The sequence below is a fragment of the Notechis scutatus genome, chromosome 2, assembly GCF_049901735.1.
Source record: "Notechis scutatus isolate UNSWTSFEM ecotype Mainland chromosome 2, rNotScu1.2, whole genome shotgun sequence".
Classification (NCBI taxonomy): domain Eukaryota; kingdom Metazoa; phylum Chordata; class Lepidosauria; order Squamata; family Elapidae; genus Notechis; species Notechis scutatus.
The window spans coordinates 126,281,042-126,389,674 of NC_142010.1; the positions used below are offsets into that span (position 1 = coordinate 126,281,042).

At 39.2% G+C, this 108,633-nt stretch overlaps 3 protein-coding genes and 1 long non-coding RNA gene across 5 annotated transcripts; 1 reads left to right on the forward strand and 3 right to left on the reverse strand.

The window, feature by feature from the left end:
* The first annotated feature begins 417 nt into the window (after nt 1-417).
* ERN1 (endoplasmic reticulum to nucleus signaling 1) lies at nt 418-72,636 on the forward strand. Its single transcript, XM_026678743.2, has 22 exons — nt 418-1,007; nt 25,125-25,245; nt 39,651-39,684; nt 43,994-44,072; nt 50,286-50,358; nt 51,288-51,410; nt 52,425-52,526; nt 52,626-52,887; nt 54,913-54,991; nt 55,448-55,604; nt 56,994-57,112; nt 58,518-58,709; nt 59,423-59,681; nt 60,370-60,460; nt 62,146-62,335; nt 63,784-63,883; nt 64,555-64,754; nt 66,019-66,166; nt 67,444-67,571; nt 68,849-68,972; nt 69,091-69,158; nt 70,614-72,636. The coding sequence occupies exons 1-22, from the start codon at nt 924-926 to the stop codon at nt 70,818-70,820; spliced, it is 2,940 nt and encodes a 979-aa protein (XP_026534528.1). The 5' UTR covers nt 418-923; the 3' UTR covers nt 70,821-72,636.
* LOC148132233 (uncharacterized) lies at nt 4,207-7,798 on the reverse strand. Its single transcript, XR_015747751.1, has 2 exons — nt 7,637-7,798; nt 4,207-4,383 (listed from the first exon to the last, which is right to left on the reverse strand). It is a non-coding gene; the product is annotated as an uncharacterized LOC148132233 (long non-coding RNA).
* Nucleotides 72,637-85,176, reverse strand: ZC3H10 (zinc finger CCCH-type containing 10). 2 transcript variants are annotated; one of them, XM_087956113.1, is made up of 5 exons: nt 85,018-85,176; nt 84,262-84,284; nt 80,956-83,099; nt 79,772-79,825; nt 72,637-76,056 (listed from the first exon to the last, which is right to left on the reverse strand). In XM_087956113.1, the coding sequence occupies exon 5, from the start codon at nt 76,020-76,022 to the stop codon at nt 74,835-74,837; it is 1,188 nt and encodes a 395-aa protein (XP_087812239.1). In that variant the 5' UTR covers nt 76,023-76,056; nt 79,772-79,825; nt 80,956-83,099; nt 84,262-84,284; nt 85,018-85,176; the 3' UTR covers nt 72,637-74,834. The 2 variants fall into 2 exon arrangements, with proteins under 2 accessions (XP_087812239.1, XP_026534530.1); XM_026678745.2 differs by lacking the exons at nt 84,262-84,284; nt 85,018-85,176 and having other exon boundaries at nt 80,404-80,974.
* Nucleotides 85,177-88,650: 3,474 nt separating this feature from the next.
* Nucleotides 88,651-107,552, reverse strand: PA2G4 (proliferation-associated 2G4). Its single transcript, XM_026678742.2, has 13 exons — nt 107,301-107,552; nt 103,728-103,856; nt 101,057-101,162; nt 100,630-100,699; nt 98,743-98,835; nt 97,389-97,452; nt 95,550-95,628; nt 95,288-95,366; nt 93,580-93,713; nt 92,784-92,878; nt 91,962-92,089; nt 91,326-91,379; nt 88,651-90,477 (listed from the first exon to the last, which is right to left on the reverse strand). The coding sequence occupies exons 1-13, from the start codon at nt 107,386-107,388 to the stop codon at nt 90,412-90,414; spliced, it is 1,185 nt and encodes a 394-aa protein (XP_026534527.1). The 5' UTR covers nt 107,389-107,552; the 3' UTR covers nt 88,651-90,411.
* Nucleotides 107,553-108,633: the final 1,081 nt, after the last annotated feature.

Here is a 108,633-nt window from a genome sequence, read left to right on the forward strand (position 1 = left end):
TGGTATCCCTAGCCACAATATTGAGCTATTTCTCATAGCAAAAAATGTATATTGGAGATGTATCATTTTGGAGTAACTGTTCCCTTCATATGATAAAGCATGGGGAGTTAGAAATTGTTACGATATGTGATATGATACTATGACCCTTGTTACTATGATATTTATCTCTTTTAATTGTGCTGTTTGAGGAGTTGTTTAAACCCTCACCTGCAGCTTGGGCACAGCTTGCATGCAGACGCACCATCTCATCAGTGCAAAGATTCATGCAGTCACAAACAAGGTTAAGAATCAGTAGCTAAGTATTAAATCATGTGGGAACCAAAGAACACATACCAAACTCCAGAAGCTGACAGCTTTCCTAGTCTAGATCTCTGCCAGTATCTTGGACTATATAACCCAAGATCCTCAGCCAAGCATGACCTCAGGAGAGTTGATTCAGATTTATGGGAGTTCAGGTGTCACATACACCTGGGACGGGCGCGGGTGGAGGCTAATAGTTTGATCCATTTCCAGAGCTGATTAAAAACAAATCTTTGCCTTGCCAGAGGTGGAGTCTTGCTAGGGACGGATGCCTTTTCTATTTATACAGCCGGGGGTGTACAGCTTTCCTAGGGCAGCCGCGTCCACACGTTGCTACCCGCAGACGGAAAAGGGCAGCGCAGGGCCGGAGCCGGGGCCGGCGAGGCAAAAGCCCCTCTGCCCCAACCGCAGCACCTCCCTCTCGCGGCCTTCCCCTCCCCCCCGCCCACCGCCCGGCTCTCCTCCCGGTGCGTGGCTGCCGGGAAAGCTCCCTGCGGCTCAGCTCCGCCTCCGAAAGAGGAAGGGCCGGACACGCTGCGGGCAGGGGCGCCGGCGATCGCCGAGCGGGCCGGGCTTTCTGCTTTGCGCCGCGGCGGGCCCGGTGCTGGCTGCCAGGGCGAGCCATGGAGCGCGGGGCGGCTGGCGGTCGCGATCTCCTCCGGCTGGGCGCGCTGCTGCTTCTGTTGCTCCTCTGGCCGGGGCCCGCGGTAAGGACGCGCAGGAGAGGGCTGGAGGGGCGCCGCGATCCCAGGAGGAGAGAGGGGCGTCCGGCTCTCCGGGGCTTCCCGGGAGGGGGGGGCAGGGAGGAAAGAAGTGACAACTGATTGCGACATCGCAAACACAACTGAGGACGGGCCAAGAAAGGGCGAAGTTAAGTTCCGGGGTGCAGAGACTTTCTTGCTGTAAGCGGGCGGCGGAGGGAACACGCGCGCCTCGAGCAGCTGTTGTTGCAGCTGAGCGACTCGCGCAAATAGCAGCGGTGGCCCTCGGGTGGGGATGGATGGAGGCAGAAGAGACCATCCCGGGGTTGGTTCCGGATCTCATCCGGTCCAGCATGCTGCTGCTTCCCGGCCGGGGAGGGGGGAGGATTAGTAAAGTGGACGTCCAGCTCACTTGAAAGGCGCCAGGTTGTGGGGAAATTAGTCTAATCTTTCCTGGGTTTTCTCCCATCTCTTTCCAATACCAAGAATATAAAGCAATTTCCTGACTTTTAGGAGATACTGCTGTCTGGACTGATTTAAACTAGAGTTTTGTTTGAAGGAAGCCCTGTATTCTCGGTTGCTCTTGTTACCTGAAATAAAATGACATTCTTGCTCTTCTTCTGTTGATGGCAAGGCTGCAAACTGTGTTCTGCCTCCTCCTTGAAGTTTTGGGAGTGAATGCAAAACACATTCTGTTTTATCTTGCATCTTCTTTTACTATCTACTGCACTGAGGCTGTGATCCTTTCCAAGCAAGTTGCTAACGATGTCTTTGGGGGAAGGGGGTCAACTATCCAGCCATTGTTAAGTGTGAAAATAATAGCAATTGAGGACAGAGTTGATATAGCTTCAACAGTGGCAGGGGGATGCTAGTAATGCACTTTTGAAGGGTAGAGTTTGGAAGCTTTGCTGTAGGCATGAAAGACAACAGCCTAGAAGTTAGATCTGGCTCACAGAGTTGGAAGACTACAAGGCTTGGGACCATAGGGAAGTCATGATAGAGCTCTGTATAAATTCAACACAGCTTGGAAAACCCTGACATAAAGGGTTTTCTCCCACTTTTTATAGTGTTAAACTTCTGTTAAAGCAAAATATAGGGGAATTCGGAGCCAATAAAACAATACAGTAATTTCTCACACAATGCTTAACTAAGTTGTGGAATCTGCTGTGGTTGGATGGGATGATGTTCTTGTGTTAGATTGTTTGAGCAGATTGACTGGACAGATTTATGGAAGATCAGGATATCATTTTTCTGCTAGGTGTGTTGTCTTTATGCTGTAGGATCTACTCAGAAAGACATCAGTGGAAGTTCACACTTCCTCATCCATGTCATGTTATGGGCACTTCTTGGTCCAGAGAACACTGGAGAGTATGAACCATTAACTTGATGGATCGGGGCTTTCCTAACGCTCTTTTACTTTCTTTGGTGTGTGTGTTGGTGGGGGAGCAATCATTCTTGGATGGAAGCATCTTGACTGTTTTGCTCGTTATCTTAGCCCAAGGCTCCACTCCCCAAACTTGGCAAATGTAAGACTTGTGGACTTGAACTCCCAGAATTCTCCAGCATAGCATAGCTGGCTGGAGAATTCTGGGAGTTGAAGTCCACAAGTCTTAAAGTTACCAAGTTTGGAGACCTCTGTCTTAGCCAGTAATTTATTTGTTTTTTATAGCTGGCACAATTTTTGTGAGTCAGTTTTATCAAAGCTTGGGTTCTGAGAAATTTTGCTCCCGCTTAATAAATCAGATCATTCTACCACTTTTTATAAATTGACAGCTTGACAACTGAGCTAACAATGATTTTCTTTTTTTTTTTTGTAATTTTTTTTTGAGTTTTCACAAAGAGAAAAAAAATACAAATAAAACATCTTTTTTGAAAGTAGCGTAATCCCGGGTTACATTTCTTCGTACAGACACAAATTCAGGTTCATACTCATTTTTATATTCTATTCCATATCTTATTACTATTTTACATTTTCTGCATAGCTTCTCCCCTCTTTTAATTTTCTCAATTTTATTTTAATTATCTCATCTCAATTCAGATCATTGTATTTATATTTTTTGTCTGTCCTGTTTCAATTATCTATTATCTTTTCTCATTAAAGAAAATTTCTCCTGTAGTTACTGATTGGAGTATGACGCCTTTATATCTTTTCCCTAAAGTTGTAACATTCAGTATAATACATAACTTCCATTCGGATTCTGCTTGGTACATTCTTAAAATACACACTGTATTCTTTAAAAAAAATTATAAATGTATATAATTAAAACAACATTCCATTCCAATTCAATTCTATCATTAATATTAATATTCATTAAAGTCTTAACATCTTTAACATTACTTTTCAATTAAATATCATACTTCTATGGGAACAATCATAAGCTTTCCATAGTTAATCCCCCCCCTTCACTTATATTTTATAAAACATTAACTAATTAAAATGTTCCCATTCCTTCCTAATTCAATTTTCTCATTTATTTTATTTCACTTATTTTATTCACAAACATTTCACTAAATTACACTAACTATTTTATCCCTCATTTTAATCATACGTTGTTTCCAATTTTCTAAAGTTATTTCTATTACTAATATAACAATACAATCTTACGTACCTTTACAGAATCCCTTTTTCAGTTAGATTTTCACCCATTATCTCTAAATAGGTCCTGTTTCTCTATATCATGCTCCGGTCCTTTGTAACTTCTTTTCCTTTCCTTCTTCCCTCTCTTCTTCTCTCTCCCCTTTTTACCCCCTTGTCTCTCTACCTCTATTTCTCTCTTCTGTATTCCCCTCTTCTGTTGCTTTCCAGTAGTATACTTATTTTTCGAATTATTTTTCTTTTCTTTGGTTGTTTTTTTAAAAGTCTTAAATTCTCCATTCTCTTTCCCCCCTTTCCTTTTTCTTCCCCATATAAAATTGCTTGTTCATTAAAGATGGCTTCTTCTTTGTCCAAGTCTTCTTGTTTTGCAGTCTTTTCTTCTTGTTTCTCATAGTTCCAAATCTCCATTTCTAAGAATTGAAAAACGAAGCCAAAAGAACCCTTCCCTTCTTGTGCATCTTCTTTGTACTTTTTAAGTTCCATTTTCAATTCATCCAGAAGTGGTGCCATTGTATAAATTTTTAAACAACCACCCGATTGATTTTAGTCATTCAAATATAATAACCAAGAATCCAAAGATCACCAAATAATCCAAATACACGCAAGCTGTTTCTTTTTTGCTCTTTTTTTTTCACTTTCTCTTCCTGGGGTTACTATTTAGTTGCAAAGTTTCAGTTAAAATGTATCTTTTAGAACTCTTGTTGAAGTTTTATTGTAGATTCTTTTTAATTCCAGGCAGTCTCCTCCCTCTTCCAGATCCTGCCCTTATTCTTTTTCTCTCCCTTCCTGCTTATGAAAAAGAAAAATTTTAATGTCCAGAAATCTTTATTATCCCTTTGGCATTTTGTTTTATTTTCAGCTTAATTGCCTATTGATGTCAAAGCGGATTTTTCCGATTTCTTATTTAAGTCTCTTAGTTGTCAGTATAGGGAAGGAGAGAGAAGAAGAAAAAAAAGCCAAACCTTTCCCTTTTCACTTTCCTTCGCTGCTTCCGACTCTTCTTTGGGAGCGATGTTATTTTTTGTAAGTTTAAATTCCAGGGTACCTTAGTTGTTGCTTTTACAATTTTACGTGGTCAGCCAAAACTTTCACTTCTTATCTTCCTCCTGCACATTCTTTTCCGGTCGAGTTCTCCTTTGTGGTGGCCATTTCTGACCACCGCTGCAACCGCCTTCGGGAAAGGGAGTAATGGCCAGCTGAGGAGGAGAGATGTGGCTCTCCTCAACCCTGCTGGCGGTCTCCCCCCTCTTCACCTCTACGGGGTGGCTTAGCCCCGAAACCAGCCGACTCAGGGCGCTCCAGTGGCGAGCCCAGACAGAAACCACGCACAATCGTGGATTTCTGTCTGTCGCCGAAGGAACTCAAACCGGAAGTTCCAGACCAGAGCTAACAATGATTTTATGAAGCCCTGTGGATCCCTCCTCCCATCCCTTATCCCCACGGCCTAACTCCTCAGCTTAATTTAGAAAGTAGAAAAGGGTTGTAAATTAATTGTGATTCTTTGCTGTCCCTGATGGACAATTCTAGAAATGTGGGAATGTTAACCAGTTGATATATAACTGTAATCCTGCTTATCTTCCTAAAAATAAAATACACAGTACTAGTATAGTTATTGATGCTAACACCTATCCCCAAATTGAGGTGTAACATCATTAGAAATTTTATTTCAGGGTCTATGGCCACCTATCTCAACCATATGATTCTAGGTAGGGAACAGCAATTAAAAAGATAAAATAACAATATCACAATAAATATCAATTAGCATCTGAGGTAAAAAAAACATTCCAGCCACCAATACAACCATCCCATGGGCTCTGCCACATATTCTGGTAACAGAGTATGCCTGTGCTTGATGACATAACCAGTATAAAGATAGAACTCAAGTCCTATGGCTTCAAATTGGTATTTGTGCAACAGTGTTTGTATCATAACACACAAATTTAATAAAGCAAATGTGGAAAAATAATTTAAGAAAGCTCTTTGTCATTTTGGTGAAGTTGAGAAGGGGGGGTTACACATACTTTAGAATTAATATTATGATGTAACATGCAATATTTGTTTAATTTCATTAAAATATTTTGCCATTTTATAACTATCAGGCTAGATGTTCACCTTTTTAAAAATAAAAAAACAATGCTTATATTTAGTCATGAACCAGAAGGGTCTGTAAGTACTGTACTAATTTGCTTGCATTATATTATTGTTTCTGTCCCTGCAGTACAAATATTCATGCATTTTCTAAGAAACATTTAGAAAATTATACGGTTTTGATAGTATGACTATTTTTATTATTGTTTTGCCCTTTATGTTTGGAGGTTTATTTGAAAGGCTGTCAAGATTTTAGTTGTGAGGAGAATCAGAATAATTTTGATGAGTAAAGTTGACAAATATTTAGGCTGTCTTGAAAATTATGCAATAGGGTGCAATGGAAGATTACTTTTGATTTCACTATACTTTCTTGCTATATACAGTTAAGCACACTAATTATGAGTGATCTCTTGGCACTCGTGTCTATGAATCCAATTCCAGAGTGCTTCTTCCACATTATACAATATGTATGCTCAGCAGTGTTGCTCCATAATTTGTGTGAGAGAATTGATAAATTAAGATAGCCAATTTGGTTTATCGCTGGGAGACTGTGAATTTTAATCCTGCCTTGGACACAATGCCAGATTTAGGCCAGTCACTTTTTTCAGCCCTAGAAAAGGGGGCATGGCAAATCACTTCTTACAAGAAAACTGTAGGTACTTGCCCGGTCTTCAAGAATCAGATATGATTGAAAGGAAGAAAATATATCATGTACATCTTAGCATATACTAACAAAGGATAATTATTAACATTCAGAGATGGTATAATTTTCTTTCTGTCTTCTACCTATTCACATTTCTCAGTGTGTTGGGACTTGCAGATCACCATTTACTATCTCTTTTTCAGTTAGTGCCCTTCTCAAATGCAAGAGCTGATCCCATTCCTGATCATTGCTTTAGGGCTTTAAACATAATCATCACCAGTGCTTTGAATTGTGCTTAGGAACAAATTGGCCACCAATGCACTCCCAGCCAAACAGGCCGAATATAATCCAATGTAGATTGTTTTCCAGAGCAACTGCATTATCCAAAGACCCTTAAAGTTAGCCTCTTCAATCCAGTAATCTAATCTGCAGGCAAGATTATTGTAATCAGGCCTGATTTTTCTGAGGGTAAATGGAAGACATTCCTTATGGAAGAGCAGGATAAATACAGCGTTTTAAAATCACACTGAACAGGAGTAGAAAGTCAGAGAAAGCATCGAAAGCCTTACAATTATTTTATACTTAATATATTAAAAATGTTTTTTAGCTCTCATTTGACATAGGTCATATTTTCTTCCGCTCCCTTTTTAACATTAATTATTTTATAAAAATAACCATTCCTTCTTCTCCATTAAACATATTTGAGTGAGTTGTTTTTTAAATGCACGCACACAATCATCTTGTAACCTAGCAATGTAATTAGAGCACTGGCTGACAAAATAGGCTCAGTGAATCATAGGGCATCCAGGATGATCATCTTGGTTGCTTGCGTTGTGGTGCGAAAGCTGTCCTAAATATTTGCCTTGCCCAGATGTCCAAGGCAGGTTCTCAGAAATACAAATGAAGTCTTGGCTAATTCACAGAGTGATGGTTGTAGGGGAAATAGGAGGAGGAAGGAACATAAGGTATATTTGCTACCTTGAGTTATTCATTAAAAAAATATAAAAGCAGGAGATAGATATGGTAGGTAGGTAGGTAGGTAGGTAGATAGATATGGCAGGTAAGTAGTAGTAGATATGATAGATAGATAGATAGATAGATAGATAGATAGATAGATAGATAGATAGATAAACTGAAATTGTGTTCCCATCAAAAATAGAGGCAGGATCAGAGACTAAGTTCAGTAAAATATTTGCAAAGGTAACTTACATTCGGACCCTACCTTCTGTCCAGTATACCTGGGAACCAAGCAAAACACAATCAAGCTTATACTAGGAGCCAATGCATTTGGCATATTTCTTTACTTACACTATTCATTTAATAGAAGGACCCCATCAATATTTCTTCATCATGATTGCATTAAGGCAGCATTGGGAGTGGCCTGTGGGGTTATTGTGTCTCCTATATCAGTTATGTACATTGCTTCTCTGTTCTTTCTTCCATTTGCTTTCTGAACATAAGTAAATAATCAGGCTGGGAGGGCCTTGTTTCACTTAAACAAGGGATCGTGATGATTCAACCAGAGTAAACTTACCAAAAAAAATACATTTCATTTTTTATGATCAAGAAGCGTCTACATCTAAGTCGATTTTAGCTCCAGGGTCTGGGTTCTGGTCATTAATGGCCTTTCAAGGAGTCACCTAACAGGCAAAGCAAGGAGATTTGGATCCCATGGCCTCTTCTCTCTTATCAAAGATCAGACCCAAAAGGCTAGGCATTTCTAGGCATTAGGAAATAATTCCAAAAGCTCATGCTTTTCCCAAGTAACCAAACTGAGAATACCTAAAAAGTTCAGGAATGCTCTTGGAACAGACACTTCTCACCTTGGAGCTTTATTCTCTCATCACCCACCAGCCTAGCAATTGTCCAATTGAAGTTAGGATAAGCAAAGACAGATAGCTTCTAAGTTCTCAGCAGAACATCTGTTTCTACCAGAGATATGATCAGCATCCTCTATAGGAAATTATTTCATAGAAATATGTTATTGGCTCCTAATATGTATCTGTTGCATCTGGTATAGGCTTATTGAATTTGTATGACACTTTGAACATTGCTATTTTAATGTTCATAATAATCAGCATTATAGCTTACCATTATCAACATCCAGCAGGAAAGTCTTCCTGGCACATAAGCATCCAGATGATTTATCTGTCTGGTTTATTAACTCTTGATATATTCTATTATTTTAATCAAGAGTTAATAAACCGAACAGGTAAATCACCAGATGTTTGTGTATCAGGAAGAGTTTCCTGTTGGATATTGGTAATGGTAGACTGTAATACTAATTATTAACAACAGAAAGGCTCTCAGTGCACCAAAAGCATGCAAAATTCTGCTTTACATATGTCTATAATCATAATTTACTAAGATCCAAACAAGTTTTTGCATCTCAAGAAATAAGACTAGGAGTTTTTTGTGTGCCATTGCTATTGTTGTGGTAGCGTGGTAGAAACTACCTGGTTAGTATTGCACAAACACTGGTTTACCCATCCATCCCATTATATCTATGTAACACACAATCAAAATCAATGAGATTTATAACATTTTTGTCTCTACATTATAGCAGTCAGAATTACCAATTTTCTCTAGCCAGAACTGTTTTCCTTGCCAGAATTGCATAACTTTTTAAACTAAAATCTGGGGGGAGTGGACAGGTTTTGAAGGTTCATTTTAAATAAGGTGGGGGCCACAGGAATATCAGGGAATGCCATTCTAAAGGATGGGCTCCATGACAGAGAAAGCCCACTTCCTGAGTCCCATCAGTTGATACCACTCAATCAACGGGACCATATCAACTCTACCAAACAGGATGGGCAGAAAAACTACTGAAAGTAAGTGCTCCCTCAAATAATAGCTCCTAGGCCACGTAACCCAGGGCCAAGAGGTATAACTGGGTTACACCTTCAGCATACTGTTGAAATCAGACCCAAGTAACAGCGGACCTCCCCTAGCAGCCTTATATAGATGTTAAACAGGAAGTGTGACAGTGCCGGTGATATCCATCTTGATAACTCAAGAACTGGCCTTCAGGATGCTGTTTTATAGTCCTAGTGTTTTCTGTTAGGTTGTGTGGAAAAGGCAGTGATGGGGCACTGTTGTTCAACAGAACACAACAACAAGATCTGTTATGTCCCACAGGTATACTATCAACCTGTCCTTATCTCTTATACATACATACATACATACATACATACATGAAGCCACTGAGGAGGGAGGTCTTCTGGAGTTTAAAAGTAGAGTGCTATCAATGTATTGTGAACATTCAGTTCTATTTTTCCTTACCATCCAATTCCCTGAGCCTTTTCCAAATTTGATAATGGACGAACAAGAACAATCTCAAAACAATCACCCTTGTTCTTGAAACAAGATGGGTGGCATATAAATTTTATAAATACATAAATTAACCTTAAATCTAGACAAGATGGAGATTCTGTTGGTAAATAAGATTAAGGACCCGAGGGTTATCCCGTTTGGGACAGGATTATATGTTCCTTTAAATAAGCAGGCATCCTTTTACACAGTTATATCTAGTGTGCCTACTACAACCCTTCCTAAACCAGTCAGATGTGGCAGAGGTTGTCCACTTCTTAGTTATTTCCCATCTTCACTATACAAAGTGCTCTGGGACAATTGTATGCAAGCTGGCAGTAGTAAAAAAACATGTCAGCCATGGTGCTAATCATTGCAACAGGCATGGATCATATGCCTACGCTTTGTTTGCTGCCAGTTATTTATTGGGCACAATTTAAGGTGATGATATTGACCTTTAAACTCTAAACTGCTTAAGACTGATTAGCTTATTACAAATCTGTCGGGTTGTTAAGATCAGCAGAAAAGGCCCTGCTGAAGATAAACCATCTATCAAAGCCTCACATCCTGGCATACACAAAAGCTCCTCCTATCTTATTCCCGGGCTAAATAGAATAGAATATGAAATGTATTTGAATATGAGTAGCTCGGGTTGGTAGTTGGGCTGAGCTCTGAGTTTGGCATTTTAGTTGCTAACATTTTGTCACCATTTGAGGAGCCATCATCAATGTGCTTTGAATTGTTTGAAGAATTGAAAAATGAGCAATTCAAAGTGCACTGATGATGTCTCCTCGAATGGTGACGAGACATTTGCAACCAGTTGCCAAGCTCGGAGCTCAGACCAGAATAGAATATTCTTTACTGGTCAAGTGTGATTGGGGACACAAAGAATTTGTCTCCGAGACATAAGCTTTCAGTGTACATGAAATGACACTCAGTGATAGTCACAGGATACTAAATAAGCAATCAACATAAATCATGATACAAACAAAAAGTTATAGTCACAAGAAGCTAAGGAAATAGGAAAGATGAGAAGGATAATAGTAATACAGTATCTATACACTATAAAATTTTAATAATTATATAAATTATTTTATACCTGATAAAATAGTAATTTATTATCCTGTATTATATTAATATTATGCAGGACAATAAAGAGCAACTCCTTTAAGAGTCTCAGGGTTTAGCAGGTCTGTAAAGAACCATCTCTTTCTCTTTAATCTCGTTAATCTCGTTTTAGAATTTATTTTATCCCTAATTGTTTACTTTTTCTTATACTCTGTTTTATTATTTCTAGCGAAGTTGTAGATACTAAAATCTACATTATTTGAGTGGCAGATGGAAGGGTTTAGAGGAACAGTTGCCACAACCTGGTTAAATTATGGTATCCTTTCAAGCATTTTATAATACTATAGAAAAGAAATGTAACAAACTCATTTAAAGCAAAAATTAGCCCATTAGTATATCCTTTTTTAACTGCTGAAGTCTGACAGGCAGAACTGATGATTGTGTTTAATTTAATTGTTTAAATTTAACTGAATTTCATCCCTGATGCTCAACTGGGAACCATGCAACTGAAAACATATGGAAGGGTTTACGATATTCATGTTCCTACACAGAGATTCTAACGACACAATAGTGGGCATATTTACATGGGCAAAAGTCCCTCTGGGTATCAGATCATAGAATGGTAGAATTAATTCTATGCTATTTTAGAGAGTAATTCCCACTCAGGTATACAATATTTCTATGAAAATTACACCTCAGGGTATTTTTTTTAAAGATATTTGTGATCAATATTGGTTTATACACAACACAGTCCTGTGCCATTTAACACAAAGCAAGTCTCTCTGCATTCAGTGATATGATCCCCAAATAAGCATGCATAGGATTTTAGTCTCATAGGATTATGCGCTGCCTCTGATGAGCTGTGGAAAACAACTTGTTCTGAACATACAGCTCTGTTAAACCATAAACAGGAACTACAGGAGGGCTATATATAATCAGAAGCAATTGATTAAAGGTAATATTTTCTTGTGTTCCATAATAATTAGATAAAAGGCATAAAATGTTAAAATCACCATTCCAACCAGTGCTCACCTTTGTTATCATGCCAGGCCATCAGAAGTTTTGGCTTGCTTCTGATAGTGACTTGGATTTTAGCACATCTCATTCTAAAATGCTAAAATTCTGACATGCTGGCGCTGTGACAGAATTCTAGTCTATATGTATTACTTATGGATTTCATGGCCCAGCAGATCTATAATTTCTTCTCATGCCTTTTGATTTTGATAGGGCTATTTTAAAAAAGCTATCTGTGTTAAGAGACTTTAAGCTTTCAAACTTAAATGCAAGTCTTTTATAGTACATTTAGCCTTTTATGATAGAGAATCATATATAATAATTGATGTTGCACACATCAAAATGCAGAAATAACAAAATGTTGATATCATTGATATGTTGATATAGGAAGAAGAAAAAAGAAACGGCACTATGAGAGTGTTGGCTATAAGAATTGTGGCTCAATTGGACAACCTTAGCTCCCACTTAAAAGTGGTCTGAAGGGTTACAGCCTAGATTTGATTCCTCTAATGTAAATCACAATCTAAATATTTTGGGCACAATCTAAACTATTTTGGATAGTTACGATGCTAAAGCATTTTAACAGGAAAGCAAAATAGAAAAATATATTATTTTCTGTTAGAAATAAATGAAAATAAAGAGATCAGTAGTGGGTTTACCTAAGCTCATTTTCTTTCCAAACTCTTTTGTTTTAATTTGAGGGGGATAAGAGGGGTCTCTAAGTTTTGGATAATGCGTATTTGGCTAAGTAATAAGCAAGACATTATTTCAAAATTCTCATGCAGTAATAAATGATAATGCAGGGAAACAAGTCAGTTATATTGTGAATAGCAGTTATTTATGGCTAAGAATTCCAGTCAATGTTGTGATTAAAGGAGTACATGCTACTGAACACAAGAACATTTGGAAGAAAAGGCATAATGGAATAAATAATTGAGAGATAATTTGGTCCTTCTTTGGTCCTTTCTAGAAAACTGTCAAATTTAGAATCCTATTTCTCTTTCAAATTTAATAAATAACTGGAACTAAAACTGAAAATAAGTTGGAAATACACAGAAATAAAAGTCAAAGGGGATATTATTGTGACTCATAGATATTTATTTTCCCATTCAGAGACTTATTGAAATAATTGGTATTACTTGCACACCCTGTGTCTCTCATTTCGTTTTATAGACTTGTAAACTTTCCTTGCAAGATTGTTGCACATTTTAAATAGCTGGATGAAAAGTGGAAAAATGATGAAAATTAAATGCCTGTTTAATACATGGACATGAGATCTTTTTTTTTTTTTGCAGTATAGGCAAAGACCTAGCTTGCCTCAGTATTTATTTGTCAGGCTGGTAAAGCTGCCCAGCTCACAACAACTCAGGATGGCATACAAATTAAAAACAGAATCCAGGTGGACAGATACCTGACTTAACCCTATGCCTGGGTAAGAGCCAGGTCTTCAAGCCCTGGTTAAAGGACAGCAGGTCAGGGATATTCAAACAGAGGATGGGTGAATGTTACAATTGCAGAGGGCAAACACGGCAAAAACACACACCATTTGAGTCCATCAGATGGCATTGCTTTGGGATCTGGGGTACGCCCATTCCATTGGACATACACCTTAATATCAACATACTAGACAACAATCAAGGGATAATGCCAACCGAATGCTTTTCAGATGCATACATTTAAAAATACCACAGCCTGGGCATTAGCCAGCTGACATGGATAACGTCCAAAACACCTGGAAGGCACCATGTTGCCTAATCAATTTACACTTTGGAAGCGATCTGGCAAACCTGCTGCTTTTTCCTCTCTCACCCTTACCCCCATTTATCTGTTTTAATCTCTTGTTTTCAAAGGTAGTCAGTAACCTTGGCATGACCCAGCTTCGTCTGGCCTGGGACTCAATTTTGGGATGGCTGGGTGATTTTGGCCCAGACGAAGTCTCTCAACACAACCTACCTCACAGGGCTGATATTATGGGGGTGGGAATAGGGGGAAGAGGGAGCAATAAGTATGTTCACCATCCTGAGTTATTTATAAAAATAATAATAAAGGTGAGATAGAATGAAATAAAATAAAATAAATAAAAAATAAAATAAAATAAGAGAGATATCTTTAAAAGGCCAGTGTGGACGAAATAAGTAGAAATAACCCCACCCCCCCTTACGCTACAATCCTGTACATCAGCCTTTCACAGCATGGTAGCCTCCCAGTGTGTAACTGCAATTCCCAGTATAGAGTCCCATACTGGAGTCCAATACACATTTGTTTTAGAGGAGACCAATGATCAGATTGGCGATCCTTATTACTTTGTAAACATTGTGGAACCTCTGCTAAATTGCACATATCACTTCTTAATGTTGAAGTGAAAGGAGATGGTTTTGCTTTATGTAGGAACTCCCTGCACCTGTCAGTTGCAACTTGTGCCTTTTCTCTGAAGCAGGGGTATCCAACCTTGGTAACTTTAAGACTTGTGGACTCTGCCTCCCCAGAGAATTCCCCAGCCAACCATGAACAAAACAGCTGGAAACTACAGCTAGTTTTTGGTTCCTCTTCCATTCCTTGAAGTTATAACTATCAACCCGTTAATCCAATACAGGCTCTGCTGCACTAGGCAAGAAGGAAAACTTAGAGAACTACAGAAATTGTAATTCTCCATTGTACCACCCACCCCTTTTCCCAAATCACAGGTTAATCACCCAGAGAGGCAGGAGCAGGCTCATAGATCACATAAAGCAGCTTAGTGGACAAAGAATTCAATGTAAACCCCTCCCCACTTAAAGGGTAGATGTGTGTGTGTGGTGGGGGATATATAAAGAAGGGAGTAGGGTTAGTGTAAAAAAATCTAGCTAGAAAGGTAGGTTGAGATTTGGGGTCCAGGCTATCTTCCTTTCCCACCTGCCAGTGAGTAGAAAGATGATGGCCATTGGCAAAGCTTTGGTTACACTCTAAAGCACCCGTCTTGAGGGATGTCCTCCTTCTCCACCAGCTCCTTTTATCCATGAGATAAAAGGTTATTAACCAGCACATCTCCCATTCTGAAGCTATTTGCAGCACTTCTATGTTCTAAAAAGTCTAGAGAAAAAGTTCAACACAGGTTGCATCAGACAGCTGCAGGGAGCTCTTACATAGAGCCACAAAGCAGAACCATGTCCTTTCACTTCAACATTGAGAAGTTATGGTATTTCTCTGATATGATCCCTTTACTCAGGGCCCCTCTGGGGCAGTAACCTGAGGCAACAGCAAAAAAGCTGTCTTTTTTGTGGCTGCTGTGTTCCTTTCTGACCATATCCAACAAAGTGGTAGAATGGTTTCCTACCATTTTTAGGCAGCTGGGAGCAGAAATGTATCCTAAATTTGTCTCCCAGTTTACCCACTGAAAACACCGATGTGTGTGATGTAACCCCATATATTACAGCTCTTGCTCCTCCTAAAATTATAGAAGGCACCCTTGACTGGCCAAAACTTGAACATCCCTACATTAAGATGTAAGATACACGGATTGCCATCACTACTACTATATGTTCATGCCGGGTCTTCTCCAAGGACTAGGTTGCCTGCATCTGCGCATTTCTCCAAGTCTGAACTTTCACTATCAAAGAACTGATGCTGAACAATTTATTTTGTCTGTTAAACATTAAGCAATGTGTTTTATTAAAGATTACAGTAGGCTCCCTGATATCGATGGAACGATGTGATAGACATCCGGTTTCTCTTTCCTTTTGATCCTCTAAGGGACTGCCCTTCCCAAAACCACTTAGAAGAGGCAGCTGTTCATGTCTCATGCTGAAAGTTCATTCCTCAGCCTAGAGTGGGGAAATTGACCCCTTGAATAGTCACTGCAATGATTCTAGAAACAATCATGGGTTAGGGAGTGATGGACCAAGTTTGAATACAGATAGTCTACAACTTACAACCATTTGTTTAATTATCATTAGGCACTATAAAGACACTGACAAAAGTGATTTACAACCATTTTGTATTTAATGATCGTTTTTCATATTTAATGACCGTTAATGAAATTCTGGTCATGTGATCAGAATTTGGATGCTTGGCAACTGGTTCATATTTATGACGGCTTCTGGGTCTTGGGGTCATGTGATCACCTTTTGTGACTTTCTGACAAGCAAGTGGGGAAGCCAGATTCACTTAACAACCATGTTACTAGCTTAACAACTTGCAGTGATTCACTTAACAATTGTGGCAAGAAATATCGTAAAATGGGGCAAAGCTCACTTAATAAATGTCTCACTTAACAACATAAATTTTGGCTTCAATTGTCATAAGTCAAGGACTACCTGTGCATAGCAACTGTATCCTCACACACACACATGCACGCACACACACACACACACACACATTGACATACATATGGGTTAGTTCTGCTTAGCAACCTGTGTCTACATCTGTCATTATAGCAGAAATCTATTGTTCTGAACATAAATCTCTTCAGTGTAACTGTGCTTTCTCCCTTATAATTCTTCACCCTATTAAACCCAACTAATCCCCTTCTTACTACTTTTCCTTTTGAAAGCATGATGATGCCTGGCATACAGATACACCTGGCATACAGTGTGTATGTATCCTTTTGATAAGGTTGTCTGTTTTTCACATGTATGTCTATGTCTCCATATCCTCCAGGTAGTTTTCAAAACCAGGCATTAGAACCCAAGGTTTTGCTTTGGAAGCAAAATTACCTTGTACATAGCTGAATTAATCTTAAAACCTAGAAAACCATTCATTTTATTTGTTTCTATCTGTAGAATTGAGAATTGTTGGGGCAAGGTGGTCAAGGTGTTAGGCTAGGAGTGGTGAAACCCAAATCTTGTCCTACCAAGAAGCCATCTTGGTGACTTTGAATCCATCACTCTCTCTCTCTCAGCCCAACTGGGAGAAGAAGAAGGCACATCTTTTTGCGACTAATCTAGCAGTGAAGTCAAAACAAATAATGCAAAATTTTTTTTTTTTTTTCCAAGCAAATTTTATTAATTTCAAAGACAAACAAATCATCATCAACCATTACATATTTGAACCTTTTTCCATTATAAATTTTACAAGTCAGATAAAACCTTATTTTATACAATACAATTCTATTTTAAGCCATTTCCATATGAGCATAAAAATACCTCTTATCCAATTTCTCTTTACTTCTCTTTACTCTTATTCAATTTCACTATTATTATTTCATCTATTTCTTTCTGACTTGATTACCATTATTTTCATTCTGTATTTCTACAAGGTTTTATTAATACTCTCAAAAACATAAACACACAACAAACAAACATATAAAAATCTTTTAGGAAAGTAACTTGGCCCCAGGTACCTCTCTTTATATGGGCTTCAATTATATTCATGCTCATCTTACATATCATTACCTATTTTGTTTACCATTCTATATCTTCTATATAAACTTCTCCACACATTTCACTCTTCATAATTCTATCTTATTTAATCCATCTTAATTTAAATCATTATATTTGTATCTTTTGCCCATTCTTTATTATCCCTCTATCTCATTCCTTATAAAAGAGAAAAAAAAAAAATTTCTCCTGAAATCACTAATCAGAGTATGATGCCTTTCTATCCTCCCCCTAAATTAATTAGATTAACATTTAAAATAACACCTAATACCCACTCTGATTCTGCTAGATACATTCTATCTACTAATTTTTTTCTTTTAATAACAATAAAAACAGAGTAATAAATCCAAAATGATTAAATACATAGTTAAATAATAAATCTAAATATTAAATCTTATAACATTCCCATTGCCTTTCCCTTTAATATTTTATTACATTTTAAAATCAATCATTGTTAAACATTTCAACATTTTAATTTCTTATTAACTCTTAAGCCATTCTAATTTTCTATTTCTAATACAGATGTTACAATACCATCTTATGTACCTTGTAAAATCTTTTTTAAGGAAATTGTACTTTAGCCTTTGTCCCTAAAAAAAATTCCTCTTTTCCCATCTAATTTCAAAACTTTGTGGCTTTTCTCCGCTTTTCCCCTTTCTTTCTTCCCCACCAAATCTTCCTACCCCCCTTCTTTCTAGCCTCTGCCTTGCTGGCATCCCTTCTCTGTTGTGTTCCCTTTTTCTTTTGTTTACTATCATTATATTTATTTTGCATCTTATTTTTCTCTTTCTTAAATGTTTTTTTAGATCTTAAGTCCTTCATTTTCCTCGCTTCCTTCCTTCCTTCTTTCTTAGTTAAATTTTGGAATTCATTAAAGATGGCGTCTTCATCTTCTTCTTCTTGTTGTTCTTCTGCCTCCATCTGTTGTATTGTTTGTTGATAGTTAACCAGTGCCATTTCTAAAAATAGGAAGGCTTTTTCCATACCATCTTTACAGGCTGCTTTTTGTTTGCTCATATTCTTCCCTCAGTTCCTCAAAAGAAAAAGCCATTATAGATCTTTTCTTTTCTTTTCTTTTTTCCCTCTTTCTTCTTACACCAACCAAGATATTTAAAAAAAAGTAAAACAATCCCAAAAACCACAATCCTCAATCAATCCAAGCCAAGACAAAATTCTCCCTTTCTCTTCCAGGGGTAGTATCAGACAAAAGAAAAAGAAAGTCCAAATCTGTATTTTGAAGCCTTATTGGAGTTCTATTTCTGTCTTTAAATCCTTAAGGCATCTCCTCCAACAAAATCAAACCAGTTGAATATATTTTTTTGTCCTCTCCCTTCCGACTTATCCCATAAAGCTAGTTTTACCTGAAAAACAGGTTTCTCAATGTCCACTTATTAATTCCGTTGGGAAGGAGAGTAAACTTTCCTTTCAGCAACACCAAACTGCCGCTTTTTTCCTCTTCTAGAAGGTATCATTCAGAAAGTCATAATTTTCAGGAGTTTTGTTAAATATGTCTTAGAGTCCTGGGAACCAAGAAAAACTTTCTCTTTTCAGAAACTTTCTCCACTTCCTCCTGCGCATTCTTACCCGGCTGCCAGCTTCTTTGTGGCGGCCATTGCGGACCGCCGCTGCACTGTCTTGGGAAAAGGGGTTCTGCCAGCCGGGGAGGGGGTCTGCAACACCCCCAAACCCTCTCCGGATCCCCTATCTTCAGCTGCCCCTGCAGGGCAGCCTAGCTCCGGACCCGTCCGGATCGGAGCACCAAAAGCGGCTAGCGCAGCAGGGATCGCGCAACTTCGCAAATCCCTGCCGCTCGCGAAGCCGACAAACCGGAAGTCCAAAAATCTAGCAGTGAAGTCAAAACAAATAATGCAAAATTTCTTATATCCTTCATGATTAAATAATCTGAAATAGTTAAATTTTACTGAATGTTTTATTTTACTACTAATGAGCAATAATTCATTTTACTGATGAGCAAAAGTAATATATTGCATCACACAAACTTTCACTTACAAATTCTGAAATTATATTTAGAAAATTTTGGATCAAAGAGAGAAATCCAATATTCTTTTTATTGACTAGAAAGAGAAAAATTAAAGAACTATTTTCTACATTAGTGTCTGGATTTTATGAACATTAGCAATTAATGGTGAAGTACACCACAAACAAATTCACTGCTATAAATTGTGTTTATCTGTGCGCCTTCAAGTCAATTCTGACTCCTGGCAACTGCCAGGAACCAATCCCTGTGGTTTTCTTGGTGAGATTTCAGGTTTGGCTTCTCCCTAGGACTGAGAAAAACTGTGCCAGGATTACCCAACTGGCTTTATGTCTAGGGCAGGATTCGAACTCGTGGCTTGTCAATTTCTCGCCTGGAACCTTAACTATGAAGCCAAATTAACTTTCAGTATAAATTATAGAAGATCACAAATTATATGTATTAGATATATAATAATGAGAGAGTGAGAGCTACATTAGTCCTCTAAGTAAATGTGTAAACTTTTTCTTTTTTAACACTGAAATGCTTATAGATTTATCTTTTTCAAATGTTGTACAGCTATCCATATATATATATATATATATATATATATATATATATATATATATATATATATATATATATATATATATATATATATATATTCTTAAGTTTTCGCGGGTACTTACATGTATGGCGTTCGGCTTTGTTCGGGTATTTTCCCACGTCATTGTAGTTGTTCTTTTAAAGTTGTAGCAACGTTTCAGCAGAATCTCATCTGCCATCATCAGGAAAACCAAGGCATATACGAAGTCCCCTGTGCATCATGCCCAGCCACATACATTGGACAGACCAATAGAAGAATAAGTACCCGCCTGGATGAACACAAAAATGCAGCCAGCCAATCAAGATACAAAAAGAGCCAAAAAACAGACAGAAGATATCAGAGACACCAATCAAGCAGAACACAGCAAACTCCGAGACCAATAAACACAGACCAAGACTCCCAACCAATCAGGATGAAGAAAAAACCATTCTGGCACAGCAATAGGCTGCCCCAAATTTAAATCTGAAACCACTGTAAAAGTCTGACTCACAGACTAACACTATACAGAAGCCTGATGATGGCAGATGAGATTCTGCTGAAACGTTGCTACAACTTTAAAAGAACAACTACAATGACGTGGGAAAATACCCGAAAAAAGCCGAACGCCATACATACATATACATATACATATACATATACATATACATATACATATACATATACATACATACACACACACACACACACACACACACACACACACACATGTATGGTATTCAGCTTTGTTGGGTATTTTCCCGTCATTATAGTTGTGCTTTTAAAGTTGTGCATAGCGCGGCAGAATCTCATCTTACATCATCAGGCTTCTGTATTGTGAACACAATACAGAAGCCGGATGATGGCAGATGAGATTCTGCCGAAACGTTGCTACAACTTTAAAAGCACAACTATAATGACGTGGGAAAATACCCGAACAAAGCTGAATACCATACATGTAAGTACCCACGAAAACTTAAGAAAACACACACACACATACATATATATAAATTAATTGATGCCATGTGCTTTTCAACAGTTTATTAAAGAGTAGTTGAATAGTTAAAATATTACTCAACTTCAAAGGGGTTTCTTGGAAAATATAAGTATATGTTCTGTTCCGACAGTAAATATTGTCAGTTAGATCTCAGGCTGAAGTCCCTAGCCAAAGCAAATACTACAGAGTGACATTTTCTTTTCAGACGTGAATGGACAATTGTCATGTATTTCTTCATTCATTTGTACAGAAACTACCCCTATGCCTCATGGTTTGTTTATGTAATAAACTGATTACTTCTTTCAAAATTCCAGTTGCTCAGAGGACTGAACTACACTTCATTAAAGTATTAATACTGTAACATTAAAATGAAATATGTGTACTTGTATCACAGGAAATATGGAAATCTTATTAAACTACAGGTAGTCCTCGATTTAGGACCAAATTGAACCCAACATTTATGTTGCTGCAGTTGTTAAATTATTAACATTTTTTGGTTGTTAAGTGAATGTGGTTTCTCCATTGACTTTCCTTGTCAGAAGTTCACATAATGTGATCACATGTCCCCAGGACACTGCAACCCTCATAAACCTGAATCAGTTGCCAAGCATCAGAATTTTGATCATGTGACCACGGGGGCGCTGCAGTGGTCATAAGTGTGAAAAATGGTCATAAGTCACTTTCTCAGCGCTGTTATAACTTCGAACAGTCAGTAAATGAACTGTTGTAAGTTGACAACTACTTGTATATTAGAAAACCTATTTTTGAGAGTATCAACATCAAATAATTCCCCTTTTTGGAAAGTTAACTCTGTGTATGAAGTTTAGTTTAATTTGGGAAACAAATAATTAACAGTTAAGATTTCTGATCTTTTTTCAATTCAGTTCAAATTCAATTCAAAACCAGAGTAGCTTGGTTTCTCCCTTTTCATTTACTACATCCCTGTGCCTCCACCACAAGAGAAGGGAAAATGGCAAAGTTTAGGTAACAAAATACTGTTAGCAAAAGTTTGGGATGCAAACATTTTATATGGCAATTAGTGCAAATTTAATGAACAGCTGGAAATGCAATATTGTAGGAGGAACCCCCTCTCCTGTTGAAATAGTAGATTTGGTATGGATGAGGATCAGCAAGAGAACACTGCATTAAAAATGGCCTTAAATGATATTTATTGCATGGACATCCAATATGAATGGCTTCAAGCTATAATGCAGTGAGGCTGTTTCAGTCTTTGTATTTAATTACATTAAATTTGTATTTGTATTTAATTGCAGCTTGCTAACTGAAGAAAAGTTACTACAGGTAGTCCTCAACTTAGACCACAATTGAGCCCAAAATTTTTGTTGCTAAATGAGACATTTGTTAAGTGAATTTTGCCCCATTTACAACATTTCTTGCTATAATTGTTAAGTGAATCATTACAGTTGTTTAGCAAATCTGGCTTCCCCGTTGCCTTTGCTTTTCAAAAGGTAGCAAAAGGGGAATCATATGAGCCCAGGATACTGCAACCGTCATAAATATGAACCAGTTGCCAAGCATGTGACCTTGGTGATGCTGCAATGGTCGTGTGAAACAATGGTCATAAGTCACTTTTTTCAGTGTTTTTATAACTCGGAACAGCCACTAAATGAACTGTTGTAAGTTGAAAACTACCTGTATCTCAAATAACAATATCCAAAGCTACAAGCTAATCAATACCAGTGTCTCTTTTTCATAAAAAGCAAACATGGTCCAGTTCTTATTGGATCATCCTTGTGCCCTCCCTTTTATTCGTTGTGGCTGTGAATTTCTTAATAACTCATCAAAAGAGAACATGCAAATTGCACAATTCTGCAAACAGTTAAACGTTGAACAGCGTTTCTTCTTTTCTTTTTGCTTGTAGTAATATGTAAATTATTTCTATACTGATAATGCAATCAATCAAAGACATATTGACATTTTTTCTGAAGAAATATTTGTCCAATTCTTACAGTGCTTAGTATAGTATCCCTTTTCAATAATCTCTATTCCTTATCCCATAGAACAGTTCTTGTTCTGCTAATTTCATAGAATTTCAGAAGTCTTTAGGCTATTCTGTAACATTTTTGGTCTACAGAATAGTCATATGCATTTCAAGACCAGGATGTTAGACAAATGGTGTCATTGCTTAGAGCAGGGATCCCCAATCCCTGGGTTACTGGGCCTTGAGCCTTGGGCTGTGGAAGTGGCAGGTGATTTAATCTTCCTCCAGGAAACTCACCTAAAATAATCTGTATTTGAGAATAATTTATCACAAAGGTGCTAGTAGGTAACAGAGCCTAAGCACTCAACTAACAGGTGCAGTTAGAGGAACAGTTTCCCTTTTGTGGGTTGTTGTTTTTTTTTAAAAAAAACAATCCGTATATGTAAACTGCAAACCAAATATCTCTGCAAAAGAAATATTTATGTGAGCTCTTTTGGATTTCTCAATAAAGAAGTTGAAAAAAGTTCAGTTTTTTTCTAAGTAGAGACCTTCCAAACTATTTCTTGTATGATGAACAACTCTATAAGATCATATGACTTGGATAAAATAACTCATTTGAGTCTGTAGCACGTTTGCTTAGCATGTACAAATATAGCTCTCTTTTGTTCAGAAGGTAATTCAATAGTTAATGAAATGCTCGTTCTGTTTTTCAAAATATCAAACCCTATTCTGAAACCGATTGTATCTTTCTTTTTTCAAATACTTTGTGTAAAATAATTCAATACGGTTAACATCTTTGTTTCCGATCAGTCAGTTTCTTGTCTTTTGGAAAACATCAGTCCTATATATGCCCAAACATGTCATTTCAACCCTTAAAGAGTTTCATATAGCTAACAGTAGTAATGTGTGTGTTAAATATACTTTTGAAACTTCTCAGGCAATGGCAGGTGGCTAAACAATCAAATACTCTTACCAAACAGTTGTTTTTAAGATAAAGAATTACAGCAAAAGTATTCATGGTCAGAGAGCCCTGCTGATGGAATGCAAAAAAAACCTGAAGGGCTTTGAAGAGAACCCCAGTTTAAGGGTAAAACCCTGACATAAAATTAATTTATATGTTCCTCTAATTGGTAATTTTCATTTGAAGCAATGGAGGTCCCTAAACTATTTTGGGACCTGAGGTGCCTTTTCTTTTTCTATCCCTGGTTACCGTGGGACACAATGCAGTTTCATCTGCTTGTTTCCATGAGACCTTGTCACAGGATGTTGTCTCAGAGATCAGATTTCTCTGTTTCTGGCAGCTTTAAAGCAGCGGTGTCTCAAATTAGCCTGGGGCCATTGTCTCTACAGGCAGAGTTCCTTTTTCTGTTCTTTCTTTTCTTTTCTTTCTTTCTGTTTGGTAGAGTTTAAGAAGAAAAAAATGTTAGTAGGTTTTTTTTTTAAAGTTTTGTTATTTTCACTGTCTTGTCCCAAGCAAGATTTATCTTCTCAAATACTTGAGATAAGCAGTTAAACTCTACAAAGGCTTCCATACAAAGTTCTCTTTATTGGATCATAATAGGCATCCTCAAGGTATAACTCACAGTTATGTTGAGATTCATCTAATCTCCAGTCTTTGCATAGTTGTCTTCATAGTGTGAAAATGTAATTATCTTCATCCCACAACGACGGAGCAAAGGGAAAGACACCAGCACGATGCTGGGGTCCAAGCAAGAATAAAGGAAACTCCCCCAACCCAGCCAAGGGTCAATTCAGTGACCAATCACGATTACAGATGTGATCACATGACATGAACTACATTTACCATGAGGCATTAACTGCATTTACCATGAGACATTCCCTTAAGGGGACAGCTCTCAATTCCTAATTAACCATATACTGTCTGGACAGCACACACCCCGCCTGGAATAATAAATTCCACTACCAGCTAACTATCAACTAAAGTAAACAACTAAAGTAAACAGTAAATAGTAATATAGCATCAAATAATGCAATGAGGTAGATACAATGCATGCAAAGCTTGAGATTCAATCTTCAAGGTCAGCCTTTCTCCTCAGCAACACTAGGTCGGTGACCGGTCTGGTGTAGAGCTTCTTGGTGAAAGTCTGTTGGTCACAGGAAGAATCTAGCAACCTCACTATCAGGACCTCATCACACTACTAACTAGAGCATACAAGTCATTTGCTAGACCAATACTTGAATACAGCTCATCAGTCTGGAACCCGCATTACGTATCTGATATTAATACAGTTGAGAAAGTCCAGAAATATTTCACAAGAAGAGTTCTCCACTCCTCTACTCGTTGCAGAATACCTTATGCCACCAGACTTGAAATTCTAGATCTAAAAAACCTAGAACTATGCCGCCTTCGGTCCAATCTAAGTATAGTACATAAAATTATATATTGCAATGTCCTACCTGTCAATGAATACTTCAGCTTCAACCATAACAATACAAGAGCACACAATAGATACAAACTACAAATAGTTAACAACAAAATAAATTTAACGCTTCTGCTCTTTTTTCTGCTTTTTTTTTTTTTTTTGTTCTTCAGAGCTCTGGAAATGCCAATTCAGTGACTTTGCCAGAGACATTATTATTCGTTTCAACTCTTGATGGGAGTTTACATGCAGTTAGCAAGAGAACAGGGTCAATTAAATGGACTTTAAAGGAAGGTGAGTATAAGAGATGTTATATTGCCCTTCTCTTCATTAACTTGTGGTAATTGCAAAGTTAACAAAATCAGTTTTGTTTTGTTTTTAATCACATTCTGAAAAGCCTACTAGCCTGTGTAAGGTTGCTTATTATTTGATTGTGATCAGGGGTGGGACTCAAATTTTTAACAACCGGTTCTGTGGGCGTGGCTTAGGTGGTGGGCGTGGCTTGGTGGTCATGCAACTGCGTGGACATGGCTTGGTAGTCATGTTATTGGCTGGGCATGGCCAACTCAATATCACTCACATCGAAGCACGCATATCCTTGCCTGGCCTCTCATGACTGTGGGGATGCTGCTACAGTTGTAAGTGCAAAAAATGGTCATAAGACACTTTTTTCTGTGCCATTGTAACTTTGCATGGTCACTCCACACTAGCAAAGTACCAGCAAAGGAAGGAAAAAAACTCCAGAGACTTTCCTGAGACAGGAAGTCTAGTCCTGCCAAGAATGTAATAAGGGTTAACGGAGAGGCAGTTTCTGTAAGCAACACCAGAATGTTTCCTTCCTGCCTTCCTTACAGGATTAGGCCAGTAATTTCTTCTAACAACCGGTTCTCCGAACTGCTTAGAATGTTAACAACCGGTTCTAGCGAATAGGTACGAACTGATAGAATCCCACCCCTGATTGTGATCCTATGATTTCAATGAAACTGACAGTATTTCCAAATTAGAATACACAGGATTGCAGATTAAGAGAATAAACCTAGGCATGACTATTCAAAGAAACTCCTGCTGAATTCAAGTGGCATGAGTACAGTACATGCCAAATCTACCAATTTCTCAGGCCTGTTTATCTTCAAGAATCTTGGGAAACTGTTTTTTAATCGTTGCCTTCAAAGTCTAATTTCAGATTACTTAAAAGGGTGGTAGCATAATTGTGGGATCAATATTTAGGATATGGGGAAGGAAAGGCTCATGCCATCAGAAAGCTACATCTACCCTTAATTAAAGTGTGCCATGTTGATTGTTAAGGAATTCAAGCTATTTCGAGGCTCTGGGTGGACTTTTTCAAAATTTCAGTTTTCTTCCCCTGTTGCAATAATCGCTTGCTATGATTCAGCCTGATAAAAGGTATTATGTATGTCCAGACTGGTTATTGTGCAAACAAAACTATGAAAAAATGGCCTGTCCCACAATACTTTTTTTTCTCAGATAGAAATAGTTTTATCTGTAATGGATAGGTAGATCTGTTCCCATAAGTAAGCAGACTTTTCATTTGAATAAGTTTACAAATAAAAGGACCATTTAAAATAAGTTAATGAGCTGCAAAATATGGAGACCCAGGTGTTTGGCCACCCCATTCTCCCCATTTGTTTTTGTGAATATGGAATGTATTGTAAGTGACAGTTAGAATGTGTAATGATCATGCAGATGCTCTAGACTACAAAAACAATTGAGCTCGGCTTGAAGGGATTGTCCTGCAGATAAAGTTTGCACTGAAGTGTACTCATGGCTATCAGTCCAAAACTGTTTGGGAAGTGAAAGGACACTTCAGTCAGTTGGATATGTGTATTGACATAAGGCTTTATAGAAAAGAAGGGTATGCATGTGGCTTGAGTGATGTAAGAGAGAGAGAAACATTGTTGTATTTTATTATGGTTTTAAATGAAGGACAAAAATCTAATGCCATAAAACTGATCTTCACACTCCTGTAACTCCCTAAATCTGCCCGGAGCTATTTTGAAGAGCATATGTGGGTGAGAGAGACTGTGAAGAGGAAGAAAATTGCTATTCGGTTTGGGGGTCTGTTAAAGGGATACCACCCTAAAGCAGAAAGTAAGGATACAATTATTCAAAAGTAGGTAGTACAGGTAGTCCTTGACATAGGACCCCAATGAGCCCAAAATTTCTGTTGCTAAGCAAGACAGTTGTTAAGTGAGTTTTGCCCCATTTACTCTCTTTTTTTGGCACAGTTGTTATGTTAGTAACATGATTGTTAAATGAATCTGGCTTCACCATTGACTTTGCTTATCAGAAGGTTACAAAAGGCATGACCCCAGGGCATGCAACCATCATAAATACATGCCAGTTGCCAAGTGTCCAAATGTTGATCATGTGACCACGGGGATGGTGCGATGGTCGTTAAGCGTGAAAAACACTCCTAAGTCACTTTTTTCAGTGCTGTTGTAACTTTGAAGAAACAGTAAATGTATTGTTGTAAGTCGAGGACTACCTGTACTAACTTTAATGATCCTTCATTTCTGATAAGTTAATTCAGAATTGAAGGCTATATAAAACTGTGTGTTGTAATTTGCACATTACTTTTCATCTAGAAATACATTATATTTTTTCCAGTAAAAACTCATTACAAGGCAAATGTACAACAATCAGCACTTTCTTCATAAACATTTAAGGCTTAAAAAATAAAACCACCCAGAATTACTGAAAACAAGGTGCCAGCTTATTAATAGGGTAAGAGTAGGGAATTATGGCTCTTCCACATATTTTGACCCTTTTGATTCCTTGCCATCAACTATGTGAGCCTGCTCTTAAGGCATAAGAATTAAAGTTTAAAGCATTTGATGCAGGCATTATTGAGATATTTGCTAGCACAGTCTCAGTGTACTGCTAAAAACTATTTAATAATTTTGGGTGTCAAGCTGCTGCATTGAGTATTGATTAGTGAGCTAGAATACTCTTGTTTATAAAGCTATAATAAATAGTCATGCTGTCATCTGTTCTTCCAGAAGTAGTTCTCCTGGAAATAGCTGGATTTGTAGGATTATGAAATAGCTTAATTTGTTAGATGATATATTAGTTATATTACTTATTAATCTGCTCACTATACAATAGATATAATTTGAATATTCCTGGTTTTATTTCTGTGCTGATAAGAAGCAAAAGATTCCACTGAGAAAACCTCTTGAACTTATTGCTAACAATGATACTAAAAGCGCATTGCAATTTGCAATATCTTGAAGAGATAGAAAATTGCTGTCAATGTGACTTATTGCATATGGATATGGATGTTTCCGGGACTTTTTGCCTCTGCGCTAAACTAACATAATTAGCTTTGAGCAGAGAAAATGTGAGCATGAGTGACCCTGAGACAACAGTATGCATCTTACATCAAGAGCAGCAAGAGTTTGGAAGTAAAATCATGCCCCCCCCCCAAAAAAAAGACACAGTGCTTGCAACAAGAAAGGATGAAACAACAGCAGTAGACACCTTCAACAGTGGTCTGAGAGAAGTTCCTTGAGAGAAAGGAGAAGGAAGAACCACAGAGTCAGATAAGAGGCAGTTTAACCCACAGAAGCAATGAGGGTGTGGCCATCGCCTCAGAAGGATGATCCTTAGTTTCTAGAGCTGTAAAGGTGGAGAGGGATGTACAGATAGTCCTCAACTTACGACCACAATTGAGCCAAAATGTCTGTTGTTAAGTGAGACATGTATTAAGTGAGTTTTGCTCCCATTTCACAACCTTTCTTGCCTCAGTTGTTGAGTGAATCACTGCAGTTGATAAGTTAGTACCCCGGTTGTTAAGTGAATCTGGCTTCCCCATTGACTTTGCTTGTCAGAAGGTTGCAAAAGGGAATCACATGACCTCAGGCTATTACAACCGTCATAAATGTGAACCAGTTGCCAAGCATCTGACTTTTGATCACATAATCATAGGAGTACTGCAAAGGTCATAACCGTGAAAAACGGTCATAAGTCACTCTTTTCAGTGCCATTGTAACATTTCTCTAAATGTTCTGTTATAAGCCAAGGACTACCTATACTTTCAGGCTTGCAAGATTCTGTTACTGTAACTATGGCAGGGGTGTCAAACTTGCAGGCCACAGGCCGGATGCATCATGTGCTGCCCCCCCGCCGCCCGGTTTAGCGAAGGGGTAAAAAGTCCCAATATGTCATGTGACGCCACCATGATGATGCGAGTTTGACACCCCTGCTCTAAGGGCTGACACTTTCCTCTTCCAGTGCAAATTTGGGGGAGGAAATCTCAGTGAGGGAAGGCAAAAATAGGGAGTGGGCTGTCTATATAGCCCTTGAAAAAGAGAAAATGTTGTCCCTTGCTAGTTCTCCATCCAGGAAGTTGCTATTTGGGGGCTGGGAAAAAGCAGCACAGGATTGCTAGAACCATTTCTTCCCAATCCACAACAAGCAGTCACAGCACAGAAAGTAATCTGTTACTCTCTGCTCCAGCACCAACTACCAGTCTCCCTGGAGAAGTGTGGTAGGATAGATGGAAACAGGGAAGTACTTTGACATGTATACAGAGGAACCATTAGTTTCAAACCAAATGTATTGCAAAATGTCTTTGGTTGATCAGAACAGTCAGACTGGATAATCCTGTTTTATTAAAAACATTATTGCATTTGAAATATTCCTTTAAGATCCCTATCTGAACACAGCCTTCTCAGTTGATGTATTGCAAGATACTTATGCCTACTTGTTTGGCTCCATATACAAGAAAACCACATTTTTGTGCATGAAAAAGACCTTGATGGGGTAATTATGCTAAAACTCCTTTTAAAAGCATTTCTGTGTTCTGACTTAATACAACATTTCTTGATTGAGGACACAGCATGAAATAAGCTTGTAACTGACACTTAATGCAAAACTATGAGATACCTTTGACCATAGCAATTCTGGTAAAAGCCTAATTAAATCTTGTTTCATCTCTACTTGGATCAAAATGGATTTTGAACCAATTTTTATTTTCTTACCTGAATCTGTTACAGTTCATGAAGATAGCAATAGCAATAGCACTTAGGCTTATATACCACTTCAGAGTGCTTTACAGCCCTCTCTAAGCAGTTTTACAGAGTCAGCCTATTTCCCCCAACAGTCTGGGTCCTCATTTTACCCACCTTGGAAGGATGGAAGAATGAGTCAACCTTGAGCCTTGTGGGATATGAACTGCCAAATTGCAGGCAGACGATAGTTAGCAGAAATGGCCTGCTGTATAGCACTCTAACCACTGTGCCACCAAAGATAATTTTTAAAGATTTGCTATCTATTTATTTATTTACATAAGAAACATATGTAAATATTGTTCATATTATTGGAAGTTGTTGCTAGAGTGTTCTGAGTTCAATACCGTAGTAGACTAAGCACACACAACAAACACACTTTATTCTGTATTCCATGATATATATATCATACCTCTGATTCACATTTCAAGTAGAAATTCTAGAAGAGAGCAAGGAAGTCATGGTCCATTTGATCCAATCTGCTTAAGCCAAACAGTATTGAAAAAGAATCCATACTTCTATGTCATCTCTGGAGTCTCTAATTGCAAAATTTGTTCACTATGGTTTCACTTCTAAGGCTACTCATCTCAATCATTCAGATATATTTTGTTACAGGATGGTTTATGTAACATTCTAGTGCTCTAATCAGGAATGGTTTCCTAAGTAACATAGGAAACCTCATAAAAAAACCTTCCTAACCAATGATATATAAAGTTGTAGATGGAAAAGATAATTAAAAGTAGAATCCTCATTTTCATACTAGACCATCAGAAAAAGACTTTTATTATGTAACTGCCATGCTTCAATTTGTCCATTTTAGAAGAGGTCCAGACAATCTAGTGCAGAATTCTCCAACCTTAGCAACTTTAAGACTTGTGGACTTCAACTCCCAGAAGCAAAGGAATGGCTGAGGAATTCTAGGAGTTGAAATCCACAAGTCTTAAAGTTGCCAAGGTTGGAGACCCCCTGATCTAATGCACTATTTTTAAGTTTTTAAAACAAGAAGAGGGGAAAAAATAAAAAATGTTTATCTGCATAGTATTTTTTAATTGGAAGAGATAAATATAATCAATCTGGAAACACTAAGGCAGGTTAGGGAGAAAATTTTTCCTTCATTAGACTAGCTCCAATGTTTAGACTGTATTCCAGAATGATTGGTATTGAAGCATTGATAAGCTTCCAAGATTTTTTCAAGACTAAAAAGAGATAACTCCTATCTAGGACCTAGAGTCGTAAAAGACAAAAGTTGAGGGGAATACAAGGATACCCAGATACCAATTCTTAACACTATACAATCTTAAACTTTACTCTGCCAAAATTTAGAGGAGAGCTACTGTATAATTGTCATTGGAGAGGCAAAGCTTGATGGATTTCAGCTGAAAACACTCTTCTTAGAAAGGATATTATAAGAAGCAGCCAAAATGGTTTGCCCAATTTGAGGAACAGCTAACATTTGGAACTGGGTTGAGTTGAAAAAAGCAATATCAATAAGGACCAGGATTGCCATTAATAGAACTATGACATGTTTGGAAAAAATGAATCATTATCCATTTTCTTTCTTCTTCCATAATATTAGAACTCATAGCCTACTTCATGGTACATTTAGGGAGGCTTTAAAAACATCTTCACAAGAGATTCCATTAATATGGGGAGTTTACCACTAGGAATTGTAGATATGGAAAGCAATAGAGTTTTGAAAACCAGTTGCTTTCAGCCAAAGTTTATGATGGATAATGATTATAATTAAAAACTTCCTAGAGCAGTAGATCGCCTAGTGTCTGAAAATATTGCCTTGTGAAATCCAGTTTGGTGTAGTGGTCTAGGCACTGGGATAGAAACGGAGAGACCTTACTTGGAAACCACTTCTGGACTTTTTGCTTGAAACTGAAAAAAAATAAAACTTTGGATGATTAGAATGATTATAGAAATGGTTTGAAATGTAAAGCAAGAGGTTGAGGAGAGGTTTTGGGAGAAGGGGTTTGGTATTTTATTGCATTGTAAAATGTTAAAAGTCCTCACTTTGTTATTCTTTCTTTTACCACTTTTCTCTCTCTTAGTTTTCTAACTTTGGTTTGTTTTTTTTCTGTATTTTTATTTTATAATGAAACTTAATTTAAAATTTACAATAATATTTAAAAAAGGAGATGGTGAATTCTAGAACTGCCTAGGGCACAAAACCAGCTGGGTGGCTTTGGGCCCGTCACTAATTCTCAGTTCTAGGAAGGAGGCAAATCACTTCTGAAAATCTTTGTCAATAATACTGTAAAAATTAGTCTAAGGCTAAGCAGTCACCAGGAGTCAAAAAACTGATTCAAACCTGCACACACATACTCTCAAAAACAAATCTTTAGTCTGAACTCTTCATGCGTTGTTTACAAAGGTTCCTTTGAATGAACATTGTTATTTACTTTTCTATTTAATATTGATCTGTTTGAAATATCTAACTACTGAATGAATTGACAGGAAGATGACAATGAATACAGGCTGGGAGTTGGTTTTGTTATGGAAAAGGACACTTCCTTTGTTGCTTAATAGAATCATAAGAGCAGAAATATAATAATTGGATATCAATTTTCTAAAATATTTAAGTAAAAAATAGCAGGGATAGAGTGGGAATATTAGCAGTGGTCCTTACTTTATAACCTTTTAAAAGGCAGCAATTATTAACAATGACAAAACTGGATGCAATATAAAAATTAACCCATATTTTACAAAGTCTGCCGCTGTGAAAAAGCTTTTAAATCTTGCCCCATAGTACTCCTTGAAAAACCTGAAATGCAACAGTGGGTTAAAAAAGTGTTCTCTGTTCACCAAAACCTTAGGGAATAACAAATAGAAAGGGAATGTGCTTATAAAGTTATTTGGCCTCAATATGAGTGTTGCTGACCTATAAAATACTGGCTGTCAACCAAGTTTTGCCATGTGCACATGTGAATCTGACAATTTGGTTTTTCCCCTGCTCAATAAGGTTATTATGGCTCTTGTATGCCTGTTACAAAACAATAACAAAACTAGCCTTCCACTGATGCAATAGCTGGTTACTGGATTTCTTTTTGTGTGCGTAAGCAAATTTGTGTGTGTGCAGTAGACATTTGAAATAGTGGCCTTTTGACTGGTTCAATGCACATCCTGAAAATTCACTAAATTTGGAGGTAGTTCTTTCTAACTTAATCTGAATTAAACCTCAACCTGAGGAGGAAGACCCCCTCCTCAGATAGAAAAAGAAACCATGAGGTAGGAAAAATTCAAACACAATACAAATAAATCACAACAGTAGCTGTTGCTTGTTAAACCAATTACCAGAACAAATAGACACAGGAACTAGCCAGATTTCTCAACCCAATTTCTTTTCAGGAACAGAGATTAATCTTTTTCCTTCCAAACAAAACTGAATAGGGAAAATTATATCATCAATAAACACAGGATTAAACGTCACCAAGCACAGAATTAAACTTCACCAAAAAACAGTTTTAGACCAAAACTCAAAAGGCTATGTAAATACATGTTTGAATGTCAATCTTTCTAGCTAGCCAAGAAGCCTTGCTGAATGTCACTCATCTTGATTCCTTGTCATTAAAAGTTTCTTTTTGGCAGCTCTGCTTCGTTATTCAATTATTTCTTCAAAGTACTAAATCCAACAGGGGAGTATTTCCTCCCAACAGCAGTGTAAAAAGGTTAAAACAACCCTTCCCCTTTAAAAACTCAAGCTGTCAGGTTTCCAAGTGAAATGGCTACACATATGTCAATTTCAGGCTCCACACAAGCAAAGTACCAGCAAAAGAGGCGGGAAAAAACTCCAGAGAAGCTACAGAGACAGGAAGTCTAGTCCTGCCAAGAATATAATAAGGGTTAACAGAGAGACAGTTTCTGTGAGCAACACCAGAATGTTTCGTTCCTGCCTTCCTTACAGGATTAGACCAGTAAAGTGGGAAAAACAAAAGGAGATTTCTTCTAACAACCGGTTCTCTGAACTGCTTAGAAAGTTAACAATCGGTTCTAGCGAATAGGTCCGAACCGGTAGAATCCCATCCCTAACCCTAACCTTTCACTGCTATGCTCCCAAGTATTAATGTATTTCTTGACTGCTGCTCCTTGATTTTTATCAGTAGACCTTGCAGTTCTTTTGCATTTTCAACTATTAAGAGTAGTGCACAACATAGCAAAGGTTAGTGATGTTTCTTCCATCACTTTTAAAACCATACTCAACTTCTTCCAGTCCAGCTTCCCTCAATATATATTCCACATTACTTTTTGAATAAATAAGCCAACCTGGAGTCTTTCTGTTTCTCTGGCTGAACTGTAGCTTCCTGACCTATGCATAGGTTTCATATGAGGTCAATGAGAAGTTTTTTCTAAGCACATACTACAACTTGACATGGTCAACACAAAGGCCTTTCTACAATCAGTGAAGCATGTGCTGACTTTGGCTTTCTTAATTATCCAAGCATATATCAGCAATATTGTGTTCTAAAGCTAGCCTGAACATCTGGCCTCTCCCTTTTCATATAAGACTCTAATCTGCACTGGATAGTCCTCTAAGTATTATTTTTTTTGCTAGTGTATAAAAATAAGGATATTGTATAATAATTTGTACACACTGTTAAATCTCCTTTCTTTCTTGGAAAATCTTCAAGACCAGATGTTTTTTCTCTGATATTATCTTCTAGGAAATATTCATTAAGCCATTAACTCAGGTAATGAATGAGATACAATAACATCAGGTTCTTCCTCCTTCACATCAAGTTATATTTCCTTGATTTACAAAAAAGGCCATAATCTACCTGTGCTCAGAAATGTATCTCTCTCTATTGACTTTTATAGAAATCCTCATGAAGAGATTAAGTCTTTTAAGTCACAAAGGCAATCTGATACATCAGGGTTAATATACTGTATATACTCGAGTATAAGCCTAGTTTTTCAGCCCATTTTTTGTGCTGAAAAAATCCCCCTCGGCTTATACTCGAGTCAGATTCCCCTCTGAAAAAAAAATGGTGTGGAGTCGCGGCCTCCGGCGGCAGCGACTCCCAACAGCCCCAGCCGGGAAGGGAAAGGCAAAAAGCGCTTTGCCTTTCCCTTCCCGAGGCGGCGGGACTGGGGCCGCGCCGGCGGTAGTGACTCCTGACTCAGGGGGCCTCCGAGGGAGGGGAAGAGAGTGACTCCTGCCTCCCGCTGTCATCATCATCTTCTTCTTTTGGGTTAGTGAATCAATTAAACCTTTCATGATAGTGAGATCGTGTCCCAAATTAATTATTTTTATTTTTGAAATTTACCAGTAGCTGCTGCATTTCCCACCCTCGGCTTATACTCGAGTCAATAAGTTTTCCCAGTTTTTTTGTGTAAAATTAGGTGCCTCGGCTTATATTCGGGTCGACTTATACTCGAGTATATACGGGTAATAATTATGTGAGGGAAATGAATGTTTTAGAAATAGGAAACATCAATCAATCTTTTGAATGCTGTGGATAAACCAGAGAAAGAAGGAAGCAGCTATGATCTTTGCTGTTATGGAAAATGCCTTTGATAATTTGGAATGGCTTTTCATATTTACAACTTTGAAGAAGATGAACTGAGATTCATTTTTTTCCATGAGTACAGACTATTTTAAAAAACACAAAACACCAAGATAATGATCAATAAAATTTTAGGAATTAAGCTGGCAAATCAAGAACATTAATTAAAATTATAAGCAGGTTATATTGTAGTTACTCATCCAAGGGATTCTCTGATATTAGGAATGGAACGCATACAAAGTGATATCAGAATGTCAAATTAATAAGAATGATTACATTGGAATTCTCTGAAAGAATGCCACTATTAAAAATTAGATATCTGGGAATTTATTTAACAAAAAACAATGTATTTAATTAAAGAAAAATTACTGTATTCAAAAACATAGTAAGAAACTTTTTAAGATGAAGAAAATTTAAACTGACTAAAAGAGCAACAGTAAAAAATGAACATTTTATCAAGGCTGAACTTTGTGCTTCAGATTTTTCCGATGGGAATTGAAGACAATGTATTAAGTTGATTGCCAGAGACAAATAAGTGAGTTGGTCAAATAAAAGGCTAGGGATTTAGGTTTATGATTTTTTTTTAAAATGAATTGAGGTAGATTGGCAAAACCAAATTTAACTTATAATTATTGTTAAAAAAATTTTTTTTAAAAAAAACCTCAATTTTCTTTTTTTAGGTTTTATTAATAATCTCTACATGGTTATGTGCTTTATAGTTGAGCTCTCTGGCTTTGTAATAAAGGTTTAATTGACTAAAATTTCAACCTGTGTTATCAAGTTAGTTGTATCATTTTATGGATGGTTTGTTTCTTTTGAGGGAACAGGATTCTGAAATGTTGTTTGGCTTCATAAAGACAGAGGTATTCAACCTGTTTGATCATAAAACGAGTAGTAAAAGTATGGAATATAGTGGGGAAAATCAATCTAGACCAGGGGTCTCCAACCTTGGCAACTTTAAGCCTGGAGGACTTCAACTCCCAGAATACCCCAGCCAGCTTTGCTGGCTGGGGCATTCTGGGAGTTGAAGTCCTCCAGACTTAAAGTTGCCAAGGTTGGAGACCCCTGATCTAGACCATTTCCCCCTTGCTTCAGTAATATTATTTTCATTTAAGTGAAGGCACTGCCCGAAAAATGATCAGGGGAGGGGGGGAAGTGTCTGTACTGCAAGAGCTAATTATTAATAAAGCAAAGGTGAAATCTTTTGAGGTTCTTTCTTCAAATGGTCAGAATCACCTTACTGATTCCTCTGACTTCAAATAAGCAACATAGTTCAAAAGGAATTACAAAGATAAGATAGAATACTAAGAGACTTGACTGAATTTGACAAGCATCCAACATCAGTGGGGGCTTGTTTATAAGTTGTTAGTGTAAGATAACTCAGAACCCAAAAAAGTTAAAGATGGTATGATTAAATAAATGCAGAATTTAAAGAGGGCAATCGATATGCAGCAGTGGGGAAAGGAATTGAAAACAAATTTTAAGTTACCGTGAAAGTTGCACTTAGAGAAAAGTAGTGCAAGATCTTTTACCTCCAGTATTGTCTTCTAAAATATATTAATTTATTTACTTTAATAATTTGGAAATGCACTAATTAAATCAGGGTTTTTTTTGTCATGTTCGGTGGCTATGTTTTAAAGCTCAACAATTTGGGAAGATGATTTATTGTAGAACGAAACAAATTTTAAAGGTGGAATTATTTTTTTAGGCAGTTGTTTTTCTATCAAACATTACCAAACTTTATATTCACATAAGGTATAAAAAGCTCATTCTGAATATGTTAACAGTTGCTAGGACACTTTGTGTATTTTATTATAAAGCATTAAAAAAGGATGACTGATTGTTCTGTGCTCTTATATTTGAAAAAAAAAAGTCTGATAGAGAATTTAATTCAACTTGTAAACTATGCATGGATTACAATTGTTCATATGACCTGTATTGCATCTGAAGTTAGATATTTTCATATATCAAACATTGGGTATATGAGTGTTCTATTGATTCAATTTATTTGCTTAGAAAAAATGGAAGAGGAATATGACTCAGTTTATATTGGTGCCTCTGTAATGAAGAAGGTTGAAATTTTAGTATTTTGGAGAATGTATAAAACTATGGCTTCCTGATTATTTATTACTGCAATTTATATGGTGCTCTTTTATAAAGAGGTTCTGACCTGAGTATAGTGTTTTTAGATAGATAAGATAGATAGATGATGATAGATAGATAGATAGATAGATAGATAGATAGATAGATAGATAGATAGATAGATAGAGACAGACAGACAGACAGACCAGAGAGAGAGGGACAGATAGACAGATATAGTGTAATTTATGTTATCATTTGGTAAAAAGAATATATAAAGGAATAGAATAATAAAGAAAGGAGAAAAGGAAAAACATCGCCAGAATTAAATATTTAGATGCCAGTTGGCAAAAGGTAAGTCTTGGATCTGAAAATATTAATAAATCAGTAGGTTTTTTTTCCTATAGGACTATTAGTTTTGTAAATAATAATGGTGCCTGCTTCATAATGTGTGAGAAAAGCATAGCTCTTTATTTTTCTCCATACTGAAAAGTGAATGAATGCTAATCAAGGCACATGACAAAATAGATGCATCATCTGCTCACCATTAGTGTGCACAGGCAGTATCCTACAGTGAAGTAAGACCTGGGTCCAGGTGAAAGGTTTCTAGCATAACCAGTCCAAGGACATTGCACAACTATTTTGTGTTGAATGCATTTTCTGGCGTATGACAAATAATGAAAGATACAGTGGGGAATTTTTTTTTTGAGATTTATCCTTTTCTTGGAAAAACTTCTGTGCCTAAAAATATAATGCATCAGGCAACAATTCAACAGGTTTGCTTCTTTGGTCATGGCATTCATTAAGGGGAAAACCTCACTGAGTAAGCAGTTTTTTGTCAAAGATAAGTGACCTGTTTATGTGAAAAATGATTTTGTGTAAAGCAGTGCCAAGATTCCCTGTAAGTGGACTCATTCTCTTATTTCTTTGCTCTTGCATCATTTTGTTTATGTGGGGAAGAAGCTGAACTGAAATTGTTTGTAGCACCAGGCAATGTTGTTTTCCTTCCAAGAAGTAATCTGCTTTTTAAAGGACCAGGTGCTCACAAAAGCCTCCTGAATTTTTGTGTAAATGGAATATATTACTCTTATAAGTATTTAATTGAAGTGTTTTAATTCAACACTTCATTAATGCTAATTGTGTATTTATTGCTCTATTTTGTGTGAACATGATAGTACAGTGGCTGAATTTATCAATCTATATTGATTAAAATGGTATTTAAGAAATTTTAAAAATCACAATAAACTGACTGGTGCTGAGTAACCATGCGTGACCCAACCCTGCTCTGATAAATAGCTATTAAGGTTTGCAACATATTTGTCTTGCCTTCTCTTGCTTGCATGTAGAAAATATACATAAAGCTCTTGGCAGTCTTTCCAGTTCTGAGTAAAACTAACAATTTGGATAATAAGAACTAGAGCAAGAGTGACAAAACTAATTTCGATTCCTTTATCATTGATCTTACCGGTTTAAGATGCTGGGCTGCTAACAGAATTTGGAGGTTTACAAGTCTTCCAATCTGCTCTTGATCATAATACAGCAATATTTTGCAGCATTGTTATGTCATGTGGGAGCTGCCATGAAGGGATGGTTGCATTCCACTGCAAGGAACATTGTTGTTCGTATACTATAATTCATTTCATACACTTCACAGAATAACTTAAGCAATAAATAAATGCGTAGTCTAAAGAATGGACAAATTAAACATTAAACTTGGGGTGTAGAGAGAGTGGCAAATTTTAAGACGAAAGTAAGAATGTTAATGAAGAAACAAAACTCCCAAGAACAGAACAGGAAGGTCTTGCAGATTTTGCAGATTATAAACTCTCAATTAACTGTGGCAACTCAGGGACCTCATTTTTGCCAAGTCCCTCAATTGTAGCAATCGGAATATAATTGCTAATCAGGTTACTCTTCCACTGCATTTTTCTGTTTGAACTTTTTTCTTGCAAACTCCTTATCTTACTTTTCTTGCAAACTACAAACCCTCTCAGGTGCCAGCTGGATCACAGGCTGTAAGCTTGATGTGAGGCCAGAATGCTTAATTGCTTGTACCTTGACCTTTTCTTTTTGTTTGCAGATCCTGTACTTCAGGTGCCGCTGCACATGGAAGAGTAAGTTCTCCTTCTTTTCACCCTACTTTTTCAGGATCTACAGTTCCTAGCTTGGTTTTTTTTTATTGCACTGGAAAACAACAACTAACACAACTCCAAGCTTTTAAAATGAAAGCACTTCTACAGTGCAAGTTTTGTAGTTTAGATCAAAATGGTTGATTATATGAGCAGTACAGTTATTTGTTTCTTCCAGAACGATTATTATTCTGAAATCCCTACATAAACCTCTCAGTATTAGTTTGGGGTAGGGGGAGTATTGTGGAATGTAGCAAGAATTTCTTTAAAAATGAAGACAGGAGGGAAAGGGTTAATAGCACCACTTCATTGTAAAAAGCCTAGCTTAAGGTTTCTTCCTGCTTTGTGGAGCAGTCCTTGCCTCATTCTTTAGCTATGCCTTCTATGAGGAAGCAGAGGCTTCCCTGGCAGTTTGAGAGCTGAGGAGAAAAAAACCGCAGGAGAAAAATACTAGTAAAGTCAACAAACAAGTAGTCGAGCAGGCTGTGCCCTGCAAGCATGAACCAACTGAATAAGGGGCTAGCTTCAGGCAAGAGGCCATATGCCAGCCAAAAAATAAGACCAAGGAAAGGAGGACCATTGGAGCCATTCCAACCAACGAGCCATATTGACCGGGCCAAACTGCAGCAAAGGCCCAAGGGCAGCAAAGCAAATTGAGAAGAAATTCTGCCAGTCTCAGCCAACATATGAACAGCAACACCAGCAGTGAGCTTATTTACCATGCAGCAGGACTTAACAACTTCTTTCCAATGAACTAGACACCAGGCGTATCAAGGTAACCTATATGCAGATAGCAGCGAGTATTCACTGTCTGTGGAAGTGCAAGACAAGAACATACATAGGGTTGTTTTTTTTTGAAGCAAATTCTGTCACTGGGATTCCACCATCAGAGATGAAAGAAAAATGGGTATATATTAGCGCCAGACCCTCGAGTTCCAAAAGACTGTGAAGGAGCTCCTAATGTTAAGGAAGCTGAGGTAAAATTATAGTGGAAGATGGTTGGAGATACCACGGTAGTTCCTTCTCCTAATCCAGGACCAAATTACCATCATATTTCATCTATATGCAAGTAGTTATATTAATGGTTCTGGGCCAACCTGGTGCAGAGAATGCCAATCAGAACATAGGGCAGTCACAAATGCCAACCTGGTGGTGTAAGAAACTCACATCTAAATAAGTTGGTGCATTTCCTCAAAGGTACTCACTGCTGCTTAACCTACTGAAGCTGAGGACAATAAGACTGGTTCTAAGAATATGGTCAGATCAGGTGAAAGTGTGACACCTGCTGGTGAAGACAGCAGCACGACCTGTTTACAGAGCCCAGGCAGATCCAGATTAAATGACCTTTGAAACAAGGCCACATGTACAATCCCTAGTAGAAATGATATGGACTCAGGACGCCCCATAGAAAGCCCAGACATCCTCCCTCAAAACCGCTCTACATCCAGGCTGGCTACCTACCTCTAAGTGCCTGGAAAGTGAATGAAAACATCTGAGCTGCAGCTTTCCAGGTCTTGCAGTAAAAATGTGAAGACATCCAGTAATTTCCAAAATATATCAATATCAATTGACTGATCATACTGTTGACTGGTGATGTAAAGCATGACACCAATATAGTTTTTTTTCCAAATGACATTGGGGACTACTGGCCATTGTGCAGACCTGGCTCCATTAGGCATTTTGAACTCCTGTCTCTGGACAGGCAAGGGCTACACACAAATCCGTTTCTTTTTCCAAGGTACAAGTATCCTCTTATTTCCAGTGATTCACTCACTATTTCTTTTCAGAGGACCTGCCGTGGTTCTCAAAACTTTAATATCTGTTCCGTTCAAATCAGTCACTTTTACCTGGACCCATTAACAACTATTCTAGTACACCAAACTTTAGAAAGAAATGTGGGAGAATTAGGAGTTGTCTTTGTAAAAGGCGATCTGTGTATTTTCTCAAGATCATGTGGTACTAAGACCTTGACTCATGCCCAAAGTCAGTGCTAAATTCCATAAAGCCCAAGAGATAGTGTTCCCCAATTTCTGCCTGGCCCCTTTCCCCTGTGACTCTGGTACAAACTAGTTTGTGCAGGACTTTCAAAAGAGACAGCTTATCTTTGCAACACGCCACGGCCAACTCACTGCAGGACAACCTGCTGCGGGATGATTCAACGCTGTTGTCAGCCTTGGAAGCTATATTAGCACCAGAAGCTTCCATGCTGCCACATTCCTGTGCCTGGGAAATTGGGAGGGGGGATTCCATAGAGTGGATGTAGTTAGACATAATAAGATTCTTCTTTTCAGTCAAGGTCATGTTATCCTGCATCTGGTTGAGGAGTGATTAGAGGAATGTCTCAAGTTGGGGCAGATGGTGTTTGGGCCATGTGCGGGGGATGGGTTTTTTATTTTCAGTTATTGAGGGAAAACCCGGAACTCTCAGATTCGGGTTTTCCCAGATATGCCAGTATGACAACTCTAATAAAATGGAATTTTGAGAAAATGCTTGGAGTTTTGGGGTTGGAATTTGTTTTTCTGGAACACTGACGGCTGTGTTAATCATTCCATTCTATTACTTGCATTATTAGTGTCTACATTTTCATCAAAATTATTGTAACTCTTGTATTTCTGGATTGACTTCCTTTATTATTATTGGTCATGGTCCCGGCAAAAACTAATGTAACTTTTGTATTTCTGGATTGACTTCCTTTATTATTATTGGTCATGGTCCTGGCAAAAATTAATGTAACATTTGTATTTGTTGAAATTGTCCTATGGCGAGCTGTCCCACGGTGAGTTGGCCATGACGAGTTGTCCTATTCCTTTTCAAAAGACTCCTCAAATATGCTTTAAACGTTGGGAGGCTGGGAAGTTCAATAACTACTTGTCTCCTACAAAACAGAAAAGCTGGGGAACTCTATGATCCGCTAGCAACAGGAGGGTTAGCGAATGCTATGTTCCATACAGTCTGTTCTACTGAAGATGTGTGGACTTCAACTCCCAGAATTCCCCAGCCAGCATGCTGTGTAAAAGGGGACAGGATTTTATAATAGCTGTGGCTGCCATCTTCACTTTTTTGACACCCTCAGAATACCCCTAATAGTTTCATATGGTGCCTGAAAAACCTTATGGCTTAAATGACTTCTTTATTTTAAATGTCATTTTTAATTGAGTTTGCGGCTCTTAATGGCCAGGCACCCCTGTAGATTGCAGCAGGCAGTAGAAAAATGAGCTAAAGCCTAAATAAACAAAATTATACAGGGAGCACAAGAACATAGAGCAGTGTTTTTCAACCTAGGCAGCTCTAGGATGTGTGGATTTCAACTCCCAGAATGACTTCTGAAAATCAAAATGTCAACCCAAGATTACGTTAAAGTATGTACTGAAAGTCATTTATTTTAATATGAACTTAACATGTTGAAGTTTATTTTACACATCACAGCTTTATTCTTGACTGTAAAGAGCAGTTCAGTATGGTATTTGCTTCAAAAGAGGCATGCTGATTCATAAGCTAACAAATACATTGATCTTCAATAGGGATAGGCAAGGTAACTGGTTGCAAGACAAGTGGCTGCTTGAGCTTGTATTTCAGCAACATCTGTTTTACCAGAACAGCTGATTAAAAATTATTACTAAAATGAACCCATATAATTAATTTCCAAATTGAAATGTGGCACGTTTGAAATATTGAAACTAATTTGAAACATAATTTGCCCCCAAATTCAAGGGTGTAAAACCGGTTTGGATCAGTGATGGCTAACCTTTAGCTTGGTGTGTGAAAAAATAAAAAAAAGTGTCCCCCCTCGGTGTTGTCCCATCAAAATATAATTGCAAATGTCAGACTGGGCTGGGGTAATCACACGGGTGTGGAACCCTCCCCCCCCCCGCCCCGGGCTGCAGGTGCAATGATAAAGGCCACAGGGCTTTAAACTCGTGACCCCCCTGTAGTTCCTGGGGTAATGAAACAACCCCCTCAAAAATGCATATTTGGCAAAAACCCGTTCTCCGCTGCAAAGCTCCTCCCGCCCACCAGCCCCCCCCCCCCCCCCCCACCCCCCCAGGCCCCGGGGTCCCCCCCCCCCCCCCCCCCCCCCCCCCCCCCTTTCCCCACGGCGTGTCGGTCAGGCCTCGGGGTCCAGGACACCACGGGCCCACGTTTTAATTAAAAATGCATATTTGGCTTTAAAAAACACACACATCTGTTTCGTAATATAGCCATCCTCACAAGAAAATGTACACTGACCACAACTTTGCTGCCTCTTCTTTTCACACATGTGATGCAGTAATTGCTGTTTTAATCATTTCTTCAGTCCTAGGCCAGCATTTCTTCCTGATCCCAATGATGGAAGTCTCTACACTCTTGATGGCAAGAATAACGAAGGCTTAACTGTACGTATAAGTTGATCACAAATGAATTATTTTGTTCTCACTGCATGGGAAACACGGCTTTTTTTCAGATGAACAAAGCATGCTTATCTAGCTTGCCTTTGCTGCTCAAGGGAGGTCTCTTTTGACAATGTATGTAAAATTCTGATTTTAAAAGAAATGATACTAGACAATATATTTTTAGTCCAGACAAAAAAAGGTTTTTTTTCTCTTTCCCCCGTTATATTTAAACAAGCCTTCAGTTGACTAACATTTGGAGTTATTTTTAAGAAAAAATAAGAAGCTGTAAAACGTCTGCAAAATAGTTTATCTCCAGAGATAAACGTTCACTTCTGAGAGGGCTCTTCTACATTAATCACTGTGGGGGAAAAATGTGTCACATTATAGAACATTTGGGGGCCTATATAGGTAGTCCTCAACTGCTCCCAAATTGGGAACAGAATCGTTCATTGCTAAGCAAGGTGCCTTTAAATGAGTCATTCCTGCTTTCATGACCTTTTTTGCCACAGCTTTTAACTGATGGGGTCATTAAGCAAATCTGACTGTGCCCAGCTAGGAAGGTCAGAAATGGTGATCACGTGAACCAAAGATGCTGCTAGTTGCCAAGCATCCATATTTTAATCATGTGACCTTGGGGATGCTGCAACAATCATTAAGTGTGAGGGTCGGTTATGAGTTACTTTTTTCCATTGCTATTATAGCTTTGAGCAGTCCTTTGTAAGTAAAGGACTATGAGTTAGCAAAAAGCTAATCTCTTAAAATACTGAGCTATGGCATCTCAATTGCAAATCCAGCAATTGGTTGGAAGAAGAGCAAAAAGAATGCAGAGATGATGAAATAGAATGCCTCCATTACAACTTGACGAATAGAATAGAATAGAATAGAATAGAATAGAATAGAATAGAATAGAATAGAATAGAATAGAATATTTTATTGGCCAAGTGTGATTGGACACACAAGGAATTTGTCTTGGTGTAAATACTCTGAGTATATATAAAAGAAAAGATACATTCGTCAAGAGTCAAGAATCATAAGGTACAACACTTAAGGATAGTCATAGGGTACAATCAGCAATCAAATCATACTAGGAAACATTCAATAAAAATCTTAATGATACAAGCGACAAAGTTACAGTCATACAGTCACAAGTGGGGGGGGATAAGGAATGATGAGAAGTTTAACAGTAATAGTAGTGCAGACTTTGTTATAGTTGAACAGTGTTGAAGGAATTATTTGTTTAGCAGAGTGATGGCTTTCGGGAAAAAACTATTCTTGTGTCTAGTTGTTCTGGTGTGCAGTGCTCTATAGCATCATTTTGAGGGAAGGGGGATGAACATGGGTTCATAACATTCACTAACAAGATGGTTTTTGGTACATGGCAATAGACAGTTTCATCTACTGTGGTTCATAAGCTATGGCTGCTTTCTTGGAATAAGATTGTCAGGCCAAAACCAAACCAAATTATGATTTAGGAATATATATGCTCTAGGTTTCTTACTAGAATATACTTGTTTGGAAAATACTCTAAAAGATACTGCAATGTAGATGTGTGACATTTATGCAACCTAGATAGGCCAGGTGGTCACACAATAGGAAATCCTAAGCATCTTTTTTTACACTGGGCACATATATTCTTCCTAAATGTATAGTTCTTTCTGTTCCAATCAGCAAACCAGATTGATAGTACTGAAGTTGTCACTTATTCTATACCGTGTGAAGTACTGGTTCTCGCCTGAAAAACCTTTTGCATTTATCAATTTAATCAATCATTTCAGTTTATTACAGTCATAGACCGGAGACTAGAACAAATAAAAACAGTAAATATACAATTAGAAATGCTAGTATAAAATAATAAATAACAACTAAAATCTATAATAAAATCCAGTCTGCATTTACGAAAATATTGTACAGATTAGGTAATTGTCTTGAAAGCTTGTTATCTGTTATCTGTAAGACCACACCTAGAGTACTGCATCCAGTTTTGGTCACCACACTATAAAAAAGATGTTGAGACTCTAAAAGAAGTACAGAGAAGAGCAACCAGGATAATTAGGCGACTGGAGACTAAAACATACGAAGAACGAATACAGGAACTGGACTTGGCTAGTCTAGTGAAGAGAAGGACCAGGGGAGACATGATAGCAGTCTTCCAATATTTGAGGGGCTGCCACAGGGAGGAAGGGGTCAAGCTATTTTCTAAACCTCCTGTAGGCCAGACAAGGAATAATGGATGGAAACTGAACAAGGAGAGATTTAACCTGGAAATAAGGAGAAACTTTCTGACAGTGAGACCAATTAACCAATGGAACAGCTTGCCCTCAGAAGTTGTGGGAGCGCCATCACTTGAGACCTTCAAGAAGAGATTGGACTCCCATCTGTCAGAAATGGTGTAGAGTCTCCCGCTTGGGCGGGGGGTTGGACTAGATGACCTACAAGGTCCCTTCCAACTCTGATTATCTGTTGTCTGTTGATGCCTGCTTTAGGTTTATAACTCCAGGAATGGCATGTGGTGATGCTAACATGTTTAGATGCCCAAAATGAACATTCAAAATGTTCATTGTTATCTTAAAGAAAATGATTTTGGCTTTGTAGTAAGCCTAACAAACTGCTTGCACTTATTTTTCAATTACATTAGACATACAATATTGAAAGAGATTAATTGGACTTGGAAGCATCTTTTGACGAGGCTAGAAGACATCCAAGTAATTAATTATAGTCTCAAGGAGATCAGGGAAGCAAGCATCCAAAAATCCATCCTATTCCAGGAAAAGGTGGATGTCTGGGATAACTGCATTGGTTCCGGTATTAACTTTAGATCAGGGGTCTCCAACCTTGGCAGCTTTAAGACCTGTGGACTTCAACTCCTAGAATTGGAGTCGGCTGGGGAATTCTGGGAGTTGAAGTCCACAAGTCTTAAAGCTGCCAAGGTTGGAGACCCCTGCTCTAACATAGTGCCTCTGTCATTGTTTTCAAAATATGTAAGGGTTAAATAGGACTGATGTGATCATCAGAGATTTCTGTTGCTTAGTTACTTAAGAACAGCAGCTCTGTGATGAAATAGAGATTAAATTTGGCTTTCTACGAATTTTTCTTCTTCTTCCTAAAACAGTTACAACTTCCTCTTACAATTTTGGAAAACAAATGTGTTTCCTCTCAAATTGCCCTAAAGGCACAGTGGAAACATTTTCTTTAGTTAGAGGAAAGAGCAATCACTTTTGCATCTGAAATTAAAGGAGATAGCAACTGACGGGAAAAATGTTTCTCTGGGCTTTGAATGGGAATTGCAAGACATTTGAAAAGCATCAAGTTGGAGAAGGCTGAAGTAGGCAGCAGGAAGCGAAGAAAAAGGTTTTCCCCGGTATAAGTCACCTTTTCTCCATTCTGTGTAGGTGAACCTTTTCTAAACACTGTTTTGTTAGCACTTGCAGCCTTTAGTGTGTTAAGAAGGCATTACTTTAGATTTTTGAAGTACACTGAGGTCCTGAAGGTGGCAATTATGCTAGACTTGTCATCTTCCCACAAGAAAGTAAAAAATCACGCTGTGTTTAGAAATAATTCTAAAATGCACTTTACTCAAGTGGTTTAGTACATTCTCACCAATTTCTTCGAAAGATTGAGATCTGTTTCATAGCATATTGTACTACTTCAGCACAGGAAATGTATTTTTTTTTCCTGCCCACAAACCTGAAATACGAAATGTGAAGTACTTTTTGTGATCTTGAACTTTTTATTTTTATTTAATGTTTCTCCATACATACAGGGGGTCAAAATTGCTATTTTTGGAAATTAAGCTCATCCCTGAAACACAATTACACTTATGCCTGAGGGATAAATAATTTTCACTGTAGTTCCTTATAAACTAGAAGGCCCCCTTGCTGTGCTGATGCTCTTGAAATCAGTCCGTTTCATCTCATACTTTTTACTAGATACAGGTAGTCCTCGACTTACAACATTTAGCGATCATTCAAAGTTAGAACAGCACTGGAAAAAGTGACATGGACATTTTTCACACGACCAATTCAGCATGCCCCATGTGATCAAAATTCAGGCGCTTGGCAACTGACTCAAATTTATGACGGTTGCATTGTCCTGGAGTCATGTGGTCACTTTTTGTGACCTTCTGACAAGCAAAGTCAATGGGGAAGCCAGATTCACTTAACAACAGTGTTGCTGACTTAACAAACTACAGTGATTCACTTAACAGCTGTGACAAGAAAGGTCATTAAATGGGGCAAAACTCACTTAAATATCTCACTTAACAGAAATTTTGGGCTCAATTGTGGTCATAAGTCGAGGACTACCTGTATTGCTTTCTCCGTGTAATACTTCATTAACAGTTCTCAGGGCACTTGAAATTATTCATTCATACAATTTTTACTCAACAGTTTCCTTAACGGTTGCAATTTTTTTTTTTCTGAGATGAACAATTTGGCAAAGGTTAATGACCTAAGAGAACCAGTTTGGGGTAGTGGTTAAGGCATCTGACTAGAAAGCAGAAGATCATGAATTGTAATCCCACCTGAGACATGAAAAGCCAGCTGGGTGGCTTTAAAAGTCTTTCAGCCTTAGGAAAAAGAAGGCAATGGCAAACCACTTCTGTGATCTTGCCAAGAAAACTGCCTGAACCTATGCATGGAGTCAATGCTAACTCAAAGGGAACCCCCTCCCCCCCAAAAAAGAGCTAAAAGTAAAATATGTGTCATCTTATTGTTGCACAGTTTTGTCTGCCAAATATGCTTTGCTATTTGATGTTGGTCACTCAAACATCATAATAATTTTGATCAATCTGGCTTGACTGCGCCGTACATAATGGCTCACTATATGAACTAGGTAGAGCAGCTCTCTCTAGCCATGTGCCCCCTTCAGAGTGGGTTGGGATTACAAATTCTAGAACCCCCAGTTGGCATGGCAACTAGCAAACACACTGCAATCCATGGGTAGCATGGGTGTGAGAATATGGGGTGATACAGATATACTGCAGTGTCTCTATTTTTATCTCTAAGATGTAGAAGTTGTAAATTGGTTTTTACTGGTACTATATAGATGTGAAAAATACTACATTATTTTACCCCTGCCGTTACCAGCCTGCTTGAGTTTAGACACATCTTTATAGTGGGTATACGTCATATGTGTGTTGTAGTTTTTTTGATACACAGGTGTGAGGATAAGGTAGGTGCTGCAAACAGGTATCCGGTGTGTAAACATCACATAAACTGGATGAATGCACTGTATGTTCTCCCAAATGACCACAGTCCTGGACACCATGTGGAATTTTACATTCTGTATTAAGCTTTGTTAGCAGGACAATTACTCAGTGCTAAAAGTGGGCACTTCGGCCTTCACTGCTCAACATTGGAGTTACTGCATTTCTAGAGATATCCAAAGCAGGAGCACTGGCTATTGATCAGGAAGATCAAGATGGACCGACCATTCGGCCCATTTTGGGCTGGTCCTTGATATTTAGCTTCTCAATTCTGAGTGTAAAACACACAGATTCTACATGCTACATGCTACCTGAACGCCTTTGAGGGAATACGAGATTCGATAAATAACTGCATTTAAAAGATGATTTTCTTTTTCTTTTTGATAAATAATTACAGTGAGAAGACGAGTCTTTTTTTGTTTGTTTGTTTTGTTTGGGAGAGTTGATTTATGATGTCTTTCTCTTTCACTATCCATTTTAATCTCTTCTGTCATCATACATCTTGAAGTGTTTAGAGCAAATAGATGTACCATTCTCCCCCCACCCCTGAAAACAAGTGGGCATTTATAGAGCAATAGCACCTGCTTCTGTTTCCTGGACTTGCTTCTCAAAATAGAAGCCTTAAGGTGCTCCCTAGGGATTGTGAACGAAGTTCCAATCAGTAGTAGAATAAGGGAGGTAAATCGTATATTTAGCAAAAAGAATGCAAGAGTAAATAGGCCAAAAACTAAGACTTACAGATGCCTCTTCTCTGGGAAAGTAGCAATGACCCAAAATGGATACTGTAGAGTTACTTGCTGATTTGAATCTTTGTCGTTTTGTGTGACTCAAGGCAAATGGAGATGGCAGATATTGCTAATTGGTATTGATGTACATGAAACAACTTGACTCTGGCAGTCCCCTTCAATAACAACCTGGTTTGAAATGGGATTCATCAATTGTCTTTGTCTTGCAATCCTTGCTAAATGTTTGCTATGAAGTGAAGATGGCTAATATGAATATTTATGTTCTAGAAACTGCCATTCACCATCCCAGAGCTTGTCCAGGCCTCCCCTTGCCGCAGTTCAGATGGAATTCTATACATGGGTAATGTTCTATTTCCTTCTGAAAAAAATAACATTTGCATGTATTTTATAGCTTTTCCATGTGAGTATAAAACACAGGGTATGTGCCTCCAGAATACTTGCAATGGAAGTTTCTTTCCATTAAGGCCCTCGGATATTTTCTCATGCTTAAATCTAGTTTACGCAACAAACCAAAGATTACTTTGTCATTTTTATGCACTGAAGTTTATTTAGAAATCCCCTGTGTGCCGAGTATAATATTTTGTTTGACAGACTACCAAGTACTGTCTCCACATGGCAATTGTGTAGGGTTGTTCTTTGCTTGTTTGACTTTGGGTTTTTTGTTTGTTTTGGGATTACCTGAATTTTATTTAATCTTCAGCAGTTAATTCCTTGGCTGGATTTTTGCCAATCGTGTGAGCTTCCTTTGTTTCATGTTCATAGAAGACCCAGATGGTAAAGCATATATCTTAGTGGCTAGTAGGCAGGAAACTGATTCTGAAAATACAGATAGTCATCAATTTACAACCACATTTCAGATTGGAACTTCCATCGGAGTCATGCTCAATTTTTTTTATTTTTTTATTTTATTAAATTTCTATTTAGCAGCTTTTTTGCCATGGTTATTAAGTGAATCGCCACTGTTGTTACGTGAGTCACAGAGTCGTTAAGTGAATCCAGCTTTCCCTATTGACTTTGCTAATTGGAAGTTGGCTAGGAAGGTCACTAACGGAAATCATTTGACCTCAGGAAACTGCAACCACCGTAAATACATACCAGTTGCCAGGAATTATTATTCTTATTACCTGAATATAGGAACGCTGGTCATAAGTAATTTCTTCAGCACCACCATAATTTTGAATGCTCACTAAACAAATGGTCTTAAATCAAGGACTAACTGCACTACTTCCCTTCAAAGTTAATTGTACTCGTGTTGATGTTTACTATTAGGGAAGAAGCAGGACAGCTGGTACGTAGTAGACCTTGCAACAGGAGAAAAACAGCAGACCTTAACCTCTTCGTTTGCTGAAAGCTTGTGCCCATCTACCTCACTGCTGTATCTTGGTCGAACAGGTAGGAAAGTTTTGAAAGCCAAGCCATTGGAAAAGGGAGATGCTTATACTGAAGTCTTCCTGCCATCCTAGAGTCCTTAGGGGGGCACCCGTCCTGATTTCTCAGAGATCAGAGTGAGCATTCTTGTACCCCAGCTTCTGGAGATGGCTTTGTGTCAGTGTTATACTTCCGTGTCAGAAGTATTTTTGTGGTGAAAGGATTTGTGACATCACAGTTGTCTGGGGGATGGCTTTCAGGTCCCCAGTGCCCACCGAAGTGGTGCCCATTTAGTTACTCATGGTTTCTCACTTTCGAACCGCTGGGTTGGCAGAAGCTGGAGCATATGACTGGAGCTCACCTCATCCCGTGGCAGCAACAGGTCTCAAACACGAGCCTACCAATTGTCAGCCCAGCGTTCTAACCTCGTAAGCTACTGAGGTCCTTTGTGTCAGTGTTGAAAAAGCTAGAATGAGGCTTGCCATTCTTCAGGATTCTCATAGGTTTCCACAGGTAATCCATGTCAGCTCCAGAGTTAGCTTATGAGTGTTCCCTTCATTTAGTTAGTGTCTGTCTGTCTGTGTGTTTGTGTGACACATATGCACATACAGGCATATGTGTCTTAAATCACCCGTGGAGGAAAAGGAAACAGCATTTCTTCAGTCCTGCTCATACTTTTACTCCTACTTATTTCATACTCATAGATAGGGTTACTTTATAAAGATGAGGGCCTTATACCAAGATATCAGATTAGCCTCCCACTCAAAATGAGACAGTGCTGCTCACTGATATTTAGTGAAATGTGCTGAGGCTTTGTCGAATGAGAAAACTGCTTAGTAATATCTGATTTCATAAAGATCGTGAGAGTCCTGCTGGATTAGAGTCAAATCTTTTTCCCCCCATAACACCCAATCAGAGGCTGGTAAGAATTTCCTAGCATTCCACGGTGCACTTTTGCTCTGTACGCTAGTAGAAAGAGACTCAATGCCATTGTTTTTTTTTTAAATCCTTCACAAAACGTTGTTTTCCTTTCAACAGAGTATACCATCACCATGTATGATACCAAGAGTAAGGAACTCCGCTGGAATGCCACTTACTTCAATTACGCAGCAACATTGCCTGACGAAGACGCCCAATATAGTAAGAATATTAATCCTACCTTGCAGGCTGAAGTAATAAGACTGCTTGTTTTTGTCTAATTATGAAGTGTCATTTTTTTTTTATCTGTGCCCATTCCAGAAATGTCTCACTTTGCATCTAATGGAGACGGACTAGTGGTGACTGTGGACAGTGAGTCCGGGGATGTCTTGTGGATCCAGAATTACGGATCCCCTGTTGTAGCTTTTTACATCTGGCAGCGGGAAGGCTTGTGGAAAGTAATGCACACCAATGTGGGAGTAGAAACCCTGCGCTACTTGACGTTCATGTCCGGTGAAGTTGGGCGCATCACTAAATGGAAATATCCATTTCCCAAAGAAACTGAGGCGAAAAGCAAACTAATGTGAGTATGAGAGCTTCCCCACCCTTCCCCCAATCATGGGCTGTTTGCTTGTTTGTCAAAAATTGTTCATTTAATATTATCAAATCAGCTCAGGCATTCTCTTGCAGGGATTCAGTAATCAATCTGATTTAGTATGGGATTCAAGTACAGTCTCCCATTACAGGTAGTCAGTTTATTTAGTGGCCATTCAAGTTACAAGGGGACTATGTTATGACTGTTTTTCACCCTTAAAACCATTACAGCATGGTCACGTGATGAAAATTGAGATGCTTGGCAACTGGCATGTACTTATGATGGTGGCAGAGTCATGTGATCATGTTTTGTGACCTCTGACAAGCAACGTCGATTGGGAAGCCAGATTCATTAAAACAGCCATGTTATTAACTTAACAATGGCAGTGATTCACTTAACAACTGCGGCAAGAAAGGTCATAAAGCGGAGCAAAGCTCACTTTAACAGTTGTTTCACTTAACAACAGAAATATTGGGCTCAACTGCACTTGCCGACAGCCTATTTTCATGGATGAAGAGCACTTTGCATTGAAAAGAATTCAAATATCCTAGGCTCCAGATACCTCTTCTGGGGCCATTATTAACATTTCCTCATGAGAATCTCCACAGGCAACGTTTACGCCAACCCCAAAACAAGAGCAAAAATAAGCTGCTGCACAGGGGCCACAAAAGATGCAAACAGACACCCAAGATTTGCTTTCTGTTGCAAAGATATCTCCTACACAGTTTTAATAAAATCCTGCAGACGTAGACAGGTGCGGTAGACATTTAGACAAAAGGTTAGATAGGGGCTGCTTTGCCTGAGGCCTGAATGTCTCTCTGGGTCTAGGACATAGTTTGAGGGCAGCCATTAAGGATCATGGCTGGGGTGTTGTTCACTACATCAGTAATCCTAATGCAGTGAGCCAAAAGGTTTTTTGTGTGTGTGAGAGAGAGAGACACAGGCATAAGTGCAGGGAAAAACCAGGCTGTGCCAATAGTTAATCCATACCAAAAAAATTGTTACCACCCTTTTGTGGCACTCAGAAAAGGTTCTAATACATTTCACATAGAGGTGGATACTGCCAGGTGTTACCCAGAAACAGGGTAAAAAGCCCCATATTTAAAACTTGCCTCTTTTTTCTCATCTGTCCTTTTTTATGAATGCATACTGGCCTAGTAAGCATGAATATGTTGAGAGCAATATTTACGGAGAATGATATACAACTGAAAATAGAGAGCGGAAGAAGGAAAGGAGAGGAGAGAGTGTATATTGTTCAAGTCTCCATTAGGGCCTTGGTAATTCCTTGGCACGCTGATCTTCGTAGGGCCTTTCTGCAATAATCATTTTAGGACTATCAGTGTAATCCCTGGACCTATACAGGAGGCCCTTGACTTATGACCATTCATTTAGCAACTGTTCAAATTTTCAGTGGCAGTAAAAAAAAAAGTGACTTATGTGTGGTTCTCCCACTTATGACGGTTGCAGCATCTCCCTGGCCACATGATCAAAATTTGAGTGCTTGGCATGTATCTACAATGGTTGTAGCATCTCAGGATCATGTGATCACCATTGACAACCTTCTCAGCCGGCTTTCCAACAAGCAAAGTCAATGGGGGAAGCCAGATTCGCTTCATGACCCCATGATTTGCTTAACTGCCGTGATTCAGTTAACAACCGTTGCAAGCAAGGTCGCAAAATCAGGCACGATGCATTTAACCCCTGCCTTGCATAGCAATGGAAATTCTGGTTCCAACTGTGGTCATACGTCAAGGACAGCCTGTACGGTATTCTTCAATCAATCTCTTTTTATTTGAGAACCCATAATAATAGGTTAAGTCCAAGGGTCCATTTTGTTTATTTCCAAGGGCAATTGCAAGGCAAAGTTTAATTCAATCGTTTCCCTATTTTCATAATCTTCCTTAATGTAAAACATTTGTATAAGCCTCGGGCACTATACCTGTTGGGTGTGCTGGATAATATAGGCATGGCACTATTAATTTTTCTTCCTGATCTCCCATGTTCTTCCTCTAGGCCAACACTTTATGTAGGGAAATACTCTACCGGCTTATACGCTTCACCATCGATGGTACACGAAGGAGTGGCTATTATGGTATGTGTGCAGAGCTGATGTAACCCATAAATCAGCTTTCCCGCTTCTTTGTCTATTCCACCAGAGTTTGGATGTACATCTAGTATATTTAATGAATTCTGTTTATTTTCCTTTATTTGGTTTAATTAAAGAAACAAGAAATACAAGTATTTAAGTCCAACGTAAGCTACCACATGTTTTAAACTCCCATGTTTAAGAATCTCTGCCTGTGTGACTGGCAGCAGTGGCTTGTGTGAATTACAGTTCCAAATTTCTGAAAAGCATAAGCTGCCTGTCCCCAAATTGAATTTAAAAAAAATAGAAAAGCTATGTGAATTCTACAGAGCTGTGCCTAAATGTGAAATGTTTAACTGCATGAAAACATTTATTTTGTGTTACGTTTGTAAAGTATTAAATGTTCCATTCCTGTCCCTAAAGATTCCATATTTTTTTCGTCATTCCTCTCTCTCTCTCCAGCCCCGGGGAAGTCCCATTCCATTGATAGAAGGCCCAAAAATACAAGGAGTCACCATTGAAGAATGTGTGATCACCCCTAGTACTGATCTTAGGTTTCAGCCTGGATTTAAGTCAAAGAAAGGACTCCATTATCTGAGGAACCACTGGCTTTTAATAGGTACCCGAAAGGCTTTTTCTACATTATACTGCCCTCTGGTGAACAAAATGGAAAATTAAAATAAGTATTACATTCTTGAAGCATACTGTCCAAGTAAACCCAACTGTATTTCCATTTCCTTTTGGGTGGATTTTTAATAAACAAGAGATGGAAAAATAATAAAATTCTCTTTTCTATGAATATATTAACAATAATGCATAAAAAAGCAGTTTCATAGAAGCCAGTCAATTGCTACCATATTATAATTGGTTTAATTTAAAGTTTTAAAAATTTCTATGTTTCTGTCCTTTTGCAAAATATATATCAGGAAGGGGAAAAATCATTTTAAGTATAATAAGATTATTATGAAGTACAAAAAGCATGCTCCAAAGTTACATCTTGAGCTCCTGACTTGTTGAGTTCATTTGCTATCATTAAGTTGAAACCCAGAACCGAAGCTTTAATGAACTAGCAATGTGATTCTTTTCAGATCCTGCGTATTAATGTAAAAGGATACAAGGTGCAACTATTCCACAGAATAGTTTTGAATAGAATTCAAAACTGGTTGCAGGAATTGGGTTTCTCTAATCTAGTGAAAAGAAGGACTAGGGGTGACATGATAGCAGTGTTCCAGTATCTCAGGGGCTGCCACAAAGAAGAGGGAGTCAAGCTATTCTCCAAAGCGCCTGAAGGCAGGACAAGAAGCAATGGGTGGAAACTAATCAAGGAGAGAAGCAACCTAGAACTAAGGAGAAATTTCCTGACAGTTAGAACAATTAATCAGTGGAACAACTTGCCTCCAGAAGTTGTAAATGCTCCAACACTGGAAGTTTTTAAGAAGAGATTGGACAACCATTTGTCTGAAATAATATAAGGTTTCCTGCCTGAGCAGGGGCTTGGACTAGAAGTCCACCAAGGTCCCTTCCAACTCTGTTATTCTGTAATGTTTTCTCTTTTAAGTGAGATTGGGTAAACTCTTAAGACTGGTGTAAAGAAATTTTGGCTCTGGATATTTGCGGAACTACAACTCCAGACATTCATTCTCAGCCAGCCTAGCCAATAAGGAAGAGTTCTAGGGAAGGGATGACAACCAACTTCTGAAGCCATGTGGATTCTAGTCTTAGAAGGCAACCTTATTGAGTGACTGCTATTATGATAGCTGAGTGGCAACTCAGACACAACCAATCTTGGGAACAAATAATAGTGAAGGACAGTTATTGGCTTCTTGCCTTGTTTGCAATATTCCAAGAAATTGGTCACTATTGGAAATTGAATTCTGAGTTAAATTAATCTTTGGTCATCTAACTGGGACTGTTCCTTGTTTTCTTGTATTAATTGTACTGTGTGAAACAAGTTTTGTGGACATTTTCCCCCCTTTGGGAATAACAGAAACCATGTTCCTATTTGAAGGGCACCATGAGACCCCATTATCCGCCTCAACCAGGATCCTGGAGAAATTTCCAAGCAACTTGCCGAAACGTCAGGAAAATGTGATCCCAGCAGATTCAGACAAAAAAGCTTTTGAAGAGGTTTGTTTGTTTGTTTTTTTAAAAAACCAGTTAACAAATTTAGTAGAGAATATTCCACGTGCATAAAATAAATAGATTCAACCATCAAACATTATCAGTACATCTTCCCAAGCAAATATATTATTCATATATTTCTTTTTCAGGAGCTTATGTCATTCTTAAAGGCCAAGCAGCCTTTTCAAATTAGCTTACTTGCAAAATAAAAATAAACACAAATATCAAATGAATATTAATATCTCCAGAATTCCACAAAGCTATGTAAAATCAGCAATGAAGAACTAGAATGAAAAATCCTATTTAGAGATCAGTTAGAAACCCTAACTATTCAAATTAACCTGCTTAAAAGAAGATGTGAACAGTGGTGGGGTTTTTGGACATGCATTTTAATATGTCATATGTAATATAACAATCGATTCTAGGACGATGCATTCCCCATTTAAAAATGTGTTAATAGGCCCTGTTGATGACCTTATGACTAAAATCATTCCTCAGATTACCTCAAATGGTTTGGCCATTACCTTGCCATTGAAGAACTAATTCCCAATTATATCTTCTTTGTACACAACAATACTTCATTCAAAATGGAATTGTTGCATTTCATTCGCTAGGAGATGCACAGGAAGAGTTTGCAGCTCTCTTCACCAGAATCAATGGTTTTATAGGTCTTGCAGAAAAACAGGAAACAGAGGGTATGGGTGGGCTTCTTGTGTAACATGGTAAGGACCCCAGTTATATATTCAAAGGTTAGGAGCCCTGCAGAAGATGTTAAGCATGCCTGAGCTCTGAATAAGAGTTCAGTGAGGGCCCTAGGCAAGAGTGGAATATCCACTCTTGATATTGTTGATTGAGAAATGAAAAATTGATTGAGAAATATTGGTAGCCTACCTTTGAAAGAAAGGACTCACTGGGGAAGAGCCTAACGCTGGGAGCGATTGGGGGCAAAAGAAGAACAGAATGACAGAGAATGAGGTGGCTGGATGGAGTCACTGAAGCAGTAGGTGTGAGCTTAAATGGACTCCGGGGGATGGTAGAGGATAGGAAGGCCTGGAGGAACATTGTCCATGGGGTCGCGATGGGTTGGACACGACTTTGCGACTAACAACAGCAACAACCTTTGAAAGTAGACAGAAGAAACAGATCAACTGGGAAGAGTTGGTTACTTTCTACATTGAATTTAGAATTAAAAAAAATAATTTTCATAAATCTGAAATGTTGTGAAACTGTCAACATTAAACCTGATCTTTGAAAACTTGGTATATTTTTGCTGGGTCCAGTTTTCACACTCTCATAGCAAAGATGAAAATGGAATCTTTGCATTATTTTCTCTTAATCGTTCAAGAAACAAACCTAAGCTGTCGTACCAGAGAGGGGAATCATTCAAATTGATGCAGTTCTTGCTTCTCAGGCAATTAATATGGCTGGCAGTCCCGGGAAGAATTTGCCGGACCCTGTTCCAGAGAATGCTGCCGAGACAACCAGCCCAACTACAACCCGACCAGAGGCTCCGGTTGATTCCATCCTGAAGGACTTTGCCACCGTTCTCTTGAGCACTTTCCTGCTCGTTGGCTGGGTAGCTTTTGTCATTACCTACCCCATGGTATGTGTGTGTGTGTGTGTAGCCATCATTTTAAAGCAATAGCCATGCTCGAAAAATATTCTATGAACTCTTGAACCAGGGATGTCTTAATAATAGAGGAACGACTTTCCTCCAGAAGCTGTGAATGCTTCAACACTGGAAGTTTTTAAAAAGATGTTGGATAAGCATTTGTCTGAAGTGGTGTAGGGTTTCCTGCCTAGGCAGAGGGTTGGACTAGAAGATCTCCAAGGTCCCTTCCAACTCTGTTATTCTATTCTACTCTAATATTAAACAATAGTGAATGGTTGGGCATGGATAAGGAGGTATAGACATGTTCCGTTATTTTACAAGAAACCCTTTAGACTTCGCAGGTCATCCAGTTTCTGCTTTCTAAGTGAAAAGTAAAATAAATAATCTTGCAATACAGATACTCTATTTTGCATTTGCCAAGAATTTTCTACATCACTGAAAACATATGAAATCAGACTTCCGTGCAATTGGGCATTGTGGTGTGAAAATTAAAGCCAACAGTGATAAAGTTAACCCTCTGTCTCAGTGAATGTGATATTTTTGGGTCTTTTCAGAAGCTTTCCTCAGACCAATATCTCTTCGTATTATAGTTCCCAGAATTAACTATGTATGAAATTGAAAGCATGAGGAAAGAGAGGGCTTTATGAGACCATTTTAAGCTCTTTCCTGTTGCTTAAGATTGTTGTTTTTTTAATTCTTTTAAGAGCATGCACCATCAGCAACAACGCCAGCACCAGCAATTCCAGAAACAGATCGAAGAGAAGCTGCAATTGTTGAAGCAGCAGCCTTTCAAACCTCCCCTAGACTTTCCTCCGGAGGCTCTTCTGGAGGGTCCTTGCGTCAGGCAAGATGGCTCAGCCACCAGCTCACCAACTATGTCACCAAAGACGTCAAACCACTCTGGTTACTCCAACCTCTCTGCCTCCGACGTTGGAAGCTGCCTTTCCACTGAACCTGAAGGAGGTGCTAAAACGTGACTATTTTTTTTTCTCAGTGGGTTTAGGATTAATTATATTTCCCATCAGACCTAATAGGTCAGAGTTGATCTGTAATATCGTTTAAGTTCAGGTATCTGTGATATTTTTTTAAGTTCAGGTTTGTATTAATGTGATGTAATCTGATTTTTAAACACTAGATGAAAACCTCATACAATTGTCCACTAAACCAATGTGTGTAAAAAGTCTTTATCTAGTACAGGTCCTCCACCGTACAATGTTTCTCATCCTTATAGGAACATTTCAGGATCTGCTATCTTCAAGTGAAGGGCTGGAAAGTTGATTCATCAGCAACCTTTTTTTAATCTGGATCTTTTCTAGATTGGATTTCAGTCCCTATAATTATTAGCTTTCATCATCACGAGAACTGAAATCCATCCCTCAATCAGGTTAGGGAAGTTATGTTATACATTGCAAGTTAACAAAATCTTAGGTCCATGAGCTGACCGTGCACCTTATTGATACTACTAAAGCATTTGTTTTCTTTGGTATATTTGAACTGCCATTGTTACCTTTGAAGTCTTGACTGCCTCAAAAGACACTTCTTAATTCCTTTTAATCCCTTTATCTTGACTCTTGGAATTGATACTTTAAACAGCTACTGAAAAATGTAATGTGTGGTTCTTTTTCTTCCTGTTTCTTTCCTGGCTTTTCAGATGGGAATGCAGGCACCATTGTGGTTGGGAAGATTTCATTCAATCCGAAGGATGTCCTTGGACATGGAGCCGAGGGGACAATTGTTTATAGGTAAAGCAAAAGACATATTTTCAGGAAATATTTCGTCATCTAGTGTTTCATCGATGCATTTGTAATAAATTATAACCAGGCGGATGTCCTTGCAGCTCTGTACAGGTAGTCCTCAACTTATGAGTGGTCATTTAATTACTGTTTAAAGTTATGACAGATTTTAAGAGAAGTTACGCTATCACCCGCCCTCAAAGTTACAACTTCCCTCCTCTGCAGTCACATGATTGCATTTTGCATGTTTGGCAGCCAATTCCCATTTATGATCAATCGCAGCATTCTGCAATCACGTGATCACAATTTGCTATGGCTTTTGCCATTTTCCAACAGTGCCAATATGCTGGATTCACAATCACATTAGCTTAAGAACCACATATTTCACTTAATAACCATGGTGATTCTCTTAGGAACATTGTAAAAACAGTAGTAAAATCAAGTCTGCTCACATAATACCTTGACTTACAACCGCAATGACTAGTAACAAAATTCCAGGCTCCATTGTTGTAAGTCAAGGACCACCTGTATATTGTTGAGAGACACCAGCCTTTCTTAAATTTTCCTTCATACCGCGTTGATCTGCCTTTTTACTAATTGTAAGAACAGAACCCTTTAGGCCAGTGGCCCCCAACCTTTTGGGCACCAGGGACCGGTTCTGTGGAGGGCAGTTTTTCCAACGGATTGGGAGGGGAGGGCCTGGTTTTATATGCTGCGCAAATGGAGCTTCACTTGCAGTGAGGCCTAGTTCTTAGCGGGCTCGGACCACTGCTGGTCCAGGGATTGGGGACCCCTGCTTTAGGCCATCAAATGTGGCTCAGTTTAAGAACTTAAAGTGTGGCTGAGTAACCTCCACCTGAACAAATCCTGTCCACCATCCTTTCCTGGGTTACTAATTCCACAGTCCAGCTGCTTTTCCTACTGTTTAGTCAGAATCTGCCTTCCTGTAACTTAGATCTATTTTGTACATTCTGAAATGAATGATGGCACACAGGTCCTGATCTTTTTTTCATGATGCCCCTTCAGGTACTTGAAAAGTGCTACTAAATGCGCTCAGTTGCTCTGATCATCTGTGCTTTTTGGGCATGCTGTGAAATTGTATGTGGATGATGCAATCTGCCTTTCCTGTTTATTCAATCTTAGGAGGGACTCAGGTGGCATCACTGTCCGTTTATTGTAGCCCTGACAGGTTTTTTTTTTTGCTGCCTTTCCCATCATATTTCCTTAGCAGAAAGGTTCTTCCAGAGACCAAGAAAAAGTTTTACACTGCGACTTTATACTAGGAACTTTGCACAGTGTACCTGTCTGCTACCCATGTCACTGTTTGTTTTCAGGTTAGAAAAATACACTACTCTCTTTGCAATAGCAATAGCACTTAGACTTATATACCGCTTTATAGTGCTTTACAGCCCTCTCAAAGCGGTTTACAGAGTCAGCCGGTTGCCCCCAACAATCTGGGTCCTCATTTTACCCACCTCGGAAGGATGGAAGGCTGAGTCAACCTTGAACCTGGTGGGATTCGATCTGCCAAAAGAGTGTCCCCCGCTCCCATAAATGTATCCACAGCCTAGGATATTCTTTCTAAACCAGATTAAAAATATTTTGAAATACTGTTGTAAGCTTCTTAACGCCGTATTCTGTCTGCATGGGTGAATGCTAAATCATTGCCCACTTGTATATTGGAATATCCACAGGGGCACGTTTGACAACAGAGATGTTGCCGTGAAGAGAATTCTCCCCGAATGTTTCAGCTTTGCTGACCGGGAGGTCCAGCTGCTGCGTGAATCTGATGAACACCCTCATGTAATCCGCTATTTTTGCACAGAGAGGGACCGCCAGTTCCAGTACATTGCTCTGGAACTCTGTGCTGCCACCTTACAGGAGGTAAACCTGAATTATATATCTTTTGTGTGATGATGATGATGATGATGATGATGATTATTATTATTATTATTATTATTATTATTATCATTATTATCATTATTATCATTATTAAACAGATTTATATGGCTGACCAACTCACAACAGGCAGTTTATGTCATTAAAATCCACCACATAAAAACATCTTGACCCTCCCCTTAGCTTTCAGGTTTAAACCCAGACTGCTGGTGAAACTCGCCAGCCCCTTATTCCTCATTGGCTGAATGACTGTGGAGATTCTCAGTCATCCAGGTCATGGTTGTCCCAAACGTGCTTTCTCAAGAAGCAACTGGACTTTTTTGTGTATTTCCTTAAAGACGTTTTGCTTCTCATCCAAGAAGCTCCAGAACTGAAGAAGCTTCTTGGATGAGAAGTGAAACATCTTCAAGGAAAAACAAAGAAAGTCCAGTTGCCGTTTGAAAAAGCACCTTTGGGACATTGTCTGAGTGTGCCAATCAAAACAAATCCCATTGCGCCCCCAATCTGTCTCTTCCTGTGGTATCTATAGATAGCAGATACAGTTTTGGGCTTTTTCCCCTTTGCGTCTCATTCACCTGGGAATCTTTCTGGCTGTCCTGTAATTTGAAAGCTTTGTTGCTGCCTCTTATCACTCTTGCTCTCGAGTAAACTGTGTATCTCTTTCTTTAAAGTCTTCCCTTAAGGACTCCTAGGTCCCGTGTCTCCTTTGGCTCCCTCTTCTTCCCTTTGCCCAGTGCCTCCAGGCTGAGCTTCTCCTGCTTCTCCTCTCCTGTCTCCCTTTGTGTGTCTCTCTATGTCCAATCTGCTGTCACCTGGTGGAATCCCTGAATTTACAGCTCCACAAGAGAATCTTTTTTTCCTCTGGTTTTGCCTCCTTCCAATTACAAGGCTCTGTAACTCAGTTTTTCGCACCCAAACATTTCAGATCAAGCCCCAACCAGTTTGCACCATCCATTTCCCAATTCTACTGCTACTTTCTGGGTTACACACTTCATGGGAATTGTAGTCCCAAATACCAGGTGGTCATTTGGTTACCTCTCCTACAGAAGTCTATGGAAATTCTTAACCATCCAGGGCATGATTGTCCCAAAGGTGCTCTTCCAAAAAGCAATTGGATTTTCTTTGTTTTTTCCTTGAAAAAAACTTCTCTTCCTTCTCATCCTAGAAGCTTTTTCAGTTCTGACTGAATAGTTCAGTTCAGTCAGAAATGAAGAAGGTTTGTGGATGAGAAATCAAATGTTTTCAAGGAAAAAAAACAAGAAAGTCCAATTGCCTTTTGGAAAAGCACCTTTGGGACTCTCCTACACAAGTTACACGCCCCAGTGACATGCATGTTTACCTAGAAACAAATTGCTGCTTGGTCTGCTTTCCAGAGAGACTACAGAGCATTGCAACGTTAATCTCGTTCTGATTTTTTGTATGTGTAATTTTAGTATGTGGAACAGAAGGACTTTGGTCATCACGGCTTGCAGCCAATCACCCTCTTACAGCAGACCATGTCTGGCATGGCTTATCTTCACTCTCTCAATATAGGTAAGAAGCCTTTTTATTTTAATGAGCAGCTCTCTCGCTGCCTTTTTTAAGGGAAGAATTAGAGGCTTAGTCTGGGGTGATAATATTTTTTTCAGGAAATTGAGGAAGCTTCTGGGGTTGTGAGATGGAAAGTAAACAAATGAAGGCCAGAGCTACTGTTTTATGTAATAGCAACATTATACATTTGGCTGGAAGTTGATGAGAAGATGAGAAGTCAACGTAACAAAGGCGGGATAAAAATGTAGGAATTAGATATATAATGAGGGGGTGCTAAACATCTCTTTTAGTGAGCTGCATAATCCATGGATTATAGGGTTGACTTTCTTCTCTAAGAGGAAAAATGGGAAAGATGCATGTTATTAAAATAAGATCATTTCTGCATCAGTGACTTTATATCATTATAATAATGGCTCTGTGTGTGGGTGTGTGTACGTGCTACAAAGAAGCTGTTGTGTAGTATCCCCATCCATCATCATAACATTATAAAACCTATACTTGGGGCTCTTATGGTGGTACCACAGCAGTTTGATGATGACAGATTATGCCATAAATAAGCAGTATGGGAATAAGCCAAGTCTATAATCAGTCTGGATTTTGAGATGAGGTCAGCATCCTGAAGCAGTAAGTTGGCTCTTTTCTCACTTGGGGTCTTCCTCGTGCCTTCCTTTCAGTCCACAGAGACCTGAAGCCCCACAACATCCTCATCTCTATGCCGAATGCCCATGGCAAGGTAAAAGCCATGATTTCCGACTTTGGCCTCTGCAAGAAGCTTGCAGTCGGCAGGCACAGTTTTAGCCGCCGGTCTGGAGTCCCAGGCACCGAAGGTTGGATTGCTCCGGAGATACTGAGCGAGGACTGCAAAGAGAATCCGGTAAGTCACAAGCATTTTGCTCGTTTGCTTTGAATCTTTTTTTGCTGAGGTTTCCTTGAACGGTGATTTGAATTAAGGCACATATTTATGTGACGGCCTCTTTTTCCCAAAGAAGGTGAGAAGCAGGGTAGGATATCCTGCAGAAATTTGAAAGGATTCACCTCTGGGACAGTTTTCCTTCCTAACAAGAAAGAGAGATCTGATCCCTCTTTAGGATAAAGTCAATCTTTAATAAGGTCCTAGACTGGCCTAGCTCTCTTTAGATAAGTGTGGATTTTGGAGTTCAGTCAGAAATTCCTTTTGGAGCACAGAACACAGAAAAGGGGCAAGGAAGGAACGTTTCCAATCTCTCCTTGGTCAGCTGGGAGAGTCAAGTCGTCAGCAATGTGATGTTGCTTTGGGTTTTACAAAATGCTGTAAACAGTGGAGAATAACAGTATTTGTAAATGCTGAATTTTTTAAATAGTATTTTACAGTTCCAGCTTCTTCTCTTGTCTTTTTTCAAAGTTCAGAGTCTTTCAAAACCCACTTAGGTTCCAAAGATTTCAATTTTAGAGTAAATTAATAAATCAAAGGCAACTGTTCTCATCCCTAATACAGCATTCAAGGATGAATAGCTGTTAACATTATTAGATAAATCTTTCAATTTAAGAGGGCACCATACTATGGTTTGATTTGATTTAAACTAAATCTATTTATTTCCTTTGTGTAGAGTTGTATCATATCTAGAGTTGCACAATGAGAAATAATGTATGTGTTTTAATGCTGAGGAAAGAGAACGTTTCAGATGTGTTTTGAACAAAAAATAAGGGAGCACACTTAGGAAAAGTAGTTTAGGAAAAAGGAATAAAAATTAAAGCATTCAAGAAAGCCCCCTTGTGTCAAACAACATGTACTGCCAACACAAGAATATCACATATTACTTTGAAATTAATATAGATTTAACATTTTTATTACTTATTATGTATTCAGCTAAATGTAAGATTTACCTTGTGCAATACAACCTCTATATTCACAAGTTCTGTAAATTATATTTAACCCTACTATCTTTAGAATTTTAGGAAGGTACTATAAATAATCCTGTTGAAATTCTCATATTTCTTATATCTTAGAAATTTATCTTTCTTTAAAATGGACAACATTCATTCATTCATTCAATCAATCAATGGATTTTTAAGGCTGTCCAACTCCCCAAAACTGCTCAGTGGCTTATAATCTTGTTAAAGATGCTGTATAGTAATTTTTTTTAATGGTTCTCTTGTAGACCCACACGGTGGATATTTTTTCAGCTGGTTGCGTTTTCTACTACGTGATATCAGAAGGCAACCATCCATTTGGCAAATCCCTGCAGCGGCAAGCCAACATTTTACTGGGTGCATATAGTCTGGATTTCCTAAATCTAGAAGTCCATGGTAAGCAGGCTAGGATTCAGTTGTTGATGATGATGATGTTTGTGGCATGCATACCTCCATATATCCAGCACAGCTACATGTGAAAACCTCCATATATCCAGCTACATGTGAAAACTGATGGTTGAGTTGGGGTTATATTTCATACTGAAGAATTTTCTGTGTGTGTTATATGTATGCAAGGAGTGATAGAATCTCACTGATTTCTGTAGAAGTTGGCTGAATTCAACAGTGAATTATTTTGTATGTTATCTTGATTTATCCAAAGTTATAATTGACTGTGCAGTCAGCCAAATATTTAGACTGGATTTGGCATGTTGTCCAACAGTAATAATCCATTCAGACTATATATAAATTAGTTTTTTACCTTATCCAGTTCTTCAAAACCATTTTATCAGAAGTCAGTCTTTTGTACCTCTGCTTTTCCTTTTATTTCCTTCTGTTCTTCTGGAAGGAATCTATTTTTTCTAAATAATATTGGATGCTGTTCATTATTATGCCTGTACATAATACAACTATTTAAACAGTGTACAACAGGACTGTCAAACTCACAAATGCCCAGGTTAGCAAAAGGGGGAAAAAATGGCAATACATCACATGAAGACACAAGTTTGACACCCCTAGTGTACATACAATTTAAACATAGTAGACAAGCACGTTATTGGCCTGTTGTTTCTGGTGTGATTCCTTTTGCTGGGTTTTTTTGAATCAGGTAAGCTTTGCCACTTATTTACCTGTCACAGATGTTTCCTTTATGCAATGCTTCATTAAGCTGTTTAACTATAATTGGATGTGCACTAATAAGTTATTTGAGGCAAAAGCCATGGCTCCTAAACAGCTGAACCCCAGCAATCCAGTCTCTGATGTAGTGCATTTTATTTGTTTATTAAATTTATGTGCCACCCATCTCGCTCTGAAAAGAGACTCTGGACGAATTTTGCAATTCCCACCAAAAGTGGATTGGATTACATTTGAATTATGCAGCAAACTATACTTTGATTTACTGATGAATAGTAGCAGCATTCTGGACCAAGCAACTCTGACAGTGCCAACAACTTTTCCTGCACAAGCAGTTAACAAAACATAGGCAATGCCATTAGGATCTATCCATATGCTATCCAGCCATAGAAGGAACCTATTGTTTTTGTGGTGGTTTTTTTTTCTTTTCTTTCAGGCACTGGGATTGTAGGTTTTGGCTTCCTGTCTCCTAAGGGAGAAAAATACTAGCTCTGTAAAAAGGCTCTGAATGCTCCAATTTGTTTTGGGTTTTTTTTCCACAGAGGACATTGTTGCACGTGACTTGATAGAGCAAATGATAAATATGGATCCTCAGAAACGACCTTCAGCTAATTGTGTCTTGAAACACCCTTTTTTCTGGAGCTTAGAGAAACAGCTTCAGTTTTTCCAGGTTGGTCATGGTTTTTTTCTGTCATCTATTCAACTTTGTGTGCTATAAATCTGCCCTACATTATACTCAGAAATATGGAGATTTTAATAGCAGTTGGGACCGACAATGCCATGGCTAAGTGATGCGGTCATAAAATTGGATGTCATGCAACCACGTTGTTTAGCGACGACAATCCTGGCAGTCCCAATTGACTCTGGGTGCACTAAGCAGGAAATAGTAGGAGTCCCAGGTAAAGAATGTGAGGGTGCCCAGAGGGATGGGGGGTGCTGGGGGAGGTCTGGGATGGCCGGTTGAGGTCATGTGTATTGGGGAAAGAGCTTGGGAGGCCTGGTGAAAGCCACGTGTGAGCACAGAAAGGCAGGAGGAGTTGTATGGCATGGCATGAGGACAGGAAGGATGGGATGGGATGGCATGGGATGGTGCAGCATAAGTGCAGGAAGGCCGGGCATTGGCTGTGTGATGCAGGTACCAATGTAGGAGTGCCTGAGGGCTGGCTTTTCCATTGAGAACAATCACTACTTTAAATGGTCACTAAAAGGATGGTTGGTAAGTGAGGATTATCTGTAGTACTTTGTACCTTCTGTTGCTTAGGATGTATGAATGATGCCTTAACTAACTGTCTAAATAAGTTATGCAGAATAATAATGCCAGTGGAATGAACTATGCAAAATTAGCAGTTTGTACCAGTTAACACTTTTTGCATATGTGGTTGGTAGAATTCCTATTTTTTTGTGAAAGCACTTCAGACTGCTTGGAAATCTAATTTACTCTTATGGTGAAGAATACAGCTTTACCTGTAAAACGTTTATGAATCAATTTAAGAAATATTTAAAATTATGTTGTTATGTTTGCTATGCTATGTATGTTATGTTATCCTGTAATTGTGTTATCATATTATAGGCTTTATAGTGCAGGTTGAACCTTTGCTAACTCTCTTAGCAATGAAGTACCAAGGGCCACGAACCAGGATCCTTCCCTTGCCTGACCTGATTTCAGGGCCACACTTGCACTAAAGCACTCATTGGTTTAGCCACAGCTTTTGAGGCCCTGCTGGAGGGCAGGTCCCTCTTTCAGTTTCTGCTCTCTCTCCTCTTGAGCTTATGACCATGAGCTTTATCAAAGCATAGATCATATCGGGGGAGGGGGACCCCCAAGGATGTAGCGAAAGCAACCGCAGCATCTTTGTCTTTTGCCCATTGGAGCAGCTTTTGAGACAGGAGTCCATGGAAGCTGGAAGCCAAACTTGATGGGCTCTAAATGTCTGATATTAATTGCAGGACGTGAGTGACCGGATAGAAAAAGAATCTCTAGATGGTCCAATAGTGAAGGAGCTGGAGAGAGGAGGAAGAGCTGTGGTGAAGATGGACTGGAGAGAGCACATAACCGTCCCGCTTCAGACAGGTTCAGCTTTATTTTCCTTACTTTCGGAGAGAACTCTCCTGTATTGTTTCAACTCATCTCGAGTGCAAAAATAGCTCTAGTTGGTTCTAAAAGTCTTCATTTGGATGTTTCTTGGCAGATCTTCGAAAGTTCCGGTCCTATAAAGGGGGCTCAGTAAGAGATCTCTTGAGGGCAATGAGGAACAAGGTATGTGTGTTTTGGGATTGCTGATTCCTTCTCAGATGCGTTTCTGGCTTCTAAATACAGGGGGATGCTCATTCATTGTGATAGCTGCCTCTCATATTCACATCAATTGCAATTTTGCAGTTACTTTGCAGTTAAATCCAGGAACAGTTCTGATTATCGGCTTTCTAAAATTTGTGTTTGAATAGAGCAGGGCTAAATAAAGAAGATTGATTCATTAAAACTGGGGGGGTCCCAACCCCCAGGCTGCAGTCCAGTCCTGGGCCATGGCCTCTTGAGAACCAGACCGGGGAAGCAGCAGGCGAGCACAAAGCTCCGTTTGTGTGACCAGGGCATACCTACCACTTTGCAAATGGATCTGCATGGAGGCTCACCCACTGCTTCCATGGTCTGGTTCCCAACAGGACGTGGCCGAGGACTGGCCTGGGGTTTGGGGGCCCTGGTTTTAATCAATCTTCTCCAGCTTATTTATTTAGCCCCACTTTCAAACACGAATTTTAGAAAGCGCACGATCAGAACTGTTCCTGATTCTCTCCCCTCGCCAGTCTGCATAGCCAGAAAAGTTGGGGACCACTGGATTAAAAAAACCTTCCAACATTGAATGTCAATAAAAATGGCAATTCCCTGAAGTGACCGTCAGCAACAGCTCTAGGAGAAGAGGATTAAAGTACAAGTAGTGCTCGCTTAACGACTGGTTGCTTAGTGACCAAAGTTGCAACGGACTCTCCAGAGCTACTTTCTACTCTTTTCAAAGTTCCAACAGCTACACACACACATCTCACACACATACGCACACTGATTGCATTTTGGGGCACTTGGGAACCGGCTTGCATTTGCAACCATTTGCAGCATCCTGCAGTCACATAACCATGATTTTTGGCATGTTTGGGCAGTTTGGACTTCCAGTTTCCAGCAAAAAACGCCCATTGGAGAAAACAAACTTGCTTAATGATCTCCACATTGCTTCATAGCATTTGCTTAGCAAACACTGCAAGAAAGATCGTAGAATCGGGCCTGGTTGCATGGTGACACACCTAATCACCGCCATGACTTAGGACTAATTCTGAGTTCAGTTAAGGTCGTAAGTCAAGAACTACCTGTATTATTTCCTGATCAGTTTTCCCCCCTGTTTCTATTTGTGACAATGGAGAAAACATTGATCTTTTTCTTAGCAGGGTAAAATAGCAGTTGCAAACATCTAATTTAGACCATAAAAATGGCAAAAAAAAAAAAAAAGTCTTGTTTTTCCAATAAAGGGTCAAACAGAGCTGCTTGTCTTAAGAAAAACTCACCGTAGCAAAGGTTTCTCTTATCTTGGATACTCTGATCTGGTGAAAATGCTTGGTATAATAATGCAGACAGATTCTTACAAATGACATTTTAAAAATATGTTATTTCTTATCACTGTTAAGCGAGCACATGCCTACCCTTGCCCCTTTCTTCCTCTTCCACTTACAGAAACATCACTATCGAGAACTGCCTCCGGAGGTACAGGAGACCCTGGGATCTGTCCCAGATGATTTTGTGGCCTACTTTACGTCGCGTTTTCCTCATCTTCTGCTGCACACTTACAATGCGATGCACATCTGCTGTCTGGAAAGACTGTTCCAGCCTTATTACATGCAGAACGCAGCCAGGCAGGGGTTTCTGGGAGATGCTGTTTGACGGTCGGAGTGGTCTTGCGCATTACAGGCCCGAGGGCATTCGGCCTGCCTTAGCAGGGTGACTTGACAGACTGCAAAAGAGTGAACCAAAACCAAAGCAAACTCTTTTTGAGGCCCAGATGTCTCAAACGTGCCTTGTACTCCACCGGCTCTGACTCAGGAAGGAGATTCCAAGTTGAATTCGAATCGAAGGGAAACGGGATAGTACCAGGACCCGGGTTTTTAAAGCAGGAGCAGTCCAAAGGAGTTCCCAAGAGGGGGAAAAATGAGGTGGGGTATTCCTCATCTCAGTTTGTGGTTTCAAAGAGACCCCTGTCCTGTAGGGTCTTCTAATAAAAGGCATTCAGGCCTTTTTACTGCATAGAAGGTTTTTTTCTTCTTCAAGGGATTGAAAACTGTAACATTGCCAAGCACCTTTTGGATCTCAGGAAGAGAATCCTCTTAACCGTAGCAAGCTCTGCACCACTGCCAGCTTATGTACTTGAAGCAGATAGGAAATAATTTGGGAAGGGCATGAGGGGTAGATCAAACATGCCTACTCCAATACAAACATGTGCCCCCTCCCCTCCCTTGCCACCGTCCCTGTCTTGGTCTCCAAATATGTTTGCGCAGATCTCAACTTGTCCTTGAAATAACCAACATGTACAACTTCTCTGTACAAAGCTCCTAGAGCTTGCAAATATGGAATCGTAACGTTAAACTCTACATAGCTGGAGCAAATTATTCCAATGCTATTTCAGGTTTCTTTTCAAGAATGTGAGTAGTTAGCTGTGTAATTGAAATGCAAGAATTGACAGAAGTGCTTTATTTCATTGGTCGGATTAAGCCTGTAACGCTCTACTCTTCCCAGGAGTACTACTGAATTCAGCGGGGCTTGTTTCTGAATAAACAAGTATAAGATTGCACTGTAAGATGTTCGCCCAAATGAACACTTCGTAGGGAGAAAAAAAAGATTGGGGTATAAATTACCCTTGAAAAAGTATAGGGAAACCAGGCACCTGGTTACTGGGGGTCGTGTTAGGTCATTCAAGCCCAGTTTTCTTTACACACAGGCTCTTGTGGGAAGCTAAATGGATGGACTTGCTTCTCGCGCTGAAGGAGGTGGTTTTCCTTCCCAGTATCTTTAAAACTAGGATGTGTAGTTTTTTATATGTGGAGAACAAATAAGAATCCCCAAGAGCGTGCTCCAAAGTTGACCTATTTGTAATGTTCTTTTTGCAAAATATTTATTTTGTGTATTTATATTTATTTAATTTTTATCACGTTAGTACTGCATTGAAAATGGTACAGGTGAAACATGCCAAATTGCTCTTTTTCTAATAAAAACAAAGCCCTCTTCAGAGTAGTAATTGATTTCAAAAGAATAAATAAACATGAAGAAGGAAAACCATAGAAAGTATCTTTTCCATTGACTTATTCATTTTCATTCAATCTGGATAAAAATGTTTTTTTAAATGTTTTTAATCTACATTCCTGTGCTTGTTGTGAGTCTTAAAATTAGTAATTAATGGCTAATTGTGTGATCGGGCATTAATATGGGGATTTGGTTTCTGCTTTGTCTTTTGTCCTGTTTATTTAGGGCTTTATATTACAGGGAGTTTCCCCACACACACACATACCTAGTTTTAGGATGCAAAGTGAATATTATGGTAAGACATCCAAAGAGAAACTTTACAGGATTTCAAAGCTTGAAAATAATGAGTCTTAACCTAACTTAAATTGAAATCATATTTTTGTAGTTCTATTTGTACAGGACTTTTATATTTCTTCTGAATAAGAGCTTCACACAAATCAAGAATAAAAGTAGATTTTTGAAACAGTTGTATGTTGTCCTTTATTTGCGGGGCCAGGACCTAATGAACCCTTTATTTGCATGCAGTTCCCTTCTCCCGTCCAATCCCAGTGCTCCAGAGATGGAGACGTGAGTCAAGCAGCGGCTGAGTGGGACAAGCACATCATGCTCAGCTTCGCTGACTCACCAAGTCTGCCTGTGCAGGACACCTGATCCACTTTTGAAGTGTCGGGCAGCTTTGTTGAGTCTGAAGCGTAAAACCGCACCCCACCCCCAAATTCTTCACTTCTCCATGCCAGAACCTTCTGCAAATGTACAAAAGAATTTGGAGGAGATTTTGCGCTCCTTTGCGAAAGATTTTTGGCATGGAGAAGTCTGAAGGAGCGCAAAACTGGGTACAGGACTTAATGCACCCTATGCAATTGTCTAAAGGTACATGGACTGGTACATTCCCAGGAGAAGGTTTGAACCCCATAAAAAGATTTGTGGCGATGCACATGTGATGTAAAGACAGATCTGGATGTATACAGGTAATCCTCGACTTACAACAGTTCATTTTGTGATCGAAGTTACAACAGCACTGAAAAAGTGACATGACTTTTTCACACAGCATCTGGAGGGTCATGTGATCAGAATTCAGATGCTTAGCAACTGACTCATATTTATGACCATTGTAGAGTCCTAGGGTCCTCTGGTGATCCACCTCAGTGCTTATTGAGGAGAATGACACTTATAATAAGCCTCTTGGGTTTTTCTTGAAGTCTCCTTTCTCCCTTACTTCACTTAGTGTCTCACCCTTCCTTGCAATCATTATCAATATTTTAGGAAGCAGATGTATTCTGCTCCAAAGCAGAAAGAGCTTCAAGATCTGAAACTGGATTCTTTACTACGTGTGTAGAAATCCCAGAAAGCGCTGGGAGAAGACAGAAGAGGATTTTTTTTTAATTTAGAAAATCATTACAGGGATGAATATAGTTGAGGACTGTACATTTGTTTTAATAGCTGTAAACATTTACACTGTTAACTGTAGAAACAGCTGGGTCATCAAACATTTTTCTCATTTCCCTCAAATCATTTTAATAGTTACTTCAGACTCAAGGAGGAGCTGAAGTTCACATTAAAAACAAAAACAAAAAAAACCCTCCCAGAAAAGACAGCCAAAAACTCACACTGAGGGAAGGTATCTATAAAAAATGTGGTGCCTTGAAAAACAAAGCAAAAAGTGAAGTAGGGTTCTACCACAAAGTCCTTGGATGTGAGAAGAATTCAGGCACAAAATACAGCCAGAAAGCAATAGGGAAGTAGAAGAAAGGTGGTGAGCTAGCTGTTCAGCAGCAAGAGATCCTGTCACTAAACCCTGGACTCTTTGAAACCCTCAACATTCTTCTAAAGAGATGCCATCTCTGTGGGTGTTGTGTATCCATAAGGTATGTGGATTCACACACATATGCAAACACATGCAATTGCCTCCACTACACAAACTATCAAGCTATCAGTGCTGTCTCTGTGCTTTGAACCTGTTCTTTCCAGAACTAAGAGCTAATCTACCCCAAAGGAAGGGATGTTCTGTTTGCTGCAACTCTTTCCAGTTCATTGTCTATTCAACCATTACAATTTAAATTAGTTATTTTCCAGGTGCCTGGATTCCTGCCTTTCTACACCAAGAAAAAGAGTGCAAGAATTCAGGCTGACTCAGTCTGCTGAGCTGCTATTTTATTAAGTCTCTGCCTTTCGTCAGACTGAGCTAAGGAAAACTGCCCTCCACTCCATGAACAAGTACAGTACCAGGGAAGGAACTGCTATTTTCCCTCTGCTCAGCCACACAATAGACACTGTAATCCACAGTCTGGAAAGTTTGCTCAGTTCTTATATTCAAAAGCATAACTGGAGGACTTACAAAGGGAACAGACGAACAACAAAACAGAAATAGGATACAGAGAAAAAAATGTCTGAGGCTCTGTATTTTCCAAATGCTTTTGTTGCTTGTTTTTCTGTTATGCCTGGGCTCTGTTTTCACTGTGAAAAGACAGCCCCTATGCCTGTTTCAGACAAAATGTCAACCCAGGTTATAGTCCTTCCCCATGAGCTTTCCAGAGGCTTCAAGATCCATCTCTGGGATCAATATCATTCTCTTTGCCTTGACTGTCAACAGGATTTGTGCCCACCCTCGACTGAGGAACAGCACGGTGTAGACTGAACGATGGCACTTCTGCCGAATGTGGGCTAGTGAGGCATGGCCGTTATTCTCATACTCTGGGAGGCTATGGGGTAGGTCACCATGGGAGTAGTGGCATGGCTCATGGTAATGGCCCCCAGAGGCTGAGCCATCGACACAGCCACTGGCGCTACCGAGACAGCTACGGGGGCCATGGATACAGGGGGAGCCATCCCTTGGGCAATGGTCTGAGCCAAAGCTGCTGACAGCGGGGTGATTTCAGGGTTCATAGGAGGGGCCGCGTTGCTCGGGGGGGCTGCCTGCGCTCCAGCAGGGGCTACCAAATCCTGCTGGGAGACGGGACGTGGTTGCAGGGCTTGGCTGCTCAGAGTTGTGTGAGTTTGGGCAATGCTGTGGTTATAGTTGGTCACAGTGCCCACGGTCGGGGCCAGAGTCTGTTCGGTGGCCGTAGCCGTGGAGCTGAGGGTCATCACTTTGGCTTGGTTGCGGAATTGGGCGTTCTGTTCCAAAAGGACCTCATTGGTGGCCAGGAGGTTGTTGACTTGCTTTTTGAGGTCCTCCACTCGTTTGCGGAGCATGATGTTTTCTTCTTCCAGGAGACGATATTCCACCGTGCGCGGACTAGTGAAGTTGTATTCATACGTTTCAAAGTGGAGCCCATCCACGCGCCGTCTTTTGAGCACAGGGTCATGGTCATCATAGCATCGGTCAGAGTCATACATTGGGTCATAGGGGTCATAGCGACGCACAGGGGTGGTGATCCCCTGTTCCCTGGTAGTCAGGCCCCGGGCATCATATTCATAATCCCGCTGCAGGTGCTGGAATTTGCACTTGGCCCCACGCTGGCAATCCCCCTTGAGAAAATCTCGGCAGATGGGAACCTCTTCCTTGCTGTTGGGGAGGTCAGCTGGGGACAGGCCAAGGCCAGCTGCCACTTTCTGGCGGAGGCGCGGGGGAAGCTCCCCGGTCTTTTTGTAGCAGTCTTCGTCCTCTTTGGTGCCGTGGATGAAGCGGCAATTGATGCGGACGCACTCCTTGTTCTGAAAGTCGTGGCAGAAGATGAACTCGTTCTTGCTGACCCCCAAGTTGGTCACCTCGTTGATGTCAGGGTGGCGGAAACGGCAACGTTTGCCCCGCTTGCAGACGTTGCGCAGGAAGTCTCGGCAGATGTCGTCGGTGTTGGCGCTTGCCTCATCGCTACCACTACCGTTATAGGTGTTGTCACGGTCAGGCATCTTCTTGTCACGGCTGCGTCTTTCAATCAAGCAACTGTGCAGGAGACCAAGTTAGGGATGAAAGGGAAAAGAGGCCATGAACAGAATCTCATATTATTATTTATTTATTTATTTCTACCGTGTTTCTCACAAAATAAGGCCGGGCCTTATTTTTTTTTTGACCCCTGAAGAAACGGGTAGGCCGTCTTTTCGGGGGTGACTTAATTTCCTCCCCCATCTAGAGCAGCCCATACGCACGTACCTCGCCACGAGGCCGCTTCTATCGGCCGACGAAAGCTCCCCGAAGGCAGAGTCCCCAGCCACTTCAATCGGCTGGTAGAAGCGGCCTCGGGGCGAGCGCACACACACACACACTCCCTTCACCGCGAGGCCGCTTCTATCAGCAGACGAAAGCTCCCTTGAAGGCAGAGTCCCCAGCCGCTTCAGGGCATGGCGTGGCTGCCCGTGTCTCCTCGCCTTTAAGCAGTCTCTTTCGGGCGATGGAAGCTCCCCAAATGCAGTCACCAGCCACTTCGATCGGCCGGTAGAAACGGCCTCGGGGCGAGCACACACACACACACACACACACACTCCCCTCGCCGCGAGGCCGCTTCTATCGGCAGACGAAAGCTCCCTTGAAGGCAGAGTCCCCACCTGCTTCAGGGCGAGGCGTGGCTACCTGTGTCCCCTCGCCTTTAGGGCAGTCTCTTTCAGGTGATGGAAGCTTCCCAAGTGCAGTCACCAGCCACTTTGATTGGCCGGTAGAAGTGGCCTCAGGGCAAGCACGCACACACACACACTCCCTTCACCGCGAGGCCTCTTCTATCGGCAGACAAAAGCTCCCTTGAAGGCAGAGTCCCCAGCCGCTTCGGGGCGAGGCGTGGCTGCCCATGTCCCCTCTGCCTTCAAGGGAGCTTTCGTCTGCCGATAGAAGCGGCCTCGTGGGGAGGGGAGTGTGTGTGTGTGTGCGCCGCCCGAGGCTGCTTCTACCGGCCGATCAAGTGGCTGGTGAGTGCATTTGGGGAGTTTCCATTGCCCGAAAGAGACTGCCTAAAGGTGAGGGGACATGGGCAGCCACGCCGCCCTGAAGCGGCTGGGGACTCTGCCTTCAAGAGAGCTTTTGTCTGCTGATAGAAGCGGCCTCACGGTGAAGGGAGTGTGTGTGTGTGTGCGCTCGCCCCGAGGCCGCTTCTACCGGCCGATCAAAGTGGCTGGTGACTGCACATGGGAAGCTTCCATCGCCCGAAAGAGACTGCCCTAAAGGCGAGGGGACACGGGTAGCCACGACACGCCCTGAAGCGGCTGGGGACTCTGCCTTCAGGGAGCTTCTATCGGCTATCGGGGTATTCTAGCCTAGGCTACCTGCAGGGCACTCCTAAAGGCAAGTTTTCTCCCCATCCCCATACATTGCATTAACCCACCTTTTTAAAATATCACATAAACCATTGACTGGTTGGTTGTAATATTTGTACCCTACAGTTTATAAAAAACTATGGTTAGGTTAATGCAACATGCTAAGCTAAAATCAAATTGCGTTATGGATTAGTGAGAAGTGTAAATATAGTTTTTTACCTATTGGTAACTGCGCTGACCGGTAACTTTTTTTTACAACATTTAATTAGATTACAGGACCTAAATACCACTATTTTAATATTTTTCTCCTATTCTGCCAAAGGGAAGGGGATGGATATAGAATTTTATTTTACTATTACATATCTTCTTTTTGTTATTTTTATAATTCTCACTTTTTAACTTGTTACATAGGTTGGCTTTGATTATAGTAGTGCTGATTGTGAAACCTACAAAATGGTCACATTATTCAAATGTACACTATTCGAAGTAGTATTTCGGGGGGAAATAGGGTAATTGGTTCCAACTCAACAGAAATAGGCAATGAAAATTTTTAAATAGAAACTTTGATATGTTTATTTATGAAATACAAAAGTAAATTATTAAGTGTACTTACAACTTCTATTTTTAACAAGTCCCAGATATAGAAATAGATATAATATAGAAATTAAATATCATTCCTATCCATTTTCTATATAGAAAATAGATAGGACATAGATTTGAGAATATTTAAGAAAAAAGTAGAAGCTGGAGGACAAGTGCATATCCGAAGCACATCTGCTGATTCCTGTATTTTGCTCTAGCTTTTCCAAAATAACCCTCTCCTTTTTTAAGCTTTCCTTCAATGGAACCTTCCTTTTCTCTATTTTGCACATATGACAATTAGCATCTAAAATGCCAGCAGCAACTGCACATGAACCAGCTTCAGCTGCATGCACACTACCCTCACACTAACCGAATTTTGCCTCACAAAAGGCAACCTGGTATCAACTTATAATATCCACCAAGTCAAATACCCTACTAATCACAATTCAACTGCAGTAAGTCTATGGTATACCATCTTTACACTGGAATAATATAGCTATTCCGTAATTTTCCGGAGTGACTCAACTAAAGTGGCTAGGTTTAACCAACAGCAATATAAGAATAAAATCAAGCATAGAGGGGGAACAGGCCTTTCTCCTGCTGAGTAGACACCATTCATCCCTACAGATGTTACTCAAGTTAAAGTTGAAGCAGCTTCAAGCATTATAAGCACTTAAAGGAGCACTTCCCTGGGAGCTGACAAGTGAATGCACTCCCACTGGACAACTTTAAGCACAGACTTCTAGGGACTTGTGAGGAGCATTCAAGCATTGCAGCTCTTGACAGCTGCTGCTGCCACTCATAATTCCCAGAAAGCAAAGATATGAAGTAGCATAAGCTGAATGGTATTTCATCCGAAAGCAGGCTAAGCACTCCACTCACATTTAGAAAAGACTGCAAGAAAAAATTCCTGCAAGGAGGGGGCATTGGAGGTTGAGCCTGACATGAGGCTCCACAGGTTAAGGACTAGGCTAGAATACTGCCAGAGATTCCACATTGATTCCAGAGGTGAACCACAGACCTCATCTGGCTCTCCTTTCCATCTCTACCCTGTTCCAAATGTCATGAACATGCCAGTTCAGAATTGGTAACCATCAATACACTTAAATTTTACACTCAGTTGGATCAGCCCCATTCAGCCAACTCTGGATGAAACCAACTGAAATTTTGTTCACCTCCAAATAATGGTCACCTCCAAACCATGGCCTTTCTGAAGCAGTCAAAATAATTGACTTTACATCATTCACATAGTTATGTAATTGAGCTTATTCCACCATTTGCATTAACATTTGCAAATGACATCAATTTGTGTCATTGGCATAGCATCATTTGTAAATGATATAACTTCATATAAATGATATAATTACAATAACATAAAGATTCTGAGAATTACTTTGATTGCATATATTCAGATCTAAAGACCTATTCCCTCCAACCATTATCTGACATCAAAGTTGTACTAAATCAATCCCATAAAAAGTGAAAAGAATTTGAGTGCTTGTTCTATTATTCATCATTAAGGTCACAATACCATTGTTTATATGGAGCTGTAGGAAGGGGCAAGAAGTATCAGCTCAATGGCACAATTTCAAATAGTGAAACTAGATACAAAACCCTACATATAGAGGAGCATTTTTAAAATTGTAATACTTTTCCCAGTTTCAAACTGTTTAGAAAAAACTGTGTGAGAAATTTCCCAACCTCATTCCAGAAATCAAATTGCAACCATGACATGATTGTAAATTGAATGAATGACCCTTCCATTAAACTAAAAACATTTAATATTTCATTAGCAACAGAGATATTTAGCCACTTATTTCTAATTGGAATTTTACCTTTGTGATATAAATTTTTCAAAGACATTCCAGAATGATTTATGGCCCCAAGACCTAAAGGGAAGAAAGGCAAAAAAACACAAGACATGAAAATCCTTCTATTCACACTTAATGTTGTGCTTGTGCCTATGTAACTAAGTGTGAGAGAAAGATCAACACTTAGCCCAACACTGGGCTTGAGACAATCCTAGTCTCAAAGTTTCAAATTATTCCAGGGGCTTCTCAGCTTCCAACTTAACAGAGAATATTGTACCTGAAAATCTGCAACTGAGTTTTCAAGTATTGCAGAGAATAGAATACTTTAACTTTCTTAATGTGCTTAGTATATGGCTTGTTGTATTGTGCTTGTTCTTAACCAATCTCACATAAACTGAAAATAGGATGTGCTCAGTTTTCCTTCTATGGTTTATACAGAGGAAAGGAAAGCATCACTGAGCAAGCCTATCGATTATATTTTTATCTAGAATTTTTAGGAAACTTTTGAGAAATTCCTTAACATCTAAATATAACACCTAAAAGAACCAACCTACTTTATCATGCCGCCGTTGTACACTTGTCATAATATCAGAATACTGCTTTTATAGTTTGATAGCATATATACTTTAATGAACACAACAGTGTCCCATACACACTTTGAGAGGACAAGAAGCACAAAGCCGAGGTATACAACCCCATCGAATTTATATTTATGAAATGAGTCAAATGCTGATGACAGGACATACACCGAAGTCTTGCATATTTCTTAAAAACAAAGCCTTAAAAGCAAAGCTTTTTGCTTTCAGTGCTGAAGGTGCATCTTGCTTGGGGCAGAAACGCAGCGATACGGGGTTTTGACTCCGCAGTTTATGGTTGAGCTTTCTTGCTAATTATCCAAGCCTTGTGTCAGATTTTGAATACAATACTCAAGCTTCAAGAAGGAAAATCTTGAAAAATTAAACACAAATTCCCCGAGAGGGAAAGACCGAGGCAGAGCTCAGTTTGCTTTGGGGCAGGGTCAAAGGACCCTGGCTGGGACCACAAGAAGGGAAGCTGGGGTCTCTGTCAGAGGCCCCGGGAAGGAGCTCGACAGGACGGGCTCCCTAGGCTCTCAGAGGACGCGCTTTTCGTTTCCAGGGGGAAATGGGGGGCGCTGGATCCCCACAAGTGAGCCGATTTCCCCCCCCGTTCCACCTCCACCCACTCACCCTCACTCCGACCTCTTCTGCTCCAAACAAAGCGCAACCCCTTCCGGTCAGTCTTCCCTTCTTGCCGCTGCCGCCGGAAGTACTCTATGCTTCGTTCTCCAGCCGGGACATCGACCGAAGTTCCCGGCTGTCAAGGTTGCTATAGCGACCACGAGTTTCTCTTCCTCCGCTTCCGCCCTCTTGAGGTAAATTCGACTGGAGTCGCTAACCAAGGGCGCCGGGAAAATCAGCTTCGTCGGCCTCGTTACCGACTCCGGACTTTTTCGTGGCGGGAAACCCCTATAAGCGTAAGGCTCCTGCGGCGGATCCTGTTCCCTGCTGCTGGCGCTTCGGTTACGGTCTTTTTAAGAGAAAGCAATTCTTGCTACTCGCTTTTTGTCAGCGACCAAATCCAACGAGGGCAGACAGCGTCGTTATTGCGAGGTGATCATGACCGCGGAAGGACGAGCACGTGGAGTTGTGGGGTGGACACGCGACTTTCATAAATTGGGGAAAAGATGACCCGCCCACTATTCCTGAGCTTTTTAAAAATTATATCGGGGGGCCAGCCGTCGTTGTCTATAAAAGGCACCTAACTCTAACTTGGGAGATCACCCCCACAAGCAAGTACACCCGTCGGGGGTTGGTTTTTATTTATGAACCAATTTTTACCAAACTCAAAAAGTATCAGTTATTTTTGGAAAGGAAGTCAGTTTTCCATGTGATGATCCTTCAGGGAAAATTTGTTACATTTCTGAGCATTAGTAAATTTACAAGAAACTTGACAATCATGCTCTTTCCAAACCCCACATCATCTTCAGTCTGAATAATGTGTGAAATGTACTATATTGCAGGCATGCATTGATAAGACTCAAAACTGACACAATTTTCTATGGATTTTTCTTACCTTCTAAAGTGGAAGTTTGCAATAAACAATTTAGATGCATTTTGGAAATCACTAAGCTTTCTAAACCGTATTATACCCATACATTCTTTCTCAAGTGACATAGGCTTTGAAATTATTGATATGCATAATTGTGCTATAGAGCAAACTTCTAAGGAAATCTTAGTGTAACGTCCAAGTAGACTTAGGTCAATTCTGCATTTGACTTCAGGTCACTTATGCAGTCTTTGTTTTCTAGCCACAATCACTCTTATAGTGGATATTACTTCGAGAGATATCAGGAATCTATTTACCAGAACTGTTTACTATAATTGTTTTGAATACACTGTATGTGTAGGTATATCTTTTATGACTGTAAGCCAGTTATCTTGTAAGATGGGCAGCCAATAAATTTTATAAATACTATAACCCATTAAGATTAATCAGGCCACGAAACAAGCAATGACACTCAATTTTCTAATCATACCACTTTTGAACAGTAAATAAATACAACCTATCTGTTCTGCAATGAATCACAAACTCATTTGATCTTAGAAAAAAATATGGGGTAGATTTCATAGGTTCCAGAATATAAGAGAAGTCTTCTTCCTCTACTTTAGTACAGCATAAAAACACCCACCCACACAAACCAAAATAAATCACCCTAGGAACTTATATAGCTGAAAGTTGACACTTTATGAAGAAATGGTGCTAGTTAGATTCTAAGCAGAATGCCTTTCCTTCAAAAGCTTCTTTTAAAAATCTGAATACCACAAGACTGTTTATCTTACTCTATTATACAATTATCAGAACTTGAAACATCAGCTGCATTATGTAGCATGGCTTACCAAACTGAGGAATACATCATGAAATGAGAAAACCATAAATTTTTCCAAAGTGAAACTTAAAATCATCTAGACACATTTGTGTCACCATATTTTCAAAATATTTTACTGAAAAATCAACATTGGAAAGAAAAAAACATGTAGAATTCCCCCCAGAAGGGGTTTTTATTTGATACAGTTGCTACATCAAGCCACCAAGGACAAGATCAGTCCAGAATAGTAAAGCTCAGGGATGCCATCTTCAAAGGATCACTGCTCCCAGGCTTGAAAATGGAATCTCCTGAAGATAGGTCTTCTAGCAGCAGCAAAGAGAAAGCATTATCTGCAAGTCGGCTTCCCAAGGCTCCACCTTTCCATTGCTGTTTTGCAGCTTCAGTAGCACTGTGAATGATGTCTACTTGGACCTCTGCCTCATCTTTCTCCTTTTGCGCTTCAGCCTAGAAAAAATAACATTAACTGAAACCCTAAAGTAATATTTTAAAAGTTTAAGACTCAGGGCATTTCTATTAAAAATTGCAAAAATTGGAGATAGCATATAGATGAAGAAATTGAGATGTAGAACTTGTATCTCCAGATCAATTTCTGATGAGCAGATTAAGATTGATCATTTCAGGAGACATCAAACAGAAATTCCAATAACCATAATTGGAATATTTAGTTTAATAACTATTTTTTCTGACAATACGCTTCCACAACATAGAAAAAAAGCAAGTCCATTATACATTTCCAGAACATATACAGATTGATTACTGGTGCAGTTTTCTTGGTAGGATTACTGAAATGAAAATTCTCAGATGGTCCAATCCACATCAGCCAATGTCATATTTTTATTGATATTTATATAAATAAATATCAGTAAATACAAGATATAAAAATGTTTCATGGCAATTTTTATTTTTACCCATCCAAGAAACGTATACTTCTATGAAATATTTAAAGCATTAAAAAACCAAACAACTAATCCTAACCCCTTAAAGTCTTCCACCTAAGATACATTAATAAACATTGCATGAACATTGGGCACATTCTGCTTCTTTAGGCTATCAAGTCTTAAAACTCCTGAGTTTATGAAACAAAGATGTCTATTTGCTGGCCCTTAAAATGTTGAGTCTTAAGCTTTTAACCTGTGCAGACATATTGAATAGGTTATTCATTTAAAACAGAAACACAGTAATAAGAAACTGGATACAACAGGCACTACAGACACCTGTTTTGAAGTAACCCTTGTTTCTTGAATGTTGCTTTTAGCAGTCCCTACACTCTTAACCATTGCTTACTGTTACCAATCCAAGAATAGACCTTGCAATTCTAGTTATCTCCCTGCTATCAATAATGAGTTTTTACATTTGGATGCAGAATAGTAAGAATCCTTTTGCTTCAAGATAGTCAGTTGCAATCCCAGGTACAGAGGAATATGAATTTGAACAAAGATAAGTTCATAGTTCAAGTCACCTAGTTTCTAAGTTCAACCATGAGCTTTGACAAATTACCATTTAATTTTAAACAAGCCATGAATAAAATATGTCTCATTAGATTAAAAGTTAACATCTAAATAGTCTTTTAGAGCAAGCAAACAAGTAAAAACATATGCTCACATACCTGCGCATTCGCTTCTTTCGCCACTAAAAATGGTGGAAGGAAAAAAAAATCACATTAGAATTTTGATTGCACCAATTATACAAAATTAAAAAAACATTCCAGTTACACGTTTAAAATTATATTTTGCAAAATTTCACCAAGTTGTAAATCAATCGATAATTGTAGAAATGAGCAAAAAGCTGCACAAGTTCAACATGAAAATGAAGAATTCTGTATTTAAATCAACATGGTGTGTATAGAGTATTACCCAATACATCTATACATTTAGGTACATTATCTACAAAACCTCTTGAGCACTGCATGCTATTTATTGCAGAGCAAGAGTTACTTATATATAATAGCCATTCAGAAGTTAGTGATCAAGTGTATGGAAACGAAAAACCGAACCTCTCCATTTAAATGAAAGCTTTTTCAGACGAGTTCCCATGCTAAAGTATTTAGACGGCTTCAAAAAAAAACCTCCATTGTTTTACTGTCATTCCCCCATGCTACATACGACACGCTCCCTCCCCCCCTTTTTTAAATCTTTAGTTTAAAGTAATCGAGGCCTCAACCCTGAGTTTAGTACAGAGGCTCAAAACAAGCTTTATTCCGCCACAGCCATTCCATCAGTTATTCTCAGTTTTTGTTTCAAACCGTCCCTCCATCACCTAGCGTGAAGGCCCTTGCTTACTTCTTGGTCACCCATCGAAAGGAGTGTGTGAAGTACACAAACTCAAATCCGACCTACATTTTCGGGGTCGAGACACAACTTACCTTAGCTCTCATAGTGGGGCGAGGCCCCTGCGGTCACTCCTTAGAAATAGACGGCAAGGCTACGGATGGATGGCAACGGATGAACAAGACCGCGCCAACTACCATCAAGCGCCTCACAAACAAAATGGCGCCGTCAGCAAACAGCAGAAAGGCCTAGACAGAGCGTCGCTTGCTATTTATAGTTTGCTTGTGAGAGGGCGGGGCGATGTAAGTACGTACCCGACGCGTTGCAAGATGGGAAATGTAGTTCGTGACTTATAAAGGCACTTGGAGTTTTTTTCTGCATTTTCCGGTTAGGTCTGTATCGTTTTCCGCCATTTTGAATTTAAAGTTACTTTTACTCGAATTCTTGTCTAAATACCAAGACCTAATAGCCAAGCACAATTCATTCCCGGTAAAACAGCTTATGATTAAAAGTGAACAAATACAACAGAATGAACTTTTCTTCCAGTAATGAATTGCTATGTATCCAGCACAATCTGCCCCTACTTGTGTACAGAAAGTACTTCCTGAAATACTTCAATTTAAATACCTACTTAATCGTAGAAATCATTAATGCCCTGCACAATAACAAACCGTAATTTTTTCTAATTTGCAACCCTTACATTTTACAAATTATTGTATTTAATTAAAGAGTTAGAATTATTTACTAAATAATGACTCTTGGATTAGCAGACCCCATAAAATCCTCGGACCTAAAACCTACTAATTCAATATTACCAAACTACTGTTTTAGATACTCAGCTTTCTTAAGTCCCAAGAACAGATAAAGCTGTTATTTTAAACAGGAGAATTGCACACATTGTTGACAAGAGAAGATCAGGAGTTATCAAAACTTTTAAGCCCTGATAAATATTATATTTAAAAAAAAATCTTCACGTACTAAATACTAAAGCTAAACTACACATTCACAATAGCATCCTATAGAGTGACTAATAACATAATTGGAAGGTACCTTGGAGGTCTTCTAGTCCAACCCTCTGCTGAAGCAGGAGACCCTACATCATTCCAGATAAGTGACTGTTCAGTGATGGAGCACCCACAACTTCTGAAGGCAAGCCGTTCCACAGGTTAATTGTTCTCACTGTTGGGAATTTTCTGCTTAGTTTTAGGTTGTTTTTCTCCTTGATTAATTTCCATCCATTGTTTCTTGTCTTGCCTTCTGATGTTTTGCATAATAATTCAGAGAATGAAAAGGCCATGACTAAGAAGACCATTGCTGTTACTAGCTTATTTAAAAAAAAAAAAACACCATGAGAAAGCCACTTCATTTAAGAGATACAGGGTTTTAATGTGTGAAAAATCAACACAATACCTCAGCAATGATATTGGCTAATGGAGCTTGCATTCAAGTAAACAGAACCCTAAGGAAGACAGTAATATGGCAGATCTATCATCTCATCATCCACACTGACTAAACTCAGTTCTCCCCCAGACCTAGTAGGTTGACAAGCAAAGTACAGACAAGCAAAGTAGAGTGCTGTAGGAATGAATGTTGCTTGCACTATGTTGGATATCTGATACAATACTGTGCTTCAGGATCCAAGCCTGAATAGGGCCATACTACTCGCTTTAGCCAAACCAAGAGCCTCAATGCAATCTAGCCCTGAGCTAGAGGGAAGCTTGTAGGCAACTTCAATGCAGGTGGCTGCTATTAACTGATCTTGCTATTCTGAATGCATATTAATATGATTTTGGTATTTGTACCCTTCTTTTTCTTTGATGTAAGAGTTTCTCCCCAACACAATTGGTTGGGCCGACTGAGGGATCCAATAGCCTGCTTAATTCCATGGGTAATTAGAAACTTGCCCCTGACCATGGTGACTTGCCCACTAGAGATATCACCAAGGTATAGACTCAGAACCACACACACATATCCCCAGTTTTATTTTGCAAAATTTCTCAGCTTCAGTAAGTTCCTTATCCACAGAACTTCTAAATACCGTAAATACAATAGTTGGGAGCTTATTCACTAAGCACCTTTGCAATCCTACAAGTACTTGAACTGAGTGGTTGTTCCTTACTTTTGCAAGTGGTTATATTATATTGAATTAGCTCGATTTTGGGGAGAAGTTCACACATTACATTAAAACAAATGATAACCCATGGGCTGGGTTTGAGTAGGAAAGCATGGTTTGTTTTGTTATAGTTCAAACAAATAAATTAGGTCTTTCAAATCATATCACAAGTCATGGTTCAACCTGGAATCAGAATTCAGATATTGTATATATGCAGTATCAAATACTGGGCTAGACTCCATCTGAGTTTAAATAGCTACTCATGAAGCTTACTGGGAAAATGGATTAATGTGCTATTGGTATATTATGGCTTAAAGTGGCAGAGTCAACAGAAGACTCTGAAATCCAAACTACAATGTGAATCCAGTCAATAATTTGATCAGTTATATCACAGGGTTATTGCAAAAATGAATCGGAGGGAAGAAATATTAGCTTGTGAAATGACAGAAATATAACTAAAGCCTAGTGGCCCCATTGATTTTAGGCCATCTAAAAAAGCTCAATATTAAGATATAGCATCCGCCTTGTACAACCAGAGATGGAAAGGAGCAAATAAATAACATAGCTCATTGGGTTGAAGCCCAATTACAATGAAGTGCTTTATTGAAATCTACATTTCTAGTACAGGGCAGTCAAAAAGAGCTTGAAAATATTATTACTAAACCTAGTGATCATAACACTGATATTCAAGACAGACACAGTAAGGTTGGCTGATAACCCAAAACAGAATTCATGTTGGAAGCTTCCCAATTTCCTGTATAGAAACAAGTCAGTAATTAAATTACATTCTATTCAAGACTCATAAAGGCACTTTAAAAGTTAGAAACAGATTCCCAACAGGTCTTCATCTGACCTGCATTAAAACCAAATTGAACAGCTCTATGGTGCATTGAATTCAACTGTGCTGTGAAGCCCTTTGGTTGGAATTGTGAAAAATAAAGACCAGCAGGAACAATACAAGCTGTCAAAGAAATAGGCTACTTCCTTAAACATTGGCAGTTATTAGAAGTTTTAAGTAGCCACTTACCAATACATTTGTGTAAATAACTGGTCAGTCATCATGTGTGATTTTGTGCACTGCAACACTTAACCAAATTTATAGCATGGGACTAAAATGATTTCTTTCCATTTGTTAAGTTAAAGTTTGCATTGCTTTTTTCTAGGATTAGTAACTACTGATTAGCTGATCTTATGGTAGAAATGTAAGACACATCTTGAGTTCTATTGTTGATGTATGGCAAAACGTATGACCAGGACCAAGAATTTTGTTGCAAACAAAATTAAGATTGTTCTTTTCTCTACCACCACCCCAAAAAGGGGGGAGGGGGAAGTATCAGAAAATGATTTTTTTTAAATAGGAGGAAAATAAACTTATTTTCTTAAATGCACTGTAGAATATTCAATGAATCAAGCATAATGCTTGAATAAGAAACCTAGCACTACAGAACTTCAGATGTTCAAAAATGGGAAGAATCTAGTAGGTAGTAATAGTTAAGAGTAATCAACTCTTCATGTTTTCAGTTACTTAAGTGCATAAAAGCAGACATTTCTTCAAGTACATTTCAAATTTCAGACTCCTCCACCCTTCAACATAGCAGACCCATTAATCTATCCATGGGTATCACTAATCAATTTTATTTGAAAAAAAAGTTACAGAACAGTTTGTGGGAATTTTCTTCCAAAATTTCCAACTGCATTTTTTAAAAAAACAAGAGATACAATTGCTTTATAGTTTTTCAAAAGAAAGATGGAAAATTAAATAAACTGCAACCTTAGTGGTTTATAAACTGGTAATTGTGGCTGAACCATAAAGGAAGGGAAATAAGAAAACATTACTTATAAATGCTAAAATGCTCCTTGTTAGGAACAAATGGTACCCACCCCATCCACCCCGCCTCCCTTAAATTCACAATTGGGAGCAGTTTAGAATTAAATTGGCAGTTCATTGCAAGTCTTGTGCATGATCCTCTCCAAGCTCATTACTTCTGTATGATTCAATCTCCACTCAACATATTCCCCATTGTACTTTCCAAAATCAGCATTGAAAGTAATCCTTATAAAAGCAGGCAAGAACTCTACAAACTTAAAGTAGTTTACAGAGACTGACAAAAAGAGAAAAAAAAGAAACCAGAAAAAAGACACATCTAAAATTCATTTGATGGTCTTAAACTTTGGTAGTAACTGAGACTGTTAAATGCTAAAGTCCAGGTATACTGGGCAGAAGGGTATTGCGTGCCATTCAGCACAAAACAGTTTTATAGAAATCCATTCAGCTATATTAAGGGCGTGGACAAGAACCTGGTTTGGAATAACATAAGAAAAAAAACATCCCACACAATCATATACAATTGAAATGGAAAATTTAGAAAGACATACTATAAAAAATTCTCACAAATGGTGTCAATTCCAGGTCCGACCAATTCTGTAGCATACCATTCATTCATGTAAAAATTATAGAGAGGAATTCTTCTGAAAAATCCTGTTTTATGTATCATGCACATCAATACAGTGAAAGGTTTTAGTAATGAAAAGGCAATGTGTGTAGGGTAAGTAAATGCAAATGCACAAAAAATGTAAAAAAAAAACAAACATTAAAGAGCTCCCATTAAATCGGGTTTTATTACTTCTGGAGCCTGGAAAGGATTTTACGAGGTGGTTATTTAACCTATTTTTGTTCTGGGATGATAATTTAAACCAACAGTAGTATATAATCAAATGAAAAATAATTCTGAAGACACACAATGACACTGCCTAGAGGGACAAAATAATCTTCAAAGAGCCTGTCTGCAAAAATTAAAATATCTTGTTGGGGTTTGTAAAAAAAGACTCCCCTCCTTAGTAACTTAAGAAATAACCTAGAGACGTTTAAGAGGGGGGAACTGCCTAAACATTGAAAAAGCAGTGACGTGCAAGTTATACTAGCTGCATGTAATACAATTCTAAAGTCAGGAATTGAGTTTTTGCATGTATAATTAGTTGCAAAGATGTCAAAGGATTTTTCAGAAGAGTTAAAGTACCTTTAAGAGGGAAGGAGAGAGAGGTGGAGCCAGAAGAAAGCTCCTGCTCTTGCTGAGAAGTGCGTTTGCTCACTTCTAAGGAGCACAAGTAGTATCAAATGCTAGAAAGAGTGAATGTAGACTGTTTTTTTACTCCTGATTTTATTATTTCACACATTTAAAAGTATTCTAAAGTGGCCAAGAGACTCCTCTCTTAGTGGCCAAGTCAATCTCAGCTGGTTGCACTTTGTGGGAAGTCCAGGCTGTTTGTCCTGTGGTCCTATGGGACAAATAGCCATGAAGGGATGCTCGTTTCTCCTGTTAAGAGGGGGGCACGTGAGAGAAAGAATCAGGTGTGAGGCAGAGGAAAGCAGAACCATTCAGTCGCCAGCCTCATTGTCTTCTGCTGTTTCCCCTGTTGTGGCATTCTCCGCATTCTTGGAGGCCTGGAAAAACAAAAGGAGAGTCAGCTGTATGAAGTTTAAAGCAGTTCCGCCTTTGGTGAGATCCAAAAATGTGTATTATTCTAAATACATGAGCGACTGTATCACACCCAGACAAATATCAAGTAATGTTAGACCCCTGGTGGATTACAGGACTGCATCCACATTTTCCTGGCATGATATGGAAATGGATTGGCTCTTCTGGGATTCTTCCAAGTCTTAGCTTTACAGCTGAGATATCCTACTGATCTTTCAAACCATTTTGGTGCTCAGCCAAGCTCACCTGGGTGCTGCCACCTGCTGATGGAAAGCCCCAATCCATCTACAGTTCAAAATCCGCTTTGTGCAACTGGTCCTACCACTTTACACTTCTGCAAATTCAAGTATATTAAAACTTATCTAATGAAATCATTTCAAGTGTACCTCCTAGAACAGGGGTGTCAAACTCATGTTGTCATGGTGGCGTCACGTGATGTATTGTGACTTTCCCCCCCTTTGGTAAACTGGGCATGGCCAGTGCGTGATACATCCAACCTGTGGGCCGTGAGTTTGACAGCCCTGTCCTAGAACTAAGCATATTGTTAATTTGCCAGATGTTATTAAATGATTATACCCCATTTATCCTGGAATTAGCAAGCTTTTCCCATCTTCCAAGCCATTTAACTTAACTAGGTCTACAGAACTACGCAACATTATATAACATAACTGTATGGATTACATATTACACTTAACAATCCACTCAGAGGAAGCAGCTCCAGTAAGAATGATCCAAGGCATAAAAATATTTGAGCTGTCACTACTTGCAGGAGCTCAACTGAGTTACATCACCATACATCCCAGAGCCAAGTTACCTTCTTTTTTTTCTTTTTTTGGGCTTTACGGCTTGTTGAGCTTTGTAGGAGTGCCTAGAAAAAGGAGAAAAAAATATCATGAGTAAAGATACCTAATAAGTGATTCCTCTTTGTTCTAAGACAACAAATAAAGAAGAAATTCCTGCCAGCCCTATAGGAATGTAACCAGCCCTAGAATGTTCAACACTGGGAATCACAAGGAGCAGGGCGACCCATCCTTTGGAGCCAGGTTTCAATTTGCTTCAATTTTCACCCATTTGCAGAGAATTATTGGACAGTAGCCATGACTAGAAAAACCTGGAAGAGTCATATCTCTCTTTTTTTAATGGCTATATAATTCACAATATAAACTAACCTAAGACAGGAAAAATGTTTAATTTTAATTCAAAACCATTTTTTACCGGTTCCAGTGAATCAGGCCTAGTGGCAGAGATATGCCTACTGCTCTGCATTTATGAAATCTGGATATGTTAAACATGTTAAATGTGTTTAACATATCCAATAGAATATTTATATAGCCTACTGCTATATAAATATGGTACCACCAGAATAGGAAAGTCAAGCCATTCTCTTTACTACCACAAATTTTGTTCTTGGGACTTTGAGTCTTACAAGAGCACAGTAGTTGTTACTGACCTTCAGATCGGCATCTTGAACTTCAAATTCTGATTTGTAGAGTTCAGGCTCAAAAGGGCCACTGGTTATTCTCATGGGGCCATTGGGCATTAAAAGCACCGTGAACTTAAACTGGGCCACAAACTCTCCTAGTTAGGGGGAGGGGAGTAGAGGATTGACAACAAAGCAAGATAAGCAACCATTAACAACAAAATAAGCACACAGCAACAAAATGCACCAAAAGATCACATTACTTTGATTCTGCCCCATCTTTTCCCACAAGGAAAATGAATTAGTTCCACTCCTCTACAAAACTGATCTAATCCAAGGCAGCATTTTGTGCAGGTTCCTATCTGAGTAGCACCTTGTCTGCTTATGGCCTGAGATATCATTGTCCCTGATCCAAAAGCCACAAACCTGGCTGGCAAATGTCCAATTAGAACTTGTAACTACCATCAATTCTGCCCCTTCCTCCACAGTTAAGTTCTATCACTGGTATTATTATCCCAGGCTTTTGCTTTAAAACCTGCCAAGCCTCTATGAAGTCCAAAAATGAGCCTCTTCCAATTTTGCCCGGCTTGGAAGCCGAGGCAGGGAAGTGCTGCAGTTAGACTGGATTTTAGGGCTCTCATAAATTAGAAAGTCTCTCTCCCCCCCCCCCCCACTTTTTTTCCCCCAAAGCAGTTTGGTCAGTGTTTAGGGACACCGGAAGGTTCCAAGAACACCTGAAAGGCCAGTGGTTTCTCATCCTGCAATGCAATGCCTAGCAACTGCCTCTGGAAGGAAACCGTCTATTCTGATGCTTGACAAAAATAGCTCTGACATTCAGCAGCAAGTATTCACCTTCTTTCTCATAGAGGACATTAAAGGGCTGGAGCAGCTCATGTTTGGCACATTCTACTACCCCCATCCTGGCCTTCTTTTCATCCTCAAATGCCCTGTTGGAAACAGAAGAACAGGTTCAGAATCCAACCATTCATCTTTTGGGATTTTCTGATTACTCAACAATTCTGTTAGTCTTTTCAGGAAAATAAGCTGGCTCCAAACTGCAAAGAATCCTGCATCTATCCAAGTAAACACAAGTTGACACCAGCCAGAGGATTCAGCTCCAAAGGAACCTTTATGTCTGCAAATTTGATTTGGACAGTGCCTGAGAGTGAAAGGCATAGCATCAAATTGTCTCTCCCCCATGCCACTAAAACAGACACGGGAAGTTTTTATACAAGCCAAAAAGAGGACTCAATAGAGTACTAGACTGCTTCATAACTTGTAAGCTTGGTTCATAATTGAACTAACTCACAACATAGTTTATTTATTTTGGCACATTGTGCAAATGTACTCAATCAGTTTGTTCAATCATGATTGCACAAACTTTGATTTAGTAAACCAAGCGCACCTAGTCAGTGTACTTCACTTATACGATCTCTTAAGATTCCTTCAGCATGCTGTTATGCTTCTTAACTACAAGCTAGTGTCATCAACCTTCATATCCCTGAGCTATGCAATTTAAAAAAATACCTGCTTTTTACAATATAACTTACTTACTATTTTAAGATATTGTTTTAGACTGAGCAGAAACTACTTGATGGCAAGCTGAGTAGCCAACTGGAAGGCCTGCTATTGAGCATTACATACAAACCTGAGAGTGAAAGGCATAGCATCAAATCGTCTCTCCACTTCACTAAAAAAGGCACGGGAAGTTTTCATTTTCAAACCATACTGTTTGGAAGGGTCCCTTTTGTAAATGGTAGTTCTTTGCCCAGCATCCTTGGCCTAAAAACAAACAAGGATAATTCATGGTTTCAGCAACATAGCCTCATGTTTACTCTTGTAAGGGCAGCCATATGGCAAGAGAGGAGAAAAAAAACCCCAACCTTTCTGAAATATAATTTTGATTTTATAGAATCATTCCTAATGTAAGTGAATTTCCCAGTTTATTCATTTAGAGTCATAGACCTAACTGGTATGTAAAACATCAAATAACAATTTGTGAACTGGGCAGAGATCTTTCCCGCTAAAATTAGTTTTAACCAGTATTTTGATTGGCTAATCCTCATGCAAGTCTTGAATTACACACAAATCAATGTGAGCCTCAAACTCATGCTTGAAGACAACAAGGGTCATGAAGTATTGTTCTTAAGAACTTGGATTGAATTGCCTCAATTTTTTTTTTTGCAAAATATTAGGTATAGATTTGTGTACCACAGGCTCACTTTGTTGTCCCTCAAAAACATGATTGCGAGAAAACACAGTTATTTCAATTTTTTTCTCTTCCATTCAGTCATGTCTCATTCTAAGAGACTGACAGGACAAGTCCCTGCAGTTTCCTTGGCAAGAAATTTAAAAAATGATTTGCTGGTGCTTCTGTGATTTCTATGCTGGTTGGCAAATCTAATTACTGCATTGGAAATTTTGTGTGTGATGAAGTAATCCCAGATACTGAAACATTTAAACACAATTCCTAAGTAGTTAAAGGATTTGCTTTGCTCAGTCTGATTGCTCTTAATTTTCTCTTCATAAAGGTCATCTGCACCTATTTTTGTGAATACTGTGTGACTTTTGTTAAATGATTTCTAGTTTTTCTTCCCTGCACTAAATATTTAAGGTTTGTGCTCTGTTGAAGATCAACTTGTTTAAGAAATTGATGGCTGTGTCATCAGCATAAACCAAAACAGATACTGGGGAGAAAATTCACTTTTTCTTAGAGCTTGAACTAGGCAATGAATATAAAGATTTAAATTTAAAACAGGCCTCTTCTTAGAGTAGAAATTGCAGCAAAAACTTGCTGTGAGCGCAATAAGACAATGATCTATAAGTATTTAATATTTGTCACCAAAATGAATCAAAAGCTGCCTGCAAATTACAACAGTAGCATAAAGGGAATCTTGAGAAGGAAAGAATTATTTTTCTACCATATGACTTAGAATAATACTTTGATCTATTGTTGTTCAACTTGTTCTGAAGCTTTTTGTTCTTCAGCCAAGATTTGCTATTCTAGCCAATCAGTGTGTGTCTCATGCAGATGTATAGCAATCATATCACGAGGAACATTTAAATATTGTATGGAAATATGGCAGGATCAAATTGATTGCCTTTCTTAAAACACTGGGACTATAACAGAACAGCACCAGTCTTTGAGCATCTGAATATCCTGCTCAATACATCAGGAGGGAGTCCAACATAGAAACCAACCACTCTGTTAACTTTCATTAATTCTGTAGGAATTAGCAACTTGTGGATTTTCCAAGACATCAGGCCAAGCAACCCAGTCAGGAATACATTACATTACATGAGGTTGGGTGTCTTTGGAATATCCACTTGCAGGTAAGATATAAAACAAGACTTACTTTTCCTTCTCCAGTGCTGATAAGAACATCAATGGCGTAAACTTCATGAACCTCAAACTCTGCTTTTTCATGGTCCTTTCTGGATAAGGAATAAATATATAAAGACCATTTCCATCTGAATAGGGTTTGGAAAGTTGCAGAATAATAAACCACTAATTGAAAATCATGGATCATTTCATTTTCCATTTAAATTCATTTTAAAAAAGGCCACCCACAAACCATTCTCAAAACAGGTGGGCAGCAGTTCTAAATTGTCTCATACCTTTGTTGGTCTGAAGGGTTCTGGATGATGGTCTTCTCTCCATCTATCACATGCTGTTTTAGCTGGTGTGATAGCATCCCTAACCAGAAAAGAGCTTATGTTAGTATTATTATTGTAAGGGAGGCTTATATGCTAAGGCATCCTGTGTTTTGAAATAAAAACTAATACCAGAAACACATGTTTGCTTAAAAGTCTGACTGTACTCAATATCAAAGCAAAGCGTAGCTGATGCAGAAAAATGTGATACTGTTGCTACTGGTAGTTGGCTGTAAAATTCTTTGTAATTATTCAGAAGTCAACTTTACATTTTATTGCCCTAAATAGTGATGCACAACTCAAGTCTAACACTTAAGAAGGCAGCCACAACCTCTACTGTGTGATTCTTGCACATCTGTTAAGTTAGATTGTCTTAACTTTTCCCTATTCTCCCAATCTCCAGCTGCTTCACACATCCTAATGTTTTCACCCTTTTTCTACTCCCATTCCACAATATTGCACACCACATTTCTGTTATTTTGCATTGTTTTCCATCCCCACAAACTGCTGCACTTTCAGCTTGTTTCTGTGTCACCATCATTCCACTTATGCAGCACTTTTGTGAAGTAAACATTATCACTGCGCTCATTTTTAACATGGTCCTTTTATACATTGCATGGCAATAGGAATCTGCAGCTGACTGTATTCACTGATACCATACGTGCATTTCTAAACATGCTATAGGTGGTCCTTAGGTTATGATCCCATAATTCAGCCGCTGTGCAAAGTTACCATGGCACCGAGCAAGTTATACAGTTAGTCCTCTACTTACAACTGTATTGAAGCCTGCCCATCCCTGATGCAGTCATTAAATGGATCATGGAGTGCCTCAGGTATGAAGGAAATTCTGGGAGACCTAGTGCAGGTGCGTCTCCCAAGGCCTCCCCCACTTCCTAAGGCACCCATGCTCTGCTTCCTGCTCCACAAGGTCCTTGCAGACCTTTGGCAACATTAGTTGGGGCTGGTCTCAAAATGGAGTCCGCTTCTGGGACAGCCACACAGCCTGCAAGGATGCTGAGGGGTAGAGCAACCTGCTCTCTTTTCTCAACATGATCTCCAGAGTTTTGAGGGAAGGTTGCATGGTGAGTGGCTGCTTCCAGTAGATCTATAATAAAAGGTAAATAAACTGATCTGTAATGGGGGTAGGGGAGTGGGTATGAGACCCAGAAGAATGGGAAGAAACTGAAGAAACCTTTGGGAAGGAAAGCCAGCTGATCTGCCAGGCAGCATCCCTGTAGAGCATGTGATGCCATCCTCGAAGCAGGTCCCATTTCTTCGCAGCCACTCCCAAAATGGGGCCTGCTTCCAGGATGGCACTATATGATCTCTGTACTATATGGTATAAGGGGCTCTCATGGTGGAATGGTTGCTTCCCAAAGGAGATTTAAAATAAGCCGCCCATTTCATTACAGGGGGCTGAGGAGGGTGTGAGACTCAGAGAGGTGGAAAGCAGGCCCAAGGCCTGAGGGAATACAGCTAGGGGGAAAGAGAAGTATGGTGCATCTCAGTGTAGGGGAGGTTCTGGGAACCCGAATGTAAGCTGGGGACATGCTGTAGTGCTGGGCTGGGCTGGGCTAGGTCTCCCCCAATGCACCCTGTTTCCAGTTAATAACCTACAGTCATTTAACAACTGCAATGGGGAGAGCAGGGTTTGGGTCATTAAGCAAGGCAATCACAAAGGCATCTCGCTTAACGACCATTACAACTTATGACCATAATGGGCAGGCTCCATTACAGTTGTTAAATCAAGGACCACCTATATTATTCTGCATCATCTTCACTCTTCATGCAGCCAGCTCATACCTTCAATTGGTGTGCAGTTAAACGAATGAGCAATCTTGTTCCAGGCATCCGTTACTTGTGAATTCTGTTAAGAACATGGACACGATTCAAATATGACCATATAATGCAATAAAAACTGTGCCTAGTACTCTATTTCCTATTTCACTCTTTTCAAAATTTACGACATTGGATATGAATTTATAATATTCATTAAAGCATAGGTGATTTTTTAGTTCCTCACCGTAAACTGCAAAAGATGCCTATGCTTTAATGAACAGCAGAGGTATTACATTTGTGCAAGATCAGAAAGGGCCAATCAATTTCAAAGGGTGCACAGAGGAACACAATAACATGAACTCCAAAGCCAAAACACAAAAGTTATTCTATATTCCAAGAGAGGGAAAAAAGCTTCCAATTCAAGAGCAAGATGCTAATGGGAAAAGCTAAGCTTATCAAACCTAGGAAATAAGGATGGATTAATAAAATGGAAAAAAGAAAGATCAGTCCCATTTAATTTTTTTAAAATTTTAAGCTGCTGAATATTTATGCCACCATTTTGAAAACACATCCAGAACATCCAGGTGTTTCCAGGACGCTCAATTTTTTTGTTATGCAAATACTGCCTGGATATTTATGAGCCCTTTAAAGGCAATGTATAGTTCTCTAGCTATTGCTGAAGTGCTACCCCTGTCCTCTCAGGCTATTGGTCATGCTGGGCAGAGCTAAGTTTTAAGAGAGGCCCGTTGCCCATTTTTGCTCTGCAGTCTAAAAGCAATAGTAGCACTTTTATGAAGAAGGCAAGACCTCATGGCTCAGTTTAGACAGCAGCGGTATGCTCTAGATCAGGGGTCCCCAACGCCGGTCCGCGGACCCGTGCGACCTGGGGAACAACCCTTACCGGGCCGCTGGTTGCTGGGTGCCGCCATCTTTTTAGTAAAAAGCGCTTCTGGTGAGCTTTTCCGGTAGAAAGCTCACCGGAAGCGCTGTTTCGTCATAAAAAGATGGCGGCGCCAGCGCTCGATGAGCTTTTCCGGAGAAAGCCATTTCTACCCGAAAAAGCTCACCAAGCGTAGCGCCTATCTTTATGATGACTAAACAGCTCCGGTGACTCACCAAGCGCCTTTTCGTCATAAAAAGATGGCGGCGCCCAGTTGACGCCTGTACCGCGGCGCCCAGCTGATGTCGGAACCGGGCCGCGGCGTCGAAAAGGTTGGGGATCCCTGCTCTAGATTTCTCCCATTACCTCCTCTCATAAAAAGTCAAGTTTCTTATTCGTATATTCAGAATTAATTCACGCTTGAACGGGAGCTGGAAAGTCTTGGCCACCTTCCTCAAACTGCCACGCTTCATGTGAAAACTGGCTGCCGATTATTACCTGGTTTCCTGGCTTGACCAAGCGCAGGGCAGCTTCGGCACAGAGGTGAGCGGCTTTTATGACATCAGCTTTGCGACCTGTTACTGGAGTTTCCTAAAATGGGGAGAGAAAATAATAATACAAAAGCATTCATTTTAAAAGTGAAAAAAGAGAACTTTCTAGCTGACATGTAAGAAATAAACCTTAAAACTTATCAGATTTAAACATTCTGTACAGAATTTAGCTGCACTGTACATAAAAGATATAACCTGGCTAAAAGTGATCCCCACCCCCCCGACTTTCATGACTATATGAACCTTCATCTTGATTAGGCCCAGATGCACTGCTACATAAGACCTGAAAGACATTTGGGGTCCACAAGATATTATTTTCCCCAGTGCCCTTCTGATGCCAGATTAATACATCCTATGATTCAAAAATCTTAACTGCCAAAAAAGAGAAATAATAATCCATATGGCCATTATTCTTTATTAGACTGACTGAATTATTTCATTGTGTCCACTGGAGTTCGATAAATGTAATAAATTTGAATGAATGAATGAATGAATGAATTCAGAGATGCCCTATTGCTATATCTGCAGCAACTGACTGGAAGAACAAAGGACATGTTAATGTAACACAGCATGACTCATTCTTAATCTTTTATTATTCATTACCATGTTCTGTCCTATCTGTGATTTTAATAATTTTGATATCTTTTTTTCCCCCCTGACTGCCCTGGTCAAACTGAATAGGACAAATCCTTCAAAAAGCTGTAATATATAATGATCTGATCAATCAATATAGCTGTTTGCTCTTTGGGTCAGTGATAGAGATCAACACTATACACGGATTCAACTGCTCCCATTAATAGAGGCAGCCATTGGCAGATGGTATGTTCACTCAGCATAAACATTTTCAATAAGAAATGTCACTAGAAGCAAATTGCTTGAATAAAAACCTTAAGCATGAACCTTAAGCAAAAGAAAACCTGAATGCCATGGTTTCACAAGACTGTAACATGGTTTATAGTTATACAGTCACTGCAGCCAGCTTGATCTCAGATCATGTTTGTGAACTACCTTTCCAAAGTACCTAGGGGACTTAGATGTATTAGAGAGACTGGCTGAGCCAGGGGGAGGAGTCAAAAGGGGACTTAGTCTAGAAACCCTTCCATGTTCTGTGCTTGACTTTGATACATTTCTTTTTGCCCTTGGCTTTATATTTGATCTTGGCTTCATTCCCTGCCTCTTTAGCAGTCTCTTCTAGCCCAACTGCCAAAAAGCAAGGCAAGAGAGAGCAGCTGATGTCTTGGGTCTTTAAGAGCATTTGTTGTTGACAGGTACCTAAAGCTCCACTGTGTTCTTTGCCTTTCTAATTATATTTTAGACTTTTTTCCACTAAGTGACATCAGGCCTGGTCTTCTCCTGTGGTACTAGGTTTAGCTTTCCCTGGCAAGCTCTTCAACCTTCTTTTCCTGACAACAAAATTAGTAATTGGATCACTGTTTTCCCCAAGATCCCGCTACGGGTCCTCAGGTCACACCACTTCCTCATGTCTGCTAGAGTTTGTGGCTGTTGTCTACGCCATCGCTCTGCCATACTCATTCTGGCCTTCTCTGACTTCTTCCTCTCTGGCCTGCCCATAGGCCTCCTCTTTTCTGTTGCTGCTTCCCAGGCTAAAGTAGTTGAGCCCTTTTGAAAGGTCATCTCCTCTTCCGTCCCTGGGCAGACCCTTTAAAAAAGAGACACCCGAGAGAAAGGCAGGGGCATTTCCACTGCTGTGGCCATCCTTTTGGAACTCCAGTGCAAGCTCTACTTAGGGATGCTGTTTATATAAATTCCCTTTATTAGAACAAATCCACTTTGACTGTTTGTGATTTCTCAAAGCTGCATGCAGATCACTTACTTTCGATGCCTCAAGGACAAAGGTATGTGCTACATTTGCTATGAAGCCATCCACATGGACTCCCAAGTCACTGCAACACAAAGAGGGGGAAAAGCTTTAAGTGTTTATTCAAATGAGAAAAAAAGAATGATTCCTGTGACCTTCTAAAGTTTAAATGTTGTGCGTAGAAGATACTTGTTCTCAAACATACTATAGTAAAACCAACAGTTCACTCCCTGGCAGCTAACCCAACAATTTGGCAAGCAGGGCACAGCTAACTAACTTTATTCTGCCTCTGTCATGGGAAATCCACATTATGTCAATAGCAGTGCTGCGCAGTATGTCAGTGATACATTTCTGAATCTCATAGAGGCTTGTCTTGTATAGCTCAGTTCGCTAAATGAATTAAGTAAAAAAACTAGCCAAAAAATGAATAAAAGGCACTTACATTTTGATTAAATCACCATCTTTAAGGATATAATCTTGGTCACTCTTCAAGGGCGAGAAGTGACAGACACAGTTATTTACCGATATACTTGTGGGAAAGGCAATACCTACAGAAAAAGAGAGCAGCAGTAAGTTCACACTGGTCCTGTAACGTGTGTGTGTGTGTGTGTGTGTGTGTGTGTGTGTGTATGCAAATTTTATCACTTTACTATTAGCGACTTGGTTTTGCTTATCCAGTTTTAAAGCAAGACCAAAATAAATGGAGTCATACTCTGGATCTTCATAATTCAGAAACTTTAACTGCCCCACAAACTGCTCATTTGAATTTTTTTTTCCTGCTGACTGTGAGCGTATAGTATTTACTAAAGCTGCACAAACTTGTCTTGTAACAACAACTTCTCTGGGCTTGGTCAGTATTTAGAGACAGACATTTAAGGTGTAACCAGCAATAGCTGAAGAAGCATAAACTATTTTTCCAGACTCTTCCCAAAGATTACAATGCATGTGATGAAGCTACCTCTTAGTCAAGAGGTAAAGGCCAATTCAATCATTCTACTGCTGTAATCTTATTGCATGCTCAGATGCTCAGAACAAAACCCTGTTTTGTTCAATAGGGTGGTCTTCCAAGTGTGCACTGGTTTGAAACACCACAATATATTATTCTCTGGAACCAAAGAAAAATCATTCAAGATACTGACTTAAATCAGGAACCCCATTTCCAATTACTTCTGAATACATAAGCCAGATACTATTAATCTTTAAATAAGCTAACATTCTTTGCCTCCAAGACTGACAACATTTATGTTACTTTAAAATCCCTAAGAACATTGATGTGGTTTGATTTCCATATGTGAGCATAATTTAAGGTGTTGATTTATTTAAAGCCCTTCATGTCTTAAGATCTGGGTACCTCCAGGACTGTCAACTTCCACTGGTTTCTGCCCTTTCACCAAGATTTGGAAGGTCCCTTCTTGCACGGAATGTCACCTTCCAAGAAGTTGCAAATCTATGGGAAATTTCTGGGCAATGTCTATCTTTATGACAGCATTTTCCCAAAGATTAGATCAGTGGCCGTGATCCTAAGTTTTCAACAAAAAAAAATCAGTTTTTTTTCATCATGCCTTCCCGTTTTGATATACTGTATCTTCTTCCGCTTGACTAGCAGTATCTAGATGTAAATCATGGTATTAGTCTCTGGGGTATTTTATATGTTTTATCTATATGTTTTTATCCAATTATTGAATTAGGTATATATGCAACTCAGAGCTGGGAATAAGCAAATAAACATTTTAGAAATTCTGCAATGCTTCAAAGTACGTGAATTCAAGGAAAGGAAGTGGGAAATTGATAAACCAGCTGCTCACAGTATCAAATCCACCAACTAGGAATGAACAAACAAAACTTTAATTCACTGTTTTCAGTTAACCAGATATCACAAGCTTCTAGAAACATGAGCAGTATTTATGTGATGCTTTCCCCAGCACCAGACAAGGCTTCCCAGAAATTGTAACTTAATAAGCTTACAATCAACCAGGGCAAATATGGATTTGAAAAGCAAAATGAGATTTGGAGCACACGAGAGTATACACAATAACTGCTGGGAATTGCGTAAACCAAAGATGTGCAAAAAATATTGTGAATTACAGTATTGTACAAGGAACAATTAGTGCAAGGTGGTCTGGCCTGATTTGTTTCATATGCATTGATTTGAGATAAAGTAAGGTTTGTTTGCTTCAGACACTAATCTGAAGTGCTATTTAATGGAGAGATGTTGCAAGCACTCCCCCCCTTTACCCCCGCCCCTGGATTTAAAAGAAAAAGCCAAAGCTGAGAGATTTCCTTGACAACAACATGTTGTGAAATGTGAAAAAAAGAGAGGCCAGTTGCTTACATGGCCATTGAAACATTGAGGAGGACCACATGTAGTACAGAAGTCCCAACTTTCACCATGAGGCCAGCAGGGATGGCAAATGAGGAAAAGTAAGATGAAAAGGAAAGTTAGGAAGATCAAGGAAGATCAATCAGTTGGATCTGCTACTCCGGGATCTACTGGGACCACTGAAGAAAAAAGCAGATGGACAGATGACAATAGCAGCCCTTGAAAAAAAACTTTTTTTTTTGAAGGAGAGAAAGGAACAATGATGGCTTACTTCTCCCATAAAATTACTGTGGGATTCCTCCCTCACATTTCGTTTAAGACAAAATTTGAAACAATTAAAGTGTTCAATGTTTTTTTGTTTTTTTTGAACTGTACCATATTTGAAGTGATTTGTAAGAAACCCCAGAATATGATTTGTTTTTAGTTTGAAACAAAAAAAAAACCCCTATCATTCTTCTTTTTGTGCACACTTCTACTTTGAGCCAAATGGGACTTTTCCTGGCACTACACATCAGCTGTAGAAGGCAGCCATGCAAATCTAAGAAAAGAGGCTGCATGCATCGTTCCACATCACATTTTGCCCTTCAATTCTACAGCCTAGTAACTAGTTCAAACCCACAAAGAAAGTCAAGAGATGGAAATCTGGGTGGGCTTTGCTGGTTACCATAAATACTTTGGCTATATTCCAGTAATTCCAATATCAGCACCTCTACATACTTTAATGCATGAAATAATGAATATAATTTAAATAGGGAAGAATTGATGTTAAAGAAATATTGTAGCTGCATCATACCTTTCTTTATATCTTTCTCTTTCTTAAAGATTTTGCCAGTTTCTTCCATGATCATGACATCTCCTTTCTCACATAAGCTGAGGACAGACACTCCAGATTTAGCTGCCTCTACCACCGTACGCAAGACACCTGAAGTTCAATAGAAAAATACAAATTAATGTTAATGTATTTTAAAATTTCACAGAATTTTGACACACCAAATTTGAGGGAAGACGCCACTAAGTACACTTCGCAGAACTTTCAGTAGCTATTTTTATTTTTCATTTACCTCATTATCAGCCTACAGTCTGCTTGAAAGAAAATCCTTTCTTTCCTTCTCTAACTGAAGGATACTGGTCCACATGTTCAGTACATCATTTTAATTAACATTTAAGCATACATCCTATTTTTAAAAAGCACCGCTGACATCAGTAAAATTCCTTCAGCCTAAACCTGATTAGGATACAATTCAAAAAGACAAAGAAAACCCATGTTGTCTTTCTGAAAATTATAATAGCCATCTCTGATTGTACTCAGCCTCATCAGCAAGTAGCAAACTGGCCCAACTGGCCCATCTTTGGGCCAGTGAATTATTTTTACTTATGCATTATTTATTTTTACACTGCAACTCTGTGGCCATAATTTTTTTTGTTGGAGGAAAAATTATTTTCCAACTGTGACCATTCTGTTCAATAAGTAACTTTATATGGGTTATGTCAGAACTTGGGCAATAGAAAAATCACTTCAAAAAATGCAGCATAAATGCACTATGATTCCCACAGAATTTTGGTAAGAGCAGTCTCAGGGCACATTGAAAGCCACAAAATATAATATACAATGCCACTAAGACAATATGATTAGACTGCATAATGTTAACATTTGAATTCAGATTAGACAGTATGTTCACATCAACTGCCTATTGAAAATGTATCAAATTTTGTCTTTATGGAATTAACATGCGTTGAATTAAGAGAACCTAGCTATGTCAAAGCACAGGAAAAACTTTTTAAAAACATTTTCAGAACTCTGAATTAAGCATGCATAGGGTGGTGAAATCTTTAAGAATTCACTCTATCCCATTATGGTAGTTTTTCCAGTCTGGCATCTTTCTGCCCTCAAGAAACTCCCTATCCAATTTAAACTTACACGGTTTTGAGGGCCTTTGTAGTTCTGTGAATTTAAGAAACATCTTAGTAACTACATAGGTTCTCAGGAGCTGCAGTAAGATTAGTGCATGAAATTCCATACATGCCCAATTATAAAAAAAACCCAATAGGCTGCTACAAGAGGAAATTCCCTTCTTCTAAACCCAGAGAAGAACAGCTCTCTATTTTACACTAGTCTCTCCCAGTAATTTATTTTTTGCAGGTTAGTTAATTCTTGGGTGCTTATTTCCATTAAAAAAATACCACTATTAAAAAATTCATTTCTACAACATCTAGCAATAAGAACACATGATAAATTTATGTAAAACACAAGAGAATCACAACACATTTGATAGTACATTTTATATTTGGTAATAAAAAATAATGCCAGATATGTATTTTTCTATGATCATCCAAATTATTTTAGGTGAAATATAATTAGTAAATACACATGGAAATACATTTAAAACGATGTATTTCAATTAGGTAATCTCAGTTGGCTGGATAATAATTTCCATCCTTTTTAGCTAAGTTATGATCCATTTTATGGTACTCTAACATGCCTGCTAAAAAGGCAAGGCAAGGACGGCTAACCTCACCTACAGAAAAATTATGATTGAAAAATAAGACTACTCTCTCTCTCTCTCTTACTGTGTGAGCAAATGTAAAGCTAACATCTGCAGGTAAGCCTTCCATCCTTTCTTTAGATTCTGAATGTTTCCCACTAACATTTGTTATGGCGCATCTGCACCAACCAGTTATCCCAAAGAGGACAAAGTCTGAAGCTTTTGCTCCTAGCCAAAGCAAAAATACATAATAATAATAATAATAATAAACCCGCAAAGCTGGATGTATCTCTAATGAAGCAAGCTGAGGTATATATATATCCGAATCCAAATACCCGAACAAAGCTGAATACCATACATGTAAGTACCCGCGAAAACTTAAGAAAACATATAGATAGATAGATAGATAGATAGATAGATAGATAGATAGATAGATAGATAGATAGATATGGTATTCAGCTTTGTTCGGGTATTTTCCCAGTCATTATAGTTGTGCTTTTAAAGTTGTAGCAACGTTTCAGCATGCATATATATATATATATATATATATATATATATATATATATATATATATGTATGTATGTATGTATGTATGTATGTTGTATGTATGTATGTATGTATGTATGTATGTATATATATATATATATATATATATATATATGTATATGTATATATGTGTATATATGTGTATATATATGTGTATATATATATGTGTGTGTGTGTGTGTATATGTATGTGTATATATATATATATATATATATATATATACACATACACACACACACACATATACATATATACACACATATATACACATACACATACATACAAACACACACACACACACACACACACACTCTCTCTTGGTTTGCTAAAGGGAAAGCCTCCTCCATCTCCCCAAACAGATGCATTAAGTTATGGCTGAGCTGTAATAAAAGACTTCCCTTTGCCGATCTCCGCGCCGGCCTAATTATCGACTTCCTAGAATACGGTGTGTGTGTACGTGTGTTTTAAGGTGATCTGATCCGAAGCAGACATTCTTCCTTAAACAAAAGGGGGAAAACCTGGGAGGCCGCCAGGACGTCGGAAGATAGTGAACCGAGGAGCGAGCGAGCGAGCGCCAGCAGCAGCACATGGCAAGTCCCAGACCATGTGCCTTGCAGTTCTCGGGAGGACGGCGTCTCCATTCAGCCCCCCCCCCCCCTCGGTGGATGGCTGGGTGGGTGGGAGATCGAGGATCCGACCACCTGATAAAGGACGAATATCGTTCCTCTTTTTAACAATATTACCCAGGGACTCGAGGTTGGCAAGCGAAAGTCCCTCCTTTGCCCTCCCCCCTCCCTCCAAGCAAAAGGTGAATTAATTCAAGTAAAACTATGACGTTTCCTTTCCAGATTATTATTTGGGGGTGGGGGGGGTACTGAAGCTGGAAACCAAAATTAAAAAAAAAGAATATAAAGATGGGGAAATATTTATTTTTTTAAAGTACCCAGGAGAGAGATCGAGGACCAACGGGCAGCTGGACTCTCCTGGAAAATCGCCCCAAGAGATTTTGTATGTATGTGTGCGTGTGTGTGTCCCAGTCGTAGATGGGACAGCTACAAAAACGGGTCTCTCGCTCTCTCGCTCCCCCCACCCACTCGACCCAGCAGAGGCAACTAGAGGCTGCCGGGTCGGTTCTTTCCAGCCCGACTTGCACCCGGTTTCTTCCGTCCTGCCGGGCAAGATACGCCCCCGGGACTCCCGCGATCTCTCCCCACCTTCCCTTCTCTGTCACCCCCGCCATCCGCCGCCGCCTGTCCCGCCAGGGGTTTCCTGCGCTCCCCTGACAGCTCGGGGACGCCCTTCCACCCCAGCCTCCCCCAACGCCGGGCCACACTCACGGTTGGCGATCTCTCCCCCCATCTTGTACTTGTTCACCACCACGTCTTCCGCGATCGTCAGCTCGGCCGCTTCTTCCTCGCCCGACATGGTCGGACCGAGCCGCCGCCTCCGCCTCTCGCCTCAAGCCCTTTCCCTCTCCGCGGAGGAAGAGGAGGAGGAGGAGGAGGAGGAAGAGGGGCGGGTGGTGGCGGTGCTGTTGGTGGCTGCCGCGCTCGCCGACGCCGCCTCGCCTCACCGAGACGGAACGCGAGACAGGCTGGAAGGGAGCGAGCGAGCGCGCGGGCTTTGCGCGGGGCACGCTGGGAAGCGAGTCCGCTCTTTCGGCGGGCCAAGAAACTACAACTCCCGTCGGGCCGAGGGCGAAGCAAGTTGGCGAGGCACGACGGGAAAAAAAAAGAGCCCTCTTTCTGAACTAGCGCCTCTTAATGGCCGGGGACGAGACTTTGTAGGCGTTATTATTATCATTGCTACGTGCTCTTCTTCCCCTGAGTTCTCTGACGTTTATTCTGGTGGCCGGACTGTTCTCTTTACTTTGGCGAGTGGCCGCTGTTTTCCCATGGCGCTTGGGTTTTGCTCGCTTGCCCAGCTTTTGCTCTGTGTGTTAACCCAGGAATGTCGTTCCTTGGTTGTGTAATCGCCAAACGTGAATGCCAATTAAAAATTCCCCCAACTCGCTTATAAGCTTGTCTTGAAGTTCTGCGAAACAATTACACCCTTTTGCTTTTATTAGACCGCGTTAAAAAAAAGAGAGAGAGATTGATCTGTCAGGAAAGGGGGAAATTTAGCAGCATCCTTATAATGACCAACTCAAATGCCCGAATTACGTTCAAAATCTCTACATCAGGTCGAGGGAGGTTTTTTTTAAAAAAGCTCAGGTGTTGGTTGCGTTAATTGTGAGCATAGAGTAGGTAATGATCAGTCTAGAGATGTATAAAATGTAATTAAAAGAATTCAATGTAATATAAATATAAAAATTATAAAATAGTATGTGATTTTTAAAAATAAATTAACGTGTGAATCGTGCTAGAGGTTCAGCACTTCTTTAACAGATAATCAGAGTTGGAAGGAACCTTGTAGGTCATCTACTTCAGGGGTCGCCAGCCTTTTGGACCTCAGGGACCACCAAACTCATAATTTTAGATCCCAGGGACCACTAACCCCTTCTGTCGGTGTGGCCTAATTTGTGGGTGTGGCTTGGTGGTCATGTGACTGGCTGGGCATGGCTTGTATGTAAATATTATAAATATTTATATAAATATTGAAATGTTTTTATAAAAAAGAGCAACTTTTACCCAAAATCAGGCAAAGCAGGCAGATTGAGTTGCTCACAGA

Excerpts from the sequence above, each read along its gene's own strand:
- ERN1 (XM_026678743.2), top strand. The coding sequence starts at position 924 with ATGGAGCGCGGGGCGGCTGGCGGTCGCGATCTCCTCCGGCTGGGCGCG. Across the intron at positions 1,008-25,124 it reads TCCTCTGGCCGGGGCCCGCG|AGCTCTGGAAATGCCAATTC; the intron begins GTAAGGACGCGC and ends TTTGTTCTTCAG. Across the intron at positions 52,888-54,912 it reads GAGGCGAAAAGCAAACTAAT|GCCAACACTTTATGTAGGGA; the intron begins GTGAGTATGAGA and ends TTCTTCCTCTAG.
- PA2G4 (XM_026678742.2), bottom strand. The coding sequence starts at position 107,388 with ATGTCGGGCGAGGAAGAAGCGGCCGAGCTGACGATCGCGGAAGACGTG. Across the intron at positions 97,453-98,742 it reads TGGTCAAGCCAGGAAACCAG|AATTCACAAGTAACGGATGC; the intron begins GTAATAATCGGC and ends TGTTCTTAACAG. Across the intron at positions 92,879-93,579 it reads GCTATGCCTTTCACTCTCAG|GGCATTTGAGGATGAAAAGA; the intron begins GTTTGTATGTAA and ends TGTTTCCAACAG.
- ZC3H10 (XM_087956113.1), bottom strand. The coding sequence starts at position 76,022 with ATGCCTGACCGTGACAACACCTATAACGGTAGTGGTAGCGATGAGGCA.